General features: G+C 45.5%; 1 long non-coding RNA gene and 3 pseudogenes across 1 annotated transcript; 2 read left to right on the top strand and 2 right to left on the bottom strand.

Annotated features, from left to right (window-relative positions):
• Positions 1-19476: 19476 nt before the first annotated feature.
• LOC123484268 lies at positions 19477-27290 on the top strand. Its single transcript, XR_006658464.1, has 3 exons — positions 19477-19503; positions 26896-26966; positions 27186-27290. It is a non-coding gene; the product is annotated as an uncharacterized LOC123484268 (long non-coding RNA).
• Positions 27291-45147: 17857 nt separating this feature from the next.
• Positions 45148-45758, bottom strand: LOC123484265 (annotated as a pseudogene).
• Positions 45759-49530: 3772 nt separating this feature from the next.
• LOC123484266 lies at positions 49531-60154 on the top strand (annotated as a pseudogene).
• A 14880-nt stretch (positions 60155-75034) lies between these two features.
• LOC123484267 lies at positions 75035-102259 on the bottom strand (annotated as a pseudogene).
• Positions 102260-129156: the final 26897 nt, after the last annotated feature.

The following is a 129156-nucleotide window of genomic DNA, read 5'->3' on the forward strand; positions in this document are numbered from 1 at the left end:
CACACACACACACACACAACACAGCCGCCTTTCGTTGTGGACCGCGTGGACACATGGCTCCTCTCCATGCAAGCATTTTCTTTTCTGGCCTTTCCTCACTCCCAGCTGCTCCAGTTTTCAAAAATTTCCTCTTGTGTTTCAGGAAATTTAAGTTCTCAAAGTGATTGTCTGTGGTGTGACATTATTCCTCAGTTTAACCATGAAGACAAGCCAATCTCTCTTGATGTTGCTCCAGATAGCTTGCTTTCTATGGATCTGATCACTAGAGGGTTGTTGATGGCTCCTGTGTTTCCAAGCTCCATGAGTCATCCGTGCCTCTATAGTTGGATCATATGGGAGAATGCTTTCTAAGAAGCTGATTTGCCCTTAAAGCAGGAATTTTCTCCAGATCCTCCATTATCTCCAAGGCAGTGAGCTTGTTTCCCATAACTGTTCTCCAGCACCTGAACATGTCCTCAGCAGTGTTGTGAGAAGACAAACGGAGGTCTCTGCATGTCCTCTCATCTATACTGTCAATGGTTGGATCTTCTTTACTTCGACTGAGCCTGTTCGTTCCCCTGCTTTTGCAGACTCTCACAGTCTCTTCTCCATCGATGAAATTCCTTTAGCTACCCACTGAACCAGGGTAGACAGATTGGCTTTATCCTCAGGCTGGCTCAGTTGTGGAGCTGGCATGGGCACCTGCGGCGTCCTCTCCCTCTGTCTCTCTCCTCTTCTGCAATTATTTGTGCTGTGAGAAATCCTGTCCTCCTTGCTTCAAGGTTGTTGCCGAATGCCTTCAGATCCTTCCTCTGCCTCCCAGCCTTTCTTTCAGCCACCAGAATCCACATCTCCCCACTCTCTGCTAGGCTTGCGATTGCATTTTGGACTTGTGTTTTTGCACTATCCCCCGTAGCTCAAAGCCATCTCTGTTTACAGCGGTAACAGGTATCTGAGCAACTCCATCCTGACATCTCGCTTCATGGATTGCAGACTTCTTCTCGCCGTATCTAGGCCATGTAGATTGGACTGGACCATCTTCATACCTCATCCAATGGTAGCATTCTTGGAGCGTCTTCTCAAGTTCAGTCTGCTGCTCCTTGCTCAGTTCCTTCTTCACCTCATGGTTCCTTCAATGTCACCAGAAAATACCTGTGTTCATCATTTGTCTCACTGACCAGTCCTACTTTCCTCCGACTTGAGCTTGAACTCCTCTTGTAGTTCTCTTTTAGTCATGTGCTTTACGCCTCTGCTGAGAAGTTTGCCAACCAGTAAATGTGCTTTTAGCTAAAGTTCTTTTGCTTCAGCTCCTTCCTTATTCCAGAGCTACCTCCACCATGTTGGATGTCAGTCAATACTCCTCTCTCTGACGACAGCTCCTGACTTCAGGCCCGTTAATCTTTGTCTTCTGCCACGTGATTTATCAACTGTCAAGTTGTGTATAGTTCACACTGCAGCTCTTTGCCCAGAAGCTTGAAAAAGGCCTCTTTAAGGACTGAAGGGCCCCTTGAGGACAACTCAATTTTCTTCTGACCTTTTAATTACAGTTAGATTTAGTCAGTTAGTCAGTTAGTTAGTTTAGTTAGTCAGTTAGTTAGGTTGATAACCTTTAAAATAAAACACAAAAAGAAATATAGATTATCCCCAAGTAAGGTCATTTTCAAATTAAATATATAATCTCAATGTAGTCATTATCTAAATTATACTATATACTAAATTAGACAATTGGTCTCAATTCTCAACACAAAATAAACACCTAACTTGTAAAATTTTTACTGTATTAATGTGTACCCTGCAGGTTGGAGTCTCCTGTCAGAGTTGCTGGTAGGTGTGGTGGAATCAAGCGCAGGGCTAGAAACTAGTCCAAAAGACTTTAGTGAAATATTCACACGTAGTACACGAGAACAAAACAAGCCGGAGGCGAGAATAAAAAGCGCACACAGAGCGTCAGACAATAGGCGCACTAACATGTGCGAAAACCTCTCCAAAACAACGGAGGGAACCACGTGGCTCAGAACCGCAAACAGAAGAGCAGTCACACTGTTACAGCACACAACGAGAACTAAATAGGACACTGGCAAGGGACTAACTAGGCACGGGTGTACAACATCAAGACAAAACCAAAGCAGACATGACATAGATGGTGGCAGCCTAGTACTCGGGGCGGCGGCCGCGAAACCTGCCCGAACAAGGAGGAGTAGCAGCCTCGGCGAAACGTGACAGTACCCCCCTTGAACGGCGGCCAGGCGTGCGCCTGACCAACCTCGGGGGCGACCAGGAGGCCGCGGGAGCAGGCGCAGAGGGATGGTCCGGTGGAACTCCACGACAGGAAGGCGGGTCCCAGGATGTCCCTCCGCGGCACCCAGCACGCTCCTCCCGGGCGTACCCCTCCCCTCCCGGATACGAGACCCTTTTGCCGCGTCTTGAGTCCCAATGGACGGGCGGTGTGCATGGAGCCCCCTGAGGTGAAAGTGGGGCGGAGGAGATCTCTATCTCACCTTCCTAGAGTGGACCAGCTACCCTGGCCTGAGAAGAGACACATGAAAAGGGTTAATATTCTGTATAATCCAACAGGCAGATTGCCGGCCCTGCTTACTTACCTCGTTCCAAGTCTTCTCCTGGACTTTCAAAAACACTCCGCCGACCCAGCTCGGCATTGGCGGAGGTAGGTTTCTGGTAAGACGCTGATCTCCGGGTCAGCGGCCCCCTCTGCTGGTGGAGATCGGCTCTCCTGGCAATATCGGCGGATGGCCCGCTGCAGGTGGGCGTGTGTCTGAGCGTTCCCGTCTATCCGAGCGCCTCATCCAATCATCCACCCAGGGTCTGGTCATCTGCTGCCAAGGAGTGCCAGAACCGGCTGGTAACCTACACACACACAGTGGAAGGTTGGTTGGTAGAGGTTGGCGGAAAATTCTAAGCCATCTCGGCCCAGGAATACTCACCAGAGCCCACTCCTCAGGCGGTCCTGGCATGACACCTAGAAACTTCTACCCACATCTGGTTGGCTCGTTCTACCTGCCCTTTCCTCTCCGGGTGGTACCCTGAGAGGTAAGGCTCACCGAGACCCCCAACACTCCATGAGCGCTCTCCATAATAAACCAGGGAGCTCGATCCAGGCACTATATCTCAGGCACCCCATGTTTCCGGAAGAGCGCATTGGTGTGCGAGTGCCTCCTGTTTGTGGGGCAGTAGGAAGACCGGCATAGGGAACAGTGACAATGCCTTAGAGGAGAGATTTCCTCTTGACCAGGATGGTGGTATTCCCCTGAGAGAGGGAAGGTCTGTCTTAAAATCCACTGAGAGGTGGGACCATGGTGCGTTGTGGAGCTTCACGGGCAGGGGTTGTAACTACCCCTGGGCTGGTGTCTTGGCGCCTTACACTGGGCGCACACCCCGCGCAGAGGAGACATAAACCCTCACATCCCTGGCCCTACGTGGGACAGAATTTCTATGTTGCATTATAGACAATGCACTATCGCCTTGCACCCAGGAGGTGGCTGTTGTGAGCCCAGTAAATGAGTCGATCCCGAATCGAGTCGGCGGGAGGAGGGCAGTGCTTTAGGCCCGATTCAAGGGCTGAGTCCAGGTGCCTGCCGCTTCCCTCGATTTCAGCATCGACCTCCCACCCGGTGCCACACGACAAGTATGGGGAGTAGGCTCAGCGGACCTCTCCTCCCGTGTCATAGCGCCGGGACAGCCATCTTCGCGTTCTCGTGTATAACGGGCTGAGCTTCTTAGAGTAAAAGCACAGGGGCGGAGTTTGGGTGCGTGACCGTTGAAAATCGGCCCCTATACACGGCCTCAGAGGCAGCGTCCACCTCGACCTGAAGCATCTGTCTTGGGGTCGGATGCGCTCAGACCGGGCGTCATCAGGTCCTTCCAGTCTCCTAAAAGGCCCTGTCATCAGCTACACTAAGGTCCACCGGACCCCCTTTCAGAGGGGCGTGGTGGGAGTGCCACCTGTCCAAAACCACCGGATAAAACCTCCGGTGGCTGGACCATTTTAAACCAAAACTCCGCTGCACCTCTTTGAGCAGTCGGTTGGGGTTTGCCGGCCCTGGCAGGTAACCTCGATCCACCTCCATTCTCACCCCTGACGCGGATAACTGATAATCCAAAGGACTGGCTCTGGAAAACGGGCTTACATTTCTCTGCGCTCGACATGCGAGTCGTGCTCCAACAGCCTCACTCAATACCACGGCCTTTGGGGCTTGACGGGTGAAGCGAGTACACTAGAATATGTCATCAATGTACACGTTCACCACCGCCCTGCCCCTCCGGAAAATCTCATCCCACAAAAGTTGGAAGACTGATGGAGCGTTCAATAACCGTGGCGGGAATACACGAAATGACCTGGCGCGATAGTATAAACGCTGTTTACCATTAAACCGGCCTCTAATCTTTTGGGTTATCTTGGCGCTCTGAGATCCAGTTTTGTGAGGCTTGCTCCCGTGCATGTGGCTCCGTCTGGTCAGCCCAATCAGAAGTGGATAACCTTGTTTCGGTCTGATTGAGACCACGGTGGTGGTCGGCGCAACCCCTCATATGCACCTTTTCACAAGGCGAAGTGGAGGCGTCTGCTACCCTGTCCTCAAATGGCCCATGTAGTTTCATAGCTTTTCTCTCCTCTTAACAAATACACATTGGCTCCACATAGGGCCTTTGCTCCACCTGAAGATCAATCGCACAATTCCCCTGTCATGAGGAAGAACCTTGCGTCTAGCTTTCCTAAACACAAGCCAAATCCCCATATTCAGGCTGAGTGTGCAGTCCGGGAACCTTGGTTTTGGATTTCCACCGAAGTCGCCCCCTCCCGGAAACACCCCAGACATCGCCCTCACTGGTGAGCATGACCAGAGCCCTCTGTTGCCTGAAATAAGGGTGGGTACTTAACAGGGAATTCCCAGCACCACCCAATGCACATGAAGAGTCGATCAGATACAATGCTGTCAGTCTCTCCTCATGACCCCTCTTTTAAGTGTGGCGCCGTGAGTTCCTAATAACCCCCCAGTTAGCAGTGTGCTTGCTGTCTAAAGCATGAGGCGGGGAAAAGACCTCTCACAGGCAGGAGAGGGATCCCAAATCAACAAGACTTCCGATCAGAAGCCAAAATTCCCAGCTAGCGAACACGAGTCTGCCAAGCGCCTATATGTGGGATGAGGTGCAACCTGTGGAAAACAAACAGGTATACAAAAAGTCGCAACAGAAGGCTGTGCGGTGGTAAGTGGGGGGTCTCTCACCTGGAGGCTCCCCAGTGGGTGGCCTGTTGTCTCCTCCCTCAACCCTCCCCAGCACCTGGTGTGCCCTCCCCGACCGCTTATGGTGGTGCAGGGACATGGCCCCCTCGGGCTCCTCCTCCTCTCCTTTCTCTGCGCAGCACCCCGAACTCCACAAGAGCTCCAGGCTCAGGTGTGCGGAGGTGGAATGGATAGGACCCCCTCCAGGGCGATCCACGGGTGTTTGGGGGTGTCAGACGGATGGACATGTGCGTCCAGCTAAGGTGAAGGTGAAATTGGTGTCCCTGCAGGCCAACTCACGTTGAGCGTCCTCGCGTAGGCTACATCGAAGAAATGGTCGATGAGGAGCGTTCATTTCCCACCCTCGTCTGCATCCGGAACTCCAGTGCGAACGCCTGTGCGCATCCTCCTCCCTATCTCAGGTGGAATAGGCGGCTCCCCACGCTCCGGCTTTGCCCTCGGTGGATGGTCCGACACGGTAGCCGGCGGGAGGGGGCCGTAGGAGATGGTGGTGGCGTCCATCCTCCTCCACTCTCGGCGTTGGCCCATTCCAACGCCTTGCCCGTCGAGACAGGAGATGAGGCGAAACGCTCCTCGTGCCCGGGGCACCGGGTGTACAGTGGCCAGGAGTAGAGCTCCACCTGCAGGAGGAGGCCCTGACACCCGTGCAGCTGTGCCGTCACTACGCCCTCGGGAGCGCCGGAATCCCACTGGGTTCGGACCTGGGACTGGTGGACCCGGCCGATGGGGGGTGGCAAGTGGGTGGAGGTGTGGGTAACCCCTCTGGACTCCCATCGGTGCAGGGTGTTGATGGCGTCCTGGCTTCCCCAGTTGTCTGGTTGGGTATCTGGCCTAACATGACCTTCTCCAGCGGCTCAGTGACTGTTGCTCCGGCTGATTCCATTCCATAAATGGTGTGTGATTCTGTCCAGGGGTGCTGAAGGTGGGTGTGGTGCAGAATCAAGCGCTTAGGTGCGCTTAAACTAGAAGATCAACAAAAGACTTTCAAGTAAAATATTCCACGTAAAGTAACGAGCAAACAAGCCCGGAGCGAGAATAAAGCACACCCACAGGCGTCAAGCAATAGGCGCACTACATGCGAGCCTCTCCAAAACAACGGAGAGAACCACGTACAAACACCAACAAGAAGGCAGCAATCACACACAACTACTACAGCCACACACAGCAGGAATAAATAGGACACTGTGAGGTCTAGCTAGACACGAGTGTACAACATCAAACAAAACCAAGCGAACATGAAAAATGAGATCGGGGGCAGCTGAGTACTCCCGGGGGCGAGCGGCCGCTCGAAACCTGCCCGAACAAGAGGAGGAGCAGCCTCGCGCCGAGCCCGTGACATCTCCAGAATCCTAAATGCTGAATGTCTGCTATGAAGTCCTCTTCCATGAAGAATTCCAGTGATAAAATGCTTTTCACGAAGCATTTCACCACTGTTATCACAATGTCACAAGCCGGAGCTAGAACTCGGTCTCCAATGTGTAGATGGGGGCACTACCCCTTAGCCACAAGGAGATGTTGCTTAGGACCCAAATGTCTAACACCCAGGCAATACTCCAGGTAAAGTAGATTTAATATTCCTAAAACAGGAGACAAAACAAAACAACTCCCCAGAAAGAAAAACAAACTAAAGATAACTTGAATAACTTACTAGGACTGATACGGTGGGACAAAGCCAGGGAGACACACATAGACAGGGCGCCTTAATAGCAGAAAGTGAAAACAAGGGGAAAACACAAAGCTAAAATAGTAAAGGGGAAACAAAGGCACAGAGTGACATAGGTAAGCTAATTCACAGGACACACGCCCAGGAAAAACTAAGGCAAGAAAAACCCCAGCTGACCTCTAGAGGCCAGGAGTTCCAACCAGGAGGAAACCCAGGAAGCTGACGGGACCCCCTCCTCTCTAGGAGCGACTCCTGGCGTTCCTTCCCAGATCACCCTGTTTAGCCCAGGGTCGAAAATCTCGGATCAAGCCTGGGTCCCAGGATATCCCTGGCCGGGAACCCAGGAGCGCTCCTCCTGGCCCGTAGCCCTCCCGGTCAGCCAGACTGCGGTTCTGGACCCTCCCGAGAGTCCGGTGTCCGGGCGGACTGTTGTGGGCCCGCTGGCTGGCCCCGTCTACGGTCCTCAGTGGAGGTGGCGAAGGGGGTCTCTGTGGGGGCAAAGGAGAAGACAAGACCACGGTTTAGGGTAGTGAAGCATGGAAAGTGGGGTTTAACTCCCTAAGGCAGAGGCAGACTAAGCGATCGCCACAGGTTGTAGGCACAGAAATCTTGGGAAAGCATCTGTACCTCTGGGAAAGCTTCTTGATTCGCGGAGGCAAGTTCTTAGTCGCCCCAATGGCTCTCTGAGCAGCTCGGAAGCTAGGGGAGTCAGGCGGTGGCGATTAGCCTGACTTTGGTCTCTGGGAGGTCGAAGGAGGGTACACCTGGCCTTCTTCCCGAGTCCGCCACAGCGGTGGGCCAAAGCGCTAGCAGGAACACACTTGCTTGCCTCCTCAGATAGAAACAAAGGAGGGTTGTGCCGAGGAGCATTGAAGGGACAATCCGGGCTGAGGACTGGGGTGTTGCTGGGCATGTCCACTTCGGCCGCTAAAATGGTGGCTGAACGTGCGGGATTGCTGGCGCCATGGTGGTCTGCAGATCTACGGTTATCCGTTCCGTTTGGCCATTAGACTCTGGATGGAATCTGACGGCCGAAGCTGGTGCTGCATCCCAATAACACTAGAAGGCCCTAAAAGCGGGGCCGAGAGTCGGGACCTCGGTCGAGAGACCACGTCCGGGAATGCCAAATATCCGAGGAAGACGTGGTTCATGAGGAGCTCCGCAGTCTCCTTGGCGGCAGCAGAGCAGGGGAATAGCCCGGGCCAGCCCAGAAGCGGTCTACCACCACCACGGATGACTGGTGTTGCCCACCTGGGATAAGAGGAAGTCCCGTAACAAAAGTCCAGAGAAAGGTGTGACCATGGCCTTCGAGACAGGAAAGGATGGGAATGAGTCCCGATTGCTTCAGTAGTGTCGGCTTTCCCTGGTTGCACACAGGGCAGAGCCCTCGCTTATAGACCTGCCGTCAGCTGGTGCGGCCACCACTCGCCGTCGGAGAGACTCCAGTGCAGCACTGCCAGGATGGCATGTCAAGGCGATCATGACCCCACTGCAAGGGCGGGCCCCGAGCCTGAGAGAGGCGTACAGGCGCGTGGCAGGACCAACCGCTGGATCGGGCTCATGGCAAGAGCCCTTTCGCCTCTTTCTAGTTCCCACTAAGAAAGTGCGGCGATCCTGAACCTCGAATAATGGTACAAAGAGCTTCTCTCTTGTACCTCGGGAGAAGCGAACTACGAGACAGAGCATCGGACCCAGCGTTCTTGGTGCCGGTCGAGGTAGAAGTCAGGATGAACTGGAATCGGGGTTAAAAAAAGGGACCATCGTGCTTGCCGAAGGTTCATCCGCTTAACCTGTTGGAATATTCCCAGGTTCTTGTGGTCTGTGAGAACCTGGAAAGGTGCTCGAGCCCCTCTCAAGCCAGTAGCGCCACTCTTTCCCAAGCCAGTTGCGCCATAAGCAACTCCCAGATCCCCCACGTGGTGAGTAGCAGCTCGGCCTCAAGGCGGAGAGCCATGAAGAGCACAAGGGTGTAATCTCCCATCCACTTTCCCCTCTGTGACAGGGCGGCTCCCCTCACCTCTACGTCCTCTACGAGTCTCTCCTCTGGGTCGGGGGGTCCACCAGAATCGGAGCAGAAGTGAAGCGGCGCTTAGAGATCTCGAAGGCCCCTGCTGCTTCGGACCCCAGTAGATCTTGTTCCCTCCTTCCTTAGTAGCGTCGTCAGGGGGGCTACCAACCCCAGGAAATTCTTGATGAACTTCCGATAGAAGTTAGAAAAGCCAATGAACCGTTGAACCTCTTGACCGTGGCAGGTGTGGGCCAATCGTGGACCGCCTTGACCTTCTTGGGATCCATCTCTGAGGTGCCGGGAGTGATAGTAAACCCGAGAAACTGAGTCGAGAAGCATCAATTCACACTTCTCAGGCTTAATCGTAGAGGTGATTGTCAAGGAGCCGCTGGGAAACGGCTAATATGCCCCCTGTACTTCAGTGACTACGAGAAAGTGGGGATAGTCAGTACCACAGACAATACTGAATTAAGCATATCCCGGAGAACGTCATTAATCGGGGCTTGGGGGCATTGGTAGCCGAGCAGCATCACCGATATTCGCAGAGTGTCCGTGCGTTTTGAGCGCCGTCTTCCATTAGTCTCCTGGCCGGATCCCACGAGATGGACTTGCGTTTAGAGATCCAGCTTAGTAAAAATGGAAGCCCCTTGGAAACAGCTCAAAAGCAGTGGCCATGAGAGGAGAAGAGGTATCGATTCGGGGGAAGGAGCGAGATCTTGTTGAGTCCCAGTAATCAGCCACAAGGCCTCAGAACCCCGTCTTTCTTTTCAACAAAAAAAAGCCGCCCCAGCAGAGGGCATACAGAATGAGCGGCTGACCTAATGTAGGTGTCCATGGCTGCGTGCTCACAGGGAGGACAAGGAAAGAGATCCAGCCTCTAGGAGAGGCAGCACCCAGGGAGTAGATCAGCGGCACAGTCATAAAAGTGCGTGGGGCGGTAGGCTGGCCGGGCCTTGCTGAACACTGTTTGAGCGTGGTAAACACTGGGACTCGGGAGGGCGTCAGCAGACTCTTGGGGAAACTGGTACTACTGGGGCTGAGAACTCCTGAAGCATGCAGGTGAGTTGGTAAGTGGGACCCCGGCTAAGAATGGTGCCAGTAGGCCCAGATCTGGGGATTATGTCTGCATAGCCAAGGGTGACCCGGGATAATAGGATGCTCGGGAGAGTCAATGAGATAGAAGATCTCCTCCTGCTGGTGTTTGAGAGATGGTAAGTACGCAAGGGACTGAGTCGCCTCAGTAGCTTTTCTGGATCCGGGTCTGCCATCTGGGGGCCGTAACTGCCTGGGGTTGAGAAGTAGCGAGATTGGTTAAGGGATCTTAAGTTCCTTGAGCCAAGTTACATCATAAAATCACCTCCGGCGCCGGGAATCGGTCATAGCCTGGACCCGTGATCACTGGTACTTGGCCCTCCCAGGACAAGAGTAGGCTGAATCAGCTAGGACCGCGTTAGTAGGAGGAGCTCTAATTTTGCTCCATCCACAAGCCTCCTGGCAGCGGGGACAGGCGTTTCCCGGCTCGGGGCAAGTAGGCCCGGAGTGGCGCGGCAGCCCGCAGTAGAGGCACCAGGCGCTCCCTCATGCGGCGTTCCCTTTCGTTGGAAGAAAGCCTGGAGCAAGGCTAACTGGCACACTCTCCGGGAATCCTGGGGCAGTTCAGGAGCCGGGGGCAGCCTCTGAATAGCGGAGTCCAAACAGGAGAAACAGAGCTGCTCCAGAGAACTTGGGACTGAGACATGCCCTGGCGGCTGACTTCGTTCTCCGCTCTCTTGGGCACGATTGTCCAGGCGGATGGCCAAGGCTATGAGGACTCCGAGATTTTCAGCTGGTTCCCGGGTGCTTAGCTCATGCTTAAGGGGCTCAGATACCTTCCTGAAAACAGACCCTCAAGCGCTTTCATCATTCCATCCGCTCCTTGCTGCTATGGTTGGAACTCAATGGCAAAATCTGCCGTGCTTGAGGCCCTGACGGAGAGGCAGTAGGCGCTTGAAGCCTCCCGCCCACTGACAGGATGATCGAACACCCGCTTGAACTCTTCTACCTCATGTAGCGATGGGAGTCACAACAGGCCTCCTGGGCGCCTACACCATGCCCAGGCTAGCTCTGAAAGAAGGGTAATGTGGGCAATCTTATGGAGCGGTCTGTGGGAAAGCTTGAGGTTGGAGCTCGAGGTGAAGGAGCAGCGTGGGTGAGGAAACCCTGACAAAGCTTGGATCCCAGAAAAGGGCTTGGGAGGTGGTAGTGGGCTCCCCAGCGAGGCTGTCACTGGGGGTGACCGGGGAAGAGAAACAGCGTTCAAAAGAGCTGGTGAAGGGCACTCATCATTTTCGGCCAATTGGGAGTTGAGAATGTCTAATAGCTCGTCTGCTCCTACTTGTCGGCTGAGAACTTGGCTTCATGGCGCTGGAAAGAAGCTCATCGAATGATCACCGCTAACAGTCCCAAACCCAGTGTTTCTGGGTCCATGATGACTTGATTTGTATTCTGTCACAAGTCGGAGGCTAGACTCCGGTCTCAAATGTGTAGAGCTGGGGTACTACCCTTAGCCACAGAGAGATGTTGTGGGACCCAAATCACCCCAGGCAATACTCCAGGTAGTGACTGTGTTCCCAAGACAGGAGGCAAAACAAACCAACTCCCCGAAAAACCAAACTAAAATACATGCGGGAATAACACTAGGACTGATAGGTCTGGACAAAGCAGGGGACACATAGACAGAGACGCAATAACCAAGTGAGAAACAGGAAAACACACAGCTAAAAAATAATAAGGAAACAAAGGCCGGGTGACCATAGATAAAGCTAATTAGGACACATGAGGAAAAGCTAAGGCAAAGGGAACACAGCTGACCTCTAGAGGCAAGAGACAAAACAGAAGTAGGAGCTGACACACTAAGGTGCCAGGATCTCCTATGTTCCCCAGGAAACACAAGCTAATGATGGGTTCCTCAATGATACACTTTTATCGCCCCCTGCTGGTGTTTTATCTCTGAAATAAGTTGAAAATGTAAATACCTTGAATATAGATATACCTGTCTTTTGACACAACAGTGATATTTTTGAAGGTCTGTGTACTGAGTTGGGAGAGCATAGCCCTTGTAGCTCCATGGTTGTGGGATTCGATTCCCACGGGGATCAGTATGAAAAAAAAGGTATGAAAATGTATGCACTCAAACTGTAAGTGAGATGGACTGACTTAAACTGTAAGTAGATGGACTGACAGATCCAATGGACTCCCTCATGATCCTTTCTAATCATCTGATTTGTTGGAGTATGCTGTGTTTCACATTCGCTTTACCTATACTACATGTCCTGCCACCTGCTGCAGATGCCCAGGCCTGGCTGCTCTAGTGGGCTGTGCTCAAGAGGACCTGGGCTCCCCGTCCCGTGTGCAGCTCCTGCCCTGGACCGGCCGGACCCTGTGGAGCCCCACTGGCTCTCTGGTCAGGGCAGAGTACTCCCCCAACAGAGACAACCAGGCCACACACGGGGCTCGGAGGACCTGCCGTCCAGACTCTCTCCTACAGGTATCCCTGATTTACAATCAAACCCAACGCAGTCTGTGATTTGTTTGGGAGTCAGTGTGTTTGATTGAACTGGCACGTGCTTATATACACTGTGTTTGAGACATTGTCTCAGTAAAGATTACTTGATGTAAGCTCACACCTTTGACAGTTTCTTTTGACAGTTACAATGAGCTTCAAACTATGACCTTTGATAGAAACAACCATAAACCGTTGATTTCAGTAGGAAAATCCAGACTTGTGTAGAAAAGGCTGGACAGAATGTCAAGCTGCGTTATGGAGTGTGTGCCTGCCGGTGGGTTGGCCGGCCTTGAGAGTATGTCTTTACAGCTGTGAACCGCATACTCTCCATCTGCTCCCAGGCACTGCTGCAGGCTTTCTGCCTAGCTGAAAGCCATAAAAATGCTGGAGAGCTCATTTCTGTGGCTTCTATGAGAACGTTTATTAGATAATGATATACCATATATAAATAATGAATCAAACGGCTCGCGTTTATCATTAACCTGAAACCTCGGCTCAACTCACCGACATAGCTAATTAAAAAAATAAATTTTAACAATGGCGCTGCAATCCGGATGGCAGTTGTGTCTGGCGTGTCATATCGGTCTGCAGGTGATACAAGGAAATACCATAGAAAGTTTGCCAAGCGTGTCTCATATAAAGAGTATAAGTGTTAGTCGATTAGCAAACAGTTGAAATACAGCATCTGTTTAGTGGTTCTCTAGGCAAATAACATATAGCCTTGTAACTTGTTTTCCATGATATTAGTAATACTATTGCTTAGTGTGATGCTTCTCCCTGTGATGATTAGCAATGTGACAGCCTTATAGCAGTATCATTGAATCTAACTAAATTCCATCTTCACTCAGTGACACTCCATCACTTATGCCTATGGAGTCATTAGACATTGCAAGGTGGTCTGTCTGTCTGTCACTCTGGGCCAGTCTCCAGATCAATGTTTTCCCATTCTGTGTTTGCACTGCTGGGGGCAGGTGTTCCTCAGGAGTTTTCCCCCTCTATTTATATCCAGTATTTTCGAGCGATTAGAACTTTACTTTGTACGTGGCATCTCTATCTGTACGCACTCAAAACAAACCACGCAGAGTGCTCCCACGTTTCTCCCATATCTTCAGTTTGTGGATGGCCAATGGTGGGTCGATGGTGTGTGCTGTGTGTGTGTGTGCCTGCCTGCTGGATGGATGTGTGTGTTGTTTGTCAGGCGACTGCGGCCTCACAGCTGGCAGCTGTGGCGACGGTGTCCGAGAGGTGTGTCATCAGGCAAAGTCCAGGGACAGGTGAGCACACAATATGGTGATGTCTGTACCGCCTCCTCAAACTACCCCCACAGCAACCCCTCTGTGGCTTTCATCCGTCTTTGTAAAATACTATTGCACATTGTTAGTTTAAGCACTGACTATACCAACACAAAAACACTGACTGAGACAAAGACCTATATTTACAGTATAAGCTTGAACTGGCATGAATTTGTAACTGCCATCCCGGATCAAGCAGCCAAATTAATTCGTTGATCATGGAAACACAATATAACAGCATTGAAAGTGTGCAGTACAGCAGTGTGTAGTTAGTCAGTCACGGCCACCGGAGAAGAGGCTGGTGGCTGTATACCACTGAAAAACAAACCCAGACAGACTTTTCTCCACGTTCTTCAGCCCACTGCTCCCTCACATCTCTAGGGGTCACGCACTCCACACTCAGTCATGAAGCCCTATCCCAGGGGAGACTCTTTTGGAGGATGTGCCGCTGGTGGGATGGATCGAAACCGGGGTCGAGGGTGAGGTCAGGGTGAGCGCCTTGGCGCTGCAGTGTCGGGGTGCAGTGAATGGATGCAGGTGCTCCGCGCGATAGACTATTCATCTCCTCTAACTATAGATAGAAAGCTTCCTCTGCCTCTGAAAGCTCATGTCATATAAGCCCCCTGTGATTATGTCTAACCACAAATGAAGCGTTCTGAGTACCACGGGCCTTGATTCATGTTAGGCTATTTGCATAATGCACACCACTACTACAACAGGTTTAGAGTCTAGTTATTAACAGTTAACAATAGGATTAGCACACATTATGTGGTTATAATGTGAGTTATTTTTTGTAATCAGTCTATCAGATTAGAGTCCATATGGGGCACAGGTCAGACTGAATAATGTGATCGATTAGTTGTTGCGGTTTTATGCTTGTGTTTTCCAAGTGCCACACCGAGATGGTTTCAGGTCTGCATACGTCATGGGTCAGGATTCCAGTCCATCAGACATCCTTATCCGAGGTCCACCCAGTTCCCAATCGCGGAAGTCCTGCTGTGGTACTGCATCACCCATATCACTCACCCATCACATCCACACCTAATGAATAAGTTCTTAACAACCTTATTGATTTTCCTTCCAAATCGTTGTATACTTCCGTTTGCTCTGCATATTATGCCATTCTATCCTTCTCTCTAAACCCAGCCATACACTCTCTGTAAACTCTTAACAGCTATCTTTAATCAGTCAATACCTACAAGAGGCTGTCCTTAACTGCAGGGTTGTTTCTGTCCATACTAATGGGTCTTCTTAAAGCCATTGTGTTCTTACGTCACCGCTGTGTTTGGCCGTGTTACTCTGCGTCCGGTACACTTAAGCCTGATAATCCTTACAGTAGAGCTGGCTTGGCTGAGCAGAGTGAGTCACCCTCTCATACTGTGTGGAAGTCTTGCCGTACACTGATGAATAATGGGTTCAAAAAAGAGCTGAAACAAGTGCAGTAGGACCACAAACACAGAAAAACAGGCTTCACAGGGAAGGAAAGGGAAAGGAAAGGATCATTTGGGTTTGACTTACCACTTGTCCTTTCTCTCTCTTCGTGATTTTGCAGAATACAGTGGGGGGAAAAAAACTATTTAGTCAGCCTGACCAATTGTAAGTTCTCCCACTTAAAATATGAAAAGAGGCCTGCCAATTTTTCATCATGGAAGTGTAAGCGCATCTATGACAGACAAAATGAGGAAGAAAAAAAATCCAGAAAAATCGCATTGTGTGGATTTTTTGCCAATTTATTTGCAAAGTTGGTGGAAAATAAGTATTTGGTCAATCAAAAGTTTCTCTATTACTTTGTTATATACCCTTTGTTGGCATTGACACAAGGTCAAACATTTTCTGTAAGTCTTCACAAGGTTTTCACACCATACTTTGGTGAGTATTTTGGCCCATTCCTCCATGCCAGTCCTCTAGAGCAGTGATGTTTTGGGCATGTCGCTGGGCAGCACAGACTTTTCAACTCCCTCCAAAGATTTTCTGATGGGTTGAGATCTGGAGATCTGGCTCAGAGCCACTCCAGGACCTAAAGCCTAAGCCACTCCTTTTCCGGCGGTGTGTTTGGGATCATTGTTGCTGAGACCCGCCACGTTCTTCAGTGCCCATGCTGCAGTGAAGGAGGTTATCACTCAAAATCTCCACGATACCTTATTGCTTTGTTGTTCTTTTTCCTTTGCACGGATCCAAGTGGTCCTGGTTCCTTTGCAGAAAAACGGCCCCAAAGCATGATGTTTCCACCCCCCATGCTTCACAGTAGGTATGGTGTTCTTTGGATGCAACTCAGCATTCTTTGTCCTCCAAACACGGCTCAGGTTGAGTTTTTACCATCTGACCATATGACATTCTCCCAATCCTTTTCTGGATCATCCAAATGCACTCTAGCAAAGCTTCAGACGGGCCTGGACGTATACTAGCTTAAGCAGGGGCATCTGCTCTGCGGGATTTGGAGCCCTGCGTAGTGTGTTACTGATGGTAGAGCTTTGTTACTTTGGTCCCAGCTCTCTGCAGGTCATTCACTAGGTCCCCCCTTGGTTCTGGGATTCTTGCTCACCGTTCTTGCGGTCATTTTGACCCCACAGGGTGAGATCTTGCAGTGGAGCCCCCAGATCGAGGAGATTATCAGTGGTCTTGTGTGTCTTCCATTTCCCTTGTGTGTGCTCCCCAGTTGGGTTCAGCGAGCCTTTGCCAGCGTTGCCCAGTGTGTGGGGTGGCTGTGATGTGTGGCCATAGGTTGGGTGGATTGGGTTTCCAAGGGGTTGGGCAGTTAAAACTCTCCAATCGGAGCTCCCTAGTAGACCTTAGAATTACACTGTTACGACTCAATGTGACACTATGGGGACAGCGTTGTGGGGTGACATGATGGAAATGGTCCAGTGTGCATACGAATCCAATAAGGACTTTGACCTAAAAGTATGTATCCAAATAAAGAAAATACGACAAGTGTGAAATACATACCTTTTTGTCGTAGTTATCAGGTATTTTGTCATAACGGGTTTATAAGCTTCTTAATGTGGCTTGTTCAAGACAATGTCCACCCGAGCATGAACTAATATAGGCTAAACACAGGCAAATGGCACTTAGGTGTTTACCCAGTCGGAATAATAAGATGTGGGAAAGATAGTGGTCTATCCCCAGTAGGCTCTATGATAGTCTTACCCCTCGGAGCAAGATTCATTCATAGTACTGTAATCCCCCTACTAGTTATTTTCATGACTGTTTCAATTCTTCCTGATTCCGTGTTCACCCCAGAGTTTAGCATTCAGCTGTTACTGAAACGTTAAGCGCCCTAGTTGAGTGTTGCGATGGGCGAGGCCTCAAAGAGGACTAATCTGGACTGACCCTGGTAGATTGTTCCGGGGCTTCGGGGGCCGCTCGCTGGACAGTTGGGGCTGGAGTTGAAAAAAGGGGAAAGACACTGGAGCAGAGGTCAGTGGGTGTTCCAACGGGATCTGGTTTCCCCCAGGACCACCACACTGACAATGTGGCTGTGTCACCATTTGTGTCTAAACCACCCATGTGGGCTCCAAGCGGCTATTGTCTCCCTCCGGGAAATCCACCGTCTGGTTTCTCTCCCTCCTTGTGCTTTTTCAAACCTGGATCCATCCAGGCGCTGATCGGCACTTGTCAGCGGCTGATTGTTGGGGAAGCGACGGCCGATAAAGGAGGCCTGAAAGGACAATCCCTCCCCATGGAATAATAATCTGGAAGGATTTGCCACGCATCTTTCGTCCCTCCCCTTTATTCCGGCCTTTCTTCTGGACAGATGCAGAGAAGTCGAGGCTCTAGGGTGGCATAGGTGAGCGCACTAATTGTCTCTTTTGCTGTCTATCCCTTTCTCAAACACACAAAAGAAAAAGATAGAAGTCAAAGACCTTCTTGCCTGTTCCTGGTGCACTGGATGTTGGGGTCTTTCTGTGTGTGCAGGAGCTTTAAGCGAGTGTGTGTGTTTTTTGTGTTCAGGGGCACTTGAGCCGGCCAGAGGAGGGTGGTGTGTGAGTTTTTTGTCTTCGGTGGCCTTTCGGATCGAGGGGGGGGTTTGGACAATGCTCCAATCCAGCCTATCTCCGCCACGATTCAGATGGCTCTGTTGGTATGGTAACCTGGGTCTGTGTGTTTGTAATAATAGTTTCCTAAGCAATTCCACTGTCTTGTTTCCAGCTTGGCAAGCCCAGATAATCACTCCCCAGCATTCATGGATTAGGCCATGTTAGAGCTTTTAAAAGAAGGTACAAATCTGAATCATTTGAAACCCTTACTTTGTATAAAAGATGTCTCAGAGTGGCAACTGTTTTAAATGACCAGTCTAGTTGGTACATCTTGTCCAATAATGAACATATAAAAATATTAATAAATATACAAAATTGAACTAACATTTTGTCTGCCTTCCTTCTGAATTTCACCAGTGTATAGGACATTATACAGTATGATATCTTTTGTATTATCCATCTCTCCCTTAGCGGTCTTTCCAACTTCGTTTAAACTAAATAATCTAAACAGTGATGTCTTTTTCATCATTCTCGACAGAATGATAAATTCTAGTTGCATCGGTGGCGAGGATCACTACCCAAAGCCTTTGACATTGAGAATTGTACCCCACCGAAACTGAAGTAGAGTCTGTGAGTGTGTTCATGTTGTGAGGAGCGGACATCCAGTGAGACATGACTATATCAATAGAGCTGCTGACCTCTGACCTTTCAGCGCGGATATATGAGACAGTCTTGGGTTTTTGATGAAAGATAGTTCTGAAACCCTTATCACTCTGTTGGTCAAACTTTCTCCTGGTCGTAATGACTAGCTAACACCATCCTATCGCTGAAATGCTTGAAACTCATTTGATTCATGTCCTGTGTGGTAACACAGGTAACACTCATGGTAAAGAACGACTACTAAGGTATAAAAATTAAGGAAATTGTACTTCGCTTAATCCAAGCCTCAATGTAGTTCGAGTCTTCATTGATGGCACTCTTTGTCCCTGCGCCTCCAGGCCGGAAGTACATTATTCTGACTTTTCGTTGTGCAGATAATGGGACTCTAATTGGGGGCCAGTGCCAATCGACTGGGTGGTTGCGTTTCGAAGGTGTCCCTCTTTCAGTTAGATTTGAAAAGATCAGAGGAGTGGAGTCGTGGTGTGACTGGGATGTTTAGGGAGGACAAAAGAATGAACATCGTGTTTGTGAGGAAAAAAAAGAGAAGTAGTTGCATAAGTGAGTTTCTTAAGTAGCAAGATAGATGTACACAAATACAGAACACCTAGCATGTTGACTTTCAAAGTGCTTTGGTGGAACTCTACTAGACACACAACATATATCAAACCAAGTGGGTCAGCTATAAAAATGCAATAATCAGTGAATGAACACCAGAAACAAGAAGGTACCATACCATAACCATAAATAGTGTTAGTTCTAATTTATCTGCTAATGGGATATGACTGCCAATATGAGGACCTCTCAGTCTCAGGTGGGCTTTGAAATCTGCCCAATGCCATGGGTACTCTCCATCTCAATGTGGTCCTATGAAAATGTGCATCTCTATGTGTCCCCATCCAGGCCCCCAGCCCAGACCAGGGGTCCAGTGAAGGAGGAGCCTGGTTGCCCTGATGGGGCGAGGCTGGGCTTCCACCCGGGGGCAGGAGAAGGCCCGGGAGGCTGGAGCGCAGGATGAGGGAGAAGGAGAGAAAGATGAAGGTGCTGAACATCTACTGCTCCAAACTCCAGACAGCCGGACCCCTCTCGCCCTGCCGCACAGGGGCCGCTCCAAGTTTGAGGACTGTGAGTGTATCAGTGTGCCCATCCTCCCTCACACATTTAAAACCCAACACTGCCTACGAACACACCGATCTGCCCACTGCCTCTACTATAAGGGAGCATTTTGCAAAACACAAACACATTTACGCTTCAACCTCTTCGACTTTTTAAAATAATTATTCTCCCCCACACAATTTTCCTTTAGTCCAGACACAGCACTTGGTTTCACCATTTCAGTTGTGCTTTGTATACAGAGTTTACTGAAATTCTTCAGTTTCTCCCATGTCTAATTTCTTATGCCACCCATTGTCACTGTGCGGGCCTGGGAAGTCCCACAATGAGCCTGTAACCTCAGGTCAAGGTTAAGGTCGGTCAGTTTCTCGTGTGCTTCTGGTTGGACAGGTTTGTTCAGCCAGTAATGAACAAAGAGGAAGAGCCCTGACAGCTGTCCTTCCACACAACAAAAGAAAGGTTATTACCAATGATTTATGTGTGTGTGTGGGGGAGAGAGTGAATGTTTCCCATGTGGTATTGGCTTCTTCTACATCTCAGCTCTCAGCTCTTCTTATACTTTTGCAGTTGTCTTCCACACATTATGTTTATGTCTGCTGGTGTTATTTTCTGTTTGTGCTTTGTGGCTTTGTGCGGTAATGAGTGTCGGAGGGGGGGGGGTTGGGGTTGGTGTGTGTGTGCTGCAGCCCCTCGCTCAGACACTTGTAAACAGTGTCCCCCTCATTAGTGCTGAAGGCACTAATTGGCCTTAATTGGCACCCTCTTCGCCCGGCACTGACCACTGGCCAACGCACTCCTCAAAATAGAGGCGCCTCTCTGCTCTCCCTCGTTCCTTTCTTCTCTCTCCTCCTCTATGCACTTTTCTCCCACTTTCTTCCTTTCTGCCCCCCCTCATCCATCCATCCCTCCGCCATCCTTCCATCCAGCTCTTCCCTCCATCCAGCCATCCTTCCTGCCCGTAGACATTTACTTTCTCTAGTGCACTCTGTTTGTGCCATACTCCCTGTTTCTCTATCAGAAGTACATGGCTGGGCTAGCACACAGTAGTAGAGAGACTGTAGGTTGTACACAGGAAAGAGTACATGACTGTGTTATCACAGTATACGGTATACAGGAAGTATAAGCAATAGCGAGTGATGATTGTTTTCATTACAATAAGCGGGTCAGGCTACCTCAGTTTTCCTGTGGCTAAGGAACATACAATGCCTGTGTTGACTGAGTGCATGATTGTTTTGGATACATATGCAAGAGGTGACCTTAAGTGCATTCAGGGAGTACTGGTGTACGTTCCAAGCTCCATTGTGTGCTGTTGTCCCGTGGTTCTCAGTAGCTGTGCCCTGTGCTGCCGGCGTCAGTGACTCTCACTCTGCCAGGGTCTCTGATGAATCGTCAGTGTTGATGGGAACACCTGGCGGCTTCCCGTGACTGCTCCGCCTCAGCCCCGCCCCCTGGGCCCCACTCAGCCTCCCGTGTGTTAGCGCTCTATTGAGTAGATTGGGAATCCGCTGCACTCGTGTTTGCTGGTTGTTTTCCACCGCAATGAATAGCTTCTGAATGAATGAGCAAAGGAGACCAATCACTTAGAATAGTGTGTGTGTGGGTGTGAGTGTGTCTGCTTACGCATGCGCCTGTGTGTGTGTATGTGTGTGTGTCTCTGCGTGTGTGTGTGTTGGTGTGTGTGTGTGCGTGCGCTGGGTACAGCTTGCCTTTACCTAACCTGGCTGTTTGCTCAGCCTTTGGTCTAGAATATCCTCTGTGTGTTTACCATTAGCGCTTCAAATGACTGGACAAACAAACAGCCAGACCTATTGATGAGCGGCAGCTGTGCGATATGCACGCTCGCTGTTTTTCAAAAAGAAGGAGAGAGGCAGAAGCGGCAAAGAGAATCTGTCAAGACTCTATTATATTGTGTCTAAACAGAGAGGGCCTCCACAATGGCCTTATTAATGGTACAATGTCAAGGAGAGCCTGGGTAGTAATAACTCATGATTTGGCTTTGTCAGGTTATCAGTACAGATCGATTATAGCAGATGATTAGAGGATTGGGACTTATCTTTTTGGATCTGTGTGTGTGCGTGTGCGTGTGTGTGTGTGTGTGTGTAGCGGCAGCTGGGCGATTGGACGTAGGCGTGTAGGTTTGTTTGTGCGTGTGTGTGTGTGTGTGCGCGCCGTGGTTTGTGGTGAGGTGGGTGGCGTGCTGCCAGAGTCAGAGTGTGGCCGCTGCGTGTGTCTTTGTTTGTTTTCCTGACGCGAGTTTTTCCCCTCCTCCTTACAGGGGAAAGTGAAGGGGGCCGAGCCACGGGTCCATGGAGCGATAATGAGGCCTGTTGCCAGATTCTGCCCCCCTCCTGAGTCCACCCCACTCCAAGGACTGGAGCACACTGCCAAGTTCTCCTCTGACCCAAAAGAGATGTTGAATAATGTTTGGTCGCATTATTTAAAAGAATCACAAAATGTTTCTGAACTATCCTATAAATATGGTTCTAAGTTGCTTTCCTGTAAAACAATAACATGTGGGATCGTCATTGATGAATTGGCTAGTCTGGCCATGAAACTCTTTGCTTCTGCTGTCACAAGACTAGAGAAATGTACAATATGTTTAAGTATTTAGGGTCCCTGTCTTCAGCTAACAGTTGTGTGTGGATGTGGACATTGTCTTAGGTACAGACTCTCCTGTGGTTGAGTTTCAACATTGTAATGGAGCTCAGGAATTCAAGGACTGATTACTGCATCTCCTCCTGCACCTCCTACTGGCCTACTTAAGATCTCAACTTCCTGATCTTGTATACTGTCCTTTTACTGTAAAATTTAGTCTTCTTATAAACCTCATTGGTTGCTCCATTGTGTAGTTAATGCACTGAAATATACTCTAGAATCATATCGGAAATAATCTTTGAAAGGAAAGACCAGTTTAGTTTAATTATTGTCAGTGACTGGATGAATTTATTATCATCATACAACATGCCAAACTACTCTCAAACTATGCTGAAGCTTTGGTTTATTTTATATCACTCATTATATCATGTTTTGGCGCTACAGAATTAAAAGATCACTTAGCACTTAAAGAGCTTAAACCCAACATATCCCCAAATGCTCCCATTTAGTCTGTCTGTTGTGTTGCAGTCAGTGGATAACGTCTGAGTCTAGCCAAACCATGGAACATCCATGCTCATTATATGAATGTAATTACTCTAAATGCAGGTTTTTAATCCGACACTATGTGGGTTAGGTTGAGCTCCTGACATTCTCACTGGTTAAAAAGGGGTCATTTCTCCTCTAGCACTGAATGTGACCTTTTGTTAGGGGAATTATGGACACTTTATACATGTGTCGATGAAGCAGAAACAAAGGTCTGGGATTAAGTCGGAAAGAGAGGAAGAGAAACAAACCAGAGGCAACACGTGAAATAACACAATAGAACCTCTGTGTTGCTCCATTTCTCCACAGTCCCAACACTGTTTACAGACTTCCTGGCTATAATGTATGGTATTGAGAGAGTTTGTTGTTGCAGTCATTCAGCTATTCAATTTAACCTAGATTTCGAAAAGAAATATCGGTTATATGCAAACTACTTTCTCACTTTGAATGATGTTTGTTTGTTTTGTTCGGTTGTGACTCTGTGAGAAAATATAAATCATGTGTTCATGAATGCCTGCACAGTGTCAGATCCAGCAATCAGGCTGTTTGTCATCTGTCAGCTGTGGAGACATTGAAAGTGATGTCCAAGTGTGTGTTAAATGAGATGTGACTCGTGGCTTTTGCCGTCTGCGGACCGGTGGGGCGTCTTTGTTGTGTGTGGTGACTGAAGAAACAGAAAAAAAAGCTGCCCAAAACAAACGGTCGTCAAAAAGTGAACCTCCTTGCTCATCATCATCACGGCCCCATTGTTCCTCCCTCATCGCTACTGAATCGCCTCACTCTCATTACGATTACAGCTTTGGCGGGGTGACTCTCCCCTTTCTGTGCCACAGTCCTTCTCTTGATTAACATTTTCTGCTAGGGTTCACACCAAAGGCACAACCTGTGTGCTTTAAGGCCATCTAAAAAAAAAAAAGCCATCATGCGCTGGAGTGGAATCAGATAAGGCTATCAGGCAGGAGGTTTTAGTGCCTGGGCTTTGTCCTGCTCCTCCACCCGCCTTCGCTTCCTCCCTCAATCTCTCACTCCAATGCACCTTTTGTCCAGCTGATTTCCCGACGGAGTGGCCCCCTCAGTCGCAGAACCCCTGATCTCCCTCCAGCACGGACTGCAGTGTGTGTGTGTGTGTGTGTGTGTGTGTGTGTGTGTGTAAAAATGAGTGCCTGTGGGCACACATCAGGCCTGAGAGATGCAAGGCAGAGGCCCAGGAAAGAGAAGCAGGCCTAGGATAGAAAGAGGAGTCACCGTGGGGGATGGAGCACTACCTACCAGGGACAGGACTGATGGGACCGGCCTCAGCCCGCCCCACGCTAAAGAGAAGGACCCGGGGGATCCATTTGCTCTGTCACACAAGCTGTCAATTACTTCATTGGATTGATCAGTGCACTGATCCAGGCAGTGGGGTGTGTGTGTCTATTGAAGAGTGTTAGATTGGGGTCTGGGGGGCTAGCTAATACCCAGCCCAGGCGCTGTCGGGGACGATCGTGTGGCTCGTGGGTCTCAGCAAGCCCCTTCTCGTGCAGACATTTGCAAACAGATGTACACAGACCGCGCCCGTAGTTTTGATCAATCAAGCTTTAACAAGTCCAAGTTGACTGGATGCGAATGTAACGCTTTGCATGTGAAGGCTGAGCTGCAGAAGGCCTGGTTTTGATTAGGCCTAAGCAGATAAATGGCAGATTGAACGGCCCCCTGCAACCGGGGAGCAGCCCAGAGGTCCAGGGGTTTAAGTCCAACTGATACAAACTCTGTTTCTGTTACTTTCTTCTGCTACCCAATGAATAGATCCATTATTCAGTGGACTCTTTCTCATCTCTACTGAATTGAAGTGGAAGCAGCTTAAAGAGCTCTTCCCTTCTCTCCCCTTCTCTCCCCTTTTCTCCCCTTCTCTCCCCTTCTCTTCCCTTCTCTTCCCTTCTCTCCCCTTCTCTTCCCTTCTCTCCCCTTCTCTCCCCTTCTCTCCCCTTCTCTTCCCTTCTCTTCCCTTCTCTCTCCTTCTCTTCCCTTCTCTCCCCTTCTCTTCCCTTCTCTCCCCTTCTCTTCCCTTCTCTCCCCTTCCCTTCTCTTCCCTTCTCTCCCCTTCTCTCCCCTTCTCTTCCCTTCTCTCCCCTTCTCTCCCCTTCCCTTCTCTTCTCTTCTCCTTCTCTTCCCTTCTCTCCCCCTTCCCTTCTCTTCCCTTCTCCCCCCTCTCCCTTCTCTTCCCTCTCTCCCCTTCTCCTTCTCTCCCCTCTCTCTTCCCTTCTTTCCCCTTCCCTTCTCTTCCCTTCTCTTCCCTTCCTCTCCTCTTCCCTTCTCTCCCTTCCCTTCTCTTCCCTTCTCTTCTCATTCCCTTCCTCTTCCCTTCTTTTCCTTCTCTCCCCTTCCCCCTCTCTTCCCTTCTCTCCCTTCCTTCCCTTCTCTTCCCTTCTCTCCCCTTCCCTTCTCTTCCATTTCTCTCCCTTCCCTTCTCTTCCTTCTCCCCCTTCTCTCCCCTTCCTTCTCTTCCTTCTCTCCCCTTCCCTTCTCTTCCCTTCTCTCCCCTTCCCCTTCTCTTCCCTTCCTCTCCCCTTCCCCCTTCTCTTCCCTTCTCTCCCCTTACCTTCTCTTCCCCTTCTCTCCCCTTTCCTTCTCTTCCCTTCTCTTCCCTTCTCACCCTTCTCTCCCCTTCTCTCTCCTTCTCTCTCCTTCTCTCTCCTCCTCTCCCCTTCTCTCCCCTTCTCTCCCTTCTGTCCCCTTCTCTCTCCTTCTCTCTCCTTCTCTCTCCTTCTCTCTCCTTCTCTCTCCTTCTCTCTCCTTCTCTCTCCTCCTCTCCTTCTCTCCCCTTCTCTCCCCTTCATCTCCCCTTCTCTCTCATTCTCTCTCCTTCTCTCTCCTTCTCTCTCCTTCTCTCCCCTTCTCTCTCCTCCTCTCCCCTTCTCTCCCCTTCTCTCCCCTTCTGTCCCCTTCTCTCTCCTTCTCTTCCTTCTCTCTCTTCTCTCTCCTTCTCTCTCCTCCTCTCCCCTTCTGTCCCCTTCTCTCTCCTTCTCTCTCCTTCTCTCTCCTCCTCTCCCCCTTCTCTCCTCCTTCTGTCCCCTTCTCTCTCCTTCTCTCTCCTTCTCTCCCCTTCTCTCTCCTCCTCTCCCCTTCTCTCCCCTTCTCTCCACTTCTGTCCCCTTCTCTCTCCCTTCTCTCTCCTTCTCTCTCATTCTCTCTCCTTCTCTCTCCTTCTCTCTCCTCCTCTCCCCTTCTGTCCCCTTCTCTCTCCTTCTCTCTCCTTCTCTCTCCTCCTCTCCCCTTCTCTCCCCTTCTGTCCCCTTCTCTCTCCTTTCTCTCCTTCTCTCCCTTCTCTCTCCTCTCTCCCCTTCTCTCCCCCTTCTCTCACTTCTGTCCCCTTCTCTCTCCTTCTCTCTCTTCTTTCCTTCTCTCTCCTTCTGTCCCCTTCTCTCTCCTTCTCTCTCCTTCTCTCTCCTTCTCTCCCTTCTCTCTCCTTCTCTCTCCTTCTCTCCCTTCTCTCCTTCTCTCTCCTTCTCTCCCCTTCTCTCCCCTTTCTCCTTTTTGCTTCTTTCTCTTCTTCTCCCCCAGATTTGCTTTCTGAAATTGACGTGGATTAGCTATCATAGTAAACGAGCTGTAGTCCCTTAATTTGCTATCTGAAATGTTGACCACTGTAGAGTTGTGGCATCCTCAACATTCGTATATATAATTTCCTAAATGTGTACTACGTGCTCAAACACTTGTACTTGTATTACGTTTTTCCCCTAAAGTGAGTTGTTATGCCTTTTTCTCTTAGTCAATCAATACATTGACCTCAGCCTAACCCAGGTCCGTAAAAACCTGTCTCTCTCTCTACACACACAAAGACTTAGCTGCCAAGTGCCACACGAGGCCCCTGAGTGTGCTGCCTGCCCGGCTGGGACCCCCCCCACCACCAGAGGGATGTTGCCGCCTCACATTGATAAAGACCAGACTCTCTCATATACACACACACATACACATACACAGATACACACACAGACACATGCACACACCTGAAGCCTGGCATACTGTATATCTAGATATTATTAGAAATCGTTCAAAATGCTCGCAGATTTATTGTGATCGGTATGAAATAAGATATAAACACAGTTTGAGATAATATTCCGTTTATATTTCAGTTTGGTGATGCGTGGTGATGTGTGAGGATTTGTAAGCAGTTGATTTGAATTGAACACTATAGCAGAGGGCAGTGTGGCTTCTCTTCCCACTAGAGAGCCTGTTAACACAGAGGTTTGGATTTACTCTCTTCTCCTCTTCCTTTCTTTCTGGCAGTCGACTTCTTGGCAAAGTATTGCATTTTCAGCCAGGAGAAGCTGGCAGAATACAAAAGGGCTTTTGAAGCGGTAAGTGAAAGGGATTTAAACCCTCTGTTCAAGCACTATGCCTCAGATACACTCCTCTCTTTCTTCCTGGTTTTCTGTCTCTCTCTTTCTCTAGTTCTTACTCTCTCTCTCCTTTTCACTCTTCCTGTCTCTCGTGGTTCTACTTTGCTTACATGATGATGTTGTTGTTGTTGATTGTGATGATAATGTCGATGATGACGATGATGATGATCCCTTCAGGTGGACAGCGATGCTGATGGTTACATCTCCTGCCTGCAAGTGCTGCTGGCACTAAAGAAGATCATCCCTCCAGAGCTGCTCTCTGATGAAGAAGAGATATACGTCTACAGGGGTAAATACAACACACACATACAGACATACACCTTCTGTATCACTTTGACCATGATGGTTTTCTCTCTCAGATCCTGGAGATGGTGGACTTCAGGGTGACAGATGGACTTACAGACCTAAGGCTCTTTGCTGTGATTGCGAGCCTAGCACAGAAAATAGCCACATTGGAGTGAGTAGTCCAAGTCACTAATCCAACTCCTTTTCACAATGAAGTCGGAAGAGGTATCACTGACCCCCGACCATAAATAAAAATAATAGTGTGTGTGTTGCATCACTATGTCTGTCCACTGTGTATGCATCACTATGTCTATCCACTGTGTATGCATCACTATGTCTATCCACTGTGTATGCATCACTATGTCTATCCACTGTGTATGCCTCTGTGTGTGTACTGTTTTGAGTGTGCTTGTGTATGCCTGTGAATATATTAAGACTACAACACACCTAGTTAGGCCATTAAAGCCGACCTGGGCGGTCATGATCCCAATACAGAACCCTATCACACTGATTAGAGTTTGGGGCCTCTGTCACTACATTATGTCCCATATGCCACAGATTCCCACACACTGCACGTTTCTCCCTGGCCGTGTTTTATGGCTGAGTACTGAGTACTGTGAGCAGGGCCTGCCTGAAGCTCCAGGGGTCTCCAGGGGTCAGGGGCTGATCGGGGAGACACAGCCCAGTGTGAGAGCTCCCTCTCAGGGTGGACGCGGCCAGGGTCATGGGTCCCCTGATTTACGGCTGGCCTTTTGTGCGGCCCCGTGAAGAGGAGAAGAGGCTCCTACTCAGCCACATCTATGCCTATAGACTGACTGACTTCTCCAGAAATGGGAGGGACTGACTGGGGGTGTTTAGTCTGGAAAGAAGTAATTATGATCGTGATGATTAATTTTAACGCCCAATGAATGAAAATTGAACTCTTTTCAGAGAACTTGTAAATGGCTCCTGAATATATCTAACAGGGACCACGCCCAATCATTAACATCTCAGATAATACCAGCGTGTAATAGTTCCAGAGATATTTTCATCTGTAGGTCCTTAGATGTAAGTACAAGCTTCAAGACAAAGATTAGTCATCTTAATACCCTTCCCTAAAAAACAATAGCGTCAGTCTCTCATCTGGTCCTAGCTGAACTAAATTGATCCTGTTACCTGCTCTAATCCTGTTGACTTTAGTCCTAGCATAAAACTAATCTGGAACAGTAGCCCAACAATGCTACTCTCTGGCTGCCTTTGAGGATTGAGCAGCATGAGTATCCCAAATAATGATATCCCATTCCCTTATTTTCCCCTTCCCCCGCATTTTCTATCCTTCGCAATTTCACTCCACTATTCAATCTAGTTCTCCCCTCTGTGCCTCAGTCTCTCTCTCTCTCTCTCTCTCTCTCTCTCTCTCTCTCTCTCTCTCTCTCTCTCTCTCTCTCTCTCTCTCTCTCTCTCTCTCTCAATGTCTCTCTCTCTCTCTCTGCTCTGGCGTGTTGCCCCCTGAGTCCATCTGTCCCTGTATAACACTGTGCTTCTCAGCCCGCCTTGTACATCGCTATTCCCCCAGGGCAGGTCACATGACCTGAGAGAGACATTTCCATACAGCAGTAGCCCACCAGATCCAGGGTTGCATTCCCTTACAGGACACCAGTGGAACCTCATGCCACCACTGAAGCCCCCGAACCTGGAAGAACTGTAGTAGACTTTCACTACTAGTAGTCTTCCCTCACGCTGACCTCTGTGTGTGGGGGTGTTGTGTGAAGTGATCGTAGTGTTACTAGGACATTCTTTTTTATGAATCTAGCAAAAGCCACATGATGGTGGAACAGTAATTCCCCATGTTCCTGCCAATTCACTAGAGTGACTCAGAGAACTGAGAGGGAGGAGGTGTTCATTCAGCAATGAGCGGGGAAACCTGAGACCCTAGACGGTCGAACGGCTCACTTTTAAATAGACTGACCTACAATGCAATGTACCTCTCACCCTCTTTCTTCTCACTTCTGAATCCCTCCAAATGCATTCCCCTCTTCTTCTCTCTCAGAACTGCTTTTATTCATTCTCTCCTTCCTTCACACTGCATTCAGAACAACTGTGACCTGCTCAAATCCCCCTCCTCCAAAAACAAGTCTCAATTTCTCCCTGTCACTCGATTTAAATTGGGTCAGCATGCGTTTGCGTCCCAACACTGACCCCCAACCTCATCGTGCCCCTGCCCCCCCAATGGAGGAGTGACCGCCAAAATGTTGGGCATTACGTAAGTACGAAGTCTGCTGGGTCGTCCACAGCAGGGTGCCTTAGGAGGGCCAACAAAAGAAGTGGGTTAGACTGCTATTATCCTCCTCACTGGTCCTTCCCGGACCCATGTTTAGCGGCCATTATCACGACTGTCCTTCCCTGCACCGTCGTTTGGGCTCTTTACTGCAAACCAAGTGCATTTAATGATCATTAGCTGCCCTGTCTCCCCTCGTTCCCGTCAAGCCCCTCCCGTCTTGGCCCCGGTTGGGAAGTGGGCCAATCACAGCGCTTGGGGCACTCAGGCGTGCGCTCAACTCGGTGGTAGAGTGCTGATTCCATTCTTTCCCACTAACAGGCCATTCAGCGCGTGAGCCGGGCGGGGAGGGATGAGGGGCTCATTAGCACGGGGGCTCGTTAGAGACCGGGGGGACGGCCGTCGCTGTGCCACACGCTGGACAGGAGAGGTCTGTCCCAACACAATCGTCTGTGTCTCTGTCTAATTATCTGAACGGGGACTAGATTGTGTCGGTCAGCTAGTGGTCACATTGCACCACAGCGTGCCCTGATCCCGGTCTCCCCCTCCTCTTCCTCTAATCTACCTCCACTGAACCCCCCCTCCACCCCACTAACCCTCGCCCACCACCCTCACCACCCACTCACTGTCTCCATCCAGAGCAGTTTTATCCGTTAGCTATGGCGGGATGTCCCCATATCCATGGTCATTGTTTGGGGGACAGGCCACTGTGAGCAACCACAATGGGCTCAAAACACTTTACCATCACGTCTCCCCAAACATAGCGTCACATGGGAGAGCCCCGCCAAAAAACACCCGCCACAGGGACCCAGACCTCCCCAACTGGGCTACCTCTCCTGTTTTTCTCTTTACTCTGTCTTTCTCCCCTTTACCCTAACATTATAGTGACACTGTAGAGATATCCACAAAGAGGTGGAGTGGGATTCATTTTGACCATACGTGTGCATATTACATTTATTTGACAAAGAGGATGTTTCAAAAGGAGAGGGGTTTTTAAGTTCTGAGGGACCAAAAGGTTTTAGAGTTGCAGTGTCTTGTTTGTCTCCTGAATGACACTGTCTGGGTTTCTCTTTTTTTTTTACAGTGTATTTATGCGTTCCCTGATAAGCAAAATGGACTTCCATTCTTTGGCGTTAAAGCTATACAAAGCAAAGGTAATGACAATATTTGGTTTGTATTATCTCATGCCTGTTGAATCACCATCTTCAGTATTGATGATGGTCTACAGTGCCTTCAGAAAGTATTCACACCCCTTGACCTTTTCCACATTTTGTTGTGTTACGACCTGAATTTAAAATATATAGATTCAATTGAGATTTTCTGTCACTGGCCTACACACAATACCCCATAATGTCAAAGTGGAATTATGTTTTTCGAAATTTGTAAAAATTAATAAAAAATGAAAAGCTGAAATGTCTTGAGTCAGTAAGTATTCAACCCCTTTGTTATGGCAAGCCTAAATAAGTTCAGGAGTAAAAATGTGCTTAACAAGTCACAACATAAGTTGCAGGGACTCACTATGTGTGCAATAATAATGTTTAACATGATTTTTGAATGACCTCATCTCTGTAAGGTCCCTCAGTCGAGCAGTGAATTTCAAACACAGATTCAACCAGAAAGACCAGGGAGGTTCTCCAATGCCTCGCAAAGAAGGGCACCTATTAGTAGATGGGGAAAAAAAAAAATACATTGAATATCTCTTTGAGCATGGTGAAATTATTAATTACACTTTGGATGGTTTATCAATACACCTAGTCGCTACAAAGATACAGGCATCCTTCCTAACTCAGTTGCCGGAGAGGAAGGAAACCGCTCAGGGATTTCACCATGAGGTCAATGGTGACTTTAAAACAGTTCAGAGTTTAATGGCTGTGATAGGAGAAAACTGAGGATGGATCAACAACATTGTAGTTGCTCCACAATACTAACATAAATGACAGAGTGAAAAGAAGGAAGCTTGTACAGAATAAAAATATTACAAAACATGCATGCTGTTTGCAACAAGGCACTAAAGTAATACTGCAGAAGATGTGGCAAATCAATTAACTTTTTGTCCTGAATACAAAGTGTTATGGTTGGGGAAAATCCAATACAGTACATTACTGAGTGCCACACACCATATTTTCAAGCATAGTGGTGGCTGCATTGTGTTATGGTTATTCTTGTAATTGTTATGGACTGGAGAGTTTTTTCAGGATAAAAACAAAAACAGAATGGAGCTAAGCACAGGCAAAATCCTAGAGGAAAACCTGTTTCAGTCTGCTTTCCACCAGACACTGGGAGATTCATTCACCTTTCAGCAGGACAATAACCTAAAACATGGTTTCCCAAACTCGGTCCTGGGGCCACCCCTGGGTGCACATTTTGGTTTTTACACTAGCACTACACAGCTGATTAAAATAATCAAAGCTTGATGATAAGTTGGTTATTTGAATCAGTTGTGTAGTGCTAAACCAAGAGAGTTTGGGAAACCATGACCTAAAACCCAAGGCCAAGTCTACACTTGAGTTGCTTACCAAGACACCATTGAATGTTCCTGAGTGGCCGAGTTACAGTTTTGACTTAAATCTGCTTGAAAATCTATGGCAAGACCTGAAAATGGTTGACTAGCAATGATCAACAACCAATTTGACAGAGCGTGAAGAATTTTGAAAAGAATAATGGGCAAATGTTGCACAATCCAGGTGTGGAAAGCTCTTAGAGACTTACCCAGAAAAACTCACAGCTGTAATCGCTGCTAAAAGTGATTTCTAACATTTATTCACTCAGGGGGTTGAATATTTATCTAATCAAGATATATTACATGTTTTATTTTTCAAATGTTAGAATTGTTCTTCTACTTTGACATTACTGAGTATTTTGTATAGATTGCTGACCAAACAAATGTCAATTAAATCCATTTTAATCCCACTTTCTGAAGGCATTAATGTTTGCTTACTCCCTAACTGTAAAGGCCATCTTTACCATGTACAGTATAGTTTAACATTTACCATAATCACTCTCATGAAGGTATTTTCGTGCTTACTTCCAAGATCTCTTCCAGCCTGCGGTACCTCTCCCTCTTTCATGGCCCAGGAGGAGTAATTACAGTGAAATAAAGACTTGGTAAACACTTTGAAGGGCATTTCAAATGAAAGCTTAGTAAAACTAGCTTTTTCCTGAACAACCAAGTGCATCTATAGAAGAGAGAGAGAGAGAGAGAGAGAGAGAGAGAGAGAAAGAGAGAAAGAGAGAGAGAGAGAAAGAGAAAGAGAGAGAGAGAAAGAGAGAGAGAAAGAGAGAGAGAGAGAGAGAGAGAGAAAGAGAGAGAGAGAGAGAGAGAGAGAGAGAGGAGCTCCCTTTCGCTTTCATGGATTACGGGGCCTTAATCTCATTAAAGTGCCCACGATGTACCTCCGCGCCGCTCCGCCCCCTCCCTCCCTTTAATCAGTCCTGAGACACACTACTACTCATCTCAGATGGACCAGGGCTATAGGATGGCCATTCACAAGAGGCAAGGCAGCCCGTCGCATTCCAAATGGGGAGGGCAGGGCGGCGAGCCGTGAAGGCACATAGGGAACATGAAAGCATGTGGCCATGGGTATGGAAGCTGAGTCTGGTCTAGGTGGAGGAAGGCTTTGTAATTATAGAGCTGGTGGTAGGGATAGGGTTGTTAGCTGGGCTGCGGGGGCTGGAGGGTAGAAATGGGCTAATTGCCAGAGGATTATACCCCCTCCCCCCAATTATTATCTAGAATGCATTTAACTGTGACCTAAACAGGTGCACTCATACAAAACTAAAACAGCCGATGTAACATTGAGACACTAGAGAGGCACACACCCGACTACAGGCACACACACACCTCTGACCTGTAAACCAAGTCCACACCGTTTGCATATTGAAAAGGCCTCTTTTTTTTCCACCTGTTTTGACTTATGTTGTTTGTCTCTCTACACGCTGTTCCTGTTCCTGCTGGAGGGGGCAGACAGGGGCGCTGTGGCCCACAGGCTGTATCCAGTGCAGAGCAGCTCCTGTGGAGCTAAGCCGGCATCCGGCCAAACAAAGAAGCCATCAAACAGGAGCTCCGACACATCAGCTCCCTGGACCTGCTGGACTTCCTGGCGTATCCTGCCCCCTCTTCGTCCTCATCCACAACTCGGTCATCGCCAACCCACTGGATGACTCCAGCAACCTGTGGTGTCATTGGCTACACAGACTTGACCCCTATCTGTCATTACCTACCACACACTGTGGTAACAGGGTTCAGGGTCCCTTTTAAAAAGATAGCTAATGCACTTAAAGCAGTTTTTTGATGTGTTTTTACAAGTTTAGTTTTTTTGTAACTTAGGAGCACTTTTCATGTAACAAGGTCAACCTTCTGAGACATTTCTTCAAATCGGCTTTGGAGACACCTTTTGGAATATGCATTTATAAATAGGCTCACCCCTTTGCATTGGGCGTCTAAGCTTGAAATGGTGCTGTCTATGGTACTGAATATCAGGTTTTCAGTTGGGTGGAGAATAGGGACATAACACGTTTAGACTCCAGTTAGACAAGGGATACCCAATTGTTGCTCATGGGGGGCCGAATTCTAAAATGCAAGATGCAGGTGCAACTTGAACTTTTGCACAAATCAAGCATTGATTCAATGCATGATTTATGCCAAACCTTTGAGGGGGTTTTTCAGATGGGGTGGAGTGAATATAATGGCTCTCTACCGCTTTAGTAACTAGTAATGTGGCATTATGAAAATAAAATAAGCAAAGCATGGCCTAACCCTAAATCTCCTATGTGTTTTAATCATCTTCCTCAGCTTTAGGTGAGAGGGTCCAGCAAGAAATTACAAATTGACATGGCAGTTCTCTCTTTAATTTCCCTCCCGCTTGAGCGCGTGCACTCTGACAGCGGTCGGGTTGTTCGGACCATTCATTGCTGTTTCGGTAGCTGTGTCATATAAATTCTATAACTCCTAATAAGGTATCAAAGAGGGCTACACATATTGCCTGTCGTTTTTGTGTCTTGTGCCCTTCTTGGTAAGCTCAATTTTTATTTTACCTTTATTGTAGGCCTTTCCTGCAGTCAAATTACCAAATCGCCCTCTGGTGGCCTCATGGGTGGAATGTTATTACTTTCTAAAATCCGGTGTTTCTATGTCAAACGGTTTTGTTATACTTCAGTCTTCTGTGATGTATATGAAGTATAATATTTGGGTGCAAACTCAAAAATATTGCCACATTTTGAGTTTTTAAGCCCATAACCGTGTGTAGAAGGTGTTTATACTTTTGTTTCAAAGTACAGTAGATTTGTTTAAGACTACCAAGAAAGACTCTATGTGACCTGATTTAGCCCTCAGCAGTAAAAGGTTAAGAGGGAGTTCCATTGAGACCAAGGTCTATTTTCCAAGGACCCCAGCATATACAGTTTACAAAATACAACATAATACAAATAGGCCTATACAAAATTACAAACACACTCAAGAAAAACAATCACATTCCTCAGCAAAGAGGTCCCCAATCAACAATTTGAACTCCCCTTGAGGCACCACATCCAGTTGGGAACTCTGTGGGGTGTTCCATACATGGGGTGCAAACAAACTAAAACCAAAATTTCCATGTTATTCTAAAATGGATAAAGAAAACATTTTCCTCAATCAAAATACCCCATAATGACAAAGCGAAACAGGTTTTTAGAAATGTTTGCAAATGTATTAGAAATAAAAAACAGAAATACCTTAATTAAATAGTATTCAGACTCTTTGCTATGAGACTCAAAATTGAGCTCAGGTGCATCCTGTTTCTATTGATCATCTTTGAGATGTTTCTACAACTTGATTGGAGTCCACCTGTGTAAATTCAGTTGAGTGGACATGATTTGGAAAGGCAGACACCTGTCTATATAAGGTCCCACAGTTGACAGTGTATGTCAGCGCAAAAACCAAGCCATGAGGTTGAAGGAGGTTCCGTGAGAGCTCCGAACAGGATTGTGTCGAGGCACAGATCTGGGGAAGGGTACCAAAACATTTCTGCCGCATTGAAGGTCCCCAAGAACACAGTGGCCTCCATCATTCTTAAATGGAAGAAGTTTGGAGCCACCAAGAGCTGGCTGCCTGGCCAAACTGAGCAACGGGAGAAGGGCCTCGGTCAGGGAGGTGATCAAGAACCTTATAGTCACTCTGACAGAGTTCCATAGTTCCACTGTGGAGATGGGAGAACCTTCCAGAAGAACAAACCATCTCTCCAGCACTCCCCCAATCAGGCCTTTATGGTAGAGTGGCCAGGCGGGAAGCCACTCCTCATTAAAGGCTCGTGACACCCGCTTAGAGTTTGCCAAAAGGCACCTAAAGGACTCTCAGTCCATGAGAAAAAAGATTATCTGGTCTAGTGCAAGCCAAGATTGAACTCTTTGGCCCTGGCTGCCAAGCGTCACTGTCATGGTTCCACCTGTCACCCGAGGGCGACAGAGACTGTCCTACAGACTATTCTGACACTCAGGTGTTTCTATTCTCTAATTATGAGTTCACCCCTTTAAAGAGGTGGGTTTTCTGTTTTTCCTTTGCAGAAGCTTGATTTGTTTGTCCTGTGTGTTTTGCCTCCCTGAGTAAGTTTTCTAGTCCTAGTGTTTGTTGTTTTCTCAGCATTACTGTAATCCTCTGCTGTTACCTCTTCTCAGCAAAGCATTTACGTTTACTTTTACCACTGATTCCTTGTTTGGTCTGTTCTCTGCTCCTGGGTCCAACCTCATCATGTCACAGCAAGCTTCTGCCTCTAACATGGACCTAGGAGATCACCCTCATCAAGAATAGTTATATCCCACCAAGGAGCACTGTTGGGGATGGCAGCAAGGACAACTCTCCCAAATATCTGAGACCCTTGGGGCGCTTACCAATTCCCTCCTACCACGGCCCGCCCCAACCCAGGAGGAGCCAATGCCCAAGTCTCGTCGCTCAGTGCCCAGCAAAGTGTCACCCTAGTTCCTCCAGGGAACCGTCTCCGGGAACACAAGATCCCTGCCCCCGAGCTGATACGATGGTCACCCGGGAGGATGCACAGGGGTTCCTTACTCAGTGCTCTCCTGGTGTTCGGTTGCAGTCCTACCTTCGTTCCACACCCGATCGAGCCATGATACGCCTACATCATCTCTCTACTCTCGGGCAAGAGCCCTGGCATGGGCTCGTCCAGGTGTGGGGAACAGCAGCCACCATCCTGCAGCTCCATATTGGCCTTCACTGCCAAGTCATTGCGACAAGTCTTCGACCACCCAGTCGGAGGACCCGAGACGCAGCAAGCTGACTGTTCCAGACTCCGCCAAGGGGGCCAGACCAGTGGCTGGCTTCGCCATTGTTCCGCCTCGCCGCCGGGCGGGTGGATTACGGGGCGCTGGTTGCCGCTTTCCACCAGGGTCTGTCTAACCTCATCGGAACTGGAGCATGAGAACTGGGAGAGGACCTCGGGAGTCACTGATGCTACCACTGGCAATCCAGGATTGACAGCCGCATCTGAGAACGTGTGAGACAGTGCAACTTTTTGACACCACCCCCAGTATTCTGGTTTCCTAAGCACCCCTAGCCCCCGAGACCAGCATTGAGGAAGCCATGCAGTTGGGACGCACGCGTCTGGGCCCCTAGAGGGGAAGGCGCATGCCGCCGATGGCTGCTGCTGTTGTTTCTGTTGCGGAGGTCTCTGGCCATCTCCGTGCTTCGTGTCCAGGGTTCACGGGAAACACCCGGGAGCTCACCAGGTCAAGGGGGACCTGACCAGGCTGTGCACTCCCCAGTCACCCAGTCCAAAGTCTTGTCACTACCGCAGCCCTCCATTGGGTCAGCTGTCAGCACCACATTCAAGCCTGACGTGGTCTCTGGGGCCGTGGATAATTTCTCATGGACCAAACTCCATCGGTAAATTACAAATCCCCTACATAAAATGTGTCCCATCCCTCTGCCAGATTCAAGCGCTCGATGGCGTCGCCTTCGGCTCCCGGCCAGGTGGAGTATCCAGAACAAGCCCATTCTACTGCAGGTTGGGGTGAACCATTCTGAGACTCTTAACTTTTTCTTTGCGATCACTGCTCCTGAATATCCTCTGTCCATCCTAGGGTACCCCTGGCCTAGTGCTCCATGACCCACTATTCTCCTGGTCCCACGGGACACCTACTAGACTAGGGCAAGAACTCGCCTAAACAAGTGTCCTAAGACCTCCACCAAGAGCCTCGCTAAGCTCCCTCCCAAGACCATGACCACTCCTCTCTCTCCCTCCCAAGTACGTCAAGCACTGGAAATGTGAGTTCCACGTATCCCCTAGTTTTCTTTCCTGGGTCACATTATCTCTAGCTCCGGCATCCAAATGGACCCGATTAAGGTTAAGGCAGTCACCCGACTGGCCCCGTCCTCCCCTCACTCAAACAAGTCCCAGCGGTTCCTCCTGCGTTTGCCAATTTTGACTGGCATTTTATATGCTATTTTTGGTGCCGGTGGCGGTGCCTCTCCACCGGTCCTAACCCACAGGTCCCAGACCCGTTTTTGCTGGACCCCCGAGGCTGACATGGCATTCCTTGGGGCTCAAGGGGCGTTTCACATCCCGGGTCCATCCTCGTTAATCCTGATCCTACTCGTCCTTCGTGGTAGAGGTGGACGCCTCGGGTTACACTGGAGCAGGGCGGTCCTTCTCACAGCGCAGAGCGAGGACAGAAACTCTGCACCCATGCGCATTTCCTCTCCAAGCGGTTTCTCGCCAGTGAAAGCGCGCTTTCTCGATGCAGTCAACCCAGGAGCTCTTGCCAGTAAAGTGGGCTCTTCCGAGGGGTGGAGACACTGGTTGGAAGGGCACCTCATCCTTTTCGTGATCCTGGATGGACCATAAGAACTTGGTCTCCATTCAAGAAGCTAAGGTTGAAGCTTGCTGGTGGGCTCTGTTTTTGAACAGGTTCAACTTCACACTAGCCTATCACCCGGGATCCAAGAATCAAAGGCAGAGCGCCCTGTCCCGTCAGCCGCGATGTCTCTACGAGAGAGGACTCCGAGCCCATCATCCCCAGTTCCGCATTGTGGCACCCGTGATGTAGGAGTATTGCAACCACTGTCCAACAACCCAGAACCGAGAACCTGATCCTGGCGGTGGGGTCCGCGCTAACAGGCTCTATATTCCGCGATCAGTCAGGTCCCAAGTACTACAATGGGGACACACCTCCCTAAGGTGTCCTGGGCACCCAGGGGGTTAATCGGACACTGGAGTTCCTGAGACTGAGATTCTGGTAGCCCAACATGACTGAGGATGTGGAGGTCCTTTGTGAGGCCTGCTCCACCCCCTGTTCCAATAGTAAATCTTCCACGACAGCGACTGGCTGGATTGCTCCAACCTCTGCCCATCCCCAACCTCTTCATGTCACAGTCACGTCTGGAGAAAGCCCGGTACCATCCCTACATTGAAGAATGGTGGTGGCAGCATCATGCTGTGAGGATGTTTTTCAGCCCGGCAGGGACTGGGGAGACAAGTCAAGATCGAGGGAAAGATAAACAGAGCAAAAGTACAGAGAGGTGCTTGGAGTGAAAACCTGCTCCAGAGCACTCAAGACATCAGACTGCGGGCGAGAAGGTTCACCTTCCGGCAACAGGACAACGACCTCTAAGCACACAGCCAAGACAATGCAGGAGTGGCTTCGGCTACAAGTCTCTGAATGTCGCCTTGAGTGGCCCAGCCAGAACCGGACTTGAACCCGATCTAACATCTCTGGAGAGACCTGAAAATAGCTGTGCAGCGGCGCTCCCCATCCAACCTGACCAGAGCTTGAGAGGATCTGCAGAGATGAATGGGAGAAACTCCTAAAATACAGGTGTACCAAGCTAGGGTCATACTCAAGAAGACTTCGATGCTGTAATGCTGCCAAAGTGCTTCAGCAAAGTACCCCAAGTAAAGGGTCTGAATACTTATGTAAATGTGAATATTTCCGTTTTTAATTTGTAATAAATGTGCAACAATTTCTAAAAACCTGTTTTTGCTTTTTGTCTCTATGGGGTAGTGTGTGTGTAGATTGATGAGGGATTTATTTATTTTTTTAATCCATTTTTAGATATAAGGCTGTAACGTAACAACATGTGATAAAAGTCAAGGGGTCCTGAATACTTTCAGAATGCACTGTATGTAACTTCAAAGAGGGCCAGCCTACTTTCTGGCAAAGAATGGAGTGATGTGTACTGAACCTGTCACCAGTAATAAAGCGAAGTGCGCCTATGGTAAACTGCATTTAATGGCGTTAATTGGGCGTGGCAGCTGCGTTCATATAGATGATGTCACCATAGTCTAGGAACCGTAGGAACATTGGCTGAATTTTCTGCTTTCTACTATTAAGCGAGATTGGCAGGACTTATTTCTATAGAAGAAGCCCATTTTTATTCTCAACTTCTTCACTAAATCATCAATACGCTTTTTAAAAGACAGCCCATAGCATCTATCCAGATGCCCAGATATTTGTAAGCAGGGACACAATCAACATGGGCACAATCTAAAAGTACATATGCTCTAGAAAACGTATACTGCCCAATACTAGTTTGCAGGTCAATAAAGGTTTTCTTGTAAAAAATCAATGAAGGCAGACTGAAGATCCAGATAGAGCCCCCGCGTCAACAGAATACACAGCAGTATGCCCGCATACAAGTGAAGGTTACAATTTTTGACAAGACAAACCAATATTGTTTAAGGTGTGAGCAGTTAGTAAAATGTACAGGACCCAAATTCGAACGCTGTAGGACACCTTTCGTAATATCAAAGGAAACCTGATCTACTATCCAGAAAAAAACACATTGTGTCCTGTTGTAGTGTATTGAGATTATGATGGTGTTAAAGGTTTTTTTGCAAGTGGAACTGAAAGAATGTTGATTTTTGAGTGGTTTTTGAGTGGAACTGAAAGAATGTTGATTTTGGTATCAAGAGGGCCCGTTTTAGTGTAGCGCCACATTACAACCAGACAGGAAGTGTGGTGTAGACTTACGGGGATTGGACAGTAAGAGGGAGCAACCCCACATCTTGGGAGGTTATATATACTGGGGGAAACACGACGGAAGGCAGAAAGCACTGAGATTTATTTGGGACTGCTTCTCCAGATCTCCAGCGGGTCTGTTAACCTATGCTGTAACCTCCGTGATATTAATAAAAGCCTCTAAAGCACGGTACAGCTTAACGTGGATTCTTTGATATTAGCATTACCCATCAGCATTCTGAGCGATACCACACTGTCTATAAAAAACTTGGTCTCAGCAATGGATTTAAAATCAGTATACGTCCCCCTAGAGAGTTGGATAATGGTGCATTGCTGCACACAATGCACAGTCTTTATGTAATAGTGGGCTCTCTTCAAATAATATGTAGGCCAAGTAGCCATGCCTTAGAATATATATCTTTATGCTTGACTACATTTTTACCGAATAAATCATTAATGAAACATCAGCTGTGCTATTTATCTTGGTGTCAAGGAATTATATGTTGTATTGTGGTAACATCACAAGTTAATAACTGCTGTGCAATAACCCTTTCAGAGATGGTAGCTCCCTGAGTGGCGCAGTGGTCTAAGCTGCACTGCATCGCGCAGTGCTAATTTGTGCCATAGAGATCCTGGTTCGGATCCAGGCTCTGCCGCACCGGCCGCGACCGGGAGACTCATGGGCGAGCGTACAATTGGCCCAGCCGGGGATGTAGCTCAATTGGTGATAGAGGCATGGGTTTGCTAGCGTCAGGGTTGCGGGTTCGATTCCCATTGAGGCCAGTATAAAAAAATAAATAAATAAATAAAGACATAAAGAAAAATATAAAAATATGATTCACTGCTAACTGTAAGTCGCTCTGGATAAGCGTCTGCTAAATAGCGATAAATGTAATAATGGTAAACAATACCTGGCACTCTGGCTGTGATATTCCCCCTTGCGCGCAACCAAATGGTTTAACTTCAGCCCAGCTGTTTTTTTAAGAGTTGTTAATTTGTTAGGCTATTGGTTTAAGAGTGCAACCCAATATTGATCATTGAATTAGCTTTGATCTAGTTCAGTCTTATCAATCTACTTAAACATATTTAATAATGATCTCTTACTAGCTTGATGACTTGGGGGCATTTTTGCTTAATTTATGTTCTAAATAGAGATGGCTAGAAGGGCCATGGGTCATATTGGATTGTTGTTCCAAATAGAGATAGCTAGAAGGGCCATAGGCCATATTAGATTGTTGTTCTAAATAGAGATGGCTAGAAGGGCCATAGGTCATATTGGATTGTTGTTCTAAAATAGAGATGGCTACGAAGGACCATAGGTCATATTGGATTGTTGTTCTAAAATAGAGATGGCTAGAAGGGCCATGGGTCATATTGGATTGTTGTTCTAAATAGAGATGGCTAGAAGGGCCATGGATCATATTGGATTTTGTTCTAAATAGAGATGGCTAGAAGGACCACATAGGTCATATTGGATTGTTGTTCTAAATAGAGATGTGGCTAGAGAAGGGCCATGGTGTCATATTGGATTGTTGTTCTAAATAGAGATGGCTAGAGGGGCCATGGGTCATATTAGATTGTTGTTCTAAATAGAGATGGCTAGAAGGGCCATAGGTTGTGGATTGTTGTTCTAAATAGAGATGGCTAAGAAGGACCATATCATATTGATTGTTCTAAATAGAGATGGCTAGAAGGGCCATGGGTCATATTGGATTGTTGTTTCTAAATAGAGATGGCTAGAAGGACCATAGGTCATATTGGATTGTTGTTCTAAATAGAGATGGCTAGAAGGGCCATGGGTCGTATTGGATTGTTGTTCTAAATAGAGATGGCTAGAAGGGCCATGGGTCATATTGGATTGTTGTTCTAAATAGAGATGGCTCGAGAAGCACCATGGTTCATATTAGATTGTTGTTCTAAATAGAGATGACTAGAAAAGCCATGGGTCATATTGGATTGTTGTTCCTAAATAGAGATGGCTAGAGGGGCCATGGGTCATATTGGTTGTTGTTCTAAATAGAGATGGCTAGAAGGGCCATGGGTCATATTAGATTGTTGTTCTAAATAGAGAGTGGCTAGAAGGGCCATGGGTCATATTAGATTGTTGTTCTAAATAGAGATGGCTAAAAAGGGCCATGGGTCGTATTAGATTGTTGTCCTAAATAGAGATTTCTAAAAGGGCCATGGATCGCATATTAGATTGTTGTTCTAAATAGAGATGGCTAGAAGGGCCATGGGTCATATTGAATTGTGTAGAAATGCAGTTCCAGTGCTAGCCAGAGCGGCAGTAGGAAAAGCACACGCCGTCAGCCCAATTCAATGCGCTGTCTCCACTCGACACGCTATACAACCGCATTCACTCATTAAACCAGGCACGCGCCTTGAGGCTTACGCCGTCCCTACCTGTCAAACTCGATGCTTCTTAGCACGCAGAGAATGGATGAGTACCTCAACTACACATATTTTCATCTAAAATATTTAATCGGTCTCTGTTTCATTGATTAAATCTTACAAACCAAGGCAAACAAGCCTACAAAGTACCAACTTTTATAATGAATATAACTAAACAACTTGCAAATTATTTCCTTCTCTTTGATTATGCTTAAGTTTCAATATATAGCCTTCAGTTGCGGTCCAAATATATTGGCACCTTAGCACTTGCTACAGAGTGCAATGGAGTAAAATGTTATGTGTGCTCTTTGTAAAACTGTTTGAATGTCTTATTTCACCCTGTAGGCACCTGCATCTTACCACAGGTGAAACAAATTACACGTAGGCTAAACGACAATAACTTTTCAAGCTTTACGTTTTCTTCTTGTTATTGCAATTAACTTTATTTATCAGAGCTAATAAACCTAAAGTTGTATATGATTCAAAATCCTAATTTTGATGGTTTTGTCAACAGAAATAAGTATGTTTAAATTACAAATAAGCATGGATTGTTTGTTTTACAGAATTGCACAATATATTAGAGGCTCCAAAAACATAGTAAACTGATAGAATTCACTGTTATTTATACAGATTCATTTACTAAAAGTTGATTTTAGAGTTTATTGTAAGATTTCATTGAGAGGATAAACCATAGAGTGGGCTGACGGAGTCATTGTCACAACTGGGACTTTTTCAAGTGGGGTTTTTTGTGTGCTGGGCTGTAGCTACATATTTTTCTCTCTTTCTTTGCTGCAGCAGCATTGAGCTGGTGCACAACAAATTGACTTGCATCCCGAACGCTCCTATATGCTTGACACGTCTCCTGACGTATTATCAACCCATTAAGTGTCACTTGGGCTAGAAACAGGCCTATTGGATTCTTGAGAATCGAATTTACTATTGTTGTATTACTCTATTTTTATGTTAATACCTTATATTACAGAATGGACCAGTTTTTTTACGCACATGAGACGCGCGTAAAATGTTGTGATACAGCACTGAATTCGTTGGTGGAACTCTGCGTAAAATAGGTTACATTTCCATTAAAAAATGCAACAGAAATATATTTAATTCCCCCTGTGTTTTCATCCCCCTATATCCTTTCTCCCATTCCATCTCCAGTCAAAAACACACTGTAACTAAAAAGTGAATGTAAAATGCAAACGTAAAAAAGTTTGAGGTACAAAAAGAAATACTAGAAAATGTTTTATTATGAGACTAGAGTGTAGAAAATATGGTTTATAGGCTTTTCTCTTTTCAACCAACATGATATAAGTAAAGGCAGTGTAGAGCTAGCAGTATAGACATATACCGTGAATCGCCATTGTGCTCTGTTTGGACAATAGCTGCACTAACCTTTGATCATCGTAGACTCCATGTACAATAACATATATTTACCTATTAAATAAGACACATTGGTGCTAAAATCAAAACGTCGGAGTGTCAAACCCCTTCTTGAAACCTCATGAATCAATGACCATACACAGAATAGCCAGCTGCAGAGCATTATAACATGTCTAAAATAGCAAGAGGTAATAGCAACTTATCAATATAAATATACAAAAAAAACATCTAAAAAAAATCTATTTACATACAAAAATATCTTAATATATTTCAATACATGTTTGATATAGAATTTCATATAATAAAATCCGCACAATGGAGGCATTTTAGAACTAAATGTCACAGGAGTTTACAAAGAAGGGTTGATGTTCTTTGATTGGATTAAGCATAGTTTGAGAACAACATTTTTAAATAATGTTTTGTGTGCTGTTGTAAAATCACTTTTGAAATGTTGTTTTCATGGGCGAATGGTCACTGGAAGGTTGGATTCCCACGCTGTCAACATAGAGAACCCGTTTTCTTTTTAGTCGCTTTGGCGCTTGGCTGAACACTGGCCTGCATGTCCGCAGTTTCTCCGGTTTGCAAGGCCGTTCCTTTAAGTGGACTGGGTCGTCGCGAGCAGAGCGCCAGCTCAGTGCTTCTTGTTCTGGAGGGCGCGAGCTCCTCTGCCTTGACCCTCCCGACGCGCATGCGAGTATACATAATTCAATTGATCCATATTCCTATAATAACGAATAAGAAAAAGAAGTAGACATTCGTTCAGTTGTTTCAATTGATCTTGAAAACGGAATAACTGCAAATATTCATTATAACAATGCATAATACAGTACTTGTATAATATGAATGATAGGCCCATTATAAAAACATTCTCCCACCTTATAGGCTACAGATGCTCCAGAACCAGTTGGTGAAGTCCAGGAGTTCCTGCTCCTCCCGGGACTGAGAGGGTCGTAGGACCCCTCATCGGACGAGTAGGAGGACGCCTGGAGAGCCCTGCCATGGAGTTCATCTCGTTGGGGTAGTTGTTGGGCGACAGGACCCCGGACTGAAACGCTGCGCTCACGGCGTCGTGCTCATCCAAAAGTTGCTGTATTGCGCGAATGTACTCCACCGCCGACCGTAACGTTTCCACTTTGTCTCATCTTCTTGTTGGCTGCGCCGTTGGGGACAGTGTTCCCGGAGGGTGGCGAAGCCGTTGTTGACAAGTTTCACTCTGTTGCGCTCCCTCTCTCATTCGCCGCGCCACGGTTTGCGGCTGCTGCCTGCACGGCAGGCTGTACCCAAAGCCCGCAAGTTCAGCCTCCGCTTGCACCTTAGCAGCTCCGGCGAGGATAAGCGCTGCCTCTTCACCTTGGATGCTGACTTGCCGCTCCCTGGCTGCTGGTTGGGCTGAGCTGGATGCTCTGCGCTGCGGCAGCAAAGAAGCAGGAGGGCGGCATGAACTGCTGCTGGCTCACATTTATTTCCATCTTGGCTGTGATGTCCATTGGCACGTAATGAAAAATAAAAAAGAAGAGTTGCAGAGAATTTCAGAGTTCTTCTTTGGATTGTTCGGTAGCAGTGCGTCCTGCTCGTGGCGTTCGTGTGGCTTAATACTCAATTTAGCCTTCTTTATTTGGGCGGTCTTGTGGGCTTCTGCCTCCGCTTACACTCCTCAGTCTGAACTGAGTCCTCAGAAGGCTAGTAGCGGGGCTTATACACTGGCAGCCCCACGCGCTGACCTGACCACGCCTCCTCCTCTCGCTAGTTGTATTTCACCTTGGGTCCTGTGCTGTTGCAATGCGTACGCCGGACGCGTGCCACTTGAACCACCGAACAAACAGTCGCTCAAAGCACAACTGGTTGCAGCATGCAGACTTCTTCCAGGTGTCTTGAGAGTTTTGAACAGTAATAGAATGTTACTTTTCATTCAACTCTGCTTTGGGAATCTACCACCGGATCGCATGATTACCCGCGAAGGTTCCAATATGCTCCTCATATAAAATGCACTAAAAATAGAGCGTTCAGAAATTCACCTTATTAGCTAGAATATAGAGTTGTTTCATGGCGAATGAGAGACCGGGTTCATAAAAGTTGGCCACAGTGTGAGAGAATATCAAATAAGATATAGATAGAAAGACAAATAAGGTGTAATTTCATTTTTGCGTAAAATGAGTAAAACTTGTGTCTCTTTATGGGTGAATCAAACACTTATTACTTTTTTTAGAATATATCACTTTTTAAAATAGCTTATACAAGCGAACCTATTAGGCTATCCTAGCTTTTTTACGCATGCAGATAATCAATTTCCCAAGTGAACCGAAAAGTAGTGCTGAAAGGCAGCTCCCAAACTCCGCTTGCAGACCTAAAGGCGCTTATCAAAGATGATAAGATTTAGTTGTTTGCATTGTCTGTGCATTCCATATGGGCAGTATACTATAAAGTATACCTTATAGACCCCATTGACTGTAAGTTGTTTGGAACACTGTCGGGTTGTGCAAGCACAAGCAGACCCCACAGTCTTGGACGACCCACAGTTTATTGTTAACACTTTTACAACCGCATTTGAATGCTTCGTCTTTCGAAGAATGGAGCTTTGTCCAGCAGAGCGCGAATTTTTCCACTTTCATTAGGCTAGAGCTAATCATCACCATCGGAGAGCGGAACGGAAGGTAAATCTGAGGAGGGGCCATAAGAAGGATTCGAGGATGTTTTGTGTATGATTTGATACACCCCTATTTTGTTACAGTATAGACTCGACACAGTGTATTTCGACAATTTTGTTTTTCTTTTAAAAGGCAGCATAATAGAACATGTTTTCCTCAGAATAAAACTAACCGACTCCACTTATGGGGTGTGTGTGTGTGTGTGTGATGTGTTGAGGTAAATTGTAGAAATTTTTTCTGTGTCGGCGTGCATTCAAAATAATAGCCTGCATTGAAAACCCAGCCCCCACCAACTTTTCTTTCTTTTTCCTCCCCCTTTTTGGCAGCAAGAGAGTTTGAAAAGAAGCGTGGGTTCTATTCAGTTTCCCCCAGCCCCCCTCGCCATCGTCCGGCTTTCTAAACCTATCTACCATGCCCTGTCAGTGCGGTTCCAGAGTCCAATTAGCGCTTTGTAAAGACTTTTTTTCCCTGCAGATCTTCCAGAGGCAGGCAAAGCGCTCCCTCTGTTCGAGGGTTCCAGTCATAGCCGAGTGTAATAATTAATATGACATCCTGGGCGCCTGAGTCTCCATTGAAACACCTCTGTCTTTCTGCTTTTGGAGTTCACTGAGACATCATAAATAAAACTCATAAGGGCCCATTTGTCCTGAGAAATAACCCATATGTGATATGCGGATTAATTTTCAATTTGTTGGCTGTTAAAAACTAAATTGTGGTTTTTTTTTTATATACTGTGGTCGTTTGGTCGCCCATGGCACTGACTCTTCTTTGTATCATTTCTGCAGGTGTATTACAGCAGAGCAGTCTTACAATAAAGTGAAAAGCCCCCACTGAATGCATTTTAGAAGGTAAATACAAACACTAGTGATCACGGTTATCAAAACTCAAATGTATCTTTACTAACAATTTCAATAAATGAATATGTCTAAATAAAAAAGTTTGAAGGGCATAGCCTGTATTCAGCTGCATGAACTATTCAAGTTTGCCAAACTAGAGTTTTTAGATGAAAGACCATATCTGAAATAAGACAGTGTCATCTAGCTAGCATATATTTTGAAAGTTTTGGACGTTTAAATTAAGCTACTTTAAACATTATCTGATGCCTTTGGTGACGTATTTCAACATTTACTTTTGTGAAGTTTTACTGATTGAGTTGAAGAAAAGATGTTGTGCCTATGCATTTGATTAATTCATGAGACCTGTCAAGAACATCTGGAGTGAATGGTAATGAACCATTGCCATCACTAAGGCATCTGAGCAATCTGAATCCAACTTCTCTCAGAAGTTAGCCTATTGAATAGATGCTGATGGATATTTATCTAAATTCCCTACAGTCGGCGTGGACAATCATCCAATCCTGTCTGTGGCCAGTGGTGTGCAGCTAGTTTTATGGTCGTGACTACCTGTTCTGCTCTTTAACACACATGCACACACATACACACGCACTGCCTCCACACACTGCACGTCGCACACACACACACACACACACACACACACACACACACATTTTAAATCTCTATTTGAATCCACAAATCACATTACCGGTACATCATAAAGGTTCAAACATTTCAAAGGTCTTTGATGCAACAAAAAGCAACTTCTCCTCCACATAGCTAGGCTTCCCATAAAGTCTAAAAAATAGCAGTACCTTGCCAGTTGTTTGGCACACACACACACACAGAGAGAGAGAGAGAGAGAAAGGCTGAGAGAGAGAGATCACTGAAAAGAGCTGCTCTGCTGCAGTAAATATCCACATGCTGTTGTGTGCACTGAAATTGCTCCACACTTCTGAGAATATGCCAACAAATGTAGGCCTTTCAAACATGTAGGCCTAATATATAGGCAAACCAATGCTGGCTTGTGTTCCTCACTTAAAGGGTCACATGGGTCAGAAGGGCCTTGGGTCCCTTGACAGTATGGATGAGGTGAAATAGTTGGAAAATATTTTTGTCTTGTACTGCAGCACCCTCTAGAGGATTGACAGTGCTTCACCCAAATGCAACCCGATGAGTAACCACTTAACGGCAATTGTACTGAGTTTTTAAACCTTTTGGTTTAATGCCCACAGCAGTCTACCACGTTGTGCTTTTAGCTTACTGACATTATAATTGATCATTTACACTCATTATAATATCCTCCAATTACTAAGCTACGTGTGAATGTGACATTAGGCTATATTATGAACAACTGAATAATCAGCTAGGTGGGATTCAGTATTTGTACATAAATACAAATCACAGATATTCTTTTTATAAAATAACATTGGCTATTTAAATTTTTATTTTTTTTCTCATTAACTAACGAAATATGTAGGATTACAAGACATATATCCATTACCATACGAATCGCAAATTACAAAACGCGTGAAGCTTGTCTCAAGTAACTTACCGTACTGTTTTTGTCACGTGTGCTTTGTTTTAAGGAAGAGCGTACAAACAGGACGTTTTACAGGTTCATCAGCTTTCTGTTGTTTTTAATGGTTATGGTTAATAATAGTTATCACGCCAAATGTAAAAGCAGAAGCAACGCTTAGATATACGCTTCTTAACACAGCTAACTACTTGACGTTTTCTCTAACTTGCATTTGGATGGTACACCAAGTGGTGCGTCTGTCTGTGTCCAGCTCAGCTGTCAAACTGTTATCTGGTGATATGCGGTCCTTGAGCTATGTTCAGCGTGTTAGTTTGGATTTCACTGGAACCCTTTTCCCTCATGCAATTTGTCTTGGTGATGCGGACAATGACTCGGTAAAGTATCAGCAGCTAAACAATTATTCAGGGATCTTTCCTTGTGTCCATGTTTTCAGACATTGGCAATCCTTGCAAAAATGTGTGTAGTCTCAATGCTCACGGTGTTAGTGTATCCACCTCCTAGGGCCAGTTATACATATTGAAGGCCTACCAATGACATGTATCAACTTGTTTTTTTAATCAGTTATTTCCCCCACCTATGTGGCAACATATAAATAATTTTTCGAAGTCTTAGTCTGCTCTACCCACTCTCCACTTCCCCATTCATTGTCCAGCTGCTGCCTTTCTAGTCCCTGTACTGTAAATCTTAACTCCTGCTTTAGAGGGTCTCTGACTCATTCCCTCCAGTCACGATAAGAGGGGCAAAAGTGAAATAGTAGATGTCATAACAGTACTCCTATCGTTCCTTGACCTTCAACATATTTATCACAGCATGTCTTATATCTCTGGAAAGAGAATGTCCTGTTCTGTGACTGTACCCACTGGCCCTTGACACCAAAACTTTGACATTAACTGTGTTATTCTTTTTTAACAGCTGAATGAACTTATACGTAGGTGACACCAGTGGAAAGCTGCATGTGTACAAATGGCACTCCAAGCCTTGGATCACGAGAACGTGGGTGGGCATGGTAAGTGGCTGTTTAGAGGGCATTTGATCACCCCTCTTTGAGTTTAAATGTCGGCACAGTAGTGGCAAAAAGAATTTGTCACCTCTGCCTTATTTTTTTGCAGATTTGGACAAATATTGAATGAGTTATCTTTTTTGTTTCTTTTTTAGCTCACCTGTGTTGAGGTGTTGGAGACATCTGCAACAAAGGAAGGGTGAGTGTTCAAAAAAACTGCTGCATAGTCCTCGAGTCAGATGAGAATATTTCTGTGTAATGTCCCCTTGCATCCAATGAGTGCTATCACTAACTATTCACTGCCTTTTACTTATCCATCAGAACTTTGTAGTTGCTGTGGGTGCAGAGGATGGTTTCACCTGTTTGACCTGTCTGCAGTGGGTGGAGCAAGTCAGATTCATCTAGCCACGGGAGGCGCTGTTCTCCTGATGACCAGAAGCCCCTGCTTCTCTCAGCACATTCCTGCCAAACCAAAGTCATCCTTATTAGTGACATAGTGCTTAACCGCTCTGTTCTGCACCATTTCGTCCTAGATGTCAGAGCAGCCTCAATGCAATTGACTGCTTCTGTTTCAGCTGCTTTATTCTCGGTCCGTGTGTGTGTGTGTCGTGTGTGTGTGCGTGTGTGTGTGTGTGTGTGTGTGTGTGTGTGTCGCTTTCAGTGGGATGGGCGCAGTGGGCTTGTAGTAGGCTACACAGACGCCGTGTGGTGAGAGCGTTCCGCTGTGGGAGGAGGCCACCGATTCTTCAGACCTGAGCTGTGGACAGCTGGTCCTGCTGAAGAAAGTAGCTTCTGGAGGGACAGGTAGGTCTATACACAAACATGGAATATGTCAATCAAAGACTGAAAAACTCCTGAGGGGTATCCCTCCGAAGCAATCTACTCAGGGTTTTCTATAGCTTTACCAGCTTCAGCTAGCTTTCCATTCTAGACTCCAGGCTTCGTCCATGCTACGCCGGTGGATATTGTTTGTCCGCCTGCCACTGACTCTAGCATGGCTTGTAACTGCGCGTGCATGTTGCTCATGGTTGTGCGAAAGCCAAACTCTTCATTGAGACAATGCTGAAACATTAATCCAAGATGGTAGTCAGTGCCACATTTTAATTTGTTCAGAAATAAAAACTGAAAGAAAAGTTATTTTTGCGAGTTCAGCAGGCTATGGTGTGAAATAGGCTTTTAGAAGTGCCGTCTTTAATTTCTAACTAATCGTTAATACCGTCTTTGGTGTGCTTATCAATGCACAAGCAGCTTTTCTCTATTTATATTTGTTATTTTATTCAGTCATGCAAAAGTTTACATAGCGTGAAGTTTAAAATGCATTCTATCGTTGCTAAATGTGTAATATGATATATTTTAACAGTCTACTATTTTGTAAAACTCAAAAAACATTTGATCAAATGAAGAGGATGATGACTCAATCTTTGAGGGATCCCATTCATATTTCTCAGCTCGTGCTCAGTCATTTTATTCAGGGTAAGTGGAGTTATCTGTGAGTTAGCCTGCCCCGTAGCAGGTTCCTTCTGAAGGATTCGTTTGCCATAGAAATTGACCTGGCTAAAAAGGTGATCCACTTTCTTATGACCCGGTTATCCCGAGTTGAACTCAGAGTTGACCAAAGTTAACTCACTAACTCCGCAAACTGCTTACGTGATACCCTTCTGGCTCTACATATCAACCACACAAAACACTGGATGATTTCACATCCTGTACAGTGTACACTCTACTTATTTCTAATCCATGATTTCTTCCTCGTGACAGGTGGACAGCCTGTCAGTGAACCTGACCGAGGGTCTTCCTGAACTGATGGTGTCCCAGCCTGGCTGTGGCTATGCCATCCTGCTGTGCACATGGACAGAAAGGGCTTCTCTGAGGCGGGGCCTGGGGAGGAGAGCCCCACCCACTCCTAGCAGGTACGGACCACTGGACATGCAGATGACCTATTACATATATTGATACATACAGTACACAGTAGTAGACTTGTAACAGAGCTTTGGCTGTCTAATGATCGATAAGCTTGATGCCAGTTGATGTTGGTGTACGTCCTGTATTTGTAATGTGTCTTTAGCGAGGTCCCGCCAGAGGCGTCATTCTGCATCTGACCACTGGTCGGATCCACAACAAACGTCTCCACTCATCTCGCCGGGAGCACATAAGCAGAGGCTCCAAAGGAGACTCTTCTAAATGTGGCCTGTTTGCCCTCTGCACTCCTAGATGGTAAGATGTCTTAGTTAAGTTGTTCAAGAAGAGCACCGCTCGCGTCATTCACTAATTACACCACTGACCTTTTGTACTCAGTCCGTCTCATAACGGAATCCTAATGAGGATGTGTTCAGATAGGACATGTTAACACCACGGCAGTCAATTTATCTTCTAAAATAATGAAGCGACATTTTTACATTTATATGTAGTTCTGTCCTTGAGCTGTTGTCTATTAATGTTCTGTATTATGTCATGTTTCATGTTTTGTGTGTGGACCCCAGGAAGAGTAGCTGCTGCTTTTGCAGCTTAGTTAGTGGGGATCCCTAATAAAATACCAAAAATCATAACCTCACTGGGCTCTTAAAGCAAAAAAAAAAAAAGTACTTCCACTCTGCTGTTATGTGAGTTTTTCATAGTATGATGAGCAGATCCAAGGTTTATATGACTTGTGGTTGTGGAGATACCTGGCTGATCTGTTTCTCAAAAGCAATACCCTGTATATTAATCCTCCTTATAGAACCTGAACATGTCCCTGAAAGGCAGTGTTCTAACTCACAGAGCTGCCTCAGCCTGCTCCGCTGCACCCCTTAAGGTGAAAAGGAAGACCATTCTTACTCTCTCACCCAATTAAAGTTTTTAACAGTCACTCAGAACTAGGAAAGGCATGTAGAAGGGGGGGAGGTGTTGTGGGTCTGTGTTACCAGAGGAGACTGGTTTGTTGTGGTTGAGCCCAGGCTGAGCAGGCTGGGGGCCCTGTGAGCTCCTGGAAAAGACTATCAATATTTAAAAGAAGAGGGGAACCAATAGGATTATCTTACTGAGTCTGGGCCAGTCACAGATGCGCTAATAATGATGCTCCAAGAGAGGGCTTGACATGCCTGTGTGACCTAATTAGGATCCAGCGTTTGAGAATTTTGCTGAGGAATAGTGAAATGTAACCACATCATATTTCAGCCATTTTATTTAACAATTCTACATTTAAGGTTGGAAAAACAGGTGGCGTATGATGTTGCAGTTTAAATTGAAGAAGATTTTTCCAAGTATTCTGGATTTCGATTAAAGCTTGTTGGTGTTTACAGGAGAGATTGAGAGACAGAAATGGTTTTGAATAAAGGTTACCTTCAATTTTGCCCTATTATTTCCCTTGCTTGAACTCAGGGATGGAGACATTTAGAGTGACTTTGCTGGTGTCGTCATCAAGTGCTGCTATAACCATTAAAATAATTCATTCCATTTCTATGGCTTTAATGTTTTCCTTAACCCTGTGAGAACCAGTGATCTGCAGGTCTTGGGTTGTTTAAGTTCTGTGTTTTTTCTCAGACTGTCGTATAATATGCAGTTTAAACAATACTCTTGATGCCATTAACAATATTAAGCATAAAATGTATTTTTTTTTTGTATTTTTTTTGTTTAGTTTTTTTGTATTTTTTTTTTTTTTTTGTCGGGGGTAATGTTAGTCATTTTAGTATGTGAATCATGTGTTTGTGTGTTTTTTCTGTTCAAGGCACGCACTAAACTGATGGACAGTTCAGAGCAGTTGGAAGTGGTCAGTGCAGGTGGATCACCAGCTCTTTGCTCTGCAGAAGCTGGAGCGTCACAGTGAGTTAACAAAAACAATATACGTTTTTATAGTGACTGTCTGTCCCGTGTAGGTTTTGACATTGTGACTGTGCCTCTGTCTTCAGGAGCAGCTGACAGAGGAGGAGGTGGTAGGCGTGTGCCTGGGATGGTCAGACCTACATCGCCGACCACAACACACGGTGGTGCGGTTCCAGTTTGGGCGAGAACGTCAATGCTTTCTGTGCAGGTGAGATCTCATTCTGAACCACTCATTCTTGTCAGATCCCTCACCTATGTACACCTGATTTACGTGATGACTAAACCAAATAGTAGACAGTATTAATACAGTTTCAACCCATATCACCCATTAGATGGCATATTGGACTTCAGCTCCACAAACAAGCTTCCCATTGTCCTCGATCTCCGTCTATCTCGCTCTCTGACAAAATGCTGTCTCTCCAATTTCTGCCGAGCCCCAAGTGCCTCTCTAAGAGCAGGCGAGATCATATTGTTATCTATCCGAGGATTAAAGAAATGGGCAAGATAATCTAATCCCCCAAAAAAATGTCCACAAATGCTAGTAAACAACAGGTGCTTGGAAATTAACAGTGAAATGCTTATGGGCGCTGTGTAACACAGAGAATACAAAATAAAGAATAATCACATAGGAATAAATGCAGAATGTGTAGATGAGGCCATGTTGGAGCCACAGACAGGACTTAATCTTCAAGCGCACTGCCTTCTACAGTGCTATCAGAATCAGTGTGTGGACAACACACGCTCAGGAGTCATCCATGCTTTGTCTCTGTGGTCGTTAGAGTGCATTAGCTCAGCCTCACCACTTTTAGGCATTGCTTGAGAAACGCAGCGTTATTATGGGCCAGTGTCCACTAAAAACTGCATTGTTGGTTAAGGGCTTGTAAGTAAGCATTTCTTGGTAAGTCTGCACCTATTATATTTGGCGCCTGTAACAAATAAAATCTGATTTGATTTATTTGATTTGAACAATCCCATTTCAAAGCATCTCCTATTGTCACTGAATGTATATTTTACTGTAACGGCTAGGGCCTGGAGTTTTCCCTGATTAGGACATGTGATTGGTGAAAACTCGGGCCCCTAGTCATGAATATTTGCTTTTGTCCATTCAAAATGGCGCTTCTTCCCTGTGGTTGTCTGCCTTACATTTTGGTGTTTAACAGGTCAGTACACCTGTAAGGATGGCAAGAACAGCCCCTGTCTGGTGTCGTCAGCTTCAACCCTACAAGATTTATGTTTACTGGAGAGTGGAGCTGGGCGCATGGAGCCCACCCACCTCCTTCGGGTCCTGGAGGAGAGGCCAGAGTTCAAAGGGCCTGCAGGAGCACTTGGGAGTGGTGGGTTGGAGTTCAGCAACATTATAAACCTAAAGCTACTCGCACTCCAAACCATATCAAAGAAAAAAATAGAAGTAGATCTAACCTCATCCCCAGGCTCATTACTAGGGAAGCCGACAGAGTGGACTAAGTAGGTCGAAATACTAAAAATGATCTTGAAATATAGTTGAATTCAGACAGCAGCACACCAGGTGAAAGCTCCTGGTTTGCCTGTCCACCATTTCGTTGATTCCCCATTAACTCAGCTAATGCTACCTACAAGCATAAACAGTGCACTACAGTTCGTATTCCATACTCTAATTCAAATCCAAATCTGTGTAAAGCCTGTCCCTGCCAGCAGACTGTTGTTCTGATGCGTGACTGGAGTATTTCTAGAAGCAGGGGCTGCATAATCCAGGGGACCACTCTCTCTTCATCTCTCTCTCTCTCTCTCTGCCTCTCTCTTCTTCCCTCTCTCTATCCCAGGAATTCTCTCTCAGCAGGCTAGAAACACTGTCAAAGGGATGCCCAGATTCACAAACATCACACACTGCCTTTCTCACCACAATCCATGCCTTGCGCTTTGCACACACCACCCTATCGCACACGCACTGAGGGACACATAAGAGAATCCATCACACAGCTGCTCATTGTAGGATGTGGTTTGTGGAAATACACAGGACAGACTGGGGATACTATATTATCCGTATATGTTGTGAATAGAGGCCTGATAGTGTGGTGTCTTTATGTAGGCACTCATGAGTTAGTTAGGCAAAGCCTATTGACAAATGAAAGGAGTTTTTTGTAGGGTTTTTGGATAAGCAGCATGAAAATAAAGTCAGTGGTCAACACAGGCTTAAGAGATCTTATACGTTTTTGTTCTATGAAATAGTCCCCATCCACGTCATCCTTTTTTGAGTTCTGAAACATTTATGTAATTTTAAAAAAGCATGTAAAAAGAAGACACATTAAAGGTTTCGTAATTCATGAAAGAGTCATGTTAACTGACTAATGAAATTAATGAATGAGTAAATGAATGATTTGCTGATATTATCTCATAGAACAAGGCGCGTATAAAGCTTCTAAGCCTGTGTTAACCTCAACCTTTTGCGCTAAGCCCTAAAATGCTCCATTCATTTCCCCCATAGAAAGCAGAACAGTAACTCATTTCCGTTTTTAGGACTCCCTTGCCGTCAAGTCTATTCATGTGCTTAGCTTTCCGGCTCCATGAGCACTATCTCCATCTGTCCCTGGCCTGTCCCACTATTGAATGACATAGACCTTTGCACGGCAGCCCCTAGCTTCCGCTATGTTTGTGTTTGCATGTGCTGTGCTGTGTGAGTGTGCCTGTGTCCCCATACTCTGCTGCTCTGCATGGCCCTCTCTGTAGGAGCCAGTAGCTGCTGTGCTCACAGAGTAACAGATGGTCCAGCTACAGTGGGGAAAAAAAAGTATTGATGTCAAATGTCGTGCAGTTCTGCCTTATAAAAGATGAAGAAGGCCTGTATTTCATCACTGAAGATTTTATTTTCTGACAGCCAACACAATGAAAAATAATATTTCCAAAAATCACATTTACAAGTTTTAATTCATTTATTTGCAAATTACTGAGTGGAAAATAAGTGTTTAGTTCAATAAAAAAGTTTCTCAATACTTTGGTATATACCCTTTGTTATGGCAATGACACAGGTCAAGCGTTTTCTGAGTCTTCCAAGGTTTTCCCACCACTGTTTGGTATTTTGTGGCCCATTCCACTCCATACGAGATCTCCTCTAGAGCAGTGATGTTTTGGGGCTGTCGCTGGGCAACCGGACTTTCAACCCTCCAAAAGATTTTCCTGTAGGGTTGGGATCTGGAGACTAGCTGGAGCCACTCCAGGACCTTGAAATGCTTTTCCGAAGCCACTCCTTCGATTGCCCGGGGCGGTGTGTTTGGGATCATTGTCATGCTGAAAGACCCGGCCCGTTTCATCTTCCAATGCCCTTGCTGATGGAAGGGAGGGTTTCACTCAAAATCTCGCGTGACGTAGCCCCATTCATTCTTTCCTTTTGCGGATCAATCGTTCACCTGGTACTTTGAAAACAGCCCCCAAAGCATACCAGATCTTTCCACCCCATGCTTTACCGTAGGATGGTGTTCTGTGGATGCGCGCTCAGCATTCTTTGTCCTCCAACCAGACGAGTTGAGTTTTTAGCAAAAAGTTATATTTTGGTTTTAATCTGACATTCTCCCAATCCTCTTCTGGATCATCTAAATGCACTCTAGCAAACTTGAGACGGGCCTGGACATGTACTGGCTTAAGCAGGGGACACGTCTTGCACTACAGGATTTGAGTCCCTGAGCGGCCAGTAGGTGTTACTGATGGTAGGCTTTGTTACTTTGGTCCCAGCTCTCTGCAGGTGATTCTCTAGTCCCCCGTGTGGTTCTGGGATTTTTGCTCACCGTTCTTGCCTTGATCATTTATGACCCCAGGGTGAGATCTTGCGTGGAGCCCCAGATCGGGGGGAGGTTGTCAGTGGTCTTGCATGTGTCTTTCCATTTCCTATTAATTGCTCCCACAGTTGATTTCTTCAAACCAAGCTGCTTACCTATTGCAGATTCAGTCTTCCCAGCCTGGTGCAGGTCTACAAGTTTGTTTCAGGTGTCCTTTGACGTCTTTGTGTTGGCCATAGTGGAGTTTGAGTGTGACTGTTTGAGGTTGTGGACAGGTGTCTTTTATGCTGATAGCAAGTTCAAACAGGTGCCATTAATACTGAGTAGCGAGTGGGGGACAGAGGAGCCTCTTAAAGAAGAGTTTCCACTGATTCTGTGAGAGCCCAGAAATCTTGCTTGTTTCATAGGTGACCAGTGCCCACATGCTATTCCACCATAATTTTAGGCAAAAATTCGTTTAAAATCCTACAATATGAATTTCTGGGTTTTCTACCCATAATTATCTGTCATAGTTGACGTGTACCTATGATGAAAATTACCACAGGCCTCTCTCATCTTTTAAGTGGGAGAAGCTTGCATGGTGGTGGCTGACTAAATACTTTTTTTTCCCCACTGTGCCTGACACCGAGTGGGGCTGCTGAGGGGAAACGGCTCATAATAATGGCCGGGCGACTTCCCTGTTCCTGCAGCATGTGTTAATGGGGTGAGCCTCTGGGTGTGTTGGTGCTCCTCTTTGCGATTTCAGAGAACTGGTACCTAACTCATCATGAGACACATAGTGGTCACATGGAGACCGAGGGGCTGAGAGAGAGGGAGAGAGAGGGGTTGGGGAGGAGCGAGAGAAAAAGAGGAGGAAAGGAGGTAGAGAGCGAGAGAGGGGGTTGGGAGAGAGTGAGGGGGAGGGAGGGGGGAGGGGAAAGGGGGAGGGGGAGAGAGAGATAGTGATGTTAGAAGGAAAAAGAGAGGGAGGGCAATATAGGGTTTGGAAGAGTGAGGAGAGGCGCTCAAAGAGGGAGATGTTAGAGAAAAGAAAAGAGGCGACAGACGAGATCTACTGTAGCTAAGGAGGAGTCAGCTATGGCTAAACCCAGCTAGCAGTTTGACATCAGCTTATTGCTGATAGATGGCGCTGCCTGTGTGTGTGTAGCTGTCGCCTGTCACCAAGTCTGAGTTCCACACACAGTAGTACACACATCTTCACCCACCCATCACAAATAACAACCAAACACATCCCCCTTCTCTGACTCTGTAAAAACTAGAACTGAGATTTTATATATGAGTCATTTGCTTAATAACAAGGGAAGGGGGTAAAGTAAATATAGCTGTAATGTGTGTTTTTATGTTGTTTATCTAGAAGCTTCTTTTCTCTGACATGCAGAGGAGAAAGGCATATTGTTATAGCTGTGGGGACTTTTCTCTCTCTCTGGCTTTTGTTTATCGTAATTGTTAGACTAAAGTGTCTTCTCAGCCATGCAGATGTTATAGTTTAATTGTACCTCCACTCTGCAGGTGTTTTTACTGTTAGCGAGCTCAGCAACAGTTAAGTGAACCTGTGTGCCTGTCTAGCCAGTATGTCATTACTATATAAATATGTGTTTTAACAACACTTATAAAGATGTCACCCTCACAACAGAAGCAGGACATGCAGCTACTAATACCTGTGTGCACTCTTGATTGATTTAACATTCTGCCCTAATGCATTTTCATTAACGGGCCAGCTCTGTGAATGGGCCCTCACGTAGTGCATGCCATCCTGCTTCTGCTGGTATTGTCACCCTGTTTCTGCCACCTTCTTTAAGCAGCCATTTATCATGCATTCTAACTCCCCAGTCTAAAGTCCGCCTAGGTAAGAAAAATCTGTCTAGTGCCCTTAAGCAAGGCACTTAACCCTAATTGCTCCTGTAAGTCGCTCTGGATAAGAGTGTTTGACTAAAGAAATGTAAAATGTAAATGTAAGTGAATGCAGGTAGAAGAGCTTCACAGAGCAGCCCAGGGAGCTCCTGCACATTGGCTCAGCTGTGATTGTGTTCATCTACAAACAGCCTGTCTACATTCCATAACCCACTCTGACTCAACCCCCACTAAAGCAGATTGAATACAGAAGCAGTCCCAGCTCCTCAGAGGGATTCGAACCTGTAACCTTTAGATCAGAAGGCTCCCATCCGCCAGCAGAGGACAGACAGGTCATACGATCGGTGTCATATCAAAGATCAAAGTCATAGCCATCGTTGCGTCTTCTGACAGATGCACCCAGACACGAGGCAGCTGAGAAGCTGGTGGGAGACACGCTGTTGGACACTTTGAAGAAGCTGGCCGGATAAACAAACATGACCCTCACCTCTCCTCTCCCCCCCCTCTCTTTTCTCCTCATTTATGGTAAATACCTGAATAAAGGCTGAATCACACACACTGACTGTTAGTTGTCTCTGTTTTTGGTAGAATCCTATTATGAAACGTGTGTCTGTTTTGCCTAGCTCAGCTTGTATCTATCTTTCATGCTGTCTCACTGTCTCAGATCTCCCCTCTGGCATAGTTATTTGTATTCCATGCACCAGACTAGTTTAGAAAATAGGGGTCTAGAAGACACATTGAAGTGGATATATACTCATAAAGGAGATTGTATCTCAATGTGAATAACCTGTATAATTAAAGGTTATATGAAATGAAAATGCTAATCTACTATATTCAAGAGGATGCTCTGCACCAATGTTTCTAACGGGATAGTTATATGCAGGGCCTCTATCTACTCGCTATCTAAACTTGTGAAGCATAGTCGAATTACCAACCGGGGTGGGGCCCATTGATCATCAGTTATCATATTAAAACTGTGTAGAATTGCAGGAATGTGTAGAATTGCAGGAAATTGGCTGTAAAACTGCAGAATATTCTCTCCACCCATGACAAAGGAGTAGAATTGCATGGAATGAGATATAAAATTGCAAAATCTTCTTTATATTTATTTTATTTTATCTTCAGCTGTCACGGGGGAGTATGGATATGGGTACGCAGACCCACGAGCCACTGCGGCCCCTCATGATGAGTTCAGTTTTTTTGTGGCCCCCACCCCCATCAAAGTTGCCCATCCCTGCCCTAAGGCAATGTGCTAGTTTGACAGAGTTAATGTAGCGATAGGTTCAACCACCAATATTAATTCCCGGCTTTTGATCTTGTAAGTTATCCCAAATGTCAACCATTTTAGTCCGATTCTTTCTGTCTTTTTGTTCTGTAATCGTTGATCCTCAAAAATCTGGAGTGGTACTGATGTTACATAATACTAACAGCGTTATGTAACTTGACCATCGCCGTGGCAGCAAGACTGTACTCTTGTTTGTCAGTTATGTATTGCAGAGGACTTCTAAGTAGAGGCAACAAGTAAACACTAGCTGACTGCTGGATGGGTCTATAGGGGAATTCCCCTGTCTCCCAAAGGGAAGATCCTATATCAGGCTCTAGTCTGTCTACTCTGGTTCTCATGCATTATAAATGTGGAGGACTCAGTGGCTGCCCAAAGTGTGTGTGGGGGACTCTTAGTGAGAGAGTGTGTGTGCGCGTGCGTGTGTGTGTCTACACTCTGGGCTCAGGTGTCTCTTGTGTAGCATACTCTGGAGCTCTCCTGCCCTTGAGATGATGGGTCAAGGCCCTGCAGTGCTGTATGTACCAAAGCTCAGGGACACATTTTTCATCTGTTTAGTTTCACTTCTCCAGGTTAGAAGTTACATACAGGTAGCTGCCAAAATAAGGGAAACCCTTGTAAATGATGGATACGAAGTGTATTGAAAGCAGGTGCTTCCACACAGGTGTGGTTCCTGAGTGAATTAAATGTTTAACATCCCATCATGTTTAGGGTCATGTATAGATATGCTGGGCAGGCCATTATGTTGGCCACCGTCGTGCCAAGGTGCATTGATGCTGTTCTGGCTTGTGGTGGCCCATGCCCTATTAAGACACTTTATGTTGGTGTTTCATTTATTTTGGCACTTACCTGTACGTTCATTAAGGTATTTAATGAACCGGCGATGGGAACTGTAGAATGACGTGTGTTCTTTGTCCTCCTTCCTCCCTGTTAATCATTATATTAATGGGTCTTGCCAGGCTGTTCAACAAGTTATGTGATCATGTTTTTAAGTTGATCGTTGCTCCCATTACTGTGGCATGAGAAATACAACGCTGATATATGCCCTTATATGTAGCCGGCCCATTGGTCAGCAGCATTCCTATCAGCTTTGTCGAGACTTGTTCCTGTTTTGACCGTTAATGGTCAAACGGTTGGCACGTCAGTGTGTCACGCTGGTTCCCAGGACCTGTGTCTCTGTGCGTCAACACTGAAGGGACAGCAAAACACTGCCTTCTATAACTGGTTTCCACTTGGGCTCGACATTTGACTCCATCTGCCGACTAAGGCCTCTGACTGCAGTCCAAGTACTTGCTACCTTATGTGGTTATTCAGTATATAAAATCTTAGAATGTTATGTTCTTAAGTGTTTGTCTGTCTACTTTATGTAGACGTGTGTCAAGCCCCAGCAAATAGAGTAATGTCAAGACCAGCAATCGGTTCCATATTTATTTATTTAATTATTTCCCACATAGGATACCCCTGGCCTGGTATAATAAATGCAACATGGAGGAGTGGGATGGATACTGTGTGATTTTGACTTTTGCCCTGATATTTCTCCGAAGCAGTCAGGCTTGATGTTACACTATCTAATACAGAAGCAGCAGACGGATGACCCTGGGAACTGACCCCCCAAGGGTAATGTCCCCGCAGACAGTGTGTGTGTGTTTGTGTATATTTAAGAAAAGGAGCTATTCTTTTCTCCACTCTCCTGTAGTTTTTACAGTTATATTCATAGTCAGCGTTGACATCTGTTTAGTTTCACTTGTCCAGGTTAGAAGTTAGAACTTGTCACATACGTTCATTAGGGAATTTAATGAACCGGCGATGGGAACTGTAGAATGACGTGTGTTCTATGTCCTCCTTCCTCCCTGTTAATCATTATATTAATGGGTCTTGCCAGGCGGTTGAACAAGTTTTGTGATTATGTTTTTATGTTGATCGTTGCTCCCATTACTGTGGCATGAGACAAACAACACTTTTTTTTGACTGTGTGTAATGGATGAAGGACTTTTGTCTCAGAGATAGAGAATGTTATCATTTTAATGTGCTTCCACAGAGCATGGCTACCGGGTTAATGTAATCATAGGAAGGTTGAACAACTGTGATGAAACAGAATGGTGAGGCTATCATCAGAGCCGGGGTCTATGAAAACTAACAGCATGACGTTTCTAAACACCCCCTACAGGTGATTGGCCTATAATGGATGCATTTGTATAATTTTAAATGAAGGATAATCATGGAATATACAAAACATTTTGTCTGCTGTTATTGAAGTTGCTTTGCAGCATGTCATTTGATTTACACTACATAATATCATTTTGGGCAAATTATCAACAGCTATAATGATCTTAGAAGAAAGGGGTACATTTCATTTCATTACAAATTATAATACAAATTATAATAATGAAGTTATAATTGAAGTTAAAGCTGAAGGGGAAAAAAATCTGATATGGAGTTGAAGGCATTAGGCTATAAGAGCTTTATCCAACATAAAAGGGTTTGGAAAAATTTCCCTTTGAGTCCATCTAAGCTCAAAGACATGGCTAAAAATATGTACTGTAGGAAATAGCATCTTCTCTATGACTGAAAAGAAAATCGTCCTATTCTGAAAACTGACAGCCACCCCTCGTACAAACAGCCTTTACGGAAGAACCACATGAACTTCACATGTGACCTTATGTTAAGTTAATGTGATAACATGTGACAACACATGTGTAAATGTGATCACATGTGAAATGTTCCAAAAACACATGATTTCACATGTGAAATTTCATGTGAAATCATGTGATTTTTCACATGTCAAATCATTATTTTTTTCTGTAAGGGAGTATCCCCCTCAAATCCTTCACTTTCGCCATCAGGTCACTCGGTTGTCATGACAATCTCCTCACACGGCTAATAGTATAGAGTGGTTGGCTGCGGGTCAATCTGCCCAGATAGCACGTGACACTAAAGAAGCCCCCCTTCCCTCCCGTCCTTCACCCTGGTCACTAGGACTGGGACTGATTCATGTTCCAGTTCAGCCATCATTGTCCCTTCAAGGTCTCTGCTCTATCAAACACTGTATATCTCTATAGGCCATCAAGTGTCCCTGATGTGAGGGGCTCTGTCTCCTCCACGGCCCCCACCATGCCATTTGACACAGCTGAATGGCATCCAATTCCGTTGCGGTGTCGAGCTTAATACTTCACCATTTCATAAACTCATGATCCCCCCGGGGGTTTGATGCAGGATGAATGACACAAGTGGCCATTTTAATAAGCGGCGCGTTTTATCACAGCGGCGAGGATTTCAAACACAGCGTGTCCACTAAGCGTGGCGTGCATATTGATGTGAATGTCAGTGTAATGTTTTTTTTATTAACCATGATGTTCCTGTGGTACTGCTAGTCAGTGTGTAGAGAGCATGTTTCATTACAGACCGGAAGGAGTCATGTTGCTGTCTGTGGGAGTGGGACCTCTCCCTGTGGGATTTTCCACTGTGTCATTCCGCATGCTGTGTGTGTGTGTGTTTGTGTTTGTGTGTGTGTGTGGCCCGATTAATATTCCCCCAGCAGCTCTCCCTGGGCTCAGGCAGCAGTAAGCTGGGGCTGTTCGTGACCACCCTCCAGGTACCCACAGGAGAACCCTATGCGTGCCAGACAGAATCATCACTTCACCACAGCAGTGAGAGATGGAGAGATTGAGGGAGGGAGGGATAGAGATGGAGAGTGAGGAGGAATAGAAACCCAAAGAGCAATTTCTCTTTGACAGGCAGGACAAATCATCACATTGTGAGTTGACATACAGCATACAGACAGACAGACAGGGTTGGTGGGGTGGTGGAGAACCTGTCTGTTTATTATCAGATCTATTACAACAGGAGCAGGTAACATGTCAATTATAATACTGTATGAAGCCTCATAACCTGGCCCTGGACAGAAATAGGATTCTCATTCCCCCTACCACAGCATCTTATAATCTTATCCCTCCAATATATTTCATACCCTTTATATAGACGGGATTATTGATTTCAAAAGAGATTATAATTGAATTGGGGAGCTGCCATATGTGATGAGGCGATACCTTGTCTTTGTGTCAACACTGGCCCGCAATTTTGACTGCAATTGTGCTTTCTTGTACATGATTTGAAACAACACTTTTATTTCAATTGCCATAGTTACACTATTCAGCCTGGCAATGCTTAAAAGCAATGAAGGCTCTTCCATTAATGACCGGTTGGACACAGTCACACATTGACCATCTTTCATCAGTGTAATGCCTATGTAACCTGAGATAGACCCCATGTGTAGTGATGAAGACTCAGAGAGAGATTGCTCTGACACTCAGTGTGTAATGGTTCAGTGAGTGGGAGTGTTATTTCAGCATTTCCTCCAGTGTGTCTGAGTATGTCCCCTGCTCTGAAGAGGAGATGGGCTTTCTGAGCCTCTCTCCTTCCAGTAAGTGAGAATTGTCTCCGGTACAGTGTCTATTTGTGGAGGTGTGAGGGTGTCCTAAAATGGACACCGTACTCCAGGTCTGAGGGGAGAGACTTCAGAAGTGGCTAGACTTTGTGGGAGCCAAAAGAGAGTTAGATGCCTCACTGATGCCTCTAGCGTCATGTATTTTTAACCATATGACCAACAGAATCACAAGTGAGCATAAAAAACAATAATACACTGTTTTCTGTTTTGTTCACAGCAGTTTTCAAGTAATCAAGCAAGAAAATAGCTGGGCGGAAGTCCGGAGGTGTCAAAACCCCCGAAAAGTACCATCAGTAGAGAGCACCATTACTATATCTGTTTCCTGTGTTCAACATTTACACCTTTGAATTATGCCGTTGTTCTCTGCAGAGGAACAAATGATGTGGCGAGTTAGAGCTGTGACAGGATGTGGCCTGTGCACTGACTCCAAAGGAAAGTTGCAGTTTTGCACAGATGACTATGCTTTGGGTTATCTGTAGGGGGCTCGGGGGGCGTACTGTACCCGGCTTTGATATAATGTAGCTCCGCAGTGTGCCTTCTCTCTGTGTGTCTACGCTTTGTGTTTAAACCTAGAATAAGCCAGGGACGTCCCATGGCTCAGGTGACACAGTTACTGAGAGACAGACAGTCCTGATGAGATTAATGGACTTGGCAGTTTTGTGACAAGACCGCTGATATACAGAATTAAATCCCAAATGATGCAGGAGTCTCAGTCATAGAACAGACAGCAACAGCAGCACAGGAAAAAAGCTTTTTAAATTGACACTGATCTCTTTAGACGTTTCCTTAACTGAGGTCCATTTATCTTCCAAATTTGACATTAGCAATGTTATTCTGAAACCTGTGTACTGGAGTACCTGTTATTATTCCAGCAGCACTGTGGACATGGATAACAGTGAGAAAATTGTATCTTGTGACAGCCTTAACATTGAAGCTGATTTGGTTCTGAGACCTCTGCTAGTAGCATTGTTTTGGGCTTGTAGTCCTTTGCAGTCATATATAGAGATACATCTGTGTAAAATGTATGGCTCTGCAGAGCACCTGGGTGCTGGGCTGGTATGGGGGATAAACAAACAGAGGCAGCCTGCCTCCCTGGTTCCTCTCTGATAAGGGGTGGGAGCATGTGTAACAGGGTTGGTTATGTTTCCACTTGCCACTGCAGAAATATGTATTCGATGTTTATGTATTCCTATTGGTTGGTTGAATTGACATATTATGCCATTGGTCATGTTTGCAGATAGGGGGAGATCGCGAAACGTCAATTCTTCCCAGTCTGATATTGACATGAAAGTGATAGGTCACGTTCTGAAATAGTGCATTCTATTTACAATGTGTACGAGTTCACTATGTACATTTCCATGTATATATACAGTACCAGTCAAAAGTTTGGACACACCTCCTCATTCCAGGGTTTTTCTTTATTTTTATTATTTTCTACATTGTAGAATAATAGTGAAGACCTGGGCTCCCGAGTGGCGCAGCGGTCTAAGGCACTGCATCTCAGTGCTTGAGGCGTCACTACAGACCCCCTGGTTCGATTCCAGGCTGTATCACAACCTACCGTGATTGGGAGTCCCATAGGGCGGCGCACAATTGGCCCAGCATCGTCCGGGTTTGGCCGGTGTAGGCCGTCATTGTAAATAAGAATTTGTTCTTAACTGACTTGCCTAGTTAAATAAAGGTAAAATAAATAAATTAAATAAAACATCACAACTATGAAATAATACATATGGAATCATGTAGTAACCACAAAAGTGTTAAACAAAATAAAAATAATTTCCCCCCTGATGACAGCTTTGCACACTCTTGGCATTCTCTCAACCAGCTTCATGAGGTAGTCACCTGGAATGCATTTCAATTAATAGGTGTGCCTTGTTAAAAGTTAATTTGTGGAATTTCTTTCCTTCTTAATGCATTTGAGCCAATCAGTTGTGTTGTGACAAGGTAGGGGTGGTATACAGAAGATTTGGTAAAAGACCAAGTCCATATTATGCAAGAACAGCTCAAATAAGCAAAAAGAAACAACAGTCCATCATTATTTTAAGACATGAAGGTCAGTCAAGCCAGAAAATGTCAAGAACTTTGAAAGTTTCTTCAAGTGCAGTCGCAAAAACCATCAAGCGCTATGATGAAACTGGCTCTCATGCGGACCGCCACAGGAAAGGAAGACCCAGAGTTATAAGTTCATTAGAGTTACCAGCCTCAGAAATCGGCAATTAACTGCACCTCAGATTGCAGCCCAAATAAATGCTTCACAGAGTTCAAGTAACAGACACATCTCAACATCAACTGTTCAGAGGAGACTGCGTGAATCAGGCCTTCATGGTCGAATTGATGCAAAAGAAACCACTACTAAAGGACACCAATAAGAAGAAGAGACTTGCTTGGGCCAAGAAACACGAACAATGGACATTAGATCGGTGGTAATCTGTCCTTTGGTCTAATGAGTCAAATTTGAGATTTTGGTTCCAACCGCCCTTTATCTTTGTGAGGTTGGAGTAGGGTGAACGGATGATCTCCATGTGTGGTTCCACCGTGGAAGCATGGAGGAGGAAGTGTAATGGTGTGGGGGTGCTTTGCTATGACAGCCGTCTGTGATTTATTTAGAATTCAAGGCACACTTGACATGGCTACCACAGCATTCTGCAGAGATCACGCTTCATCCCATCTGGTTTGCGCTTAGTGGGACTATCATTTGTTTTTCAACAGGAAATGACCCAAAACACACCTCCAGGCTGTGTAAGGCCTACTGACCAAGGAGAGTGATTGAGTGCTTGCATCAGATGACCTGGCCTCCACAATCACCCTAACCCCAACCCAATTGAGATGGTTTGGGATGAGTTGGACCGCATAGTGAAGGAAAAGCAGCCACAACAAGTGCTCAGCATATGTGGGAACTCCTTCAACTGTTGGAAAAGCATTCCTCATGAAGCTGGTTGAGAGAATGCCAAGAGTGTGCAAGCTGTCTCAAGGCAAAGGGTGGCTACTTTGAAGAATCTAAAATCTAAAATATATTTTGATTGGTTTAACACTTTTTTGGTTACTACATGATTCCATATGTGTTATTTCATAGTTTTGATGTCTCACTATTATTTTGCAAAGAAAATAGTAAAATAAAGAAAACCCCTGAATGAGTAGGTGTGTCCAAACTTTTGATTGGTACTGTACAGTGCCTTGGGAAATATTCAGACCCCTTGACTTTTCCACATTTTGTTAGGTTATTCTAAAATGTATTAAATTGTTTGAAAAAATTTTTATACATTTGCAAAAATGTCTAAAAACCTGTTTTCGCTTTGTCATTATAGGGTATATTGTGTGTAGATTGATGAGGAAAAAAAAGTATTTAATCAATTTTAGAATAAGGCTGTAACATAACAAAATGTGGAAAAAGTCAACCGGTCTGAATATTTTCCAAATGCACTGTAGTATGTGTGTGTGCTTTTGTATGTTATTGCTGTAAGAGCGGGTTAGACTAGCATGCTCTAATTGTAATAGGTGATAAGCTCCCTGCTTATTCACAGTTATTTCCATGCTAACACTGTCACGCCTGACTCTGGGGACTCTTATTTGTTGAGTCAGGGTGTGACTTTCTATGTTGTGATGTTCTATCGTTGTATTTTCTAGGTTTAGATCTAGTACGTCTAGATCTATGTTGGCCGGTGTGGTTCCCAATCAGAGGCAGCTGTCGCTCGTTGTCTCTGATTGGGGCCCATCCTTGAGCAGCCTATTGGCACTAGTGGGGTTGTGGGATCTTGTTCCATTATCAAGGTATGTTGTTTGTGTCTACCTTTTGGCTTACGTATCGTTGGTTTATTGTTTTGTCAAGGGTTGTATTAAGTTTAAATAAACATGTATGCATATCACGCTAGCTTGGTCGTCCCGTCCGTCAACTAACGTGGACAAACACACAAATCACAAATCTACAGCCATCAACATAATGTTGGTCTGCACATCTAAGTGTGCTTCCTTGTATCTATCGGTCAGGTACTTACATTTATTGTATTTTGTACTATTTTTGTCATTGTTATGATGTTTGATTACAAAATACCCAGTATGGTAATGACATGCAAACGACTAACAACGAATCTACAGCCATCAACATACTGTTGTCCTTCATATCTAATTTGCTTACTTGAGTCTATCATCAGAATAAACACCAATCAACAGGGATTGCTGGCTGGATAGTCCTTTCTTTAAAAACACAACGCAATAGAGTTACATAGTATGATCACATCTGTTACACATGTTAGCATTAGCACAGGGACACAGCCAGCCAGGGACATGCTCCCTGGTCAAAGGAGTCATCCCACCAGGCCTCTAGCCCCCAGTCCCTCGCTGTGGGAACATCTGCTTTCTCTGCTGCACCAACATGAAAAGGGTATTTTTATAGCCACCGTGTACCAGAACAGGGCACGGCGATGTCACAGCAACACAACCATGAGATTATCAGAGCTACAAGTGGGTTATTAAAGAAATGGCAGCACAGTGACTCATGTTTTAGTTTGAGCTGAACATCTCGCTTCTTCCCTCCAGTTGATCAGGTGGTGGATATTAGTGATACTGCTTGTGGTTGGATGGGTTTTGAGCAGATAAATGGTTGTACTGTTAGCTTAGTCTTGTTTTTCCTCTTTAAGATGTGATTGGCACATCTTAGTCTTGGCATAGTAAATGTGTGCAAATTAGACCTATAAAAAACAGTAAGCATATCTAGCCAGAATACATCTTTTAATAGGCAGAGAAAATACTGTTCAGATAAAACACACAAAATTAATGTTTCATACATCGATTACCATCGCACAGCATATTAGGAAGTACACTAGTACGAAACATTGGCAATCTATTCGTGGGTGACCTCCGTAGAAAGAGCTAGAGGTCAGATGGATATTGGTACACAGTCTAGAGCATGGCACAGTCCAGGGCCCATATAAACAAAAAGTCTCAGAGTAGGAGTGCTGATCTAGGATCAGCTCCTTGTAATCTTATCCATTATGCTCTGAAAGGCATGACTAATCTGATATCAGCACCTACACAGGGTAGTCACTAGTTACCACAGCCACAAAGTCATAAACCCCTCTTATTTCTACAATTCCTCAAATCTGATTTTAAATCTAACTGTAACCTTAACCACACTGCGAAACTTATGCCTAACCCTAACCTTAAATTAACCTGTATTTCATGATTTCTTTTTGATATAGCCAATTCTGACTTTGTGGCTGTAATATCTAGTGGAAACCCTTACTCAGAGACTCTTTGAATACAGGTCCAGATGGTAAAAGCAGAACATGATGACCTTTCTGAGGGCTGCTGAAGCACTCATCGATTTTCCACACAATGCAAATGGATCAAGGCAGAGTGTAATGCATGTTAGTGGGAAGATTATAGTGTGGCCTTTTGGCTCTCACACATGCCTGATTCACACCATAGGGTCAAACTGAACCAAGCCGAGCTGTACAGTACTGGGTTGGCATGGTTACGTATCCACCATAGTAGCTGGAACCGTGCTGTAAAGGATAATGATAAATATTCAAGCCAGTTTCGGCGCTGTAGTCGACCCTGTATTGTGAAACTGTGAGTCAGGCAACAGGCAGAGGTCTGATGGTGATTCGGTGCCGGTGCGCCGGTCCTAGTAAAAGACCAAATCAGCAAACATGGCTTGTCAAAGTGAATAACGTACGTCAGCAAAAGTGGAACGAATGAGAGGAAGAGGGAAATTTACCAAGCAGATTTGTTTCCCGAATTGAAAAAATTGAGAGAGAGAGAGAGAGATAATCTGATTAAACAAACATCTATGAGGGCCTTGGCCCAGAGAGCAACCTCAGAACAGAGTGATTAATGTCCCCTGAAGAAGACGAGGGAAGAAAGGCAGCTGGGGTCGGCTCCGTCTTGGCAGCGCCCTCTGACCGGAGCTGGGAGGAGGAGAAGTAGATAGAGCGTATCCCTTTTTCTTTCCCATGTGAAACACTAGCCACTAACCATATGGAAACAGAAAAGCCCCTCCTCGATTGACATGCACTCCAACACACACACACAGTGCACATCCACCAGTACGTACACACACTCGAACATCTCCTAGTCACACACACTCTCACAGAAACACAAACGTCCAGACGTATACAAAAGCAGACTTCTACAAAAAAATCATGCAGAATGATGGAATGTTTGGATCTTTTTGCTGTGCGGTCCGTCTGACTAGCTCCAGGACTCTATTAACATTTGAGTGGAATTATTGAGAACTAGTTTTGATGTGTCATTGTGACATTCTTAGGAGCACTCTTCATTTGGGGAAATGAGAGCGAGAGAGAGAGCGAGAGAGAGCGAGAGAGAGAGAGAGAGAGAGAGAGAGAGAGAGAGAGAGAGAGAGAGAGAGAGAGAGAGAGAGAGAGAGAGAGAGAGAGAGAGAGAGAGAGAGAGAGAGAGAGAGAGAGAGAGAGAGAGAGAGAGAGAGAGAGAGAGAGAGAGAGAGAAAAGGGTCTTCACCTGGCTGAAGGCAGTTAGTTCAGAAATAGCAGTAGTCTCCTCACATCTCTTCCAGGATTCCCTGTCCTGAACAGGCTGATTCAAATGTTTCATAAGACTTGGAACAATTTAGAGGTTTTTCACCGTTTCTCTTGAGCACGCATGAGAGGACATCTAGAAGACTATCACTCTGTAAACGGATGTGAGGGAGATATATATTTTACCTCAAGGCTGAACTGAGTTTGGATTTCAAACAGTTTTGGCATTTAATTGATGATCAACGTAAATTATTTTATACCTCCAAATCACAATATGTTCATTTCAAATGATAATGATTGTCTGACACCTCAGCATGTTTCAGTACACTCTTAGAAAAAAAGGTGCTATCTAGAACCTAAAAGGGTTCTTCGGCTGTCCCCATAGGATAACTTTTTGAAGGACCCTCTTTGGTCCCAGGTAGAAGAACCCTTTTGGTTCCAGGTAGAACCATTTTTAGTTCGATATAGAACCCTTTATACAGAGGATTCTACATGGAACCCAAAATAGTTCTACCTGGAACCAGAAAGGGTTCTCCTATGTGGACAGCCAAATAACCCTTTTGGATTCCTTTTTTCTAAGAGTGTATTGAACAATGATGCACTGTCTGGCAGATTAAAAACAGCTTGATTAAGTACATCATTATGAAGATTGTTACATCATGGTAATGTCTTAATTCACAGGAAACAAACACAGTGGTGTAAACTGAATAGAATTGGGATGTTCATCCATGTTGCTGGCAGTGCGAGACACTGATTGGACAGTCCAGATTCGGACCGCATCATGTTTTGTCAGCTCCAGCCAATCAGAGGAGGGCGCGGGACAGCTGGGAGTTTGTGACACGCCAGGGTCACACGTTCTCATTGCTGTCATGATGATGGCACTGGCTGACCAATGGCGGCTCCAGGAAAGGCAACTCCTCCCCTGAGCCCTGGAGCTTCAGGACTCTACTGCTCAGGTCCATACAGCACTGGAGATAAAGGATAGATATGGGAGACATCAGTTGGGTGACCGTGACTGACCAAAGGGTCAAAACATGGTTTAACCTCAACTCTACCACAGATAGAATGGAGTGGATGCCATGGAAACTCCATTTGTTTGCAGTACTGCCATCATCCAACAAAGTGCCATTTTAGACAACAGAATGTTGATTGCGTTATGTAAACCGATATCCTCGGAAAGGTCGCCGCGGCTGCTCCAAATAGCGGTCAATTGGTTCAATTGGTCTGCACATGGTGACCTTAAAGGTAGACACTACTCTTTTTAGATCAGTTATGTACTTTTCCATCCAAATGGTTCTCTTGAGGGGCTCAATGCAATGTTGCACAACATTAAGCATGCCCCAGTGTGCATGCATATGTGATCACAATTCACACAATGGCTGTGAGATGCACCTGAGTCTAGCTCTCTGCTTTCCATTGGGCCCTGACAGACTCCACTGAGCTCTGTGTTTTACTTCCAGGTCACCAGAGCGGCCCAGGGACTAAACTGAACATTTTGTCTCTGTTCTAACAGTTGTCTATAATTGTAACTCCAGGCTTCCTCCATCTCCATGTATGGGTATCTTTCCTCGCAGGCATACGTGATAATTCAATTAGGATTCACCCTTTTTTCCAAGCCACCGAACTATTTAAGGAGTATTTTGAAAACTTTTCAGCTATGATTAAATTGAGTTAATGTTCCCATCTTGAGTTTTGCAGAGGGAGGAGAATACTGAGACTGGGTGCACTTGGAAGGAAAATTGTCTCTGGTATCGCGGATCCTCCAGGGGTGCTTTTGCGTAATTGTAAATCTGGTTTCCAGTGTACCCTTAAAGTCTAATTAATTGGATTCTGTGTGAGAAATGGTTGCAATTAGTCTCGTGCCTAATTCTACTCTCCCTTTCAGACCCTCTTAGACAGAATTCTGTTAATGTGTTTTCCTCTCCTGTTCTGTTTGTTGACCGTCACGTTGTGTTGCCATTTCCTGGGATATCCTGGGGAAATGGCAGCATTCTAAACCTTCTCAGTGAGATGTGCTGATCTGAATGCTGTCTTATCTGTCTGCTTTCACCTGCAGCCCTGTCCTCACCAGGCAATGCCAGCAGACAGCCGTAACCCTCAGATAACATAACACAAACCTGTCTGTCTCCATCTCTGTCTTAACAAGGTATTACTTGATGTGTTCTGATAGGAACCGGCATCTTCAATGTGTTACTAAGGTCTCTGCATAATCTAATTGCTACAGCTCAATGTCTGCTTCATTTTTCCTTATGATTATTTTTAGCAGCAATTTTCATTAGCTGTAAAGTTCAAGTTGGGGGAGATTTAGGGAAGATGACAGATAAAACACAGCATTTACGTATTTGCAACACTAATGAGGGCTTACTTTGAGTTCCTGCAGAGTCTGAAGTCCCAGGCACAGCTCAAACACCTCATCCTCTGTGGAGAGATGGAGAGAGAGAGTGGAGAGAGTGAGAGAAGGAAAGGGAGAGACAGAGAGAGGAAAAGAGAGAGAGAGAGAGGGCAGAATAAGAAACAGTGAATTTCAAACCTGCCGTTTCTCCCGCTGACTATGATTCATTAACACTGCATAAATGAGCACAAATCTAACAGGAATCATCAGCACATCTCAATTCTCCGATCTGCATTGTGTGTGTGTGAGATTGTGTGTATGTATGTATGTATGTGTGTGTGTGCGCGTGCACGCTCTGTGTGTGTGTGTTCAACCATTAAGGTTATTTGTCTTTGTGAATAGGAAAGGTCAGGAGCGCATGCTGCACACTGAGCACACACACACACACACTCTCTCTCTCACACACACACTCACTCTACACACTACTACACTCACACACACACACGCTCTCACACACACATTGACTGCCAAGCACATCTCCAACACCTTTTAAGACAGCTGCCATTATAGAGCAAGCATGCAGAAAGACAGCCAAACACAGCCAGTAAGCAAATCTATTACCGTCTGTTAACGTTACTGTCTGAAACACAGCGTTGGATCTAGGCACTGATTTATGTTGGCCGCTTTTTACCAAGGGGTTTTGTATTGACATTGGTGAAGGGAAGTAACCTTGATGGTGTGGAAAATAATCACGTTTACATATCCAATCCGTAGCATTATTCGGTTCAATGTTGTTTGTCACGCCTACAGTCCAGATAATGCTGAACAGAATGTACGTTACAGAGAAAGAAAAACTAAAGCATTTCATTGACACTGTCTCATGTATAGTGGACTCTCTCTTGCTTAATTGACAGTCATTACAACTGGCTGCAATGCTGCTTTAAATCTTTATGTGATATAATATGTGATCTCCCCTTCCTTACCTGTGACGCCATAAGCGAGAACTGGACACTCTGTCTGCCCAGTTGTGCTGCAGCCCCCCTCACAGAGCCCTGGCCCTCTGTCTGATCACAGTGGTGGACCTCCTGGGTGGGAACCAATCTGGACAACACACACACACGGCCATGGTAGAGTTTTGATGCCGGTGCAGTTTGATGTTAGTGGAGATGAGGTTATTGAGTGCCTGCGGAACTCGAATGTGTTTGTTGGCGTTCTGTATTTCGGTGCTAGTTGGCAAACCTGGACACATAGGAGTGCTATGTGATGGGTGTAGTAGAGGTCGACAGAGAAAGAGAGAGAAAGAGAGAGAGCGAGGGAGATGAATAAGGCCTCTCACCCAAGCCTCCTGCAGCAGGAGCTGGAGATGTGGTTGTGTTGACTCCCGGTGTTGATGGAAGCCTTCACCTCAGTGTCACAGCACTGTGGAAACACAACAGAACAACTACTGTGTTAACTGACAGATTACATCTCTTATAGTCAACACACTTATACTCCCACAAAGGAGAGAACAGCAGACAGGAACAAGTATATTTATCCTGCAGCTTTAGTGAGATACATTGATCTGTTTGCTTACAAAATGCTTTTCATCAAATGGGTCCCAACAGCTCTACTACACCTGCCAAGTGCCTGCCTGTAAAACTGCCAAACTACGATATAAAGTCTGAATTAAAGGCTTATCGACTCTAGAGTTTTGGTAAAATGTATTCTAGTAGTCCATTAAGCCACATTTCCCAACCAATTACAGGTAGTGTTTAAGACTAGGTGTTTTCTAGGTTTGGCATAGTTGTTTATATGCAACCACATTTGTATTGATCCTCTGTCAGAGTCAGAGACTATTAGACCATGCCTGTGCTGATGATTCAGGACTTTGGCTATTCTGCCTCATGGTTAGTGATAATACTAAACCAACCATGACTGTTTAGAAAAAAAACACCTATGGAATCTTTAGTCTCACTCCAGTGGATGTGTTGACTATTAGTTCGACCATAAGAGCAACTGACTGTGCTTGTTTTCTGAACAAGATGATGATCCCATGTTATCTGAGGCCTCTCCATGCCTTTATAATCCTGAAAACATTACTAGACAGTGAAATATTAGCCCAATCAGCAGAGCCTGCGGAATATTCTTCAACTAATCAGCGAACCGGTCAGTTCCTGATTTGAAAATAAGAGCATAGTCCAAAACCATTATGCTCAACAGCAACATCTTATGTCCAAGAGCAACATGATGTTGTCTTCTGAGCCAGAACCTTAGAACAGTGAACAACACAACAACACTTCTGAAGTGAGGATCCTGTGTTTCAGCAGTGCTGTCTTCTCCTGGGTACCTAAAGTATCCTATCTGTCTCACTCCCTGTCATCCAGCCTTTGTGTGTGTGTTCACCCAACCAGCAGAGCTGCTAACAGCCAGGGTGGGTGTCCTTTATCCTCCTCCACATCTCCCAGTGGTTCCGCCGTAGGGCACTTCATGTCACAATCCAGTGATTCACAGTAAAGGGGAAGCAGACATTGCGGCAGATTATAATGACTGCAGAGGCCTGGTGGCAGGTTGCCTAGTGGTTAAGAGCAATGGGCCAGTAACCGAAAGAGCACTGGTTCGAATCCCCGAGTCGACTAGTTGACAAATCTGTCGATGTGTCCTTGAGCGAGGCACTTAAACCTAATTGCTCATGTAAGTCGCTCTGGATAAGAATGTCTGCTAAATGACTTAAATGTAAAATGTTCTATAATGAAGTTTCTGTTGTAAATCACAAGGCTCTTCTTAGAATATAACATATCACACTTCTTCAAGTGGAAGGGAGAACAGGCAATGTTGGTGAAAACACGCAACTCTGGAGGGAGGATTTAAAACATGTTCACACTTCACAGCATATGGTGGATCCCCGTGAGTGAGAACTGAACAAGATGTCACCACCGCCCCCTCTCGATGGAGAGGGAGAGACACTGAGTGGACACATAATGATATGCTCCCCTGAACACGAGTGAACACAACCTAGTGACATAACCGCTGTGTCAGCAGTACTACCTTGAGGTTTCTGAGTGTACCTCATCTCAAGCCTTCTCTAACATTCACCATGTTGTCTTAAACAGTCAAACATGTTTTCAGGAAGCCTTCGCTAACATCCACCATGTTTCTAATGAATGGTTTCGATAGGTGAATGGAAAGATGGATAAAGGTTGGATGGGTGGATAAATGAATCATAGATGTATGAATGCATAAAACATCCTTAGAAAAGCATGTTTTCACTTGTCTTTTTCCTGCCATATTATCACTGTGTATCACAGTACATACATCGACTTGGCTCTAGGTCGTTTTTACCTCCTAGATGAAAGACTTTTGCCCACTAGGACATCAAATCCCATTGCTGTGGCTGTGTGTTTAAATGTAGTCCCCGACACACAATATGGTGTTAGTTGAGCTTCCCCCCTTAGTCCCTGCATGCTTCTCATGGCCAGGCTTATCAGCAGACCTGCAAACATGTGTTTTTGTCTCCCTTTCTGTGAAGTAAAAAAATGGCTCCAGAATTAATGGGTAACTATGGAGCGTTTAGCTGCTTAAAAAACAGATCTAAACAAGCCACAAACAAGATCAAAGATAAGCTGAGCCCCATGGAATGTTCCCTGGCGGAACGCTTACTTCAAACACACACACACAGTGTCTCGCACAACATTGCTGTGTGTGTCGGATTATAATATTTTATACTAATACAATTGTTCAGAGAAAGATATTTAATTTTTTTAAATTCTCAAAGTTATTGCCACCCCTGTTTTCAATACTCTAGCACCTGAAGAATATCAAGGATCTGGAAAGATTCTGTATGGAGGAATGGTCTAAGATCCTTCCCAACGGGTTCTCCAATCTCATAAAACATTTTAGAAAAAGGCTCAGTGTAGTTATCCTCGCAAGGGTAGGGTGCCAGAGTATTGAAAACAGCGGTGCCAATAATTTGACCCCTTTCTTTTTTTAGATTAAAAAAAATTACAAATTAAAATCTTGTTCTCTGGGCAATTTTATTCGTATGAAAGAATATAATTTAAAAAAATGTTTGAGCATACAATATAGCTCAGTATTTGTATTATTTATTTTATACAGTCTTTTTTGCTCATCTTTATTAAGGGTGCCAATAATTATGGGCAGTATGTCTATGGAGAGTCACATATGGCTTCACCTTTTCCTAATGAGAATCAATCCATTCCACTAGATGAGGTATTTAGCCACTAACTTGTGTGGCTATCTGAGCCAGATCAGCTGACACAGTACCTTCAGAAAGTATCATACCGCTTGACTTATTCCACATTTTGTTGTGTTACAGCCTGAATTCAAAATGGATAGAATGTTTGTTTCTTCTTAACCATCTACACACATTACCCAATAATGACAACATGTTTTTAGAAATGTTTGCAAATGTTTTGAAAATGAAATACAGAAATATCTCATTTACGTACAGTACAAGTCATGGACACACGTACTCATTCAAGGGTTCTTCTTTATTTTTTATTATTTTCTACATTGTAGAATAATAGTGAAGACATCAACACTATGAAATAACACATATGGAATCATGTAGTAACCCAAAAAGTGTTAAACAAATAAAAATATATTTTATATTTGAGATTCTTCAAAGTAGCCATCCTTTGCCTTGACAGCTTTTGCACACTCTTGGCATTTTCTCAACCAGCTTCATTAGGTAGTCACCTGGAATACATTTCAATTAACAGGTGTGCCTTGTTAGAAGTTAATTTGTGGAATTTCTTTCCTTAATGTGTTTGAGCCAATCAGTTGTGTTGTGACAAGATAAGTCCATATTATGGCAAGAACAGCTCAAATAAGCAAAGAGAAACGACAGTCCATCATTACTTTAAGACATAAAGGTCAGTCAATCCGGAAAATTTCAAGAACTTTCTTCAAGTGCAGTAGCAAAAACCATCAAGCACTATGATGAAACTGGCTCTCATGAGGACCGCCACAGGAAAGGAAGACCCAGAGTTACCTCTGCTGCAGAGGATAAGTTCATTAGAGTTACCAGCCTCAGAAATTGCAGCCCAAATAAATGCTTCACAGAGTTCAAGTAACAGACACATCTCAACATCAACTGTTCAGAGGAGACTGTGTGAATCAGGCCTTAATGGTCAAATTGTTGCAAAGAAACCACTACTAAAGGACACCAATAAGAAGAAGAGACTTGCTTGGGCCAAGAAACACAAACAATGGACATTAGACTGGTGGAAATCTGTCCTTTGGTCTGATGAGTCCAAATTTGAGATTTTTGGTTCCAACCGCTGTGTCTTTGTGAGATGCAGAGTAGGTGAACGGATGACCTCCGCATGTGTGGTTCCCACCGTGAAGCATGGAAGAGGAGGTGTGATGGTGTGAGTGTGCTTTGCTGGTGACACTGTCTGTGATTTATTTAGAATCCAATGCACACTTAACCAGCATGGCTACCACAGCATTCTGCAGCGATACGCCATCCCATCTCGTTTGTGCTTAGTGGGACTATCATTTGTTTTACAATAGGACAATGACCCAAAACACACCTCCAGGCTGTGTAAGGGCTATTTGACCAAGAAGGACAGTGATGGAGTGCTTCATCAGATGACCTGGACTCCACAATCACCCGACCTCAACCCAATTGTTTGGGATGAGTTGGACCACAGAGTGAAGGAAAAGCAGCCAACAAGTGCTCAGCATATGTGGGAACTCCTTCAAGAATGTTAGAAAAGCATTCCAGGTGAAGCTGGTTGAGAAAATGCCAAGTGTGTGCAAAGCTGTCATCAAGGCAAAGGGTGGCTACTTTGAAGAATCAACAATATAAAATATATGTTGATTTGTTTAACACTTTTTTGGTTACTACATGATTCCATATGTGTTATTTCATAGTGTTAATGTCTTCGCTATTATTCTATATTGTAGAAAATAGTAAAAATTAAGAAAAACCCTTGAATGAGTAGGTGTGTCCAAACCTTTGACTGGTACTGTAAGTATTCACACCCCTTTGCTATGACACTCCAAATTGAGCTCAGGTGCATCCAATTTCCTTGTGTCATCCTGTCGCTACAACTTGACTGGAGTCCACCTGTGGCCAATTCAATTATTTTGACATGATTTAGAAAGAAACACACCTGTCTATATAAGGTCCTAAACTATACCATGAAGTCCAAGGAACTGTCCGTAGATCTCCGAGATAGAAATGTGATGAGGCATATAGCTGGGGAAGGGTATAAAACAATTTCTAGAGTGTTTAAAGTTTCCAAGAGCACAGTAGTCTCCAGCATTGAGAAATTGAAAAAAGATGGAACTACCCAGACTCTGACTAGAGCTGGCTGTGCGACCAAACTGAGCAACCGGGCAAGAAGGACCTTGGTCAGGGAGATGACCGGGAACCCAATGACCACTCTGACAGAATTACAGAGTTCCTTGGCTGAGATGGGAGAACCTGCCAGAAGGACAATAGTCTCTACAGCACTTCACCAATCTGGGCTTTATGGGAGAGTGACTAGACGGAAGTCACTCCTGAGAAAAAGGCACATGACAGCATGCATGGAGTTTGCAAAAAGGCACGTGGAAGACTCTGAGAGCATAAGGCGAAAGATTCTGTGGTCTGATGAGACAAAAATTGCTCTTTGGCTTGAATGCAAAGCGCTATGTCTGGAGAAAACCAGGCACAGCTCATCACCCGTCTAACACCATCCCTACCGTGAAGCATGATGGTGGCAGCATCATGCTATGGGGATGCTTTTCAGCATCAGGGAGACTGGTAAGGATAGAGGGAACAATGAATGGAGCCAAATACAGGCAAATCCTTGATGAGAACTTGCTACAGAGTGCAAATGACCTTAGACTGGGGCGAAGATTTACGTTCCAACAGGACATTGACCCCAAACATACAGCCAAAGCAACGCTGGAATGGCTTCAGAACAAGAATGTGAAAGTACTTGAGTGGCAAAGCCAAAGCCCAGACTTGAATCCCATTGAAAATCAGTGAAAATACTTAAAGATTGCTGTTCACCGCCACTCCCCATTTAACTTAACAGAGCTTGAGAAAATCTGCAAGGGAGAATGGGAGAAAATCCCCAAATTCAGATGGGCAAAGCTGATACAGACATACCCAAGACGACTCTAAGCTGTAATCGCCGCCAAAGGTGCTTCTACAAAGTATAGACTCGGGTGTGAATACTTATGAAATTTTGTTTTCACTTTATTATGGTGTATTGTGTGTAGATGGGTAAGAATTTGTATTTATTTAATCCATTTTGAATTCAGGCTGTAACAACAAAATGTGGAATAGGTCAAGGGGTATGAATACTTTCTGAAGGCACTGTACGTGTATGAGTTCATCAACAAAGCTCTGTCTATCCCAAACCACATTGATTTGTTGGAACCTCGAATGCTCTCACAGGTATGATTCAGGCAGGTATGATTCAGAAAGCCAGTCAGTTAAATGCTGCTAGATAACACTGGGGACATTGGAAATACGCACAACACTACCTTGAGATGACATGACATCAGTTAGAAATGATGCAACTGAGTGGGTGTTTTTTGTGTGGCAGTCATCCTTGGTGTATAGAGTGACTCAGGTGAAGTGATCTGGAGGAGGGAGAGAACACAGTAGTCTCTGCCGCCCGCCCACCCACTCCCCAAGGTTAAACTCATTTATTTGTGGGTATATTTCTGTACCTCTCAGTGGAGTTGATGCTTGGTTAGTCTCGTGTATGTAGGTGTTGTTTTAACAGTCTGAGCCTGTACTTGTGGGTGGGTGCAGTATGTTGTTTTAGAGTTAGTCCAATTATTAAGTTGCAGTATGTGGGTTGTGTGCAGATATAACGCTACGGAGCTGTGAGGGGAACGGCACCTCCGTACCTTCAGGCTCTGATCAGACCCTACACCCAAACGAGGGCATTGCGTTCATCCACCTCTGGCCTGCTGGCCCCCCTACCTCTGCGGAAGCACAGTTCCCGCTCAGCCCAGTCAAAACTGTTCGCTGCTCTGGCACCCCAATGGTGGAACAAGCTCCCTCACGACGCCAGGACAGCGGAGTCACTCACCACCTTCCGGAGACACTTGAAACCCCACCTCTTTAAGGAATACCTGGGATAGGATAAAGTAATCATTCTACCCCCCCTTACCCCAACCCCCCAAAAAATTATATTGTAATTTATATAAGGTGAATGCACCAATTTGTAAGTCGCTCTGGATAAGAGCGTCTGCTAAATGACGTAAATGTAAAACGTAAATGTAAATAATATAGCTTGAACATACTGAGTCAGAAATGACTTGGATGGTATGTTTGCTCATGTTCTCTAATAACATCTTAATGAATGCTATTCATTGACTGAAATGAATTATGTAGGCAGTGAACTCAGTGCACTTGCATTACTGGTTTGCCTTTCCATCTTTCATATAGATTGATTCCACCAATTTTGTTTGTATAATTCTCTTATGATGTTAGTATGATGGGGTCTTCAGCTGTGTATTGACTTCATTATGAGGCTGTTGTTCATCCTGTATGTGGAGGAGTCACTGTTACAGTATGTTACATTAGCTCTTCCTTTAGCCACAGACACAGTGTGATGAGAGTGTCTGAGTGGTGCAGAGGGTCAATATGGGGACTCTACAAACCCTAGAATCAAAGCCATTAAGAATTGATGAGACTGGGCTCAGTGGAATACAATGAGGGAATACATTATCTGGATAAATGATGAGTCACTGTGGTCTCTCTGAGTGCTTCTCTCCTCCTATCCCTTTATCTCTCACTTTCACTCCTCTTTTATCTTCATTTGGAATGCAACTGAATAGTATCTGAGATTTAATTTAGGTTCATAAAAACCCATGCGCCTTAAAATGAAGGAAGGATGAGTGTTCCAGTATACCTTGCACTGGACCAGCAGGGCAGTGAGAGGCCTCTCTGTCCTCTGCCTCTCCTTCCTCCCCTCTTCTGTTTTATCGTTCCCGCCGTGCTGCCCGTCTTCCCCCCGCCTCGCTGCTGCTCCTCCTCCTCGTCCGACCTCGTCTCTAGGCTCCTTTCATGCTCTCCTCCTCCTCTCCTCCGTGGAGTCTTCAGCCGTGCTCTCACTCTTCTCCTCTGCGTCGCCGGCGCCCCCCTCCTTGCTGTCGACCAGGGGCGAGGGTCTCCCCACGTGGGCCACGCCACGCAGCTGTGTGATGTTTCCCGCCATGAGGCGGCGCTGCACGATGCTGTGGGGTTGCTGTAACCAGGAGACAGGGCAGGTAGAGGGATGTCAGACACCATTTTCAATGGAGTCAGAAAAAACCTGTGCATTTAGGGCTGGGTTAAGGCTAATCCTGGACTAGATTAGATTACAGAGTTTAATAGTCACATGTACAGGGTTGCAGATGTAATTACAGGGTACAGTGAAATTCTTGAGCTCCGAGCTCCAACAATGCACAACAAAGTGAAATAAAACAATAAACATGTAATAAAAATAGATAATAAAATTTTAATAATAATATATACATATTAACAACTGTGGCAATGATAAATGTCCATTGGGGTGGGGGCAGGGTGACTCAAAAGCATGTCACTAGAGAATCTCAATTGAAAGTGCTTTTTAGACCTGGACTAGCCTTAATCTGTGTCTGAGAGCCCGCCCCTTAGTTTAATTGGTAGTGCATAGTAGACCAGAAATGGTAAGTGACCAGAGAGACGAGAGAACCAGCTAGTCTCATGCAGTCTCTGTTCAATGTTTGTCACGAACAGAAGAGGACCCAAGAGCGCAACTTCAAATTCAGAGTTCTTTATTCAAGGTTACAGGCGGGAAGAGGAGTCCCAGGGGTGTCAGGGGTCTTTTCAGGGTCCTCCTGTTGGGTGCCTGTGCTCGGGGGTCACCAAATGTCCGGGGGTGTCCAGTCCAAGTGTAGTGTTGTGTGTTCCCAGTGATGGAGCGGCGTATCGGGCTGAGGGTGGTGAAACGTCTGGGCACGCTCATCTGGTGGTCGGAGACCGGAGGGGCTGAAGATCGGAGAGTAGTCGAGGGTCCAGAAGGCAGGTTGGGATAGCCGGGGCAGTAGAACAAGGGAGGCAGTCAAGAAAGGATCGGGTATCACAAAACAGGAGTCAGAGCGCAGACAGGCAGGTTACTGGTCCGGGTTTGAAGACGATCTGACAGGGCTTGGCTGAAAACCAGGGCTTGATATACTGGGAGAGGTAGTGGGGAAATGCAGTTCAGCTGGCAGAGTAATCAGAACAGAGTGAGGCAAGGTGAGGATGGTGAGTGGGAAATGCAGTGCAGCTGGCCGGGTAACAAGAGCAGAGCAGGGCAGGTGGAGCTAGTTAGGCTGAGAGTAGAGAGAGGGAGGTGAGCAGAGTGGAAGATAATTGAATGCAATTAATGTTGCTACCAAGGAGAGAGAGTGCTCATGACAGGACCCCCCTCCAAGGGACGGCCCCAGAAGTCCCAAGAACAACATCATGCCGGGAGGGTGGAGGGGAGCAGGCGGCGGGTCAGAACTCCTCCGAGCGGTCCGAGTGAATCTCCTATCCTCAGAAGGAGCTGGAGGGTCACGGGGTCCGGGGAGACAGGACAGGCACTGAGAGGAGCAGGGACGGGCTCGACGGCTGGAACCCCTCTTGGGACGGCCCTACGGATTGCAGGCTGATCAGATGTAGTCCGGTGGAAGTCAGTGACCTAAGGGTCCGGTCCACTATCCTCCTGGCCGGGATCCAGGTCCTCTCCTCTGGACCATATCCTCCCAATCAACGAGTACTGGAGACCCTTCGCTTAGAGCGGAGCAGCCGCCGAATGGTGAAGACAGGACCGCCATCTACGAGGCGCGGAGGAGGTGGCGCCGGGCTGCAGGGACCAGGGGACTTTCATGGACGGCTTGACCTTGGAGACGTGGAAGATGGGGTGGACCAGGATGGAAGCGGGCAACTGAAGTGTCGGACCGCCGTTGGACTGATGACTTTCTGCACAGGAAAAGGGACCAATGAAGCGAGGGGCCAGCTTTCGTGATACAACCCGCAGCGGCGATCCCGGGCAGACAGCCAGACCTTCTGACCAACCCGGTAAGTAGGTGCTGGGGTCCTCCGTCGGTTGGCACCGACGGCGTGTAGCTGGTTCCAGACTTCAGGAGCACAGTGCGAGCCTGGGCCCAAGTGCGGCGGCAGCGGCGGGCATACGCAAGAGCAGACGGACAGGTGGCATCCGCTTCTCCTGGCTGGCAACACAGTGGAGGTTGATACCCGTGTAGGACTACACTGAAAGGGGGAGAGCCCGGTGGAGGAACTGGTGAGTGAATTATGGGCATATTCCACCCAGGAGCAGGTGTTGAGCCCAGGCCCGGGGATTTTGGGAAGCCACACACCTCAGTGCCTTCTCCAGCTCCTGGTTCATGTCCGTTCAGTCTGGCCGTTTTGACTTGCGGGTGAATCCAGACGATAGGCTGGCGGTGGCTCTAAGGAGATGACAGAACTCCTTCCAAAGGTTGCTGAGAATTGCGGGCCCCGGTCTGACACTATATCCTGGGAGTGGCCATGGATACGAAACACATGTTCCAGGACCACCTGGGAGGTCTCTTTAGCAGAGGGTAGTTTGGGAAGGGGCACGAAGTGGGTCATCTTACTAAAGCGGTCAACAATGGTAAGGATGACTGTGTGTCCGTCAGAGGGCGGAAGGCCGTAACAAAGTCCAGTGAAACGTGGGACCAGGGCCTCTTGGGTAAGGAGTAGGGTTGCAGCAACCCAGCAGGAGGCTGGTTGGGAGTCTTGTTTCGGGTTGGCAAGTGGGACAAGCTCGGATGAATTCTCGGACATCCCGTCTACATCCCCCGCCACCAGAAACCGCTGGCGGACCAGATGAAGGGTGACGAAAGATGCCGGGATGACAGGCCAGACCGGGGATTCGTGCCCCCACTGAATCACAGGTGACCTGAGATTTGCTGGAACAAACAGACGGTTGGGGGCGCTGGTGCTTGGGGACCTGGCTGGTCGAAGAGCCTCCCATGACCTGCTTCTCGATCTCCCAGGTGAGGGCCGCTACGACTCAAGTGGCTGGGAAGAATGGGAGCTGTCATGGCGTGGTGGGTCTCGTCCTTCTGAAACATCCGGGAAAGAGCATCAGGTTTGATGTTCTACAGAGATCCCCGGGCGGGGAGAAAACGTGAAATTGAAGCGCGTAAAGAACAGAGACCACCGCTGTTGACAGGGAGTTCAGCCTCCTGGCTGTTTGGATATACTCCAGGTTCTTGTGGTCTGTCCACACATTTACGAATGGTTCCTTTGACCCCTCTAACCAGTGCCGCCATTCTTCAAAGGGCGAGCTTGACAGCCAACAGCTCGCGGTTTCCCAATGTCGTAGTTGCATTCGGCAGGGGTTCAGCCGACGGGAGTAGAAGGCACAGGGTGCATCTTGCCATCCTCAGCTGCTCTTTGAGAAAGCACTGCCCACTCCCAACGAAGCATCTTACCTCCACCACAAACTGCCTTGCTGCATCCTGGCATCTGGAGGATGGGAGCAGAAGTGAAACATGTCTCGAGGATATTGAAGGCCTTATCAGCAGCTGATGTCCATTGGTACGGTTGTTTAGTGCTGGTTAGCGCCGTGAGGGGTGCAGCCACTGTGCTGATAGTTTCTGATGAATCCTCCTATAAAAGTTGGCAAAGCCCAGGAACTGTTGCAACTTCTTCCGAGACTCAGGAACTGGCCAGAAGTGACAGCCGACACCTTCGTGAGATCCATCTGAATGCTGCCCTCGGTCACCACATACCCCAGGAATGAAACGGTCTTGGCATGGAACTCGGGACTTCTCTGCCTTCAAGAAAAGAGAGTTCTCCAGCAGTGCGGCGCGGACCAACCGGACGTGGTGCGTGTGTTCTGACAGAGTCTTTGAGAATATTAAAATATCGTCAAGGTACACAAATACGAACGTATTTGGCATGTCCCTGAGGATATCATTCACTAGGGGCTTGAAAAACTGCTTGGGGCATTGGTGAGGCGCGAAGGGCATGACGAGGTATTCATAGTGGCGGTTGGTGTGTTGAACGCGGTCTTCATTCGTCTCCCTCCCTCATCCGCACCAGATGGTAGGCATTGCGAAGGTCCAGCTTAGTGAATGCAGTGGCTCCTGCAGCAGTTCGAAGGCAGACGAGTAAGGGCAGTGGGTAGCGATTCTTAACCGTGATGTCGTTCAGACCCCGGTAAATCTATGCATGGGCCGAAGAGAACCGTCCTTCTTGCCGACAAAGAAGAATCCCGCTCCTGCGGGGAAGACAACGGTCCTAATTATCCCGGAGGCAAGAGAGTCATTAATGTAGTCCTCCATGCTTTCTTTCCGGGGCTGACAGTGAATACAGACGACCTTGGGAGGTGCTGTGCCAGGCAGAGGAGATCAATCGCGAGTCATAGGGTCTGTGTGGGGGTAGAGATGTCGCCTTGGATTTGTTGAACACCTCTTTCAGGCTGTGGTAACAGGCCGGAACATTGGATATGTCGCGAGGTAGCGCTAGATCCTTCCCGGTGAACGGGCAGGGTGGCCCCCCCTTAAACAAGGTCTGGTGACAACTCCTTCCCCACTCACGGACTGTTCCTGTCTCCCCAGTCGATGTGGGGGTTGTGCTGACGGAGCCACGGGTATCCAAGAATGAGTGGTTGGCCAGGTGAGTGTAGGAGGTGAAACTGGATGGACTCCTGGTGGTTTCCTGACAGCAGGATTGTCACAGGGGCGGAGATATGAGTGACAGTGCCAAGATGATGCCCATCCAGGGCTCGTGCAGGAATGGGTTGTGTCAGTTGATGATGGTTCACGCCCAGTTGCTGTGCAAGCTCAGGGTCCATGATGTTTGCTTCGGCTCGGAATCCACAAGGGCGGCCAATGTATGAGTCTTGTCAGAAAGCTGAAGGCGGAGATGAAGCAGGGTCTTTCGGATGGAGGGAGACTGAAGGCTTGCTGAGCTCACCGGATCTCCCCCTACACCTGGTGAGCTGCGGCTTTTGCCGGACAAGTAGCGACACGGTGATTCTCGCCACCACAGTAGAGGCAAAGGTTGGAGCTTAGACGGCGCCGACGCTCCTCGGGAGTCAGAGAGGCACGGCCAATCTCCATGGGCTCAGGCTGATTGAGTTGGCTATGGGACTTGACAGGCAGGGGCTGGACGAGCGGTATCGACCAGTACGGATGGCAGGTTGACTGAGACGGCTTCTCCCTCCTCCCGGGTCTGTATACGGCGGTCAATGCGAACGCAAGGTCAATGGCGGCATCAAAGCGTTGAGGGCGGGTCATGGTGGAAACAAGCTCGTCCCTTGATATAGTCCGGGCCAGGCTTGGAGGAAGGCTTGCACCAGTGCCTCTAGGTTAAACGAGCTTTGACTGGCCAGGGTACGAAAGTCAGAATGGAGAAGTCTGCCACTGTCCGATTGCCCTGACGGATGGTGAGCAGAGCTTGTGACGCTTCGGCTGTTGGCGAGCCTAGGTCAAAGACCTTTAACATCTCCTCCTCAAAGGCACTGAAGGAGGCACAGGCTGGGGTTTGCGGTCGGATTTCGCCGTTCCCCACAACCGAGCTCGACCGGTGAGATGTGTGATGACATACCCCACCTTGGCTCCCTCTGTTGAGAAAGTCCTGGGCTGTAGTGCAAACTGGATTCGGCAGCTGCTCAGAATGGTCTTACTTGCTTCTGGTTGCCATCAAAACGTTCCGGGGTTCCCAATCCTTGGTTCAGGAGCGTGGGGATCTGGTGGCAGCACTGCCGGGCCTGCCAGCATTGGGACTCCAGCGGAGGGATGAAGGAGTATCGGTGGTACAGGGAACAAAGGACCAGGGGGTGCAGGTGGAGTAGCCGGGCTTGAGAGTAGTTGCAGGGCTTGGGCTAGCTGTTGTTGCTGCAGTTGAACTGTTGTTGCTGCTGGTTGAATAGCTGGAGAAGGAGGCGTGTCGCCAGCCATCCGATTTATGTCTCCCTCAGAGCGTTCCAGTCGCTGTAGGGCAGTCCTCTCTGGCTCTTCCTCCATCGGGTGAGTCAGGGAGTGCGCTGGGTCCATGATGGTCAGATCGTTCTGTCACGAACAGAAGAGGACCCAAGAGCGCAACTTCAAATTCAGAGTTCTTTATTCAAGGTTACAGGCGGGAAGAGGAGTCCCAGGGGTGTCAGGGGTCTTTCAGGGTCCTCCTGTGGGTACCTGTGCTCGGGGGTCACCCAGTGTCGGGGTGTCCAGTCCAAGTGCTTAGTGTGTGTGTTCCCCAGTGATGGAGCGGCGTATCGGGCTGAGGTGGTGAAACGTCTGGGCACGCTCATCTGGTGGTCGGAGACCGGAGGGCTGAAGATCGGAGAGTAGTCGAGGTCCAGAAGGCAGGTTGGGATAGGCCGGGCAGTAGAACAAGGAGGCAGTCAAGAAAGGATCGGTATCAAACAGAGTCAGAGCGCAGACAGGCAGGTTACTGGTCCGGGTTTGAAGACGATCTGACAGGGCTTGGCTGAAAACCAGGGCTTGATATACTGGGAGAGGTAGTGGGGAAATGCAGTTCAGCTGGCAGAGTAATTAGAACAGAGTGAGGCAAGGTGAGGATGGTGAGTGGGAAATGCAGTGCAGCTGGCCAGGTAACAAGAGCAGAGCAGGGCAGGTGGAGCTAGTTAGGCTGAGTAGAGAGAGGGAGGTGAGCAGAGTGGAAGATAATTGAATGCAATTAATGTTGCTACCAGGGAGAGAGAGTGCTCATGACAATGTTAGAATGTTAAGATGATTCCATATTCTTCAGGACAGAGAGTTCTGTAAATATGATACATTTCTATCTAAGTGTTCTGTACAGCTTTCATGTCCATTTACTCAGACCAACCCCATTCCATAGAGACATTAAGGCAACTGTTGTTTTATGATTTGATAATTGCCTGGATGACTAACAAGAAATTTGATTTTAAACCATTTCAGAACAACTGGTGGGCAATGGCTGAGTTGAACAATTGTTTTCATGCGATAAATCTAAAGTAAATCAAATTTTGAGATCCAGCGCCTCATGGTAATCTAATTGTTTTCCAGTAGGGAGTCACTTTAGAGAAAGATGTAAATACTTTTTCTAAGAGGCCATGTGGTTTGAAGTGAACAGAAGGTTCACAGTTGTCGCAGTTGTAAATGAGAACTTGTTCTCAACTGGCTTACCTGGTTAAATAAAGGTGAAATTAAAATTAAAAAGGTCAGCCAACACCAGCAAAGCCAACAGCATCAATGCCCCAGAAGGAGGATGACAGTCATTTCAGATATCATAACTGCTGCTGAAAAATGGTGCTGCTACTGACGTGATGGAAACGTCCATTCTCTCTATGCCAGAGGCACATCATTAGCCTCTGCCTCTAACCCTAGGAAGCTCTTTGCCACCTTCTCCTCCCTGCTGAATCCTCCTCCTCCTCCCCCTCCCTCCTCCCTCTCTGTGGATGACTTCGTCAACCATTTTGAAAAGAAGGTTGACGACATCCGATCCTCATTTATTAAGTCAAATGACACTGCTCACACTGCCCTACCCTATGCTTTGACTTACATTTTTAAAATTTTTAGTCATTTAGCAGACGCTCTTATCCAGAGCGACTTACAGTTAGTGAGTGCATACATACTTTTTTCATACTGGCCCCCCGTGGGAATCAAACCCACAACCCTGGCATTGCAAACGCCATGCTCTACCAACTGAGCTACATCCCTTCTTTCTCCCCTCTCTCTCCAGATGAAATCTTGCGACTTGTGACAGCCGGCCGCCCAACAACCTGCCCGCTTGACCCTATCCTCTCCTCTCTTCTCCAGACAATTTCCAGAGACCTTCTCCCTTACCTCACCTCGCTCATCAACTCATCCTTGACCGCTGGCCATGTCCCTTCCGTCTTCAAGAGAGCGAGAGTTGCACCCCTCCTCAAAAAACCTACACTCGATCCCTCCGATGTCAACAACTACAGACCAGTATCCCTTCTTTCTTTTCTCTCCAAAACTCTTGAGCGTGCCATCTCTAGTCAACTCTCCTGCTATCTCTCTCAGAATGACCTTCTTGATCCAAACCAGTCAGGTTTCAAGACTGGTCATTCAACTGAGACTGCTCTTCTCTGTGTCACGGAGGCTCTCCACACTGCTAAAGCTAACTCTCTCTCCTCTGCTCTTATCCTTCTAGACCTATCCGCTGCCTTTGATACTGTGAACCATCAGATCCTCCTCTCCACCCTCTCCGAGTTGGGCATCTCCGGCTCTGCTCACTCTTGGATTGCGTCCAACCTGACAGGTCGCTCCTACCAGGTGGCGTGGCGAGAATCTGTCTCCGCACCACGTGCTCTCACCACTGGTGTCCCCCAGGGCTCAGTTCTAGGCCCTCTCCTATTCTCTCTATACACCAAGTCACTTGGCTCTGCCATATCCTCACATGGTCTCTCCTATCATTGCTACGCAGACGACACACAATATATTTTCTCCTTTCCCCCTTCTGATAACCAGGTGGCGAATCGCATCTCTGCATGTCTGGCAGACATATCAGTGTGGATGTCGGATCACCACCTCGCTGAACCTCGGCAAGACGGAGCTGCTCTTCCTCCCGGGAAGGACTGCCCGCTCCATGATCTCGCCATCACGGTTGACAACTCCATTGTGTCCTCCTCCCAGAGTGCAAAGAACCTTGGCGTGACCCTGGACAACACCCTGTCGTTCTCCGCTAACATCAAAGCGGTGACCCGATCCTGCAGGTTCATGCTCTTCAACATTCGCAGAGTACGACCCTACCTTACACAGAAAGCGGCACAGGTCCTAATCCAGGTGGCACTTGTCATCTCCCATCTCGATTACTGCAACTCGCTGTTGGCTGGGATCCCTGCCTGTGCCATTAAACCCCTACAACTTATCCAGAACGCTGCAGCCCGTCTGGTGTTCGACCTTCCCAAGTTCTCTCATGTCACCCCGCTCCTCCGCACATTCCACTGGCTTCCAGTTGAGGCTTGCATCTACTACAAGACCATGGTGCTTGCCTACGGAGCTGTGAGGGGAATGGCACCTCCTTACCTTCAGGCTCTGCTAGCTCCCCTACCTCTACGGAAGCACAGTTCCCGCTCAGCCCAGTCAAAACTATTTGCTGCTCTGGCACCCCAATGGTGGAACAAGCTCCCCAACGACGCCAGGACAGTGGAATCACTGACCACCTTCCGGAGACACTTGAAACCCTATCTCTTTAAGGAATACCTGGAATAGTATAAAGTAATCCCCCCACCCCTACCATTTCAGGGGACCAAAAGTACTGGGATAAATTCACTTGTGTATTAAAGTAGTCAAAAGGTTAGTATTTGGTCCCATATTCCTAGCACGCAATGACTACATCAAGCTTGTGACTCTACAAACTTGTTGGATGCATTTGCTGTTTGTTTTGGTTGTGTTTCAGATAATTTTGTGCCCAATAGAAATGAATGTTAAATTATCTATTGTGTAATTTTGGAGTCACTTTTATTGTAAATAAGAATAGAATATGTTTCTAAACACTTCTACATTAATGTGGACGCTACCATGATTACGGATAGTCCTGAATTAATTATTAATAATTATGAGTGAGAAAGTTACAGACTCACAAATATCATACCCTCAAGACGTGCTAACCTCTCACCATTACAATAACAGGGGAGGTTAAATGTTTTTGTGTGTGTGGTATGACATTTGTGCGTTTGTAACTTTCTCACTATTCATCGTTCACGATTCATTTCAAAATCTCTGAGCGATGGCTACTGTAAAGTGAGAAAGATTGCATCAGGAGAGTAGGCTAAAATTAAGATCCTACATCTGTAGGTGTGTTCTGCTGCTGGTGTTGTGAGAGACTGCAGTTTCTCTAAAGGCTCTGTATCACACTGGAAGTGTCTGGTGAGAGTTTACACAGACATGACCCTTGACCTCCTCAACACCTTCAGTAGATGAGCAGTTGTCCGTTGTGTACAAAGCCTTGAGTCTGTAGTCTAGTGCATCCTCTAAGAGATACTATTACAGAGAGAATCTTCAGGACATCACAACACAAACAGCCTCATTACTGTGTAGTGATACAATGTCACCTCTGATAGGGTTTAATTTATAGTTCTATAATAAATCATATTATTTTATATTTCCTCCGTATGGAAGTGTTATTAGAAAACCTCATAGCCTTGGAACCTTGTATACTTCTATCTCATTACATGGCCCACTCCTGTAATCACAGTATTGTATTGTATTGCACCAGATACGTAGAGCACAATTCCCCAGAGGGACTCCTGTCTAAATACTGTGATTGTGCAATCATACCCCCATAGCCTGAGGAACAGATGGAGCAAGACTGAGAGGAAGAAGAAGGATAAATGCCACGCTGTTATTTTGTCCCATTCTTTTCTCATTTGATTGCATTGTTCGTCATTGTTTTGTATTGTGCAGTGTGCAGGGCTAATTTACCATTCTCTACGCAGTGCTGGAAGCTGCTGCTTGCTCTGCCTGTTTACAATATGAATGAAGATGAGGGGAGACTTTTATGAGGGAGAGGGAGAGAGGGAGAATTCATGAGAGAATGAGAGAGGGCACAGCGAAAATGAATGAGAGAGAGAGCGAGAATAAGAGGGATGGAGAGATCTCAGTAGATCCAGATCCTGGCTACAATACTGTCCTCTCATGCACTCTCATGGCTGTGTGTGTACAGTGTGTACAATGTGTACAGTGTGTTTATAATGGCGTTCCTTCTGCTCAACAACACTGATTGACATCGGTCTCTCAGCAACACACCTTGTCATCCCAGAGGTCACCTAGGAGTCACACTGTATTCCTCTCTTCATATAGACTCATCCCAGTCCTATCTGTCATCCCTTTATTTCTGCCCCTACATCTCCTACCATTTTGCCTCTCTCTCTCCCCTCCATCACTGTTGTCTACCAGTGCAAAGGCAAAAGTATATTGTTGCTGTTGCTACCTCATAGTCCAACCAAGGTTTATGGATATAGGAACAGACTGGGTATGATGTGAGAGGTATTCGATCACTCTTTGAGGACATGTAACTTAGATAGAAAAATACTTCTGTGTTGTTCCAAACCAACTCGTTTGGGCATTACACCATTAATCTGAGTACTTTAGAAGCTACCAGTCTGTATGTCATTGTCCTCCCAACCCAGCCTCAGTTCTAGCTGATTGTGTAGTTGCTAGGCTGAGTAGTGTTAGTCAGCTCTGACACAAGCTGTGAAGATGGCCTCTCCACAGGAGCACTCCCCAGAATAGGCTTTTCACAATGAGCAGCTTGACGTCCGCTCCACACCACTCCACATCAATCAACAGGGCCACTTGGAACGGGCCTGAATCATAGTGATCTATTATTATAATCTTCGCATTCTTCTGGTGCTGGAGCAAAGTGGACAGTGTTTTCTGACTGTGTCATAATTGACAACCATTAAAATCAAGCCCTTTGACCTCACACTCACCTTCCCAGCTATCAACACTCATAGAGAGAGAACCCACCCATAGAGAATAGACTGGTTTTATCTCGATGTCCGCAGCCCTTTATCAAAGATGTAATTGGAAAACCAGCAGTGTACTGTGTGTCATTCTCGTTTGACCCTCACCATTCAGCCTTCTATCTTCCATCAGCACCAGCCTTATCAAAGGCAACACAGAAATGGTGGAATTTTAGCAACGTTTTTTCATTTACATTTCTCAAAGGCTGCAGCATCAGCTAATTTATGATCTAAGTCCGACAATGATTAAGGTACTTCAACACGTATTCCCCCGCTCCTTCCTGCTGTAATGAACAGCGTGTGTACGGAAACACACGCAGGGAAATAGAGAATGAACCCAGGTAAATGGGTGGCTGGCTGATGGATGGGCTTCCCTGGGTGAACCACTAAAGGTTCATCTGGAGGGAGGAGTCACAGTGTGCGTCCACAAATGGCACCCTGTTCACTATTTTGACCAGAGCCCTATGGCATCCTAATAGGCTGCCATTTCAGACGCAGACACAGTCTGTGGTACTGCTGATTTCATTTGCTTATCTGACTGTGTCCCAGCGTGTTGCTTTTTACATTTATGGAGTTTTTGTTTGGTCCTCGGGAGGAGATGTAAAAAATGAAGAAATAAACATATTTCTCTTTGACACTTTGGCAAGCATTAATTAGTCCACAGTCATGTAACAGGGATTGGGGAAGGAAATGGCACAAAAAGGAGAGAGAAAGACAAAGAGAGAGAGAGAGAGAGAGAGAGAGAGAGAGAGAGAGAGAGAGAGAGAGAGAGAGAGAGAGAGAGAGAGAGAGAGAGAGAGAGAGAGAGAGAGAGAGAGAGAGGTAGAAGTTGCCTGGTTGCCTGCCTCCCCTCCGAAGGAGAAAACCCTCCTTTAAATCGCATTATTATTAATCAGTGAAAGAAAAAACTCCATTAACCATACTTCCCCTCCTCAGTGCTTCCCTCAGACTGGCAAAGAGCAGAACAGATTGAAGCTGACAGCAGCGTACCCAATGTAATTCCCCCAGTCCATGTGAGTGAGGAAGCAGCTGGCTGTTGTAGGTTCCGATTGCCCTGCAGCTACAGCGAGGTCAGACTCGGCTTGTGGAAATGATGTTTGGATGCAGATCCTCTGTCCACAACAAGCGGCCTGTGTGGAGTGGTTGTGAACTGCCATACATTATGTGCCCAGCCTTTTTCTAAAGTTCAAATGCAGTTCACTGTTCTAGCGCTGCACTTTGGAGGACGTGCTTAGTCTTTTGTCTGGTTTCAGGGACAGAGATGAAAGTGGCTGTAAAATAAACAGTTTGGAGACAAAGCTTATAATAATGTCCCATATGTTGCATCTGTCTAGCCTCTTTTCTAGCCATAACATCCTCAGAGACATGATGGAGTGCTAAAGCAAGCTACTGCAAATAAACGTTGATTATTTATTCAATTTCAGCTGTCACAATGGACACGTTCAGCACTTTTGTGCCATCCGTCAAATGGCAAAAGCATGAGTACATGTAAAATTGTCTTGTTTTGCCAAATAACTCATACAAGGCTTTCATTTCATTAGTCACACTAAATATTGGGTTATCCCTTTTGAATCCCCCCCGGGATAAGGTAGCAGTCATACATCAGATATAATGCAACACAACGCCTTTATGGTTGTAAATGCATGCTGATGGTTGGTAGTCTTTATTGGCCAAGGGGCTAAATTGTAATTGGCATCCCTGCTATGAATCAGACTAATCTTTGTCTGCATCTATCAGCGGTCATGCAGATTATATTATATTGGTGAATATCATGGTTAGCCATCATTCATTTCAGCCAGCAGAGATGATGACTGGATGAGTCATAAATAGTGGTTTGTGATGGTTGGTTAAACCAACCTAGACATTCATTAAGCACATGTACAGAGGATGTGAAGGTTCCTGTCCCTTCCTGTCCCTCCCCTAGTTGGTCTCTAGAAATCAATTATCTTTTCATTTAGCTGTATAAAGACAGTATAACTTCCCATAGCCTTTCTGGTACTGAAAGTATGGAGTAGAGATTGAAATTAAACCTTTATTGGCATGACATATAATATTAACTTGTTGTTAACACTGTATAACACTTGATGAATGCCAACTGTTTTCCTCTGTGGGCTAGATGACCATTTGTTTTCGTTTTTTTAAATACTCTCCTTTACTAGATACTGAAGCAAACTGACCCAGTTAGTCAACCAGTCCAGTCAAACCACTAGACATGGCACAATCAGTTAAGAGGAAAAACAAATTGGGTCATTTATAGAATATCAATCATCAAGGACCTTGTCCTTCTCTCTCTGTTATCTGTCTGTCTGTCATATTCTATCATTCCATCTAGCATCTTTTCATGACCTCCTCAAACACACATACACACACACATGAACACACACTGTTCCTCTGTGTTCTTAATACATTTTGCAGACTGCTGATTCTGCTGATGAGCGTCCTGCAGTGACCTCCCTCAGAACACGTCCACAGTGTTCCAGTTCAAACCGGTCTCTCTATCTTCTGTCACGGTGACAGAGAAAGAACTGTCAAGAACTGTCGCTCTCTCTTTTCTCTCTCTCACTCTCTCTGAGAGATTAGAGCCTAATTACAGTGTGGGCTAATTATCTGACTGCAACAGGCTCCTCTCTCTGTCATGGCTGAAGTCACGTGACTCTGCTAATGCCTGCTTTCCCATTCTGATCAAGGTCCCCAGCCGCTGGCTTCCTGTCACACAAACCATCAGGGTGCAGCCAGCAACACATCTGCTCTCTCGCTTGTCTCTTCTCTCTCCCTCCTTCCCCCCCTCCTGTCTCTCTCTTTCTACTCTCTCTCTCTCTCCCTCTGCCATCCCCTCGGTCTCTGTGCCTCTCCCTCCCTCTCCCCCTCGCTCTCCCTCTCTCCCCCTCTGTTGTTTAGTTGTCTGTTTCACCCAGGTATTTTTAGCCGGCTGTCTGTCTGCGGAGCACGGACCAGCTCTTGGTGAACCAACGCTGCCGCCCATCAAATCGTCTGACAACTGAGAGAGGGAGAGAGAGCGGGGAGGGTGAGTGAGTGCAGAGAAGAGAGAGAGAAACAGATAGGGGGAGAGAGAGAGTGTGAAGAGAGGGTGGAGGGAGAGAGATAGAGAGAGAGAAGGGTCTTCACCTGGCTGAAGGCAGAGGAGGGCTCACCTCAGCTCTCGTCAGCCAGGCTAATTGGCTCAGTGCTGGGTTCTAATGGTAATCACTAGAACCTTCCTGAGATGTCTCCTGAATCAATTCACCATGGCCATCCACAGTCAGAGTTAGGGCACTTTTCTCAAACTTCTTAGTGAAATGTCACGGGATCTCATTGACTGGGAGAGAACTCGGTCTGTTGTTGTTCTTTGGACGTTCTAAACAATTTAATGAGATAATTGCCACCAATTAAAACGAAGAACTCAGCCAAACGCACTCAAGCCCAGACATTAACACTTGATGTGGAGATGGAAATGCCCGCTGGGTTTGTTAGCCTGGTGGTGTAACAAACTCCTCTGAGCTCCTTACTGCAGTGAGGTGATGAGAAGGGAAGGGAGGGTGCCCTACATTCTGCTCCACACTGGAACATGCGGACGCTGCAACCCGGCTCTGACCTGACAGAGACACCTGGAGCCTCCCACTTAGACAAGCCTCACTGGGTCTGTCAGGAGAGAGGATACACAGATACACTCACACATTTATCCACACACACAAAGTTAAAGAGTGGGAGGCAGAGCAGATGGAGGGATATAACTGAGAAGTGGAGAGAGGGATGCTCCTCTATTCCTTACCCTCACTGTTTTTCTAGTACTCATGGCTTTCTGGTATAAACAACACTTATGCTAAAAGTGGCCACAGTCTACCACTGCTGCGCTCATCAATTACCGCTCTTAGCTTTTCTTTTCCCCGCTCTTGAATGATGGGTTGCCTTTGCCCTTTTCATGCTCACTGCTCCCTGGCATAGGATATATATATGAGAGAGAGAGAGAGAGAGAGAGAGAGAGAGAGAGAGAGAGAGAGAGAGAGAGAGAGAGAGAGAGAGAGAGAGAGAGAGAGAGAGAGAGAGAGAGAGAGAGAGAGAGGGACTCTTATATAACTGCCTCAGTTGAAGTGGAGTTGCAAACCAGGCTACATCCAAAGCCCTGTGTGCTTTTACACCAGGAATAGTTGTATTTTAATGACCTGATAATAAGGACGAATAGCTTCATCATTCCTTAATAGGTGAAAGCACCCATGAGACTGATAATAAAGCATTATTGTAATATGAACACTATTTCAGAATGACAGACATACACACACACTACACACAACATTATTGAGATAGGAGCACTATTTCAGAATGATAGACGGACAGACACACATATACACACAGACTGTCTGTCTATTCAGCTGTGAGGTGACATCACTACCCTGTTGGTGCCTGTAAGTTGGATGCTGTTTTATCTCAGGCTAGCCCCATGCACCTTAGGGACACACCTGCTGCTTTTCTACAATTCACTTTAGTCATGTCTCCACTCAGAGCATGATTGCTTTTGACAGTCAGTACAGAGAGCGAGGCATGGCGGGGGAGCTGTAACAATGGCTGCCTCTCTGGTGTTCTGCCGTTCAGGCTCCAAGGCCATTACAATGTGAAGCAACACTGTGAGATGACATGCAAATCATTCTGTAACCCCTGTGGCCTGTTTCCTCCATCGAATGGGGTTTCTAGCAAATTAGGTATGTATCAGAGCGAGTACTTTTCTCTTTACGATGAGCAGATAATTGGTATTAGCATAAGAGGGATTTATCCCAGTAGTGTCGTTGAATTAAATGCTGCCATTCAGCAGATGTGGGCTGCATTTGGGAGGTGATGCAGAAAGGATTAGATTCAGCTCTGACTGCATTATATCTTGACTAAGTTATACATTTAACTGTAAATATACACTTAAGATGTAGCCGAAGTGTGTCAGTGCCATCATCCTCTCTTGTTGTCACCATTGTAATAAAATGTGCCCCTGAATATTGCTTGTTTGTATTCAGAATAATGGAGACACTTGTTTACAAGTCAGACACCATGGATGAATCCCAAATGGCACCTGATTTCCTACTGTATATAGTGCACTACTTTTGACCAGAGCCTTATGTGTATAGGGAATAGGGTGCCATTTGGGATGCAGCAGATGGTTACCTCCAGGTTCTCTCACTGCATAGTGATTTCATATTTTTTCAGTGTGAATAGAATCCACAGCACCAGACAGGCTCCAACAAATATTTAATTTAGCTCTAAATAACAGCTTGTTATCCTCCCACAATGCTCTTGTGAGAGAATTCAACTCTGAGAGGAAATGGGAAATAGAACGTATTTTTAATTATAAGATTTAGATATAACGTGAGAGGGTTGAGAGAGATGGAAGTTAGTCATGGAGAGGCTGCTGTGAAAGCTGTCTTTAAATACACAGTGTAATCACACACACACACTGACACACACAGTCACACACACAGTCACACACACAGTCTCACACACACACAGACAGTGTAAACACACACACACAGCACACTTCTGATGCTCTCCGCTCCAGTCATTCTGGAGATTCTTGGAGTGCGTTCTGGGAATTTGGGAGGCAGCTTTCTAATGAAGACTGTGTCAGGAGTTGACAGTGGGGCATTAAAGCCATTTTCACAGGAAGCCCTTGTGTCCATAGAGGAGGACTGGGAGAGAGAGGACTTAGGGAGGCAGTTAGGGCTGATTGAACAGGAAGTGGGAGGATGTTGGGGGACGGACGGATACTTCATAACAGGGACTGTCAGTCTGTCTTACAGTGTGTTCTGTCAGTGTGTCATGTATTGATTAGAAGAATGTGTGTGCGTGGGTGGGTGGCTGCGTGGGTGGTTGTGTTGGTGTGTACCTGCATCTTAATCTAACTTGCCTAGCTCTGTTTGTTCTGTCCCTCTGACCTCATAGCTAGTGTACTGATGGAGGGAGACGAGTGAGGACAACACTGTGTCTCTGAGGCTCCATGTTCTCTAACAGGGTTTGAAAGGCAATCCTCTCATCTACTGTACTGAATCTTTCATCATCTATGCAGTTACATGGCCTACCATCTTTTCTAGGCATCTCCTCAGATGAAGGAAATTGCAGTTGATGTTGCAGTGATAACAGTGAATGGTAGATCCATGATAAGAATATCACAGGTTTGATAGAAAAGCAATATGGTGTTAATATTCAACTCTTTTTGACAACATCAAGAGAACAGAGCAATATCATAGTCAATCAAAGGTCCTCCTCATTTGTCATAGACTCAGTACATTCACTTTGCACAGCATTTTAAACATAGTAAATCATTCAGTTAGACACAGCCAACCGTTTACCCCAGTGTTGACAAAATACTGTGACAATATTCATGTCTTTCAACTTGTCTCACAACGGTCCCCAAAGCACCAACAATGCCAAGCAGCTGGTAACAAACATAGTACAGCCTCTCAAACTAACTATCCAAATAAGCGCATTTCAACATCGTCTATCTGCCAAGGCTCATCCAAAATGCATTTAGCCACCATTAGACACCATTGGACACCATTAGCCACCATTTAGCCACCATTAGCCACCACCACTAAGAGTCAAAGTGACACAGTACCAGCAATAGAGTGAGATCTAATGGGACTTTCAGACAGCAGCCACTGACCAGGGACGTATTCATTAGGCAGCAAACAGAAGAAAACGGACTGAAACAGGGAGGGACTATCTGAACTTGTTCAATAAGAGCAGGGCACACTGTAGTAAAATATTCTGGAACAGAAAACAAACATTTTCCCTTGCAAAACGTTTTGCTACGGTGTGCCTTAATGAATACAACCTATTTATTGGACCTGCCATTAGCGGTCAAAGCGACAGTACCACCAATAACAGAATAAGAATAGTCCAATGGGACATTCAGACAGCCACTCACCAGATCTTTGGAGGTGCCCAGTCTCTTGAGCCCATCCAGGGGCAGGAGGTCGGCTGAGTCTTTGTGTGTGAACTGGGTGGCCTGCTTCAGACGCCTCTGCTGGCCGAGGATGGCTTTATCCCGGATAGCCAGATCACCCTTCTTCGACTCGCTCATGGTCAGTCAGTTAACCAGTCAGTCAGTGCAGCACAGCTAGCTAGAGTGTTGAGCAGAGCTGCTCAGTTCAGCGTACCTCTGTCTGATGTAGCCTGGTTTGGAACAGCAGAAGCAGCAGCGCAGCACTGTACTGTAAAGTCTATCCTTTTCACATCCAAGAGCTAGATCGCAGAGAGTATATGATACTGTTGATTACTCCTGTTTTAGTTGGTCTCTTCCAGAACAAATGTCTTCCTTCACCTTTACTGTGCCCGTCTTCAAACTGTTCCACCTTCAAACTGTGACCTCCCTCTCTGTGAGGTTGTTTTGAGGTGCTAGTCCTTGGCATCTATTTGTGTTCTGTGTTGTTGTCAGTGTCCACAAATTATTAGTGTGCTGATGGTCCTGTTATGTAGGCATGACTCTCTTCAGGCTGGGCTGTGTATGTGTGTCCCCTCCTCTGTCAGTGCAGTCTGTCCTTGCAGCGCTGCAGGAGCAAACTGCCTCTCTCTTTCTCTGCTCTCTTTCTCTCTCTCTCTCTGCTCTCTCTCTCTCTCTCTCTCTCTCTCTGCTCTCTCTCTCTCTCTCTCTCTCTCTCTCTCTCTGCTCTCTCTCTCTCTGCTCTCTCTCGCTCTCTGATCTCTCTCTCTCTGCTCTCTCGCTCTCTGCTCTCTCGCTCTCTCTCTTATCTCTCTCTCTGCTCTCTCTCGCTCTCTGATCTCTCTCTCTCTGCTCTTTCTTTCTCTCTCTCTCTCACTGTCTCTCTCTCTCACTGTCTCTCTCTCTCTCTCTCTCTGTCTCTTCCTCTCTCATTGCTGTTCTCTGGAGGAGTATATACCCACCCCCTCTCCCTCTCCCTCCCCTCCCCTCGCTTCAAGCCCTCTTTCCTTCACACACTCAACACACACAAATACACACACATACACATCTCGCCTAGTTTCAAAACACGACACCCACATGTTCTTGGTTAATGCCCCGTAGTGGGGGGAAACACAAAGCGAAGCAGAAAGGCGTGACAACCTGCAGCCTTCTTATTAACCCCCTAGCCTCTACACACAGAGCTTGAATACCTTACTGCCATGGCTGACATACTGTGCATACTGATTCATGCTGCTATAGAACATCAGAGATGATCACATCAGACGCTATACTGCCCTGAATAAATACATAAAGATATGAGTCTCTCCCCTTGGATCCCTTTGAGCCTTTCCCCTGAATGTTCTTGAGCCATGCACCAAGCCACATCTAAAGAACATCCAAGATGTAGCATGTTATAATGCAGTCAACCAATATAGATTCTAACTCCTGTACAGTAGTAGTTCTATGTGATGGATGAAACATTGAGGGGTCCACTCTGTCAGCTATACAGTTGAAGTCGGAAGTTTACATACACCTTAGCCACATACACTAAACATCCTACATCCATCCAGAACGCTCATAGGAACGCTGGGCAGATAGAGGGAGCAGAGTAGCATATTCTGGCTCCAGGGAAGCGCCTGGAAGGCCTCCCAGGCGCCTGAGAAGATGTTGCATTTCTGAGGAAGACGGTGCTCCAGGCTGGTGGGCAGGCTGACGTCACGCGACATAACATAGACGCTGCCGTTGTGCAGCGTGCACGTGAGGTTCAGGCCCAACTCTGAGGTGTTGTCCTCAGGTGGAGCCACTCCCTGCGTGGGTCACGTTGTAAGACTGTACGTCAGCATGTCCTCCGTTGGCTGGCCCGCCGCCCAGGACCTGCTCCAGCTCGCGGCCCTCACCAGGTAGATGGTATCTTCCACCGGAGCATCTGCTGCTTACGCACGCGTGCCGAGCAGGAGCGGAACACTGTCCAACTGTCAGAGGAGGGGCAATAGGGAGCACGCTGGTATTCCTGGGTTAGTAGATAAGCAGAGAGAGAAACAATAACAGCATTTGTTACAATCATTTTGAAAGCAGTGATATTTTGTAAATGGACAAGCACTATTTGTGTAGTTGTACAGTTTTATGTTATTGTCTGTCTACATTGGGACATTTTAGAAAAAGTTCGCCTTCTGCTGGGAATTAAAATATCAGAACCTCTGGTAGTGTATCCTCCCATGACGTAGATCATGCCCTGGCACTCTCAAGCAGGCAGAGAACTCTGCCAGGGGGTAGGCAGTGACGACACACAGGTCCACCTCAGTCCTGCTCAGGGCTGTAGCACTCCACAGTGCCCTGACACTGGCCTCCCACTGCATACAGCTTCCCTGTACGCCAGCAGCTTGAAGTTGGACCTGACCGGAGGAAAGAGAGGATATACAATAACATTACAGAATGGAGACATACTGTAGTCATGGAGTTTGCTGGCTAGATAAAGCTAGTATGAAGATCAAGACATCGGAACAGACTGGATATTCAAATCAAATTCTCAAATTGTATTGGTACATAACATATTTAGCAGATGTTATTGCAGGGAGTGAAAAGCGCAGCTCAAATGCAGTAGTATTGGAGCTCAAGACAGGGAGAGAAAAATTAATAGCTGACCTGTACTGACCTCTCTTCTGGTTCAGGGGGCTACCTGGTTCATTCATTCTACAGGGTTGTAGCAGGTGAGCTGAGATCTCTTGGCTGGTATTCTGTACCGTCCGGTAATTGAACAGGTGGAAGTTGTTAAAGGCATTGAGTCGTAGCTCTCACATTGAAGTAGAGGGCAGGTTGTTGAAGGAGCGGTTCACGCTGTCCACTATACTCAGCATGGACTAGGGCTGTGTTGGAGTAGTAGAACAGACAGGTGAAGAGTCACACAGCCACTCCAGAGGGCGTGTGGTTTTCATAGCATCCCTCTAACCTGCTGCGCAGGGGAGTAAGTGTGGAATTCTGGGTTTCCGCAGCATGGGGGGTAGTGACAGCTGCAGATTGAGACAAGTGCTTGTAGGACTCAGAGTTAAACAAACGTAGAGTTCACACAATTCCTTGTCGAATTTCTCAGACGAAATGAGTTTTAGGATAGGTGTGAGGTGACTTGCAAAAAGAAGAGTTAATCAGGCCTCCCGGGTTAAGTTGAATTTACTGGAGGTGTTGATAAACTCCAGGACCAGCTCGAGCCCTGGGCACAGCTCAGCCTCCCTGCAGTTGCACTGAATCTTAACGCATCCTAGAGCTGTAAGTGCACGGAAGTAGTGCTTTTTTTTATTAATTTGTTTTGTTGATTTAGACGTTTTGTATCCAGGTAACAATTACGATTATTTGGTTTAGATGACATGTTTAGTGGGGGGGTTAGCTAGCTAGTGCTGTCGGGCGATCGGTGTGATGTCCCTCCTCCGGCCTCGATCTGCGTTAAGAGGCCTGTCACAGTTAACATTTCTCAGGCGCAGTGGCGCAACTCCAGTCGCACCGCAGTAACAGCCAATATGGTAAGTTAGTATAGTTGGGATGATTGCCTGGTAATTTCAACTCAGTTAGAGGTAGTAGATAGTTAGCAAGAGGCTAAGAGTGACTTGAAATAGTTAACGTTAGCCTTTATTTAAAAACATGAAATGATAGATCCAAAGAAGATGTTTTGCTGTACATGTGGACATTTTAAGATGGAATATTGATAACACACTTTTTGCATTGTGAGATAACTCTGCAGAAAGCTGCAGTTGGTTTTTGAGGAGAAATTGGCCAGCAATTTTCCTGTTTTGATCCTGTGGGTACTTTTGCCCAACGAAACCACCGTTTTCTTCCTTCGTGTAAAGACAATGCCATGCAGATTGGTACAAGATGTATCGTTGCCACCAGCTGGCACTTCGCACTCGACAGGAAGTAGCCACCCACATACAACATGACCCATACTTTTCTTCACCAAATATTAAGGAACTAGGTACATTAGTAGTTAAGTTGCGTAATTAAATCTGCAGAAATGGAACAAAAGAGGTAATAACGTTTCTTAAAAATAGACTAGTATTTCCAATTCTTAATGCAAAACACTTCAATGTGTAAATATGATGTTCGTATACATACGGTCACTGAAAACTACGCAGGGCAGCCAGAGAACTAAAAAGCCATTGTTATGGGTTTTCTTTAAATACTTGACAGAGATAGTCCTGGGCTCCAAGCAGGCCTATCAGAGTAGAGACTGAGCGTGGTTTAGACTTACTCAGCTCATCGTTGGCGCACAGGCTGAACCCTGTGAGTCCCTTGGCGTCTTACTGTTGCCAGGCATTGTTATCTTCATAACTTGTTTCCTGAGTCAGACACATCAGATATCTTTGTAGCAGAACACATGTCCTTGAGCGGTTTAATAAAGAGGCAGTGTGTGTTGGTGAATATTTATCTCAGCCTACCCCTAGCAGTTTCCCACATTAATCACGTTTCATATATTAAACAGTCTATATCAGTACACAGCACAAACCTAATATGTTTAATCATTAATGCTCTTATTAAGCTAACAGCACATCTAAAATATAAGATAATAAATACTGTCAATTGAAAACCAACAGTTTCAACTATCAACTACATAAACTTGCAATGAAGTAAGACATGTAGTGTATAGCTTGGACCAGACACACAGCTCATCTAATTTCTTTATATTAGTATTTAGCAGACGCATCAGAGCGACTTACAGTTAGTGAGTGCATAAAGGTCCGTGGGAAACGAACCTGACAACGCCATGTGGATGCTCTACAACTGAGCTATACGTGGATAAAAGGAATGTTTATTGGGGATGATGGGTAGATACAGTATTTTATAGTTAGCATAATGGCTATATGGACTGCAGGCAAGCATGGTGATTACTGCCACCCAGTGATGAAATATGTAACGTTTTTTGCACTTGCTGAGTAGGCTTTGGAGTAAAGATAGATTTAATACTAACATAGATATAGGAAGCTGGATCTGGATACTTTGTTTGGCATTATTAATTGCCGTTCTATTTTCTTCTTTCTTAGGGGATGGGGGGAGAGTTAAAACAGAGAGTTTTCTGCATTCTTCACTCCTTCTGCTCCATGGAAAAACACATTGAGGGAGAACAAGTCTAGATAATGGCTGATAAAGGCGTCTACAAGAATGCGTGGATGGCCATGTATAGGGACAGTGTGTGTGTGTGTGTGTGTGGGTGTAAATGTGTGATAGGAGGGGGATGGGTGATGAATGACACTATAGCAGAGCCCACTACTTCAGACTGGCACTAAGCAGAATTTGCAACGGGATAGACTGTGAGCTGGACTGTCAGGATGTTCATATGGTTGTGAGACACTGCCCGGGGAACTGCATAGCCTACAGAAATCATGGACTCAAATATAGAAATTGTATTTTATGGATAATGTTCAGGGCTAAAACTGCCTAAATGTATCCTGGTTAGGGTTGTAAAGAGAGGGTATATTGTGGTAACTTCGAACTTAAAAAATTTTGAATTATGATATTTAAGAATTAGTGGTGGATGGATTATAAAGTGAATTAATTATGCCCCGGGGCAAATAATAATAATAAAATAAGAGGATTTTAACTTAAAAAGAATACATTGGTCTTTGTGTAAGGGCTTCAGTAAATAAATATCCTTTTATTTATTTTTTTAAACTTTCATTTATTACTATGAATATCTGTGTTGTTAATGTTTTGCTGCTAAACTGGTTGCAGTTGAGAAAAAAGACAATATTGAAAGAGTTGCAGAGTTAATTAAAAATAATACTGGTATTTTACCAGTATTGTATTTACTTCTTTGATGTTATCTTGGCATGTGGCATAACCGAGAATCAAGGTAGGCCTACAACTGGTTAGTGTGGTTGTTAGCTTGATAAGATAGCAGCTCAGTAACTTCCTGGTGCTTTTAATTTAGAGTGGGGTGTGGTGCCAGGGTCTGCTGCTTGACCCAATGCGTGACTCCATCCTGTCTGCCTATTTAGCCCCTCCATTTTGATGCCATTCACCCCATTCCATGTTAGCTGGGGCTGCTGTAAGATTTTTTAAGTCCAATCATTTAGGAAATAAACGGTAATATATTTTAACAGTGACCACTGCTGGTAATAGGTCTATAAACAGAGATGGTGGACCACTAAAAAAAATTGAAATCGTTTAAATAAAGGTTAGCAGAGCGACGATGGCCGCGTGCCTGTGACAGGCTGATGGGTCTGAGCGCAGCGTAACGGAGTGGGGTGGGATGCATAAGGAAAAAGCACTATAACCAAAATCAGCACACATGGTCTTCATCCGAAGCCTTAAACGGACTGTCTTAAAACGAGATGAGGGGACAGTGGGGGATCTGGTTTTCTATTATCATCAGCGTCGGCAATGGGTGTCGGCGAGCAGGAGGAATAGGTAAGTGCGCAGCTCGACACAAGCGACAGTGGCTGTCGCATTTGTTATTTATAACACCGTTATTTCATTACAATAAATAAGCAAAGCTATGACATTGCTACCAGGTGAACGACTAGTGTAATATTTATACTAGGTCATGTCCCAACCATATTAATCATGTTTAGTTAGAATAATGGTAAGAATAAACATTAACCAGAGGATTATAGGCTAAACCTTCTGCCAATCATTGTTAGTAAAATGCCAGGGAATGGGAGATAGAAATGTTATGGGAGGCCTTTTTGTTAGTGGTGGGATTTAGAAGGGTGGTAAGTCTAAGATGTTGATGCAAAATATAAGGTCATAATATGATGACGACGCACTGAGCGGATCACTTCGGCATCCATCCTCATCCGTGCTGCCTCCCGTGATGTGCGGGAGTAATATTACGCTGAGTAAGAGGAAAACAGAGGAGGGAATGACAGAACAGCAAGGGCCCTGGCACTAATATCCGGTTAGATTTTATTATTATGGCTATAATAGCTCTCTAAGGAAAACAGCTGCCTGGAAGCCCTCCATGTCCCAGCCTTCTCATAATATTTGATTTGGAAAATGATTGAGTGCTGGATTTAGTGCCAGAGTGTGTCCCCTTTACACTGCCAGATCAAAACTGATGGATTATGGAGATGGGTAATGGCACTAAATATTTTGTGGCATAGTATCATGGTGAATGATGAGTACCAGGAATAAAGGATGACATTAACTAACAGTTTATATACTCCAACCACTGCACAAGCCCCATATTCACCACAGTACAATATTTATGTATCGCCCCCCCCGTGACTCCAGTTGCCCTCAGGGGGAAGTGAGTGACGACTTGAAAGGGGGAGGTGATGGGAACTAAGGGGTTTAATAGCTATAATCTTTCATCTAGCTGATATATGGCCTCACCTTTGAGAGTTTGTTATGCAGTGTGTTTGGTGTATAGTGTGTGCATGTCCCCTAATATTTGTGTGGAAATGGCAGGAACAATACTTGTTAGAGCTTGAGAGCGATAATGATCTGTACAAAAGAGCTTTAGGTGCTTATTATATCAAATACAGCCTTAAACCCCCCCCCCCTATTCTTTCTCTTCAAACACACACACACATTTGGCATTAACAGAACCACATACAGTCAGATATAAAACACACACACACACTCACCACTTCTGGCTGCAATAATTATTCTGGGTGGCAGTGAGCTGTTTGTGGTGGTCTGATTGATTGCCATGGCAATGCTGGGTGAACAGGTTGGGAGGATGGGGATGGAGAGCAACATGGTGGTGGAAGTGAAGTGTTGCATGACTGGCTGCATATAGATTAAGCTTAGAGACAAACCAACATGGCTGCAAACAAGATGACTCATCCAGTCTCCCTTATGCCTTTTCTCTGTGGGGGATCCTCCTCCCCTCTCTTGCTCTCTCTCCCTTTCCTCATCCCTTTACACACACACACGTTTGATTGTGTGGAATAACTGGTTTTTTCAGGTATTGTAATGTATTGACTGACGGGATATGTTGACAAACTGGCTTACTACTTAGTAGTAAACAAACAGAAGAAAACAAACGCACATGGCTGAGACAAAAGATTAGAGGATAATAAAATATTAACTAAAGTAGAGCAGATACCAGTTCTGACTTGAAGACTGAGAGACAGTGGTGACTCTGTATCAGAGCTGCAAATCCATGATGGTGCCTCACGTATCAGAGCTGCGAATCTGTCATCAGAGCTGCTCAGAGACCATGATGGTGACTCTGTCATCAGAGCTGCTCAGAGACCATGATGGTGCCTTTGTAAAGCTATTCTTTTTTTCCGTCTGATTTATTGCTTATCTGCCAAGCCTCACTGATGTGACAACTCATGCGCTACCACTGGCTTCATAATACTTGATGTTGGCTGTTTAGTATGCCTATGCAGCTTGTTAGATTAATTTGTGATTTGTTTGAAAAACAACGCATATGATGAGGATTGGGTGTTTGGCACATTGAAGGAGGATGTACTTCAAAAGGATATCCTTGCAAACCGTTCTGTCACTGCAGATTTAGGGAGTGTCTTAGATTATGTTTAATAAGTGGGACATGTGATGTGAATGCATATCTAAGTGGAATGTGTGTATCATGCTCTAATATGACTACTGGATGTTTGCATGTAGTTCAGACAGACTCACTACTATGAGTATAGCAGAGTGTGACAGTACAGGGTCTGAGGGAGGGTGGCCATCCCCTCACAATCTGGGCAGCACCTTGCTAGTCTGCCTACTCCCACCAGAGGAACAGACTGCTGTGAGTAGTGTGTGTGTGCAGTTAATTCACATTTATTTCACCTTTTATTTATTCAGGTTTGGCCTCCTTATTTAGATAAAATCTATTTTTCTAGAGACTCAATTCAAGATAGCAGTGATACGACATGAGACAGAGAGAGAGTATGTATAATGGTTCTAGGTGTGAATGTGTCTGTGACGGTATGTGTGACCCCCCCCTTCTGTCACAAAGTGCTCTCGTGAGCAGCTGAGTTCTAGAGATGTCGCTCAGGCAATGTACACGCCAGGTGCGGCCGGCTTTGGATTCGCTGGGCAGGGGCAAGTGGGGACAATGGGACACTATCCCTGCGGTTGCTTCACCAGCCTGGGTACATAAGGACAATCCAGTGGAGAGGAGAGAGTCAGGCCTGTAATAGGTAAAACACAATCTGTTTTACTGTCCTTTTGGGGACCAAACAGCTTGATTCCCATTCAAAACCCTATTTTATAACCCTAACCTTAACCTCTAACCCTAACCCAACTCCTAACCCTTAACCCAAACCATAAACCCTAATTCTAACCTCCTAACCCTAATTGTAACCCTAAGTCTAAAGATAGCCTTTTTTCCCTGTGGTGAAAATTGTTGGTCCCGGTAAATATAGTAAAACCCAAGACACACACACAAATATAACACACTCAACATAAGTACACACACAAACTCACAATATGGATTTGTGTACTGTAGTCTATGTGGAAAGGGGGAGGAGTTAGTTTCGTGATGGGAGTGCACAGTGGTTTGGTGTAGCTGTGTATCTGGAGAAGCAGGGCTGCTTTCAGCTACTAGTACCCTGACAACAATATCTTCTTGATTTAATTGATTTTGAATTATATATTATTTATTAACTTTGAAGAATTGGTGAAAAGTGGGTTGGGTAGCAGGGAAGATTAATTTTTTTTGTAATAATATAGGTTTTTTATTGTAATCAATGGTTTTTTTAGTTAATAGATGTGGGCAAGTGAGTTTTTTGGTGAAGAGAATCAGTAGCCGATTGGAAGCAGATAATCATGTGATGCAAACCTTGAGTGGTTACTAGGGAATTTACAATAGTAGTGTAGGAGATGGGCCCAGACAGACGATCAGAAGTGGATCAAAACTCACCACCAACGGAGAGTGGGAACATACACGGTGAGTAGGCAGGCAGGTGTGTGATAGGGGTGAAAATATAAGTGATTGGTGTGTGTGATGTGTGTAATATAATCTGGTGCGGAACATATGGGATATGTGACTCAGGTGAATCTGAAGTCTGGCATTAATATTACTGTACTGAGAACGACAGGGATCCTTGGTCGGAGGGAAGATGGTTAAAACCAGTGCTGCCCTAGAACGTCCACATTGAGGGTAAAGACCAATTCGTACGCTTACTCCCTTTATTCTCACTCACCTATATTCTGGCTCACATTCTGTATGCATCTGTAATGTGGTTGGTCAAGGCAGTGTAATATAGCAGTTTACCACACCTTAGAACTCACACTCTCTTAGCTTCTAGGAAGCTCAAAATGAGACCACATGTGAGAACAGGAAAGACATCCTAAGGAATCTGCCGGTGTAGGTGTTGCTACCTGAGTGTTTCCATGTCGACACAGGCTGGCCGGCCCCCAGCCCTGCCCCCAGGAACACATGTCTAACAAGGGAGCATGCTTTGTACGCTGCCCCGACACACAGTACTCACAATGTATTTGTGACACAGAACATGAAATTGTATCAGATGTAAAATATCACCTCTCTCTTTCTCTCTTTCCTTAGATGAGGGATGGTGCAGTGTAAGGAGAGGCCTATGTTCAGAGAAGGATTAATTAGATCCACAATACAGCCAGAGGAAGCAGGAAAGGTAAGTAGACACAATATACTGTAATATAGAGAGAGAAGGCGTGGTATATAATAGATTATAATAATATTGTGTGTAGTATTTATGGTGGTTATGTAACTGCTGTGGTTGCCGTGGTGACAGACACAGGTGATGTACCGGTGGGGGTGGAGCCGAGAATCTGTAGGAGGAGAAGTGAGGGGTGTGGCACTGCCCCCTAAGGGGAGAGGAGAGAGAGGCCTGCCCGCCTCCTGTGAACCTGGCTTCTACAACACCAACGACTCCACCTGCTTCCCCTGCCCTCTGGAACACACTCCTGACGGCACCTCAGGATACACACACACACACACACACTATATATATATTCACATGTGTATATACATAAACAGGCACTAACGGGTGTATTGCTGTATATAGAAATGTGTTGTTGATTGTGTGTGTCTGTCCCAGTGTGTGAGGAGTGTCTTCTCTGGGGACAGAGCCAGTATAGGGTATGAGTATAAATGGTGGAAGTCTCAAATGAAGACTTCCTGCTTCAACGGGCAACTCCAAATGTGACGAAGAACGGGTGAGAGGAAATGCGGGGGAAGCAAGAGATGATGTAATATAGATGTAGGGATAGTGTAAATAGTAAAGAATCGCAGATATGTAATAAACTGTGAAGAGATAAAATGAGTGAGGGAATAAGAGTTGACATACACTTAGGTTGAGTCACAGTACTCATTTTTCAACCACTCCACAAATTTCTTGTTAACAAACTATAGTTTTGGCAAGTCAGTTAGGATATCTACTTTGTGCGTGATACAAGTAATTTTTCCAACAATTGTTTATAGACAACGTGAATTATAATTTCACTTATAATTCACTGTATCACAACTTCAGGGTCAGTAGAAGATTATATACACTAACTTGACTGTGCCTTTAAACAGCTGGAAAATTCCAGGAAAATATGTCATGGCTTTAGGGAAGTTTTGATAGGCTAATTGACATATTTTAGTCAATTGGAGGTGTACCGAGATGTATTTCCAAGGCCTACCTTCAAACTCAGTGCCTCTTTGCTTTGACATCATGGGAAAATCAAAAGAAATCAGCCAAGACCTCAGAAAAAAATGGTAGACCTCCACAAGTTGGTTATCTTGGGAGCAATTTCCAAACGCCTGAAGGTAATAGACGTTAATCTATACAAACATTAGTACGCAAGTATAAAGACCATGGGACCGCAGTCACATACGCTCAGGAAGGGAGACGCGTGTCTCCTAGAGATGAACGATTTTGGTGCTAAAAGTGAAATCAACCAGAATAACAGCAAAGGACCCTGTGAAGATGCTGTGAGGAAACAGGTACAAAAGTATATATTAAGTAAAAGAGTATATGAATAACGAATGGCGCTCAGCAAGGAAGAAGCCACTGCTCAAAACCCCATAAAAAAGCCAGACTACGGTTTGCACACTGCACATGGGGACAAAGATCATACTTTTTGGAGTAATGTTTGGTCTGACGAAACAAAAATAGAACTGTTTGGAATAATGACCATAGTTATGTTTGGAGGAAAAATGGTGCTGCTTGCAAGCTGAAGAATTACCATCCAACAAGCACGGGGGTGCCAGCATCATGCTGTGGGGGGTGCTGCTGCAGGAGGGAAAAAAGAGGATAGAGAAGGAAATTATGTGGATATATTGAAGCAATATCTCAAGACATCAGTCAGGAAGTTAAAGTTTGTCGCAAAATGGGTTTCAAATGGACAATGACCCCAAGCATAGCTCCCAAAGTTGTGGCAAAATGGCTGAAGGACAACAAAGTCAAGGTATTGGAGGGCATCACAAAGCCCTGACCTCAATCCTATAGAACATTTGTGGGCAGAACTGAAAGTGGTGTAGCAAGGAGGTCTAAAACCTTACTCAGTTACACCAGCTCTGTAGGAGGAATGGGCAAAAATTCACTCGAACTTATTGTGGGAAGCTTGGTGGAAGGCTGACCGAAGGAACCAGAAAAAATTTAAAGAATGCTGAAAATACTAATGAGGTCTGACACTGGGAATGTGATGAAATAAATAAAATAAAAAAAAATTTGATACAATAATTCTTAAAATAAAGTGGTGATAGATAAAGGGAATTTTTATAGGATTAAAATGTAGGAATTGGGGAAAACTGAGTTAAATGTATTTGGCTAAGGGGTGTGTGAACTTTGACTTCAACTGTAGATGTGCGTTTAATATAAAAGTAAATAAAATTAGGCTGGGAGGTGGAGGGGATACATCGCAGTGGTGCTGGAGGCTGTGATAACGATTACCTCATCCTGAACCTGCATGTTCCTGGCCTCAAGCTAGTCTTGGCTTGACTGTATATTATTGTTAGGGCTCACAGGTTTTTGGTCAGGTCATGTGGTCAGAATGAACACATGGCTATGATTATTGTGAAGCATTGCATATATAATTTATTGGCCCTGTTTGGGTGTGTGTGTGTGTGGAAGGGGGGTTTGTCAGGGTTACAAATACTTGCTGGGATGACGGGACTGAGTTTGGCCGATACCTTTCAAGCGGACTGTGAGTTATCATGAAACTGGGTGTAGGATAGGGAAATGTTGGACAATATAAAGTGTATTAGCCAGTAAATAATATTACAACCCAAATAGAGTAATGACATAGCCAATAATGAGTGAACTTCATATGCATGGAGTAAATAGAATAAATATAAAGATATAAAGAAATTCCCGAACCTGGACCAATTGAAAAAAATAATACAAAATATATGTTGGTGTAAAAAAAAAATAGCAAATCAGCTATAGTGATTTTTAATTTGAGAAATTTGCAAGTATTGATATAATAGAGAGATGATATTGGATGTGATAAAATGTATGCAAGTTTGAAATGAATAGTTTTAGTCAAACATTATGCTTGGGTTGCAGTAATTTGATTATGTAAATGTGTGTAATTATGTTGGCCCTCTGACATCGCCAAGAGAACATCGCCAGGAATCTAGGATAATATAGACAGTTAAAATAAATGTATCAAATGAAAAACCAAAGTATATTTGAGCAAACACAGCCAATCACAGTACACAATATACACAACTAAATAATAAAGCAGGTGAGATTTCAGATAAACGTCACTGTGTAAATTGTAAACAGTGTGATCGCTCAAGTAAACCCGTGTGTGTGTCGAACCGAGGATGTGAACAGGAAGAGAGACTATGGATGGTTGGAGGATGGGGGGGAGAGAGAGAAGATAAAAAAGACAGAAATATATAGACACTTGGGTCAGAGGACAACAGCAGAGTGATACACAACACAAAGAAAAACAACACTCACAACAAATAAAATATATTTACGTTAAGGGGGTAATCAGTGTGACGTGGTGAAACTCCTACTCAGTGAGCGAAGATAAACGGCCCAGGATGGCATGTGGCATTTGCGTGCAAGGCCTGCGCCTCCATCTCGAGAGTTCTCAGCGGTCCGGGCTGCCGGGTCGGGTATCCATGTGCCCAGCTGGGTTCTTACATTGACAGAGATACTAAGGTGCCAGGAGTGTCCCAACACATACCTGTCTGGTCACCACTTTGGACATATGGCGCAGATGCGTGTCCGCCCTGTGGCCCCGGGAGTAAGAGAGCAACAAGGTATATATTACAAACACAAACACACAACTCATATAATCATACAACCATAGGTTACAACTAAAACTCAACCTTACGGAACCATTATAATCATTAGAACCACTTTATAAAAAATTCAAACCGAAAAATTCAGGGCCATAATATGATTTTATTATAGATAAAGTTAACAGTCGCCCTGGCTAAGAATGTCTTTTTAGCATGGTATATCATGTGGTGTATAATGTGAGATATATTTGAGTGAGATGTGGGTGTTGACTTGATGCTATTGTGCCCCTCCTAGGAGCACTCTCGTTGCTATAGCGACTGCTCCTTAGTCACACGGAAGAACAACCGCACCCTGACCTTTGACTGAGCCGAGCACCGTGGCCTCGGTCACCAACGGCCAGCTAGGACAAGATAATAATAGCGGGGAACAGGTAACACACACACATCACATCAGCTTGTGTGAGATAAAAAAACCATGGTGTGTATGTTAGGGGAAGATGAGTTGCAAGATAAGTACGATCTGCAATAAGGAATGGGGAGTGATTACCCAGTTCGTCAACTCAGTGGACAGCTTTCATCCGTTCAATCAACCATCATTCCATGGGATGGCGCGGGGTTCAGGACATGGATCCAGTTATAGTTGGCTGAACCTCGGGAGATGGAATAGAATAGTGGTTAACTACTGTAATAATGATTATTGGAAGTGCCACAACCACAAGTAGTTATATAGGCAAAGCACAAAGATAGATAAAAAACAGATTTATTTTAATATTTCATTTGAAAGTTGTTTTTTCTCTTGCATGTGTGTATGTAATTCTCAGGAGCTGTAAATGGACAGTGTTTTAGACGGAATAAACACCAGACAGAACTCCTCTGAATAACTAAAAGGATTCCAGACATCGACTTCTTCTACAGTAGTGGCCAGTGTAGAGCTAAAATGCCATTGAACAGTATTTATAGTTTAATGGTTCAGTGAAGACCAGTCAGTGTGGTTGGAAGTGTGTGTGTGTGTGTGTCGATCCATGCTCTCGTTTCAGTATCAGGCGATTGATCTGTGAGCGTGGTCGGGGGGTCATGACGTAGACGCTGCAACCAGAGAAGACGAAAGGAATCTACATCCCCAGGTGTACATACCTGTCGACTGCTCCGCTCAACATCACCCGTCTGACTGTTCAAGCCTCAACATCACCTGTCTGACTGTCTGCTCAACATCACCGGTCTGACTGTCTGCTCTCAACATCACCTGTCTGACTGTCTGCTCAACATCACTGTTGACTGTCTGCTCAACATCACCTGTCTGACTATCTGCTCATAACATCACCTGTCTGACTGTCTGCTCAACATCACCTGCTCTGACTGTCTGCTCAACATCACCTGTCTGACTGTTCTCAACATCACTGTCTGATACCGTCTGCTCAACATCACCTGTCTGACTGTCTGCTCAACATCACCTGTCTGACTGTCTGCTCAACATCACCTGTCTGACTGTCTGCTCAACATTTGAGCTGAAAACATTTCTGTATTATTTGTGTGTGAATTTTCATTAGCTCCTTCTACATTTCTCCTGTGTATGTTTGTGAGTGCGTGTGTTTGTGTGTTTGGTGTGTGTGTTGGGGTGTTGAGGATGGTCCTGCAGGTAGTGAGACGGCTGGACGTTTATTCTGTGGGAGAGTGGGAGCGCCTGTCCCCGTGACCCAGGATTTGACTATCACCAGATAGAGGGAGCCTGGTAAAGGTCAGGTAATAACACCCTCGTCTTCTCTCCTCTCCTTTAACACACTCATGCTACTCTTACTTTCACCTCTGGATTTCAATTGAACCTACTTTCTCTTCTCTTACTCCCATCACTCCTCCCCCCTCCCTCTCACCTCTCTTTCTCTCTGAGGAGATGTTGTGTGGAATGAGCCAAAGCTGTGCACAAAGGAGACCCACAGTAAAGCCGAGGCAAAGGTGGGGGTAGGGGGGGGGCCTTCTTAGCTGTGCTGCTCATCTCTCTCACCTGCTATTTCTGGAAGAAGATTAAGAGGTGATTGATGACACCTGTTAATAGTCAACCATCCTAGCCTTTAGGCTGTAGTACAACGTCCTGACTCCTGATCCGGTCCGGTTTTGTGTCGCTTATGGCGCCCTGTCAGGCTGGAGGAGTAAGACGGTGATGTAGCCAATAAGGAGTGTGGATAGCTGACGGGGCGAGATAGTGTGCTGGCCGAGGGGAAGAGCCTGAGGATGACGTGGTATCCACAAACCCTCACTGCTCAGCAAGCTCAGGGATGCACAACAAGTACGGGGTGTGTGTGTGTGTGTGTGTGTGTGTGTGTGTATTAACCCTGTGGTGTATCTCTATTTCAGCAGAGGGGGAAGACAGCAGCAGTGAGTTGGATAGCTGGAAGTATCTGGTCTGAGAGAGGCTGGGTCTGGGGGGTAACGACAAGAAAGAAAGAGAGAGAAAGGGAAAGAAAGAAGAGAGAGAGAGAAAGAAAGAAGAAGAGAGAGTTGGAGGGTTGGCACTGAGTTCACTCCTCTTCATGTGTCTCCTGGGCTCTGCTTATTCCTTGAGGACTCCATCGTGGTCCAGCCGCTCCAGTATCTCTGTAAAGGCACCTGTTCCATGATTCTGACTGAAACTGGAAAGTGGTTTGGCTCTCAACCCTAGACCCTACCACACACACAACCCTGCTTATTGCCATGTGGATACTGAAGGGTTGCAAATTTAAGAAACAGTCATTTTATATGTATTGTATTTGGAGTTTATCTGTAAGGTATGTCAAAGTATTTATAATGTGATTAATGTTGTTATGGTTTATCTTTATTAAATTCTCACTCTGGCTTTGGGGCCGTGGTTGTATTTGTGTGCAGTTCTGATGCTAGGCTACACATTATTATTATTATTATTATTATTTATACAACAGTAGTTAATGGGGCCTGGAATACTCCTGAGAATATGCTTGTAGATTTAGAGCAGTTTGCTCACATCTCAAATGTACATGAAAGAAAAAAAGACAACAAACACAAAAATAAAATTATATATTTCAAGGAAGTATATCTGGGAGTAAGGTTAAGGTAAGTCCTCCCCGGCATCCGTCACGCCTCCAGGCCAGTCGCTCTCCTGAGAGAAAGACACTGCCCGCGAGTATCGACGACCGCAGGAAAGTTTAAATATAGCCACAAAAAGAATACAAACGGATTTTTACTTTTTGCGTATGGATTTAGGGAAACCCGGATAGAGGTCGGTCGCGAGTAGTAGGAGATGGTGAAATGAGGATGAGCGAATCGAGCTAGGAAAGTTAGAGGAATATCGTTGGTATGGATACTTGGCCATGCTGTTTAGGATAAATCTAAAATCATCCCAGCAGTTGTGATCAATCTAGTGCGGATTTTTTGAAAGAGAAATAATGTAAATTGCGTTAGATTTAGCACGACCAAAGTATTGTTAACAAGTAACGAATTAAATAGAAGTGTGGCCAAAACCATTGGACCTGGGGCTAAACAATTGCATTTTTGAACAGAATTTAATATAACACTACAGAATCATAACTAACATAACACAATGCTTTTCTTTCTCGTTCCTCACCAATTGTCACTTCCTGTGGTGGCGTGATGTAGAAAAAAAGATTAAGGGGGAATGGATTTGTTATTCTGTTTTGGCCTAAAAGTGATGGTAGATTCCTATGTGCGGTGTGTGAGTGTTCAGAGCCCACCATATTGTTATTGGCTCGGGAAAGAATTTCAGAAGAACAGAACTACTACTACTACTACTAATAATAATAATATAACTACATAGAAAAAGAAATGAAAGAGTGTGTGGTGTATTTGTTTTAAGGGTTTGTGAAGGCACTGACGGCACCATCTAATCTCCTTATTTAAGGTAAAATTATTTGAGAGAGAGAGAATATGAGAGAGAGCAGTACTGTTCAAATAGTATCAATTGTCATGCCTCAACACAACTACAAGAGGGCAACCAGAAATAAGTGATGAATTAAAAAAAATTTATAGTTTTTGTTTTAAAATGCATTCGTATTCCAGGGTTATCTGGGAGGTTTTGGCTTTGTGCTCGTATATACGACATTCCCAAACACTTTCTTTATATCATTGTGCAAACGCTGTCTTTGAGGATCTGCTGAGGAATTACAGGGAGTATATATTACAAGTAAATGTAAACAAATGGATAGGAGCTCATAATCTTGTGTCAATTGTACACTCACCTGGGAAAATGTAGGTCCCACTCCTGTGTAATCCTCAAGAGATCAACTATAAGTTTTTTTTACAGGGATGAGCTAAAAAACTGAAGTTTAATAGATGGGTTAGGCTAACAATGTGAGCTTTATGGGAGAAGTAGGGTGTTGTTGTGATTTGGATGGCCAGATTGCTAGCAAGAATGACAAGTGCATGGGGGGAATGTAAGTGGTAGTTTTAATTTTTGTTTTTGATACATGTCTTGTTTTGACTGATTTGATAGTAATGAGAATATGGCTCAAATTCGCAAGCTAATTCAACAACTTTAGTCGATGTCTTTTGAGCGACAAACAAGTGCTATTGTGTACATGTATTTATGTTTTAAATAAACACTGAAGATTTGATTTAAATACAGTTGATATATTTTGTCAACATTTTAAAGCCAACCCCGTGTGGGTTTTGCTGCTAGCAGTGAGGGTTTGGGTGTTAAACAACCAACCCTTCTATAATGTGAGTTTAGATTTGTTTACTTTGCTAACGTGCACTGGTGGTTTTTGAGGAATTACAACTGTGTTTCGCAAGTGAGGTGAGAGTATTACTATTTTTACTAGTACTGTGGAAATACAATTACTCCTAAAAGGAAAAGTAGAGCAGTGGAATAATCAAGATTAGTCACATTTGAATTGTAGTGATTGCTGATAATTGAAGGCAGGAATTTTGACAAGCCTTGTGAAGAAATTACTTTGCCCTCGTGGTTGTTTGAGGTTTTAATTAATATATATAAATACTGCTCCTTTATTTAGTAGATCGTCACAGCTTCACCATGGCTCGATGGCTGCCTCTGCGAGTCAAATACATGCTGTTTAACGCCGGGGGGGAAAAACCACTATAGACATAATCATTTTCAAACAAATGGATCTTTCTGATTCTGCGTTATTTTATATTAAATATATATATAAGGATAATAATGATAAGAGTAATGACAAACATTTCTATTTTATTTCTGGAGGGGGCTGTGGTTTGTTGGGTGGGGGGGTGGTTGTCTGTGTTTCAGGGCAGCTTTGAATATACCATATCGCAACTATTAACACTCGTGCTGGAGTCATCGCGGTTACAGGCTTGTGCCTGGGTGCCATCAAGGAGAACAAGAAGGTTGTTGCTGAGTGTGAGTGAACTACATTACTCATGATGCAATTTATACTACACTGCTTGCCATTGGCAACCCCACTGCCTTCCCAATTGTTGTATTTTTATACGATTTAGGAGATCCTTCCCATCCTGGGTTCTTCGTATAAACAAGTAAGAAAAACCGTTATCCTTCTTCATAGTGCTCTGAGTGCTTGCCTAATTTTAGTACTGTGTGTGCAGGGAGTGAGAACGCCTGTGACAGGACTCTGAAAGAGGGACCTCTGCTCTGTACAGCACCGACAACAACGCTGGCCTCGGAATCGCCTGGAACACTATACAGACAGAGTGTATGGTACGTAATCACAAGAGTACATAATCCACACTAATAAACATAGCATCACAAGAAGGGCAACATAAGTCTCCCTGTCAGTGGCATGTTGTGGGGTGAATGGGTAATTAGGACTGGCACACTGCCCTGCAGGAGAAGGTGGTTCTGACGAGCCAGGATATCTTACAGGACTGTGGGGGGCAATGCCACCAACCACAGTTCTGGAACAGTAGTTTGTGTTGTTTAAAAAATGTGGGTCTGATCTCTCTCCTAGGAGTGTATTTTTACCTCTCAAGATTGTATGTTTCTCTCTTGTCAGGGGTTGCAAGTGAGAAGGTGGAGGAGTGGCTGGATGACAATAAACACCTGCTGGGAACCATACATGTGGGAGTTGGGATACAGGTAAGGGGGGTAATAAGATGTATATGTAATGACAAGCATGTTGTTGCAGTGTGACTGATGTGACTTTCTGTCTGCAGCTCTGGTATGGCCTTCCTCCATGACTTCTTGTACAGCAGATCCACCGATCCAGGAAGAAGTATGAAGCTTGAGAACACACACAGGGGTTTGAGACCTATTAATTTTTTATACAAAAAATTATATCTAAAAAGACACTCAGTACACACGCATGCCATAAAGCTTTTTATTTAGTGTTTATATTTACACACCCTTGTATATTTTGTGCACAAAGGCAATATTGTTTTTAATATATCTTTATTATATTAATCAAAGTGTTTTGGCTGGGATTTTGATTATTTGCCCCTCCCTGGGCTATAAACAAGCGCCCATTCCGGTCACAAGGGGATTTATGGGATTTAAGATGAAACAACGCAACCCGTGCTACTTAAAGATACATTGGACTATTATTGTATATTTTTTTATTTAAACGCTCTAATGTGACACCGCTTTATGTGAAAATTAATTAGTTTGTTTGGACTAATTTACACTCAACAAAATGTTAATAATTTTGTGGAACTACCTAAATGCAGCATATAGTGAATCGGAAATACCCTATGTGTTGTGATAACGCAGTGGATTGAACTGCCATTAGTATGGGGGGAGAAGGGGGTGAGGAGGGGGTTGGATTGTGGGAACCCTCGGTCATCCAGGTGAATAGAATGGCTCGATCATGCAAAGAGGAAAGGGAACAAGAGGTTGATTCATGCCTTAGGAAATCCTTATAATGGACTAAAGTATATATATATATGGATTTATTCTTGTAAAACCAGTGTTATGGGAGGATGTGTTAATAAAAAGTTAAGCTGTATTGTCAAATTGCTGGGCGTTTTTCCTTAGTTCAAATTCAATTGGGTTTACTAAAGCATCATCTTCTCTAATTGATGTGGAATTGGAGTTAACATATCATCTAGTACTTGTTACAGGAGAGCCCCAGGAGAAACATGCCGTAAGCACCTCATTCCAGAATATTGTTTCATGATTGAGGTTGTATGTTGGAGAATGTGCAGTGAGGTTGTGGTAATCGATAGAACCCCCTGTCTCAACACCCTGAGTTTGGTAGGTTTAAACTCACTCTTACACTTGTGTGGATTTCCAACTTTAATGTCAAACATACAAAAGAAAAGTGTGAAGGAGGCTAGGGTTAAATCCCCATCTTGCACCACTGCAGTTGTGAGTTCAAACCAACCTAATTTCAGAGTAAGATCTGTAATCTCAATATCAAAGATTTATAATGGCATTGTTGAATACTATTTCTGATTGGCTTGAAAAGTATTGTAGAGCGTGTATTATTTCTTATAATACACGGTATATTTGCATGGTAGGAGTTTAATGGTTGAGAAAGATAATACACAGGCGTTTATGTTTTGGAGGAAAAGAGGGGGAAAAAAAATTGAAAAATTATTGCATTGTTGAATTGATTTTATATAATAGTAAGTTAGATGATGGTTTGGTTAGCTAAACCAGCAAATATGTGATGGCTACTAAGGTAAATTACATTGTGACAACTACAAAACTGCACTACATGGCTGTGAATACATTTTACACAAATTATATATGGTAAAAAAGATAATCAATTTAGGGTTATGATTTCGGAAAATAAAAGCGGACAAGGGAAACATAATATATCCTATAGAACAACGATTGATTATCCCTATACAAAAAGAGAAGAGGGAGAAAGGTGAAGCAGTCAGTGGCTCAGTACTTCTAATCCCTGCCTCCTACCAAGAGTGTTATGGGTTAAACCTTGTGCTATGTAGTTTTGAAAACTCATGTAGACATACAGAGGGGAGTGGAAGGGAGTTGTGGCTCAGGCGTAAGGGATTCATGCTTTGGCTCAGTGGTTGCTTTACTTGGGACTCTGCTAGTCAGTGAGCTCAAGAGGAGTGGCTGCTACACAAAGATGGTTGGAGTGGGCAGAGGCGAAAAGCAGGGGTGGTTAAAAGGTGCCCTGCAACTCAGACAGGGTTAGAGAAAATGTCTTAAAGTGGATATTGCTTGAACTAAGCTACTTCCCATTTAAATACTAAGTGTACCTTTTTTCTGGAGATTTCATAACCATTTAGGCAACACCTTCTTACATTACACAACCATGCTCAGTGATACAAAACAATAGGTGGAGGGTGAGATCCTTACCACCGACACCACCCACCTTACACTATTTCAAATTTGACATAAAACATGTCTGTAAACAAAAAAATGCACAAGAGTTCAACTTGGCGGTCTCCCTTGTCTACCCCACCCCAATGGTTAAACAAACTACAATGATTCCCAGTCCTCAAAACCTACAAAGGTTACAAAAGCAGTCTCTGCTTTCTCTGACCCTCAGACACTGGCTACTGGATCATACTGAGCACAGTCCCTTTGCAACACTACTTGTATGCTTGATCAGTTGAGCTGGCAGATAGTACCATACAGCTGTTCTACAGGCTGAGCTTCCTCACTAATGATTCACTCACCTCGCCTGTGTTAGCTTTACTAACTCCTACAACCTCAGAGAGAGACAAGGGGAGGGGTGTAGAGCTGAAGGCGAAAAAGATTAACAGAGCAATGAAGCAGAGGAACCAAGGGTCAGAAGGTCTCCAACCTAAATTGGGGCAAGATAAGATGACAGAGCAAAGAATGGAGACTTTTGATTTATGGTGAAAAAGGCACAACATTTAATCACGTTCTTTTAACCAACACTTCCTGGATATTAACCCTACCCAACTCTACAGTCGTTTGGAGATTCCCAGAAACAATGGTTCAAAGCCCATACTCAAATGTTACCACATGGTTTAAAGCACATAACTCAAATGTTACCACATACCTCAGACCAAGACATTGCAGAATATCAGGTTAATATTAACTGTCCATTTACAAATCCTTGACTGATGAGCTGTGTCAAACATTTATAGACACACAGCCTGTCCACGAGGGCAACAGGGCCGTGTGTGACTATGCCTGGGGAAGAACGTCAGTTATCCCAAACCCAATTTGGGAGTTAGAAGTCCATGGTTTTGTCGTTGGTTTATAGACGACGTTGCCCATTTGATGACAACGTTAGGAATCCAGTTCCTGGTGTCCTCCTAGAACTGGTAGATGAGATGCTCCCACCTGCCGGACAACACCATCAACTTAACACTGGTCAGTCCAAATAACACATCTAACACTAAAGTTTGTCAGCCACACTCACACAATCAACACAACCTTAGGCAGTCTCACTCACACAATCAACTTTACAACCTTAGGCAGTCTGCACTCCACACAACCCAATCGATTCCATTTTCACACAGCTACTGCATTTTAGACAATGCCATACACAGTCCTCACCACAATTAGCAAGATAAGTAATCAGCTGCTGAAAGGTTAACTGTCAACTGGAACATACACTGTGGTGTCTAACCATTCGGCCAAATGAAGCCAGCTCTTAGAATATAGTAGTGGATTTATTGACAGCAACTTTTACCGTGGTGCGTTGAGGACCAGCAGGTCGGGTGTGTTTGTTGACCTCCAGGGAGCCCGTGTGCACGTGAGAGCGTCCCAGGCGAGGCTCTGCGTTTCGTTGATAGTGGTGCCAGAGCCTCGGGGCATGGACATCCTCATGTTGAGCGCCAGGTGCATCACCACCGGCTGGGATAGACAGACAGGGATCAAGAGGATGATGACAGGGATCGCTACAGAGGCTTTTTGCCTTCTATTCCCACTAACTCATTGACCTTAACCCCACTTTGAAGCCCCTCCATCTTTCCTCCCCTAACTTCCCTACTCCTACCACCTCCAATCACCACCACCATAGAGCAACAGTAGGACATTAGGGTTGAAGTCACTGCCCAGGGCAACAATGACCCCAGCATCCAGCATGTCGGGCCCGCGGCTGGGGTAAACGCAGGATGTAGGCAGTGGTTGGGGCAGGACTGGCAGCGGTCTTAGCTGTCGCCATGGCAGCGATGCCCTCATCCGTCACCATCCTCCAGGTGACTGATAGGCACCGAGCTCTGGCAAGCCCCAGCTAGCACCACCAGAGGGAAAACACACACAATACAGGAATTGGTTAAGTGAGATGGACAGTACCATAGACACTTAGGCAATAATACGTACGGTACTAAACCAGCTTGTTGTTACCACATAGTGACAGTAAGGAGAGAAGGCGCAGGTTGATGATGCGTACCTGTGCAGCGAGTTCACTTGTGCGTTCCGTCTCGTGGAAGTTGATGTTGAGGCCCATGTCCAGGCCGGCCTGCAGGACGGGAGCATAGCCACGGTAAACACACCCTGCTCATAGAACTTACATCTATGTTGTCCACCCTCAGGGCCCAAGCTGACATACGCTCACGCAGCTGTGGCAACTGGACCTTGAATGAGATGTCTGTTGTCGCCTCGGCAACAGTCTCTTACTCCTGGGAAAGAATCAGAAGGGGTGGGTATTTACACATAACACCCCTAGTGAGGATGAAAGTCAGTAGGGTTAGCTGTACGGGTGAATGTAACACAGTGGTCATGACGAGGGTGGATGTGAGGTGTGTCTGTTCAGGAGTATGAGGGGGTGTTCAACAGCATGAGTGTAGAGTTTGTTGGTCAGTACTTGAGGACTGCGTGTGCTCCACGGTATGGTGGAGACGATAATATTGATTGGCACAGGTGCGTCTGGCCGTCTTACGATGACCTCTAGCATCTTCAGCTTCTGTCTACGCAGCTCCAGGTCGTAGCCTCTTTTTACACTCCACCGGGTGATGCCTGCCCGCTCAGGACCGAAGCCTGCCTGTCGAGATGCGCCTTCACAGGGTGGAGGAAGCAAGAAAGCCGGGTGCGGACCCGCTGTGAAGTGGATCCCTCCTGCGGCTTAACGGTACATCCATGTCGGTGGGCACCGACCAACTTAGGCGCACACAATGCATTCCTAGGCCAGTGCGATTATGTTGCAACAATTCTGATATTGTTCACTGGGATTGAGTCGAAATCAATCGAGATCAAAATGGAAAAATAGCTTCGTGTGAAACCCCGGGATCTGATGTGATTATTCGAAGACCTTTTATGATGGAAGAAAAAGAATTGGGGCTGCTTGTGCTAGAAACTGCCCTACAAACCTTACTTTTACTTCCAAAAGGTGTTGGTCAGATATGACCATCTGTTGTTAAGATGTAGTACCCAGGGAAGTGATATTTACTTTTCTTCATGGCAAATTCATGCACCCACGTCTCCAGCTTTCCATAGAGTGGAGGAAATGCAAACAGCAATCAAACCTGAAATTTGAAACACACAATAATCAGATAAGACATTAAAGCTGTATTTCTGAAACCTCATTCTCTTCAGTGCTAAGAACACAATACAGCTGGAGTTCAAATATTTGTATTAATAGAAACAGGGGAGATTCGGCTATAGGACCGCTAACGTTTTGGGAACCGCCAAATATCGAATATTCTTGCATTGGTGATGACTCTCTGACACGGACAGGAATAAGGCTGATGGTGGAGAACGAAGCTCAAGGATAAATGGCCAGTAACAGAACAAATGATGGCATCTAACACCTGGAAACCAGGTGTTTGATAAATTCCACTGTGATTCTGCTTCCAGCCATTACCAGGTCGATTAGAGCCTTCTCCCCAATGTGCCACGCAACCTACTAATGCACATGATACGAAATTCCGCCTATTCTGTTGGCATTTTCTTTATTCTGCACCGTTAGGAGGAACAGCGTTCGCAAATAAACCCAGTTGCATTTTTACATATTAAGGTCCTTGCTATCCTTGGGATCCTTGACTCCTACCCCATTTCGAGTTTTTAGATGATGATACGTGGTTACAATTCAGGATTAGGAAAGCGGAGATTGGTTGGGGATCCGGCGTACGCACAAACCGATGGCATTTCAGCGGTAATGCCGCAGACTGGTCGTTTTACCCCCATCAGGTCCGGCGCGTGTCAGGGTGGTGTATTGCACTGATACGTGCCCGGGATGACACAATGCCGGTTGCATCGATTACTTTATCAAACCAGACTCCTCTTATTACCGAAAATCAATGGTGCTCGCTGTGTCCAAATATGCTGTGGTTGTGACCGTCGCTGGACGAAAAAGCAACACAGCTCTTATAATGAGAGTTTGAGATGGAATTAACATTTGGTTTAGATTATCCAAAATTGAAAGTTTTTACGCTTACAGAACTTTTCACACGTTAAACCGTACTCTGGCGAAGTTTTACAATGCCGCTGTCGACTCGTCTGAAACGCTAATTTAACAAAAACTAAGGTTGAATGAACCAAAGAAAGAACCGATTAGATTAAACAAATGTTGGAAACTGCGGCCCTATCGGACATTTAATGATTTTTTCGATTTACCTCCCGATAATCAGAACTACCGTTCTCAATCACAACATGGGCTTGGCAATCCCATCCTTCGTCGCAAACTTCTAACCGTTGTTGCAAATTGAACCACCTGAAGTTTCTGAAGTCTTTACGATGAAAGGTTGTTGAGCGACATTTCGGGGAATAGTCTCGAAAATTGGTTCGGAACGAGAATGATTACAAGTCACCCTTCGATTTCTACATCCTTCGCCCATCGCTGTCACTTTCGAGATTTGGTTTGAACAGACAAATATTTGAGCCATGGGCGGCCTGGGTTGGAGGCACGAGCTGAATCCGAGGGCAGGCTTTGGAAAATTGGGATAATAGTACATTAATTGAGTGGTTTCTGTTGGTTGTGGAAGTGTTTGAAATATGAAGTTTGATGGTGGAACATCGATCAGCTCCCGCACAAACCTCTGTAGCGGTGGTTCCATTGAGACAGCAAGTGGTTTGAGGAAAACATGGTAAAAGAACCATTATTTGTTTTTTCTACAGTGATATAATTGTAAATTAGCTCATGATGTTAACGGATCCAGGTAAAATAAAATGTTTCTTGAAGGTTTCTCCACACAAAATAAAGCTAACTTATTCCTAAGAGAGTTTGATTTCCCAACCCAAAGTGAAAATGCAAAAACATAAAAGATCTCATGCAAACTTACAACACTCGTCCAGATCTTTCAGTTGAAAGTCATCCCTCCTCCATCAGAACATCTTTATTTCTCACATTGCTCCCTGTTTTCTTCCTCAACAAATACAATGTGTAACATTTATTTTGCACCTGTGGGTAGAGAATTTCGCACTCTAGATCAAGAGAATTACACTGAGAACAGCCACTATAGAAACACAGACTGCGTCACACCAGAATTTGGTATGCTGGACACAGAAGTCCAGAGGACTACATCTACTGGTATTCATTAAAGGGTTGACTTGCAGTTTCAACCTAAACAAAAATCAGAATATAGACTTGCATTCTATTTTAAACAATCCGAGTTTCAACAAGAAATACTTTCTTCCTTCCTCCCTCCTCCTCCCCTGAACTGGGCATTATTTACTACGAATAAGCAGGCCCAGTGGGACTTTAGAGACCCTACCTGA

This window comes from Coregonus clupeaformis, unplaced genomic scaffold (assembly GCF_020615455.1).
Source record: "Coregonus clupeaformis isolate EN_2021a unplaced genomic scaffold, ASM2061545v1 scaf0249, whole genome shotgun sequence".
In the NCBI taxonomy this organism is placed as follows: domain Eukaryota; kingdom Metazoa; phylum Chordata; class Actinopteri; order Salmoniformes; family Salmonidae; genus Coregonus; species Coregonus clupeaformis.